This window comes from Staurois parvus, unplaced genomic scaffold, assembly GCF_062004578.1.
Source record: "Staurois parvus isolate SC_StPar_1 unplaced genomic scaffold, SC_StPar_1.0 ptg000046l, whole genome shotgun sequence".
Classification (NCBI taxonomy): Eukaryota; Metazoa; Chordata; class Amphibia; order Anura; family Ranidae; genus Staurois; species Staurois parvus.
This window is the reverse complement of record NW_028317842.1, coordinates 125,163-269,341: the sequence shown is the minus strand read 5'-3', so window position 1 is coordinate 269,341 and position 144,179 is coordinate 125,163. Positions and strand designations below refer to the sequence as shown.

At 40.1% G+C, this 144,179-nt stretch overlaps 1 protein-coding gene and 1 pseudogene across 1 annotated transcript; one reads left to right on the top strand and one right to left on the bottom strand.

The window, feature by feature from the left end:
- Window positions 1-56,218: 56,218 nt before the first annotated feature.
- On the bottom strand, window positions 56,219-56,689 carry LOC149470417 (serine/threonine-protein kinase SBK1 pseudogene; annotated as a pseudogene).
- Window positions 56,690-68,510: 11,821 nt separating this feature from the next.
- Window positions 68,511-123,861, top strand: LOC149470416 (ribosomal protein S6 kinase alpha-2-like). Its single transcript, XM_089664213.1, has 10 exons — window positions 68,511-68,673; window positions 70,242-70,444; window positions 71,049-71,561; window positions 83,063-83,137; window positions 84,883-85,053; window positions 104,010-104,016; window positions 107,962-108,129; window positions 111,286-111,488; window positions 112,098-112,610; window positions 123,364-123,861. Exons 1-10 carry the CDS (start codon window positions 68,511-68,513, stop codon window positions 123,859-123,861), a joined length of 2,514 nt encoding a protein of 837 aa, XP_089520339.1.
- The last annotated feature ends 20,318 nt before the right edge of the window (window positions 123,862-144,179 follow it).

Here is a 144,179-nt window from a genome sequence, read left to right as displayed (position 1 = left end):
GAGTGAATGTCCCATAACTGTCAGAAATACACTATTTCTGACAGTTCTGGGACATTCACTCCATACAGCGGTTGAAACCGCTGTATGGAGGGAATGTCATAGAACTGTCAGAAATAGACTATTTATGAAAGTTCTGGGACATTCCTTCCATACAGCGGTTGAAACATTGTATCTATTTGTTTCCATAAATAGATCCATTTATGGAAACAAATAGATACAATGTTTCAACCGCTGTATGGAAGGAATGTCCCAGAACTGTTAGAAATAGTCTATTTCTGACAGTTCTATGACATTCCTTCCATACAGCGGTTGAAACATTGTATCTATTTTTTTCCATAAATGACATTCTGCAAATACACTTAGAGGAGCGCTGCAGATACACATTTTGCCGGCTTGGAATTAATCTTATTTTCATCCTACTTCTTCTTCTTCTTCTTCATCCTCATCCTTATAAGAAGAAGAAGAGGATGAGGATGAAGAAGAAGAAGAAGAAGTAGGCAAAAAGTGTATCTGCAGCGCTCCTCTAAGTGTATCTGCAGAATGTCATTTATGGAAACAAATAGATACAATGTTTCAACCGCTGTATGGAAGGACAGTCCCAGAACTGTCATTAATAGTCTATTTCTGACAGTTCTATGACATTCCCTCCATACAGCGGTTGAAACCGCTGTATGGAGTGAATGTCCCAGAACTGTTATAAATAGTCTATTTCTGACAGTTCTTGGACATTCACTCCATACAGCGGTTGAAACATTGTATCTATTCTTTTCCATAAATGACATTCTGCAGATACACTTAGAGGAGCGCTGCAGATACACTTTTTGCCGGCTTGGAATTATTCTTATTTTCATCCTACTTCTTCTTCTTCTTCTTATGAGGATGAGGATGAAGAAGAAGTAGGATGAAAATAAGATTAATTCCAAGCCGGCAAAAAGTGTATCTGCAGCGCTCCTCTAAGTGTATTTGCAGAATGTCATTTATGGAAAAAAATAGATACAATGTTTCAACCGCTGTATGGAGTGAATGTCCCAGAACTGTCAGAAATAGTCTATTTCTGACAGTTCTATGACATTCCCTCCATACAGCGGTTGAAACCGCTGTATGGAGTGAATGTCCCAGAACTGTCAGAAATAGTCTATTTCTGACAGTTATGGGACATTCCCTCCATACAGCGGTTTCCGGCAAAAAGTGTATGTGCAGAGTTCCTCTATTCTGCAGATACACTTAGAGGAGCTCTGCAGATACACTTAGAGGAGCTCTGCACATACACTTTTTGCCGGCTTGGAATTATTCTTCTTTTCATCCTACTTCCTCTTCTTCTTCTTCATCCTCATCCTCATCCTCAGAAGAAGAGGATGAGGATGAAGAAGAAGAAGAAGTAGGATGAAAAGAAGAATAATTCCAAGCCGGCAAAAAGTGTATGTGCAGAGTTCCTCTATTTCTGACAGTTCTCTGACAGCTTCTTCACATGTACAGCGGTTGAAACATCTGTATCCTAAATGGAAACTAATAGATACAATGTTTCAACCGCTAAACATGTGTTCCTTCTGTCAGAGAACTGTCAGAAATAGCGGAGCTCACTGCAGGGACACTTTTGCCGGCTGATCGGGAAATGTTCGATTCGCGCACCCGAAGTAGGCAAAATTTCGGATTCGACGCGAATCGAATATTTCCTGAAATTCGACTCGAATTCCGGTTCGCCTGGTTCGATTCGCTCATCTCTAATTATTAGTCAGTAAACACATTTTTGATGAGAAAGCATAGAAATGTGTCCAATGCGAATACGGTTACCCTCAGTTATATAGCTATAAATATGAAATGCTCAATAGACCTCCACATCTACTCCACAACAGAAATTTATGGAGTAGAGTTAAAATATAGAAAACCAGCAATCTATTTATATACAAGAAAATTATCAAGCAAGGTTATAACTAGACCAAGTATAAAAAAAACTTATCTAAAAGCCAAGACATATAGCTATACATAAATAAGTGCCAGGATATATCCAATAGTTACCAGTTCAGTTGTGTGTGGGGGCCCTCTTAGTAACTGGGGGTCCAAAGACTCATTTTTTGCTAAAAGTCCTTCAGGAAGGAATGTAATAAACATTGGCCAGCATTGATGGAAAGGTGTATCTGCTGCCATAAGTATCTTGGTGGCCACCAATATTTCTGGCAGATACTTACATCATATAAAACCATCATATAAAACCAAACATGGAAAATTGTTGCTTCACTTTTTGTACCCAGTACAAGATAGCAGACGCCATGCTAAAGGCCATCAGAAGATATTAGTGGCACTTCCCTAGAACACTCTCTCTTAAACTATGAAGTCTCAGAATGGACCACAATCTCTTTTCAGGAACCTTAAAAAAAACATTTTCAGGAACTTTCCCGGTCAATGTGATCTTTATGTTCTCAGCCAGAGCTCATAGCATTAGACCTGTGAGATTTTTATGTACAATGTTGTACTCCTGTTGAATTAAACAAAAGGGTCCACATGAGTTGCAATATAAATGTATATGAGATCTCCATTGACAGATATAAATAATTTTATAATAGAAAATATATTTTATTTAGAGTTTGATCGATATGGTTGTGTAATACGTTGTCTTATCTGTCCGGGTTGTGAAGATAGATGGGAATTGTTTAATTGAATGTAAGCTGCCCAGGGGGGATATTCTATTAATTACAGGTGATACTGTATGCTAGGTGTGACAATAGACTGAGACTATTTGGTGCCTTGATTGTTATGTAGACAATGGGGTCCAGATCTCTTTGTTTTCCAGATACCCATTTCAAAGGATCCTCTTGGTTAGATATGCAATAAGGGTGTTCAGCCTTTCAGGAATGCCTAACTTGACCATTGGAGACCCTGTAATTTTCCCTCCAAAAAGATGTGCTGGAAGGTTGCTATAACTACAAACTTTCTCTGAGATCTGTTATCTCTAGTGATATAATTTAGTAAAGCATTTAAATTTTGGGTAACTTAATTTGTGACCATTTGTCAGAACACTCAAGTGAGGGTTTTCCATGTAGCACAGATAAACTAGGTACCTTTTGTTTTATTAGCTGGTATTGGAAGAACTCCAAATCAAGGAGGGAGAACTCAAAAAATATGGATACACCACAGAATGTTTAAAAAAATATTTAGATATCTTAAAATTATATTGGAAAGTCCATTAACCTCCTTGGCGGTATTCCCAAGTGTAGATCGGGGTAACATTTCAGTACCAAGAGCGGTAACCCAGAGCTACACTCGGGAATACCATGCGGCACTGCTCCGGCATTTGTTCTTCACTTACCTTACCCTGCGCTCCCACGATGTGTCCCCTGCAGCGTCCCCGGCCATCTCCTTCGGCGGATGCCGGCATCCGGCTTCTGTGTCCTGTCCCTGTGACGTCGGGAGGTACGGGCGCCGCCGGATGCGGGAAATTTAAAAATTTTAAAAAATGTAATTTTTGGGGTTTTTTTACATTTTACATAGTAAAACATTGCTGTCTCAACCCATTTCACATACATTTTGTCCCGAGTGCTTTGTCCGGCGCCCCGCCTGCATTTTGTCTGTTCTTTCTGCCTGGAAACTGAGAAACGTCCATGGCGTCCAAAAAGTGTCCCTTTAGGTCAAATGCGGTTTAGATCAGCTAGAGAACAGCGATAGTAAATCAGAACCACTTGCAGAATTGAGTGATAATGATTCGTGGGGAAATTCGTCATCAGACACTGAGAACGATTTTGCGACTTTGCTCAGCAATGTGCAAACTTATTATGGCGTTATATTTCAAATTTCAGTGTTTTTGGTTTGATTACATTATTGAATTAAATGTATTATTATTATTATATTATTTTTTATGATTATTTATTAAATTATAATTTATGATTTTGTGTTTCAAATTTTATCCTACCCGGGATGTTTACTAGACTCTTGTTCGGACAGATTTCAGTGAGTTATTCCTAAATATTACAGCCTACAATAAAAAAACTACATATTTCCATGCAAAATAATGGTACCGCTTTCAGCACCAAAAATCTGAAATAATCATACCGCCAGGGAGGTTAAAAACAGATCAATATAATGGGAGGATATCATGAGTGGGAAATTTTGGGTTTGATTTGTTTTGTTTCTTTTTTCCATGTAGCACAGATAAACTACGTACCTTTTGTTTTATTAGCTGGTATTGGAAGAACTCCAAATCAAGGAGGGAGAACAAAAAAAAATGAGGATACACCACAGAATTTTTAAAAATATTTAGATATCCCAAAATTATATTGGACAGTCCATTAAAAACAGATCAATATAATGGGAGGATGTCATGGGTGGGAAATTTTTGGTTTAATTTGATTTGTTTCTTTTTTGCTCAACTTACTTCAGTTTCTTGGATTTGTGTTTTTGTTGGTGACATATTTTTATTAGAAAGGCACAGAAAGCTGTTTTGTTTTTGTAAAAATGTTTACTTATTTTTATTCTCTTGGATTTTTTTATTTTATAAGGCAATAAAGCTTGACTTTTTTTTTTAAATAATATCCCTAACAGTGTTGTTTTGTTATTATTTATGTTAATGGACACATTGTATTTTGTGGGGAAGTGAGAGTTACAGCAGTAGTGTATGAGGGGAATTTAATTGTTTTCAGCATTCTCAAAAATGTTAATTCATAGAAGTTACTTTCAATTATTTTAAATAAATATGAGTTTTGGTCTTTCTGTGTGAGGTTAAAAAATGTTCTAGGGTATAGAGCTGTGTATGTGTGATCTGTTTGGCAGATACATATTCATTGGATTGTGTTTTTAATATCCGTTGCATCTAGAATACATTATTATAAGTTCAAATTTACTCTTGAGGTCCTGCACAGCTAACATTGTCTGTTGAATTGGTTGTGGTAGTCATTAGGATAACACTGCCAGTGTTTACTGTTCCTGTTGTCTTCCTGGGGGGTCCACCTGTACTATTGTCCATTGTATGCTTACTGTAGGTACTGCATCCCATCACTTTTGTTGATCATGTTCCCTCTATTTTTCTATTTTATTTTATTATTTTTTAGTGATGTACTGTTGTAGAGTTAATCCATAATCCATAAACCCATGGCACCAGACACAGGAGGATTGGAGAAAATTCACGAAATGTGATGGAAAGACTAACGTTTGCTGCTGTTGGATGGCTGAGCAATGTGAACATTAAAGGGTTAAAAAAAAGAACTTTGAATGAGTATCCGGTTATTTTAGATTGAAGGGTGTCATGTGGAAGGGTGCAGACAGGAACACCCATTGCTTGAATTTTGGGCAGGTCATCAAAAATGTTCAGATTTTCTCTCACTTTTATCTCAGTCCTAGTATCTATGCTCACCAGGGCAATTGGTTTGATCTCTCCAGTGAGGAAACAGACAGCAATAAAACCATTACAGGGGTTCTAATCCCTCCCTACTTTATCCAAAATTGGAGACAAAATAAATATTTTTGGATACACATTGGCTGTGTATCCAATCGCCTACTGAATAGTTGTACAAGCTAGGATTTAGCCATTGGGTGGTTCAGTAGATATGCAGCTGGCTACAGGATAGATACCAGAGTGTGGTTGTAAATAGGATTCACTTAGAAAATAGACCGGTCACGAATGGTGTACCGCAGGTCTCCATACTATTTTCTTTTCTATTGAATCTAATCTAATGTAAGTGATATAACTAAAGGTTTGCTGGGTAGGGGATGTCTCTTTGCTGATGACACAAAGGTGTGCAATAGGGTTGATATCCCTGGAGGTGTCTGTAACATGGAACATGATTTGGCATTGCTGGAAGATTGGTAAAAAAAGTGGGAATTGCAGTTCAGTGTTTCTAAATGTTAAGTTATACACCTGGGAAAAAATCATTTGAGAGAGTACAACATTGGGGGTATAGTGTTGGCCAGAACTACAGAGGATTTGAGGGTACTTATTTCACATGATTGCAAAATGAGCAGTGTGACCAGGCAGTAGGGAAATCAAATAGAATTCTAGAATTCATCACTAGAGGGGTCACCAGAAGGAGAAAGGAGGTCCTGATTTCCCTATATAGATCTTTATATCATTAGAGGGGTCACCGGCAGGAGGTGGGAGGTTCTGATTCCTCTACATAGATCTTTATATCACTAGTGGGGTCACTAGGAGGAGGAAGGAGGTCCTGATTCCTCTATATAGATCTTTATATCACTAGAGGGGTCACCAGCAGGAGGAAGGAGGTCCTGATTCCTTTATATAGATCTTTATATCACTAGAGGGGTCACCAGCAGGAGGAAGGAGGTCCTGATTCCCCTTTACAGATCTTTATATCACTAGAGGGGTCACCAGCAGGAGGAAGGAGGTCCTGATTCCTTTATATAGATCTTTATATCACTAGAGGGGTCACCAGCAGGAGGAAGGAGGTCCTGATTCCCCTTTACAGATCTTTAGTTAGACCTCATTTAGAATTCTGTGTCCAGTTCTGGAGGCCTCATATACAAAAATATATTGATAAGATAGAACGAGTCCAGTGACAGGCAACAAAAATGGTGAAAGTTCTGGGGGATAAAACATATCAAAAACAACTTCAAGAACTTAACATGTACAGCCTGGAGGAAAGAAGGGAAAGGGGAGACTTGACTGAAACCTTTAAATACATCAAAGGGGTGAATAAGGTTCAGGAGGGCAGGATTTTCAACATGACACCAAAATCTACAACACGGGGACATGACCTCAAACTAACTGGAGGAAAGTTCAAAACTAATTTCAGAAAGTATTATTTTACTGAAAGAGTAGTTGATACTTGGAATAAACTTCTAGTAGAGGTAGTGAGCCCGTCAACAGTACATAGCTTCAAACATGCTTGGGACAAGCATAGATCTATACTCAGACAAAAAAAAAACATAAACCAAAAAACAACCCCCCTGAAAAAAAAATAAATTAAAAAAATGGGCAGACTCCATGGGCCACTCAGTCTTTTTCTGCCATCACTTTTCTGTGTTTCTATTCTTTGTTGCTGTCCCGAAGGTTTAAAGCTGGATATATTGATCTACACAATAGTGAGTCCTTTTAACTAAACATGGACATTGAAATGTGATGGTGACACCCACCCTTCTTTAGAGGTGTAACTGAGGCAGGTCATAAAATGATGCGACTTTCTTTCCTGCAACCATGGGTCAGTGTTGATGGGGAGTCCCTCCTACAGAGCCATTGTGTTCTCTCTGTGTGGGGGTGTAGGGAGCAATCCCTGCCGGGAGAACACAGTGATTACTGCTAGCAGCTATAGTTGCTGGTAATATTTGTATGTAAAAATCCAAAAGGCTGGTTGTACCCAAATCATACATCAATTCAACTGGGTACAATCAGCCCGCCCATTGATGGGTGAAATCTTGGCCAGTTCAGCAGTGACCTATGGCTGGCTTAAGAATCATGAAGCCACATGACTTCAGCAGGTTGAATTTATTTTTTAGAAAATACATTTTTTTTTTAAAGACAGAATGGGGTCATATCTATGATTTCACTCTTAGTGATGAAAAAGTAGCAAGATGGAATTTTTTTTTCAAAAGGAATCAAATTCTAATTGTGAATTTGATTTTCTTTTGGCAAATTCAATTCATTACAAAATTGAAATTTTCAAAGCAAACAAAAAATTGGAAGCTCCATCAAATCACTTTCATTAAAGTCTCTGATGCGTTATCAAATGTGCTGACAACATTCTTTCTATTCTGTAAGTAGATTATCAGTGTCCAAGTTTTTAGTCTGTAATTTGATTTATTAACAGTCATCTTTGCTACAAACGTATGAAACACCAAAAAAAAAAAATCTACATTAACAATTTAAAGCAAGTTTGTATGCATGATTACAAAGCAAAGTCACCATGTAGACAAACTTGATATTCAGACCTCGGCTGGAAGAAAATTTTAGTTACCGGACCTCCTTGAAGTTTAATTCAATCCCCCTGATGTAGACCATCACTTCATTATAGATCAAAGAAACTGAATTACATTTCAAACAGATATGTGAACTTGTTTGGTTTTGTTTTATAATTTCCAAATTTTGGTCTATTCATACATCATTTCTGGTGAAGGTTTGCTGGATATTCATTCATCTGAATTTTTTATGTTTTTTTTTTTCTAAGGAGAGTCACTCTCTTTTGAAAACGCAGTAATGCTGGATAATCTTGTTTGAAAAAGATAAACAAGATTTGCCCATCAGCTTCTACTGTATGTACGCCATAATAGATTTCATTAGAAAAGAGGATTTGATCTTCACATTTTATTTTAAAGAGGATTTACCCATCAGCCCCGGCATACAAAATAATGGAGTCGTGTGTTGGGGTTCCATTCCAAATGAACAACACACGGCACTGCAGATCATACATTATCACGTGTTACTGTAGGGAAGGGTTAACACCGCAATCAGTTTATTTTTTTAACATTTCATGAAAGTTCCTTTTCACTTCAATAAAGATAGACAGATCTTCCAGAGTATAGACCAGGGGTTCCCAACCTCAGTTCTCATGTACCCCCAACAGGTCATGCTTTCAGGATTTCCTTCACCTTGCACAGGTGCTGTAAATAATTGTCAATGACTGAAATTTATGAAAGCTGTAATGTCCTAGGGAGACCAGAACATGGCCTATTGGGCGGTATATAAGGACTGAGGATGGGGATCGCTGGAACACAACTTTTGAAAATCCCAAAGTAGTCAATTCAGTTTGCTGAGAAATTTGGTTTCAACATATTTGAAAATGTAGCTCAACTTGCATGTTTTTTAATGCAAATTGTTAGTGTTTTTTTTTTGTTTAGCTGGCTAGTAAGTTCTGCTCTGGGAAATGATGTTTGTTGTTTGCAAAGCCCTTCCATGTGCACCTTTCTTTAAGAAGCTTATTATAAATTGGAGTGGTTACCATTTTTCTTTAGTTTGCTGGAATTGGAGCCGGGACACGCAGGCTTCCTCCAGACATACTGACCATAATTTATTTATTGCCTCCAACATGGAGAATCTCCTAGACTACAGTCTATGACTGACTGCAGACTGCGGCTTCCACATATATTTAAATGTTGTGCAACTAAAACCTCTGTTTATAACACAGATAATTAGACTGAATGGTTTGATTTTTACTCATTTGCTATAAGTGTGCTGGGAAAGTTTATTTTTGTTTGCTTGTTCTGTACAAATATTTATTTAATGTATTTATTATATTTTACACTATTTAATTTTTTGATCTTCCTATGTGTTGTATTTATGTTCCTTCTTATACTGAGTGAATCATGCACATTTGGCATTCATTGAGGGCCAAAGTTGGACACCCCTAGTCCCAACAATGGAGGTGGACTTCCATAAACATGGCCATTGTGATGGAAACAATATTGGCAGTTACACTTCAGCCAGGTGTTCTACTTCTCTTTAACATATCAATTCAGAAGCCCATCACCATTGAGATGCTCAGTTCTGTCCTGGGGGTGCAAGTTCTCAATTCTGCAGTCATTGTTCAGGTTTAAGGTGAAACCAAAGTATATTTTTTAGTGAATAACACAATCTCAGGTGTCCTACAATTACCATCATTTTTAAGCTGTTGCTGTTTGAATTTTTACTACATTTCAGATTTTCAGGTGTTTCTCCATGCAGTAGGTATCCCTGATGAACAATAAGTAACATATAGGGAAGGTAATAGGCAAGTGTGTTGCTTTTATACAGTCAGTTCAGAATTGTAGATCTACATTGAGATGAAGTGAAGTAAATAAAAATCCATAAGATGGAACCAGATTCTTCACATGTAATGAGCAAATATGACCACCTTCTTGTACACATTCACCCAGAACATCATCAGTATGAAATTTTCCATGACTTGATATACACATGGCTTGTTCTAGCTCAATGACCCACCAAGTAGTGAACAAATAATCGGGATGTTTGGAGATGAATCTCCAGAAATAAATCCAGACATAGCAGCTCCAATATTTCTATCCTGACAGGTTCTGCAACCTATTTTATGCCAATTACATTTTTCTGCTCATTTATTATTTTTATTTTCAAAAAATGTTTTTTAAACCAAATCCATTGGTGTACAATGTTACTGGAAATAAGACATAATGGTATAAAAGAACAGCAAGAACCTACTGCTGATGTACAAGGAGATTTTTTTCTCGATAAATGATTTGTTTAGTACTCTCTCTTGTATTAGATGTTCACTCTACAATCAATCAGGTAAAAAAATTTAATCTTATAAAACAATAATAATTTGCCATTCTATACTTCAAATGGTGAAAATTTTTATTTTACAGCTCTGTAAATTATTTGGGTTTCATCTTGTTTTACCCTATCACCTATTCCCTAGAATACCTGTTTATATGCAAATTGGGAATAACAATCTGGAGTCATTTACACAACATTTCCATTAGAAGTCAGCTGATGGAAATCCTCCAATCTCTGCCTTCCCCGCCCATCTCCCTTGTATAAAGCGGGCCTCTCCCTCCTCTGATCAGTAACTCTACTTACAGAGACCCTGTCCCATCTACTCATCTACTACAACACAGCTGCAGATTTGGTGACCGTGTCCCATTTTGATCAGCAAAGGAACCGAATATTCAGGAAACCTAATCCATCATCATCTCAACTGAATCTTCCACCACATTGAGGTAAGGTCACTTTCATCTAACCAATCAATGGATCTTTATTATTTAATGAACATTCTGATAATAATCCTGCAGAGATTTATGAGGTGTATATTAAATATATAAAAACCTAAATCATTGAGAAGGAAAATGCCTTGAAAATGTTTGTAAGGTTCCTGAGAAGGGATGTGACTATTGAGTGTTTGGATGTTCTGACATCACTCATGGTTATTGTGGGTCATTCTGGGACTTCACAGTTTTGGTGGGAATGTTTTAGGGAAGTTTCAGGGCAGGTTCACTCATATCTTCTGTTATCTTTTAGCATGGCCTCTGCTGTCTTGTACTGGGTACAAAAGGAGAAAACTATTTTCTGATTAAAATTACACTTCTTAATTGGCTGAGCTCTGTGTACAATCTCCTGATTTTGTGCAATGAAACTGGAAACTAGGCATTCTGGTATGTTTAGTCTTTACTTTGCAGTTTCTTCCAGGAATTTTAGGGTCACTAAGGTGTTCCTGGCAGCAGATACACCTTCCCATCAATGCTGAACTATGTTTATTATTTATTGTATTACTGTATTGGATGGAAAATACATTTTGGTTATTTTTGACAGACCTACTGATTCAGTCAGTGTTTTTGTGTATGGCCCCCCCAATGGAGTAAAATGAATATTTTAATTTTGTTAAGATACAAGTCCCTCCATTCATTAAAAAGCTGTGCATTGTGCCCAGACAACATGGTGATATTAAATAATTCTACTGTACAAGAACTGTTGGAAGACCCTAATGAACCTTGTGTTCTTATATAGGGAAGATCTACTGAGCCGGCTCCTCACCATTCCCTCTTACAGGGTGTAGCTGCCTCTACTGCCCTTGGTCAGGCTTGAATCCAGTGGATTATGTTCATAGTCCCCAAAGTGTCCATTCTATGCATTATGTTCATAGTCCCCAAAGTGTCCATTCTATCCCGTTTTGATCAGCAAAGGAACCGAATATTCAGGAAACCTAAGGAAGATGTACTATAAATACAGCTGGAAGCCATAGAACAATATGTAGGAATTATCTCAGAATGTATAGGAGGGTCAGGAACTTGTAGAGCTCTAGCTATTCTGCTTCAATGTTATGTCTACCACACAAGTCTGTCCAGATGGAAGACATTATTTCACTGATCGGTACAAAAGGTGATGATTATTACTTATATGTGTGTACATATTCCAAATGAAAGGAAAACGGTTTTAGACTTTAAACTTTTATTAAGTGTACTTAGTATTGGTAATGATATACAGTACGTTATGTTTCAAACCCCCTTTGGCAGATGTAAATAATCTTGTATATATTTTAGACAGATCACACATTTATTAACTCCAACCTATCTATCTGGTTAGTTATCTGCTTCTGGGATGTGGGAATATAATGAACTGTATGTGAAATAAAGGTCATGGGGTGTTCAACTAGATCCAGATAATATGCTAAATAATAGCTGGGAGGATGCCTACAGCCAGGTCCATGATTTGTTTATATAAATAATAGGGGTGAGCCATCCTTTGTCTCCAGATAGCAGCTTCAGTGCCTTCCATTGTTACATAACCGATGGGGTTGGCTGCCTTTTATTGTGCGTACCCACATGGAAGAAAAATATATTTGAAACATATAAAAATATTCTTCCCAAATATATTGCCATATGTTTGAAATACTACAATTTTGGCCATATTCAATATATTTCAAAATATATTTCTGTAAATATGTATATATATATATATATATTGAATTGTAGTATTTCAAATATATGGCAATATATTTGGAAAGAATATTTTTAAAATATATATTGAATATATATTTTCTTCCACATGGGTACGTTGACCTGGAGAAGCTCTCTAACACCTGAATATTTAAAATTTCCCATCCCAAACTCTTTTCATGCAAAATGTTATTTAGCTGATTACAGAAGGGGTGAGGGTATGGTACATAGAATACATGAAAGTGTCCACTAGTCTAATTAGATTAGGCTAATGATAGCTGCCCACCGAGTCATATATCTAATGATGTGGAGGGCTACTGAGTATTTCATATTTATGGATATATACAGAAACTACCGGTAACAGTATTCATATTGGACAAATGTCTTCAGTTTTTCTTTAAAGATTTGTTTTCTGCTTAGTAACGTAACACATTTTCCCTTTATGCTCTCCAAGACACTATGGCATCCGCTGTCAATGACGTGGAACGTCTTCTAGATGGACTTATTTCCTTCACATCACAAGGACTACATCAGATAGACGTACATGAGTACTATCTCATTGTGAAAGAGATTGGAGGAGGCGGATATGGCAAAGTATTATTGGCCAAGGACAAGAAAATGGGTGAGTGAATGAGCCAACTAGCGAGGAGCTGGACTGCATGGGGTTTGGTTTGGCAGGAGTTTCTGCAGACTCCAAGGAAATTTGTGTTTACCGCTGTTCAAGGTAGAGAGTTTTTTGTAGTTATTGTTACCTGTAATGGCCTATGGCCGTGTCGCTGGGCAAGTTGACTTACATTTGATGGTGATGGATCTCAGGGGTATGGCAAGCTGCTTGGTTAGCCAAGTGGCTGTAGCCGGGATTGTTTTAGTCTTTATACCCCACAAAGGTTTTGAGGAATATTTTTTTTTTATGAGACTTATCGATCTTGGCTGTAAAAGCTGAGAACTGTTATGCTGTAACTAATTGTATAACCCATATTAATGTTTTCATGTCATACATTTTTTATTGATTTATTTTTCTTTGTGTGAAAATCAATACAATCTTATAAATAAAGTAGAATCCCTGAGGAACACTATTAATGAAGAATAGCAGATACAGTATATGGAGTGAGCAAATATGACCCAATGCCAGAATTTATTACATCTCTATAAATAAAAAAAAGTTTAAAACATGAAAGAGGAACTTCACTCTCTGAACAACACTGACTATTTCCTATCCTTATGCTGCTAGCATTAGAAAAGAGATAGGAAAGTGTATTCTATTTACTGGTTTTAAACTATTTTTTACATGTCTTTAGTCATTTCCTAGTTTCTATGCCTAGGCAAATGATGTCATACATTCCTGGAGTCTTCAGGAGGGGTTTTCTCAGCTAAGCACACCCACCTGCTTGTATGCCTGAACTAAAGGCAGATGGATTCCAGGACGTAGTTGCTACATGAATCATCTGCCCCTTACTCAAGGTGACCACAGACTGAATTTCTAGGGGGAGTTTTTAAATGTGATTCCTCAGCAAAATAAAACATGGAGACATGGATGGATGGGGGAGTTTGCTTTGAATATTAAAAATGAATGAATTAGTCCTTTTGGATTGCGGTGCTCAGATACAGCGTAGTTCCACTTTAATATATGTTGGAAGGTTTTTATTTTGGACAGTAAGCAGTCAGTGGGCTGGCTCTTGGGAGGAGCTTTACCCCCCTCAAAGTATTTTGATATGTGCACATCTGTCTGGAGGAGTGACGTTCCTAGCAAGCTGTATTTGCCTGCAAACCTCTCTAGATAATGATCCCATGTGATGCGGAGCCTCCAAGATGGAAAATACAGAAATCCAATGGATGATAAATGTGGGTCAGGAACAGTCAGTCTGTGGAGGAATCTATGGTAATGGTTCTGGATGTCCTCCAGCCAGGATATGAGGCGGAGCTCTATCTGACTTGCTGCAGCTTCTAATGCACATTGTGAGAATCTCACAGTGTGCAGTGGAATCAGAGTAAGCCATTTCAGTCCAGGAGAGGGTCCTGTACAACTGTCTTCTGGTAAGGCTGAGGTTTAGGTTTAAATGAAGCATAATATATTCTCCGCCTGGGATCAGCAGATCTTATTAACATGTTTGAGAATCTCAAGTGAAGATAAATAAATACTAGCTACAAATTTCCAGTTCTTCATCTAAGTTAGATTCTTTTTATTTTCACAGATCAAGCAATGGCAATGAAGCTCCTGGACAAAAAAAGAACCAGCCAGCATTCCTTCCTTCGGGAGTTTAGTATCTCATTCTTGCTATCATCTCATGCCAACATCATCGGATGTTATGGGACCGCCTTCACCACCGACGACTACTACGCCTTTACCCAAGAACTGGCCCCGGTTGGTGATCTCTTCTCCCTGATCATACCACATGTAAGTACATGTTTCTTAGTTTTATGTAGAGGAGAGTTCAAATGTCTTTCCGTTTATTTTATGCTGTCTGTTTCCTTTAAGGGGGAGATTTCCCTTCACTTCCTGTCCCAGAGATGCAACAGAAACTGAGAGGAAACTCTCTAAGTTGACATTGAACTTCTCCATTGGAAATTTTACATTTTCCTCTTTTTCTTAAAACTCCAATATGTTGAATGTCCCATCACTTATTCCTTTTTTTATTATATCTTTTATTTGTTTTTCCAATACAAAAAGAACAATTTAATTACAAAAATATTTCACATATACATACTTCCATTTTACCCCAAATTAACCCCACCCACCCTCCCCCAACCCAATAACCCCATCCACATCTTTACTCTTTACTCTTTACTAATCTATATCTTCTCTCCTAATTGTCTATCTGTATCTGAATCTACTCTCTCCTATTACTTATTCCTAATCACAGTAGTCACCCGAACATTTATAAAAGGTGCCTTATCCCCCCTTTTCTGGCTAGCCAGGCTGCATGCTACGATTATGGGTCTAGTATGGATTTTTGAATTTTTTGGGTGACCTCACAATTTTATTTATTTTTTTATTTTAGGTGGGAATTGAACAAGATGCAGTAAAGCGGTGTGCTGTGCAAATGTCTGATGCCCTTGAATTCATATCAGAGAGAGGACTGGTACATTTGGACATCAAGCCAGAAAATATTTTAGTTTTTGACTGGGAGTGCCATTGTATCAAACTGACGGACTTTGGCCTTACTAAAGTCAAAGGGACTGTAACTAGAAAGTGTGGCACCACCTGTTTCATGGCTCCAGAGATGTGTAAAGCAGCCATGTCAGATGGGTTAGCTGTGGACAGTAGCCTTGATGTATGGGCGTTTGGTGTCGTCATCTTCTCCCTACTTACAGGAGAGATGCCATGGCAGGAGGCCATCCTTGATGATGCAGATTATAAAAGTTTTGTAAACTGGCAGAACAATTTCCAGATGGAAAAGCCTCCTGATTCATGGAGAAGAATTCCCATTAAGCTAAGAAGGATGTTTGGTGATCTTCTGGCCATTGACCACACAGAAAGATGTCACACTACAGAAGTCATAAAATATATCGATGTAAGCTGGAAAAGAAGAAAATCCACATTCAGCTACAAGGAAAGAAGATGAAAATCCTAAAGAAAACATATCTTCCGTACAACCCAAAGAACCCTTGTGTAAAGCTTCTCTCCAAAACACCCCACAGAGTAGTGCTTCCATAAAGTCTACTCTCATCTCCATGTCTTACGTCTTATTTGCTGAAAAGGGATGAGCTCAGTGTTCAGTCCAAAGTTCAGACTAAAAAGTGGCTGTTCAGACATTTGTCTGAAGGTTTAGGGCATTTTGAGTGGACAAATGTGACTGCTTCTGTCTGGCAATGGTTGCTAAAAAGTAGCGAGTAGATCCAGCTTCATCCTTACCAACCACTGACATCACCAGGCTTATTCACTTACATGGCCGGTAACTTCTAGCTACATGGCCATGGGCAAGTTTGGACAATGATGTCACCTCTATCCCAACTTCTTTTTATGTAGTTGAGGACAGCTCAGGATAGTGGTGGACATCGTGATTGACAATATATTTAAGAGGAACGTTTTAGGGATTTTCATTTTTAATCACCTCAATACTGGACACATTCACCCCCTTCCTGCCCAGGCCAATTTTCAGCTTTCAGGACTGTCGCACTTTGAATGATAATTACTCAGTCATGCAGCACTGTACCCATATGAAATTGGTAATATTTTTTGGAGACAGAGCTATCTTTTGGTGGTATTTAATCACCACTGGGTGTTTTACTTTTTTTCCCTATAAATGAAAAGATTGCAAATTTGAAAAATTGTTTTTCTAAGTTCTTGTTATACGATTTTGCAAATATGTATATTTTTCTTCATAAATTTTAATAAAGATGTATACTGCTACATTTCTTTGGTAAAAATAACCCAAATCAGTGCGTATTATTTGGTCTGTGAGAATGTTATAGTCTACAAGCTATGGTACCAACCATTGATAATTGATCACACCTGATGTACTGACGGCCTATCTCATTTCTTGAGGCCCTAACATGCCAGGACAGTACAAATAACTCCCAAATGACCCCTTTTTGGAATGTAGACAGTCCAAGGTATTTAGTAAGAGGCATGGCAAGTTTTTGTGAAGTTGTAATTTTTTTCACAATTCTTTGGAAAAAGAGGAAGTTAAATATTTTTTTTTTCCACAAAAAATTCATAATAAGTTATTTCTCTCACACGGCATAGGCATGCTTCCATTTACACCCTAAAACACATTCTGCTGATTCTCCTGAGTATGGCGATACCCCATGTGTGAGACTTTTTCACAGCCTTAGCCACATAGAGGCCACAGAGAGGCCCAACATCTAAGAAGAACCTTCAGGCGTTATCCACTTTAAGGCCAGGCTGTCTTCTGACACTTTTTGCTAGTAAAAATCAGTATTTTTGCTAGAACTTCGATCCCCCAAACATTACATATTTTTTTTAGCAGAGGCCATAGAGAATACAATAATGGGTTTTGCAAATTTCTATGTCACATGGTATTTGCGCAGCGTTTTTTCAAATGCAATTTTACACACTAAAGTAAAAATACACTTTATTATATTTTATTGCACACAAACACAATATAATAGCAATTTTGTTTTGTAAAGTATAAAATATGGTACTGCGTTGAGTAAAGAGATACCAAACATGCCGCAGTTAAAAATTCTACACGCTTGTGAAATGGTGCCAAACTTCAGTAATTAAAAATCTCCATAGACAACGTTTTGCAAGCCTTTGCATATTACCAGATTAGAGTTACAGAAGAGGTCTGGTACTAGAATTATCGCTCTCGCTCTGACATTCACGACAATACCTCACATGTGTGGTGCAATCACCATTTACATATGTGTACAGGACCCCAATGCGTGCGTTCGCCTTTACACAGGGGGATGGGGGCATTTTAATATTTTTTATTTATTGGTGGGACACTAGTATATTGTCAGATGTTTATGTGCATTTGTACATTGTGACAGATGTTGATCACCCACCGGGACACCAACTGATGTGGATGTTGCGGTTGGAACACAATTGCAGATGTTTTGTACTCTGGTACACTGTGACAGATATTGATGTGACATTGGTATACTGGGATAGATGTTTATGTTGCACTGGCACAGATGTTGATGTGACACTTGGACAGGGACAGATGGTGCTTCATGTACTGTGTGGGGATGGCAGCAATCTTTGCGTTCTCTGTATAGAGCTTTCACAGGTCCGCAGCATCCCCCTCCCCCCCGCACTGAGCTCTCACTTAGCACGGCGGGTAAAGCCAACACACAGACACGTGTCTTGAATGATGTCTTGAATGATGACTGTGATTGGACAAAGCCAACATGTGCTGCGGAGGGCCAATCACAGCACCCATATCCCGGTCTGTGATGTGCTGTGTCCGACAGGCACCTCCATCACAGGTGCGGACCGATCTCTCAGAACAGGAAAGCTCCCACCCGGCCATTTATGTGCAGTTGTTGGGTGGGTAGCAGTTAATAAAGGACTTGTCAATCACTGGGGTGTCTTTTGTATCTTTGTCTTTATTGCGGTTTGTCATTTACGTGAGTAGGGTTACTGTGTACACTATACTCATTCACAGAGGATGGATGTATTTGGGGCCCCATTATTGTTATAGGATCAGGTGGTAAAAGCACGCTGTGATTGGCCTTTTACCTCACCATGTGATCAGCTGTTTCCGTAGGACACAGCGGTCATGGACAGCGCTTCTGAGGGTGTGCGCGGGGGGGGGTACATTTTGGGAGGATGTCATATGATGCCCTCCCATAACTGGACAACCTCATTGTAGCCGTCATTGAGCTAAAAAAATGAGGGTAAAGTAATGCTGACAATAGTAAAACCATCAATATAAAGAACCCAATTACCTAAAAGGGGACACATAGCAAGCATAACAAATGTATATAAAGTAAAGTGGACCGATCTAGTATAGAAATTGTCAGGAAATAATATTGAATGACAATAAAATCTAAATCAAAGTGTAAAGTTACATAATTACATATTACAGTTAGTGTGGCTGAAAAAATACAAAAGTCCATCCAGTTCAACCAAAAAAAAAAGTTATGATCCTATACCCACAGTTGATCCAGAGGAAGGAAAAAAAACAGCAAAGTATGATCCAATTTTTTCCTGCAGGGAAAAAAAATTCCTTCCTGATCCCCCGAGAGGCAATCGGATATTCCATGGATCAACATTTCCTATAAATGTTATATCCAGTTATATTCTGTGTATCCAAGAAAGAATCCAGGACTTTCCCACAGCAATCCACTGAGCTGGCCACAACCAACTCTGGAGGGAGTCTATTCCACATTCTCACAGCTCTCACTGTGAAGAAACCTTCCTGTATTTGGAGACTACATTTCTTTTCCTCCAGACGTAAAGAGCGCCCCCTTGTCCTCTGTGATGATGTATTGTTTTGGCGGTTTTCCTACCCACACTTATTTACTTGATTCTATACAGATTATAAATGTAATAAGTGATTATAACCCTTTGTCTATACCTGAATTTAGCCAATAGTGTTAATATTAAAAGATAACCACTGTGCAAAAAATAAAGATCTAATTTATTTACACAGCAAGGAAGCTTTCTATTAATCAAATACAAGAAAAATATAATACAGAATGTTATCAATACAAAATGCTACAAGAAAGAGATAGTTACAAGAAACAGACAGAGCACTGGTGATACATTACAGTTATCCTGATGTTCTGAGGTCTGTGCTGTGGAAGGCACATGGCACGAAAGGGAGGCTTCTCCTTTGTCCAAGGTGTTTTATGCACTTTCCAAAAGACCATCCCTAAATCCACCCACCCAGATATATCACACCTCAAATGGGTGGCCTTCAGAGCAATGATCAGTTTAAATAAAAGAGAGAACAGGAAATTCAAGTTGCCTTCCATCCCCCTCAGCTCCATTGAGTCTTTTGTAGTGTAATCCCCCAACAGTCAATAACCTTCATGAAGATGTGGGCCCAAAATTGCCATTACAGTATTATACATGGTGCTCATATCCCCCCTTATGTATTATACATGGAGATCATATCCCTCCTTATGTATTATACATGGTGACGATATCCCCCCCTTATGTATTATACATGGAGCTCATATCCCCCCTTATGTATTATACATGGAGATCATATCCCCCTTATGTATTATACGTGGAGATCATATCCCCCCTTATGTATTATACATGGAGATCATATCCCCCCCTTTATGTATTATACATGGGGATCATGTCCCCCCTTATGTATTATACATGGAGATCATGTCCCCCCTTATGTATTATACATGGAGATCATATCCCCCTTATGTATTATACGTGGAGATCATATCCCCCCTTATGTATTATAAATGGAGATCATATCCCCCCCTTTATGTATTATACATGGGGATCATGTCCCCCCTTATGTATTATACATGGAGATCATGTCCCCCCTTTTGTAATATACATGGAGATCATATCCCCCCCTTATGTATTATACATGGAGATCATATCCCCCCTTATGTATTATACATGGAGATCATATCCCCCTTATGTATTATACATGGAGATCATATCCCCCTTATGTATTATACATGGTGATCATATCCCCCCCTTGTGTATTATACATGGAGATCATATCCCCCCCCTTGTGTATTATACATGGAGATCACATCCCCCCTTATGTATTATACATGGTGATCATATCCCACTTATGTATTATACATGGAGATCATATCCCCCCTTATGTATTATACATGGTGACCATATCCCCCCTTATGTATTATACATGGAGATCATACCCCCCAATTGTCAAATTATTACCAGCCATAAGCTCTGCAACTTGAACCCTGCCCCCTTCCACTCCGAAGCTGATCAACTTTACGACAGCATCCTTCCCCTGTCCTCCCCCGACCTGGCCACAACTTCCTATAACAACTCACTGTCATCAGCTCTAGACTAGCTAGCACCTTTAAACACATGAAGCATCAGACCCCGCCCACTCCAGCCCTGGCAGACTGATCATACCAAAACTCTCAAACAACGCAGTCGTGCGCTGGAGTTACTATGGCGCATAACCAGGTTCACCCGCTACAAATCTGCCTTCCACACCTACACCTCCTCCCTCCACGCTGCCAAACAAGCCTACTTTCTGACTCTCATCAATACCCTCTCCTCCAATCCTCGCCGGCTCTTCTCCACTTTCTCTACTCTCTCCGCCCCCACCTCCACCCTGTACCTCACTCACCGCCCTCGAGATTGCCAATCACTTCAAAAATAAGATTGACACTATCCGCAGGGACATCGCTGCTGCTCAGACCTCCACCCCACCTACCTCTTCTCACACAGCAACCCCCTCAACACCCCTCCCCCTTGGCCTCACCACTGTTCAGACCTCCACCCCATCTAACATCCATCTAACCCCATCGAAAATCCCTCACACAGTAGCCCCCTCAACACTCCACTCCTTCGACCCCACCACCACTGAGGAGGTCACCAAGGTCTTCTCTGAAGCCTGCCTTACCACCTGCCCCCTCGACCCTGTCCCCTCCCAACTCCTACGATCTACCTCCTCCATCCTACGCTCCCTCACCCACATCTTTTATCTCTCCCTCTCTTCTGGCACATTCCCCTCCCCTCTGAAGCACGCACACATCACTACCATACTTAAAAAGCACTCCCTGGACCCCATCGACCCGAACAACCTCAGACCCATCTCCCTGCTGCCATTTACATCCAAACTCCTTGAGCTCTTACTATATAATCGCCTAAGTTCCCACCTCAATGACAACAACCTCCTCAACCACCTACAGTCCAGCTTCCATCCCCTACACTCCACCGAAACCACATTACTCAAACTCACAAATGACCTGATAACCGCCAAAGCTAATGGCCACTACTCAGTGCTCCTACTCTTCGACCTCTCCATGGCGTTCGACACAGTCGACCACCCCCTCCTCCTCAAGAAACTACACTCCCTTGGCCTCAGAGACTCCGCTCTCTCCTGACTCTAATCCTACCTATCACAACGCTCCTTCAGTGTTACCTATAACGCTACCACCTCCCCCCCACTCCCCCTCTCTGCTGGGGTCCCTCAAAGCTCTGTCATTGGGACCCTTCTATTCTTCATGTACACCTCCTCCCTTGGCCTCACTGCTTCAACTACAACCTCTATGCCGACGACATGCAAATCTATCTCTTGACCCCTAACCTCACCCCTTCAGTCTCCGCCCGAATCACCAGCCTACAGAAGGACATATCAGATTGGATGTCGCTCCACTTCCTTAAACTGAACCTCTCCAAAACCGAGCTCTTAGTCTTCCCCCCAGTCCGCGCACCCCCCCACTGACTTCTCCATCACGTCCAACCATGCCACCATCAATCCCACCCCGCAAGCCAGAGTACTTGGTGTCATACTAGACTCCAATCTATCCTTCCAGCCCCAAGTCCAATCGATAACAAACTCATGCAGACTCCACCTCCGCAACATCGCCAAAATACGCCCATTCCTAACCCCAGAAACTACTAAACAGCTCATCCACTCCCTCATTATATCACGACTCGATTATTGCAACTCCTTCCTCACTGGCCTGCCTCACAACAGGCTATCCCCACTTCAGTCGATCCTCAATATGGCGACCAGACTCCACCTTACCAACCGCTCCGTTTCCACCACCTCCCTCTGCCAATCCCTCCACTGGCTTTCGATTGCCCAACGGATCAAATTCAAAATGCTAACACTGACGTACAAAGCTGTCCTTAATATTGCCCCAAACTACATCACCGACCTAATATCCAAATACTACCCAAAAAGCACTCTCCGCTCTTCACAAGACCTCCTCCTCTCTAGTTCCCTGATATCCTCCTCCCATGCCTCCAGGACTTCTCCAGGGCATCATCCATCCTCTGGAACTCCCTACCCCAATCCATTAGACTATCACCCACTCTCCTCTCCTTTAGTAGCACCCTAAAAACTCCTCTCTTCAGGGAAGCCTACCCCACCCTTTGCTAACTGCCGATCTCCTCCACTCTTCCTGCCACTCCATCCCCCACAGCTTTTCCTCCCGTACCACTATCCCCTCCCTCCTAGATTGTAACCTCCAAGGAGCAGGGCCCTCGAACCACTCGTGTATCGCACTGTATTGTTATTGTACTGTCTCATGTATTGTCCCCCATTGTAATGTACAGCGCTGAGCGAACTGTTGGCGCTATATACTGTATAATAATAATAATATCCCCCTTATGTATTATACAAGGTGATCATATCCCCCGGGGTATGGCTGTGATCAGGATGCTGGTATGGGGTATGACAGAGATCAGGACGCTGGTATGGTGTATGATGGAGATCAAGACGCTGGTATGGGGTATGACGGAGATCAGGACATTGGTATGGGGTTTGACAGAGATCAGGATGCTGGTATGGAGTATGACGGAGATCAGGATGCTGGTATGGGGTATGACGGAGATCAGGACGTTGGTATGGGGTATGGTGGTGATCAGGATGCTGATATGGTGTATGGCAGTGATCAGGACACTGGTATGGGGTATGATAGTTGCCAGAACGCTGGTATGGTGTATGGCAGTGATCAGGATGCTGGTATGGGGTATGACAGTGATCAGGACGCTGGTATGGGGTATGACAGAGATCAGGATGCTGGTATGGGGTATGACAGTGATCAGAATGCTGGTATGGGGTATGAAGGTGATCAAGATGCTGTATGGGGTATGACGGGTGATCAGGATGCTGGTATGGGGTATGGTGGTGATCAGGATGTTGGTATAGGGCCTTTGAAAAATATACAGATATCAAACAATCTCAGATTAAATTTATATTGGAAGGATTAAATATGGCCATGGGAAACAATAATTTTTGGCACCAGGGAGAATTTTACACCCAAATTAAGGGTGTGGCTATGGGGGCAAGATATGCTCCAAATGTAGCCACATATTTCTCAATAAATTGGAGGAGTAAGAAGTATTCTCTGGTTCATGACCGCAATTAAAACTGTATTATAGATCTATCGATATCATCATCATTTGGGAGGGAACAATGGAGAAGTTGCAGTCCTTCTTCACCCAATTGAATGAGAATGCCTATGATATTAAGTTGGAACATGGAACAGAGAGAGGGTGGAATTTTTGGACCTAGAAATTTTTAAGATGGGTAATAAATTGTCCACTCAGACACATTTCAAAGAAGTGGATAGAAATGGGTACATTGCCACACGGAGCTGTCACCACCCATGATGGATTAGGGCCATCCCAAAGGGGCAGTTTGTATGATTTAGAAGAAATTGTGATAGTCAGGTAGACTTTACGAAACAGACGGATATGCAAAGATTCTTGGAGAAGGTCTATAAGAAGAAGCATTTAGAAAGGGTCTGTAATGAGATAAATGAAATGAAGAGAGAAGAACTCCTCTAGAAGAAATAGAATAATAATGAAAGGAATGAGCTAACCTTCATTACAGGCTTCAATTTACAATATAGACAGGTTGAAAAATGTGTTAAGAATTTTTGGCCCATTTTGTTGAAAGACCATACTTTAAGAAAGATTCTCCCTATGAAGCCCACGTTTATTTACAATAAAGCTCATCGCAAAAAATATGTTAGATTCCCCTAAGGGAGAGGTTAAGTTCTTGGAAAGAGTAGTGTTCTATGCCTATATCTAGGTGGGGTAGATGTTTGTCTTGTAGGGTCATCAAAATATGAATAACAATAGAAACGTAGAAAAATTTCAGTCCTCTGCTGGAAGGTTTTATAAGATTGACAATTTCATTACATGTAATGTGAAGTTTGTAACTTACTTTATTTCCTGTCCTTGTTGATTGAAGTATGTAGGGAGAACCAATAGATGGTTATATAAAAGAATCAGTGAACACATTAATAATATCAAAAAAGGGCTTAGGCATCAATCATTTTAAGGTATCCCAGAATGAAACAAAATGGATTCATGAACTTGATACTTTGGCTCCATGTGGTCTCAACATTGATATTGATTTAAATAGTTTTTTAGTCATTTTTTAGTCGTTTTAATTGTTATTAATAAGGTTTTATGAGATAGATGTAGTACTCTTTTTTAACCACAAGATGGTTCTTGGAGTAATTATATCCCTTGGGCGCACATTTCTTAATTAATAATAATATGTTTTTTATATATATTCTTAATTTAGATTTTATAAAATGTTTTGGTGGGGTCTTATTATTTTTTCCTCAGATACTAAGTATATGGGGACATTCAAAATATTGTTGTTTCTTTGGTGATAGTTTCCACCACTTGAGGATCTGTGGTTTCGGACAAGTGTATTTGGGGTTTTTTTTAAATGTAAGTTATAAATGTATTATGGAGGTTTAATGTAAGTGTTTTTTATGCAATCCAAGTCACCTTGTTGGGGTGAGTATGGTGACCATTGTAAGAAGGGGTGAATTAGAGTGAAGGGTTAATTGATTAGCACTATCCTCCGGTCTGTGGGTATATAAGAATATTCTAAAATGGTCCTTCCTGATGACATGATTCCACGAAATACATTGAGGTCTGGCTGTTGTCATATCCAGTTCTTGATTACGTCATTTGGAGCTGCAATGCTTGGAGATTTAGCCACAAATACGCACTGTGCAACTGCCAGGAGCGGCACTTTTAAATGTGAGAGTATTTTTATTCTTTAACCCTTTTGGATTTAATAAAATTTACTACACTATGGGAAGCATCTCTGTTTCCTGAGTGAGTGTATTGTCATACCGGTTTATTCGAGAAGAAGATCCTGGTGGCGTCTGCTTCCTCCTTGATTTTGGGATATGCATGAATTATTATGGATCTGGTAAGCATTTAATTTTAATGCACGTGGTGGTGAATCGGCAGCAAGTGGAATTTACACAGGTGTTGGGCACATAAGTGGATGAAACAATAAGTCGATGGACTTTTATTTGTGGACACTTTTTAATTTATGAATCATGTTTGACATTAATTAAATCATGTTAGCACTTTGATGTATTTATTGGACATTATTTAGATCATGTTTTGATTATTATTTAACAATATTAGCACTGTGATGGATTGGGAATGCATTTATTTTTAGTGGGCTGAGCGCCTTTTTATAAAAAAAATGACACATTCGTTTAAACTGTAAAGAGCCGCTTCCCTTTTTTCACGTTTAGGTTTGGTGTGGCGCCCCATTTGATCTAATTTTACACATCCTTATGGTATGTTTAGTCTTTGCATGGTAGTGTCTACCTGAAATATTGGGGCCACCAATTTGTTTCTGGTAACAGATACTCTTTTCCATCAATGCTGGCCAAAGTTCACTACATTCCCTTCCAGACACTCGAGCAAAAGATGAGTTGTTTGATCCCTCCAGTTGATGAGAGGCAACCACACACAACTGAACTGGTAACTATTGGATATATTCATAGATTACTATATTTCTTGACTTTTCCATTTGTTTTTGTATTTGATCAAGTTATACCCTTGCTTGATAATTCTCCTGTTTTATAAATAGATTGCTGGCTTTCCATATTTATGTCCTTTCAATGTACTCCATAAGTTTCTGGTGTGTTTGAGCTCTCACTTTAGTGTCCAAATATTATTTCTGAGTCACATACCTTTAGATGAGGAGCTCTACTGAGCATTTCATATTTATAGGTATATAACTTAAGGTAACACTATTCATATTTGATACATTTCGATAGTTTCTTTTCAAAGATTTGTTTTCTGTCTAATAATGTAACAATTTTTCTATCTGTGCTCTCCAGGACGCTATGGCCTCCATTGCTCATGATATGGAATATCTTCTGGATAGAATGGTCTCCTTCTACACACAAGGACTACAGAAGGTTGACCTACAGGAGCACATCCTCATTGTGAAGGAACTTGGAGAAGGTGGATTTGGAAAAGTATTTTTTGTAAATTTCAGGCATACAGGTCAGTGAATTAATCTAACCACCATTTCAATATTCTCTACAAATATTTATGTATATGCATGGGAATTTGATCTGTAAGATATAGAGGTCACTAATTGTAGACTTGCTTTAAAATAAAAAGAGCAGCAAAGTAGAATCCCCGAGCAACACTATTAATGAATAATAGCAGGTATATGAATTGAACAAATATGGCCCAATGATAGAATGTATTATATCTCTATAAATACAACATTTTTAAAAGATTAATAAATGCTAGCAAGATTTTTTTCAGATAACCAAGCATTGGTCTGACTCTTTTCAATCATTTTTATTAAAGGGAAAGTAGTATACAACATTGTTTCGTTTGTCAGGCAAAGTATTGTTTCTAATTAATAGCTTGACACTAGAGAATACAGGTAACAGTTATAAGACATTGTAACATCTTAATATAATATAACAAGCAGTATAAATAATACAACAAGGGTAATGTTGAAACAACCTTAAACATTCAAAAAATAATTGACCTTGAGTTACGGGACAATGGTAGATTCAGAAATGAGCTTGAGGAGGGATCAAGGATTAGAATGAGAAGAAAGAAGAAAGTATTATGAGAAAGATGAAAAAAGCACCAAACTTTAATAAGGAATATGTGATTTGTACCAGAATGACCAGTAGTCCCATGCCTGTAGAAGGCATTGAGGCCAATAGAAGGAGATAGTCTCCGAGTGCATTGCCTGACTTTCCTACATCTCTGCTCTGCCTCCCTACTGACCCTCTGCCTCTTCCTGTGATGTCACATCCTGCCGGTGTGTTCCAGGCTGGTTACTAGGCTCCTTCCTGCACAAACACCGCTGGATCGGCTCTACAACACCACCACTCTGTAGGATTGACCACTACAGTGTATCTCACCATCTCCATCAGCCCAGCTGCTATTGCACCAACCATCGGTCGTCCCTGCAGGACGTTTTGAGGAACGGTCATCTCTCATATACACAGAGGAGCTTGTTTTATTACTTCCTTTGTGAGTGTTTTTAATCCTTTGCTATTAAATACGGTGTTATTACTACACTCAGATGGCGCCTCCTGTCTCTTTTCTTCTGCCCATGCCTGTCTGTGACTTAAGTAAGCCTTTCTGTCGGGCACTAAGAGTAATATAATACAGGCAGAAAAGCGAGCGCCAAAACCATAAGCCGCCCTTGCACCAAAAGGTAACCAAAATTGACCTCCAAAACAAGCAGATAGAGAAAAGTGCAGCTTATAGATAAACTCTTCTAATGAATTACTGTATATAATAAATATGTCCATATACAAAAATTAATGAATTAATAGTATGCCCATATAAGGTGACATCCTGCAAATCACGTGTAAATATGTGATATCCACAATATAGTGCTACTAACGTGACAATTGTGAGCACGTAATAGTGCTAAAAAACACCACTTCAAACTATGACATATGCAAGTCCACAGGATATTAATGGTGAACATCCAACCAAATTGGTCTCAAGTAGGTGATCCGTATGCTTCTAATGATCATACAGGTGATGTGCCAGAAATATATGTTTAGATTACGTACTCACCAGATGCGCAATCATAATACTCATTTGTGTATATGGTTGTCAGACGGAGGTCCCCTTTAAGGATATCAGCAGCCTGGTCTGGTCCGAAAGATCCCCTTCCCCTGGGTTATCTGCCGCACCACTGCCGTCCTCCAGAATGGGCTCTTCTCTCTCCTACAGGTGGTGCTGGCAACTCACATTGAAAGCATCGTGCTGGTGGCGGTGAAGATCGTGGATAAGAGGCTCATCATCTCAGACGGCGTGGACCACGTCCTGATAGAGGGCAACATCCTGGAGAAAATGGCAGACAGTCCTTTCTGTACCCACACCTACGCCACCTTCCATACAGAAGTAAGTCCGTCCTCCCTCCCCCATCCAATGTCGGCCCTTCTGCTGGCGGTACAGGATAGGACGGGAGAATGCAGATTGGATGAGTGGAATCCTTGTGCGGAGCTAGAACAGGGGGCTTTAGAAATGTTGATCTCTCAATGGATCTGTTCTCCTGGCGTCTCCTCACACACCTGAAAATAATCTGTCCCTGAATCGGTCTCCGAGACAAACGCATTGCGTGTGCCCGCACCAAACCTGCATGGTACTAAGTACCATGCGATTGAGTTGTTGTGCGATTAAAAAAAAATTGTGCATGCATCACTTATAGTGTGGAGGGATTTCATCCCATTCAAATGAATGAGCAAGAAATTGCAGCACATAGACCCGCATATGAATGGCGCAGGAAAGCGCTGTGCGTTCCTCTGTAATTCAGCCCTAAGTCATCGGTCACACCGCCGCATGTGTGCGATTTCTGGACACTTCATTGTGACTTGTGAGGATGTTCAATGATTTCTTACCATTTGCTGTGCGATTTCCATTCTATTCTATGTGTGTGAAATCGCAACAAAACTGCTGAAAAACGAATGGAAGAACTACTTTAGAATTTGCACCGCAGCAAATTGCACGTTAAGACACGGACATTCACATTTATTAGATGTGATTTCAGGGGCCATTTCAATCTGCAAATCACACCTGAAATTGCACCGCTGTGACCGGGCACTAAGTCACCATCACACCACTGCAATTTACAATTGTGTGATTTCTGAAGACTTTATTGTGACTTGTGAGGATTTTCAATGATTTCTTGCGATTTGCTGCGCAATTTCCAATTCCCAACTCGCACCGGTATGACAAGGCACTAAGTTACCGGTCACACGGCTGTAATATAAAATTGCGTGATTTCTGTGCGATTTCTGAAGACTTTATTGCTTCTTGTGACAATTTTCAATGATTTCTTGCGATTTCAAGTGCGATTTCCATTCTATTCTTTGTATGTGAAATCGCAACAAAACTGCAGAAAAAGTCACGCCAGAACTACTTTAGAAATCGTGCCACAGCAAATCGCAAAGGTTAAGACATTCACATCCATTACATGCGATTTCAATTCCCAAATCACACCTTAAATTCCTTCGGTATGACCGGCACTAAACCCCAGTCATGTCAAGTCTAACTTTGAAATTGTGTGACTTATGCAGGCCATAGATGGGTCGAAAATTGGCCAATTTTTCTTTTAAAAAACGAAAAATCAGTCGTTCAAGCGGCCGACGTTACAAGCAACGGTAAACAAAATCGGCCGATTTTCATCCTGTCTACAGCCGGCAAAGAGCTCCGCTATTTCTTTGACAGTTCCTTGACATTTATAGCGGTTGCAACAATGTATTTGTATCCATTTCAGATACAGATGTTTTTATTCGGAAACAAATAGATACATTGTTGCAACCGCTATAAATGTCAAGGAACTGTCAAAGAAATAGCGGAGCTCTCTACAGGGACACTTTTTGCCGGACTGGAATTCCTCTTCTTCATCCCCTTCTTCTTCCTCTTCTTCTTTATCCTCTTCTTCATCTTCTTCAACCTCTTCTTCTTCTTCTTTTTCATCCTCTTCTTCTTCTTCTTCATCCTCTTCTTCTTCTTCTTCTTCATCCTCTTCTTCTTCTGCTTCTTCATCCTCTTCTTCTTCTTCATCCTCTTTTTCTTCTTCCTTTTCCTCTTCTTCCTCTTCTTCTTCATCCTCTTCTTCAGCTTCTTCATCCTCTTCTTCAGCTTCCTCTTCTTCTTCATCCTCTTCTTCTTCATCATCATCTTCTTCTTCTTCATCCTCTTCTTCTTCATCCTCTTCTTCTTCATCATCATCTTCTTCTTCTTCATCCTCTTCTTCTTCATCCTTTTCTTCTTCATCCTCTTCATCATCATCCTCTTCTTCTTCATCCTCTTCTTCTTCATCCTCTTCATCATCATCCTCTTCATCATCATCCTCTTCTTCTTCATCCTCTTCTTCTTCTTCTTCATCCTCTTCTTCTTCTGCTACTTCTACTACTTCTTCTTCATCATCCTCTTCTTCTTCTGCTTTTTCTACTTCCTCTTCTCCTTCCTCTTCTTCCTTTTCTTCTTCTTCATCATCCTCTTCTTCTTCCTCTTCTTCCTTTTCTTCTTCTTCTTCCTCATCCTCTTTTTCTTCCTCTTCTTCCTATTCTTCTTCTTGTTCCTCTTCTTCATCCTCTTTTTCTTCCTCTTCTTCCTATTCTTCCTCTTCTTCTTCCTCTTCTTCATCCTCTTCTTCTTCTACTTCTTCATCCTCTTATTCCTCTTCTTCATCCTCTTCTTCTTCATCATCCTCTTTTTCTTCTACTTCTTCATCTTCTTCATCCTCTTCTTCATCATCATCCTCTTCTTCATCATCCTTTTCTTCTTCCTATTCTTCATCCTCTTCTTCATCCTCTTCTTCATCTTCCTCTTCTTCTTCTTCTTCTTCTTCTTCATCATCCTCTTCTTCATCCTCTTCTTCCTCTCCTTCATCCTCTTCTTCTTCCTCTTCTTCATCATCTTCTTCTTCATCATCCTCTTCTTCTTCATCCTCTTTTTCTTCTGCTTCTTCCACTTCTCTCTTCATCCTCTTCTTCCTAGTCTTCTTCTTCCTCTTCTTCATGCTCTTCATCCTCTTCCTCTTCTTCTTCCTCTTCTTCTTCTTCTCCTCCCTCTTCTTCTCCTCCCTCTTCTTCTTCTTCATCCTCTTCTTCTTCTCCTCCCTCTTCTTCTTCTTCATCCTCTTCTTCCTCTTCTTCTTCATCCTCTTCTTCTTCATCCTTTTCTTCAGCATCTTCATCCACTTCTTCTTCATCCTCTTCTTCTTCCTCTTCTTAATCCTCTTCTTCTTCATAATCTTCTTCTTCTTCATCATCCTCTTCTTAATCCTCTTCTTCTTCATAATCTTCTTCTTCTTCATCCTCTTCTTCTTCTTCATCCTCTTCTTCCTCTTCTTCTTCTTCATCCTCTTTTTCTTCTGCTTCTTCTACTTCTCCCATCTTCCTAGTCTTCTTCTTCTTCATCCTATTCTTCTTCCTCTTCTTCTTCACCCTCTTCTTCTTCTTCATCCTCTTCTTCCTCTTCTTCTTCACCCTCTTCTTCTTCTTCTTCATCCTTTTCTTCTTCCTCTTCTTCATCATCCTGTTGTTCATTCACTTCTTCTTCTTCCTCTTCTTCTTCATCCTCTTCTTCTTCCTCTTCTTAATCCTCTTCTTCTTCATAATCTTTTTCTTCTTCTTCCTCTTCTTCTTCTTCTTCTTCATCATCCTATTCTTCTTCCTCTTCTTAATCATCCTCTTCTTCATCCTCTTCTTCTTCATCATCTTCTTCTTCATCATCCTCTTCTTCTTCATCATCCTCTTCTTCTTCCTCTTCTTCATCCTCTTCTTCTTCCTATTCTTCTTCTTCCTCTTCTTCATCATCTTCTTCTTCTTCATCCTCTTCTTCATCAGCTTCTATTTTCTTCTTCTTCTTCTTCTTCTTCATCATCCTCTTCTTCTTCTTCTTCTTCTTCTTCTTCTTCTTCTTCTTCTTCTTCTTCTTCTTCTTCTTCTTCTTCTTCTTCTTCTTCTTCTTCTTCCTCCTCCTCTTCTTCAGCTTCTTCATCCTCTTCTTCATCTTCCTCTTCTTCTTTGTCATCTTCTTCTTCATTTTTCTTCTTCTATCTCCTCTTCTTCTTCATCATCCTCTTCTTCCTCTTCTTCTTCATCCTCTTCTTCTTCCTCTTCTTCATCCTCTTCTTCCTCTTCTTCATCCTCTTCTTTAGCTTCTTCATCCTCTTCTTCTTTGTCATCTTCATCTTCTTCTTCATCATCCTCTTCTTCTTCATCATCATCCTCTTCTTCTTCATCATGCTCTTCTTCTTCATCATCCTCTTCTTCCTCTTCTTCATCCTCTTCTTCTTCCTATTCTTCTTCTTCCTCTTCTTCATCCTCTTCTTCTTCATCATCCTCATCTTCTTCTTCTTCATCCTCTTCTTCTTCTGCTTCTTTTTCTTCCTCTTCTTCATCCTCTTCTTCATCCTCTTCTTCTTCATCATCCTTTTCTTCCAATTCTTGTTCTTCCTCTTCTTCATCCTCTTCTGCTTCTTCATTTTCTTCCTCTTCTTCTTCTTCCTCCTCCTCTTCTTCTTCATTCTCTTCTTCTTCATCATCCTCTTTTTCCTCTTCTTCTTCATCCTCTTCTTCAGCTTCTTCATCCTCTTCTTCTACCTCTTCTTAATCCTCTTCTTCTTCATCATCATCCTCTTCTTCATATTCTTCTTTTTCCTCTTTTTCTTCTTCATCCTTTTCTTCTTCTGCTTCTTCTACTTCTTCATCCTCTTCTTCTTCTTTTGCTGCTTCTACTTCTTCTTCATCCTCTTCTTTCTATTTTTCCTCTTCTTCACTTCTTCTTCTTCTTCATCATCTTCTTCTGCTTCTTCTACTTCTTTCTTCTTCATCCTCTTCTTCTTCTGCTTCTTCATACTCTTCTTCTTCTTCTTCCTCTTCTTCATCATCCTCTTTTTCTTCCTCTTCTTCATCCTCTTCTCCATCCTCTTCTTCTTTGTCATCTTCATCCTCTTCTTCTTCATCCTCTTCTTCTTCATCATCCTCTTCTTCTTCATCATCCTCTTCTTCTTCATCATCATCCTCTTCTTCTTCCTATTCTTCTTCTTCCTCTTCTTCATCCTATTCTTCTTCATCATCCTCTTCTTGTTTTGCTTCTTCTACTTCTTCTTCTTCATCCTCTGCTTCTTCAAGTCTGACTTTGAAATTGTGTGACTTATGCAGGCCATAGATGGGTCAAAAATTGGCCGATTTTTGTTTTAAAAAACGAAAAATTGGTCGTTCAAGCGGCCTACGTTACCAGCAACAGTAAAAAAAAATTTGGTCGATTTTCATCCCATCTACAGCCGGCAAAAAGTGTCCCTGCAGAGAGCTCTGCAATTTCTTTGACAGTTCTTTGACATTTATAGTGGTTGCAACAATGTTTCTATTTGTATCCATTTAGGATACAGATCTGTTTATTCGGAAACAAACAGATACATTGTTGCAACCGCTATAAATGTCAAGGAACTGTCAAAGAAATAGCGGAGCTCTCTGCAGGGACACTTTTTGCCGGACTGGAATTCCTCTTCTTCTTCATCCTCTTCTTCTTCTTCTTCTGCCTCTTCTACTTCTTCTTCTTCATCCTCTTCTTCTTCTGCTTCTTCATCCTCTTCTTCTTTATCCTCTTCTTCTTCCTTTTCCTCTTGTTCTTCATCCTCTTCTTCAGCTTTTTCATCCTCTTCTTCATCTTCCTCTTCTTCTTCATCATCATCATCCACTTCTTCTTCATCCTCTTCTTCTTCATCCTCTTCTTCTTTAACCTCTTCATCTTCATCCTCTTCTTCTTCTTCATCCTCTTCTTCTTCCTCTTCTTCTTCTGCTTCTTCTACTTCATCATCCTCTTCTTCTTCTTCCTCTTCTTCTTCTTTTTCCTCTTCTTCATCCTCTTCTTCTTCTTCATCCTCTTCTTCTACTTCTTCATCATCTTCTTTATCCTCTACTTCTTCTTCATCCTTTTCTTCTTTCTATTCTTCTTCTTACTCTTCTTCATCCTCTTCTTCTTCCTACTCTTCTTCCTATTCTTCTTCCTATTCTTCTTCCTATTCGTCTTCTACCTCCTCTTCTTCTTCATCATCCTCTTCTTCCTCTTCTTTTTCCTCTTCTTCCTCTTCTTCATCCTCTTCTTCTTCTTCCTCTTCTTCTTTGTCATCTTCATCTTCTTCTTCATCCTCTTCTTCATCCTCTTCTTCTTCATCATCTTCTTCTTCATCATCCTCTTCTTCATCATCCTCTTCTTCTTCTTCCTCTTCATCATCCTCTTCTTCTTCATACTCTTCTTCTTCCTATTCTTCTTCTTCCTCTTCTTCTTCTTCATCATCCTCTTCTTCTTCTTCTTCATCTTCTTCTGCTTCTTCTTCTTCATCCTCTTCTGCTTCCTCTTCTTCCTTTTCTTCTTATTCCTAATCTTCTTCTTCATCTTCTTCATCCTCCTCTTCTTTTGCTTCTTCTACTTCTTCTTTTTCATCCTCTGCTTCTTCAAGTCTGACTTTGAAATTGTGTGACTTATGCAGGCCATAGATGGGTCGAAAATCAGCCAATTTTTCTTTTAAAAAATGAAAAATTGGTCGTTCAAGCGGCTGACGTTACCAGCAACGTTAAAAAAAAAAAAAATCGGTCGATTTTCATCCCATCTACAGCCGGCAAAAAGTGTCCCTGCAGAGAGCTCCGCAATTTCTTTGACAGTTCTTTGACATTTATAGCGGTTGCAACAATGTATCTATTTGTATCCATTTAGGATACAGATGTGTTTATTCGGAAACAAATAGATACATTGTTGCAACCGCTATAAATGTCAAGGAACTGTCAAAGAAATAGCGGCGTTCCCTGTAGGGACACTTCTTGCCGGACTGGAATTCCTCTTCTTCATCCTCTTCTTCCTCTTTTTCTTCATCCTCTTCTTCATCTTTTTCATCCTCTTCTTCTTCCTCTGCTTCTTCTACTTATTTTTCTTCATCCTCTTCTTCTTCTTCTTCAACCTCTTCTTCTTCATCCACTTCTTCTTCCTTTCCCTCTTGTTCTTCATCCTCTTCTTTAGCTTTTTCATCCACTTCTTCATCTTCCTCTTCTTCTTTATCATCATCCTCTTCTTCTTCTTCTTCATCCTCTTCTTCTTCATCCTCTTCTTCTTCATCCTCTTCATCTTCCTCTTCTTCTTCTTCATCCTCTTCTTCTTCTGCTTCTTCTACTTCATCATCCCCTTCTTCTTCCTCTTCTTCTTTTTCCTCTTCTTCATCCTCTTCTTCTTCTTCTTCTTCTTCTTCTTCATCCTCTTCTTCTACTTCTTCATCCTCTTCTTCTTCTTCATCCTCTTCTTCTTCTTCTTCATCCTCTTCTTCTTCATCATCCTTTTCTTCTTTATATTCTTCTTCTTCCTCTTTTTCATCCTCTTCTTCTTCTTCATCCTCTTCTTCATCCTCTTCTTCTTCCTCTTCTTCACCCTCTTCTTCTTCCTATTCTTCTTCTTCCTCCTCTTCTTCTTCATCATCCTCTTCTTCCTCTTCTTTTTCCTCTTCTTCCTCTTCTTCATCTTCTTCTTCTTCATCATCCTCTTTTTCTTCCTCCTCTTCTTCTTCATCTTCTTTTTGTTCTTCTTCTTCCTCCTCTTCGTCCTCTTCTTCATCCTCTTCTTCAGCTTCTTCATCCTCTTCTTCTTTGTCATCTTCTTCTTCTTCATCCTCTTCTTCATCCTCTTCTTCTTCATCATCTTCATCTTCATCATCCCCTTCTTCATCATCCTCTTCCTTTTCTTCCTCTTCTTCATCCTCTTCTTCTTCCTATTCTTCTTCTTATTCCTCTTCTTCATCCTCTTCTTCTTCTTCATCCTCTTCATCCTCTTCTTCTTCTTCTTCATCCTCTTCTTCTTCTGCTTCTTCTTCTTCTTCTTCTTCTTCATCCTCTTCTGCATCCTCTTCTTCCTTTTCTTCTTCTTCCTAATCTTCTTCTTCTTCTTCATCCTCTTCTTGTTTTGCTTCTTCTACTTCTTCTTTTTCATCCTCTGCTTCTTCAAGTCTGACTTTGAAATTGTGTGACTTATGCAGGCCAAAGATCGGTCAAAAATCGGCCGATTTTTCTTTAAAAAATGAAAAATTGGTCGTTCAAGCGGCCGACGTTACCAGCAACGGTCAAAAAAAAAATCGGTTGATTTTCATCCCATCTACAGCCGGCAAAAAGTGTCCCTGCAGAGAGCTCCGCAATTTCTTTGACAGTTCTTTGACATTTATAGCGGTTGCAACAATGTATCTATTTGTATTCATTTAGGAGACAGATGTGTTTATTCGGAAACAAACAGATACATTGTTGCAACCGCTATAAATGTCAAGGAACTGTCAAAGAAATAGCGGAGCTCTCTGCAGGGACACTTTTTGCCGGACTGGAATTCCTCTTCTTCATCCTCTTTTTCTTCCTCTTCTTCTTCATCCTCTTCTTCATCCTCTTCTTCTTCATCCTCCTCTTCTTATTCTTCATCCTCTTCTTCTACTTCTTCATCCTCTTCTTCTACTTCTTCATCATCTTTTTCCTCTTCTTCATCCTCTTCTTATTCTTCATCCTCTTCTTCTACATCTTCATCCTTTTCTTCTACTTCTTCATCATCTTTTTCCTCTTCTTCATCCTCTTCTTATTCTTCATCCTCTTCTTCTACTTCTTCATCATCTTCTTCCTCTTCTTCATCCTCTTCTTATTCTTCATCCTCTTCTTCTACTTCTTCATCATCTTCTTCTTCATCATCCTTTTCTTCTTTCTATTCTTCTTCTTCCTCTTCATCCTCTTCTTCTTCTTCTTCTTCTTCTACATCTTCTTCTTCATCCTCTTCTTCTTCTTCTGCTTCTTCATCCTCTTCTTCTTCTTCTTCTACTTCTTCTTCTTCATCATCCTCTTCTTCATCATCCTCTTCTTCTTCATCCTCTTCTTCTTCCTCTTCTTCATCCTCTTTTTCATCATCCTCTTCATCCTCTTCTTCTGCTTCTTCTACATCTTCTTCTTTATCCTCTTCTTCTTCTTCTTCTGCTTCTTCATCCTCTTCTTCTTCTTCTTCTTCTACTTCTTCTTCATCATCCTCTTCTTCTTCATCCTCTTCTTCTTCCTCTTCTTCATCCTCTTTTTCATCATCCTCTTCATCCTCTTCTTCTTCTGCTTCTTCTACATCTTCTTCTTCATCCTCTTCTTCTTCTTCTTCTGCTTCTTCTACATCTTCTTCTTCATCCTCTGCTTCTTCTTCTTCTTCTTCATCCTCTGCTTCTTCTTCTTCTTCTTCTTCTTCTTCTTCATCCTCTGCTTCTTCTTCTTCATCCTCTGCTTCTTCTTCTTCTTCTTCTTCTTCATCTTCTTCTTCTTCTTCTTCATCTTCTTCTTCTTCTTCTTCTTCTTCATCCTCTGCTTCTTCTTCTTCATCCTCTGCCTCTTCTTCTTCTTCTTCCTCTTCTTCTTCTTCTTCATCTTCTTCTTCTTCTTCCTCTTCCTCTTCCTCTTCCTCTTCCTCTTCTTCTTCTTCTTCTTCCTCTTCCTCTTCTTCCTCTTCCTCTTCTTCCTCTTCCTCTTCCTCTTCTTCTTCTTCCTCTTCTTCTTCTTCTTCTTCTTCTTCTTCTTCTTCTTCCTCTTCCTCTTCCTCTTCCTCTTCTTCTTCATCCTCTTCTTCTTCATCCTCTTCTTCTTCTTTATCCTCTTCTTCTTCCACTTCTTCATCCTCTTCTTCTTCATCCTCTTCTTCTTCTACTTCATTCTCTGCTTCTTCATCCTCATCTTCTTCTTCATCCTCATCTTCTTCTTCATCCTCTTCTTCATCCTCTTCTTCTTCCTCTTCTTCATCCTCTTCTTCATCCTCTTCTTCTTCTTCATCCTCTACTTCAGCTTCTTCATCCTCTACTTCAGCTTCTTCATCCTCTTCTTCGTCATCATCCTTTTCATTCTCTTCTTCATTCTCTTCTTCTTCATCCTCTTCTTCTTCTTCTTCATCCTCTTCTTCATCCTCTTCTTCTTCTGCATCTTCTACTTCTTCATCCTCTTCTTCTGCTTCTTCTTCTTCTTCATCCTCTTCTTCTTCTTCATCCTCTTTTTTTCTGCTACTTCTTCTTCTTCATTATCCTCTTCTTCTTCAAGTCTTACTTTGAAATTGTGTGACTTATGCAGGCCGTAGATGGGTCTAAAATCGGCCAATTTTTCTTTTAAAAAATGAAAAATCGGTCGTTCAAGAGGCCGACGTTACCAGCAACGGTAAAAAAAACGTCTGATTTTCATCCCATCTACAGCCGGCAAAAAGTGTCCCTGCAGAGAGCTCCGCTATTTCTTTGACAGTTCCTTGACATTTATAGCGGTTGCAACAATTTATTTGTATCCATTTAGGATACAGATGTTTTTATTCGGAAACAAATAGATACATTGTTGCAATCGCTATAAATGTCAAGGAACTGTCAAAGAAATAGCGGAGATCTCTGCAGGGAAACTTTTTCATGGACTCTAATTCCTCATCTTCATCCTCTTCTTCTTCATCCTCTTCTTCATCTTCCTCATCCTCTTCTACTTCTCCTTCTTCTGCGTTTTCTACTTCTTCATCCTCTTCTTCTTCATCATCCTCTTCTTCTTCTGCTTCTTCATCCTCTTCTTCTTCCTCTTATTCTTCATCCTCTTCTTCTTCTTCATCATCATCATCATCATCATCATCCTCTTCTTCTTCATCCTCTTCTTCTTCCTCTTCATCCTCTTCTTCTGCTTCTTCATCCTCTTCTTCTGCTTCTTCATACTCTTCTTCTTCATCCTCTTCTTCTTCATCCTCTTCTTTATCCTCTTCTTCTTCATCATCCTCTTCTTCTTCTTCCTCTTGATCCACTTCTTCATCCTCTTCTTCTTCTTCATCCTCTTCTTTTTCCTATTCTTCTTCTTCCAGTTCTTCATCCTCTTCTTCTTCTCCTTCTTTTTCTGCTTCTTCATCCTCTTTTCTTTTTCTTCTTCATCCTCTTCTTCTTCCTTTTCTTCTTCCTCTTCCTCTTCTTCATCCTCTTCTTCATCCTCTTCTTCTTCCTCCTCTTCTTCTTCCTATTCTTCTTCTTCATCATCCTCTTCTTCCTCTTCTTTTTCCTATTCTTCTTCCTCTTCTTCTTCCTCTTCTTCATCCTCTTCTTCATCATCCTCTTCTTCTTCATCTTCATCATCCTCTTCTGCTTCTTTTTCATCATCTTCTTCTTCTACTTCTTCATCCTCTTCTTCTTCTTCTACTTCTTCATCCTCTTCTTCTTCTTCTTCTTCATCATCCTCTTCTTCTTCTTCCTCCTCTTCTTCTTCTTCCACTTCTTCTTTTTTTATCCTCTTCTTCTTCCTCTTCTTTTTCCTCTTCCTTTTCTTCATCCGCTTCTTCATCTTCTTCATCCTCTTCTTCTTCCTATTCTTCTTCTTCCTCCTTTTCTTCTTCTTCATCCTCTTCTTTTTTTCCTCTTCTTCATCCTCTTCCTCTTCATCATCCTCTTCTTCTTCATCATCCTCTTCTTCAGCTTCTTCTTCTTCATCCTCTTCTTCTTCATTCTCTTCTTCTTCATGCTCTTCTTCATCCTCTTCTTCTTCCACTTCTTTTTGATGGACTGGATTTCCTCTTCTTCATCCTCTTCATCTTCTTCATCCTCTTCTTCTTCTTCTTCTTCTTCTTCTTCTGCTTTTTCTACTTCATCCTCTTCTTCTTCATCATCCTCTTCTTCTGCTTCTTCATCCTCTTCTTCTTCTTCATCCTCTTATTCTTCATCCTCTTCTTTTTCATCCTCTTCTTCATCATCATACTCTTCTTCTTCATCCTCTTCTTCTTCCTCTTCTTCATCCTCTTCTTCTTCCTCTTCTTCATCCTCTTCTTCTTCATCATCCTCTTCTTCTTCCTCTTTTTCATCCTTTTCTTCTTCATTCTCTTCTTCAACCTCTTCATTTTCTTACTCTTCTTCATCCTTTTCTTCTTCATCATCCTCTTCTTCTTCATCATCCTCTTCTTCTTCTTCTGCTTCCTCTTCTTCATCCTCTTCTTCCTGTTCTTCTTCTTCCTCCTCTTCTTCTTTCTCTTCATCCTCTTCTTCTTCTGCTTCTTCTTCATCATCCTCTTCTTCTTCTGCTGCTTCTTCATCCTCTTTTTCTGTTTTTTCATTCTCTTCTTCTTCATTCTCTTCTTCTTCATCATTCTCTTCTTTCTCATCCTCTTCTTCTTCTTCTTCCTCTTCTTCTTCCTCTTCTTCATCCTCCTCTTCATCCTCTTCTTCTTCCTATTCTTCACCCTATTCTTCTTCCTATTCTTCTTCTTCCTCCTCTTCTTCTTCATCATCCTCTTCTTCCTCTTCTTTTTCCTCTTCTTCTTCCTCTTCTTCTTCATCCTCTTCATCTTCTTCCTCTTCTTCTTCATCTTCTTTTTGTTCTTCTTCTTCTTCCTCCTCTTCTTCTTCTTCTTCTTCCTCCTCTTCTTCTTCTTCTTCTTCATCCTCTTCTTCTGCTTCTTCTACTTCTTCTTTTTCGTCCTCTTCTTCTTCTACTTCTTCATCCTCTCTTATTTTTCTTTTTCATCCTCTTCTTCTTCCTTTTCTTCATCCTCTTCTTCATCCTCTTCTTCATCATCTTCTTCTTTATCCTCTTCTTCATCATCTTCTTCTTCTTCATCCTCTTCTTCATCCTCTTCTTCTTCATCCTCTTCTTCTTCATCCTCTTCTTCTTCATCCTCTTCTTCCTCTTCTTCTTTTTCATCATCATACTCTTCTTCTTCCTATTCTTTTTCTTACTCTTCTTCATCCTCTTCTTCTTCATCATCCTCTTCTTCTTCTGCTTCTTCATCCTCTTCTGCTTTCTCTTCTTCTTCCTCTTCTTCTTCCTCTACTTCCTGTTCTTCTTCTTCCTCCTCTTCTTCTTCTTCCTCTTCATCCTCTTCTTCTTCTGCTTCTTCTTCTTCTTCCTCCTCTTCTTCTTCATCCTCTTCTTCTGCTTCTTCATTCTCTTCTTCTGCTTCTTCATTCTCTTCTTCATCATCCTCTTCTTTCTCATCCTCTTCTTCTTCCTCTTCTTCTTCCTCTTCTTCATCATCCTCTTCTTCATCTTCTTCATCCTCTTCTTCTTCCTCTTCATCATCCTCTTCTTCCTCTTCTTTTTCCTCTTCTTCTTCCTCTTCTTCATCCTCTTCTTCTTCATCTTCTTTTTGTTCTTCTTCTTCCTCCTCTTCTTCTTCTTTCTCCTCTTCTTCTACTTCTTCTTCTTCATCCTCTTCTTCTGCTTCTTCTACCTCTTCTTTTTCATCCTCTTCTTCTGCTTCTTCTGCTTCTTCATCCTCTCTTCTTTTTCTTCTTCATCCTCTTCTTCTTCCTCCTCTTCTTCTTCTTCTTCTTCCTTTTCTTTATCCTCTTCTTCGTCCTCTTCTTCATCCTCTTCTTCCTCTTCTTCATCCTCTTCTTCATCTTTTTCTGCTTCTTCTTCATCTTCTTCTGCTTCTTCTTCTGCTTCTTCCTCCTCTTCCTCTTCTTCTACTTCTTCTTCATCCTCTTCTTCTTCTTCCTCCTCTTCTTCTTCATCATCCTCTTCTTTTTCCTCTTCTTCTTCATCCTCTTCTTCTTCATCATCCTCTTCTTCTTCATCTTCATCATCCTCTTCTTCTTCATCATCCTCTTCTTCTTCATCTTCATCATCCTCTTCTTCTTCCTCTTTGGCAAAAAGTGTCCCTGCATAGAGCTCCGCTATGTCTTTGACAGTTCCTTGACATTTATAGCGGTTGCAACAATGTATTTGTATCCATTACGGATACAGGTGTTTTCATTCTGAAACAAATAGATACATTGTTGCAACCGCTATAAATGTCAAGGAAATGTCAAAGAATTAGCGGAGCTCTCTGCAGGGACACTTTTTGCCGGACTGGAAATCCTCTTCTTCATTCTCTTCTTCTTCTGCATCTTCTTCTTCTTCTTCATCCTCTTCTTCTTCTTCTTCATCCTCATCCTCTTCTTCTTCATCCTCATTCTCTTCTTCTTCTTCTTCTTCCTCATCCTCTTCTTCTTCTTCTTCTTCTTCATCATCCTCTTCTTCTTCTTCTTCTTCTTCATCATCCTCCTCTTCTTCATCCTCCTCTTCTTCTTCTTCATCCTCCTCCTCTTCTTCTTCTTCATCCTCCTCCTCTTCTTCTTCATCCTCCTCCTCTTCTTCTTCTTCTTCATCCTCCTCCTCTTCTTCTTCATCCTCCTCCTCTTCTTCTTCTTCTTCATCCTCCTCCTCTTCTTCTTCTTCATCCTCCTCTTCTTCATCCTCCTCTTCTTCTTCCTCCTCTTCTTCTTCATCCTCTTCTTCTTCCTCCTCTTCTTCTTCATCTTCTTCTTCTTCCTCCTCTTCTTCTTCATCCTCTTCTTCTTCCTCCTCTTCTTCTTCATCCTCTTCTTCTTCCTCCTCTTCTTCTTCATCCTCTTCTTCTTCATCCTCTTCTCCTTCCTCTTTGGCAAAAAGTGTCCCTGCATAGAGCTCCGCTATGTTTTTGACAGTTCCTTGACATTTATAGCGGTTGCAACAATGTATTTGTATCCATTACGGATACAGGTGTTTTTATTCTGAAACAAATAGATACATTGTTGCAACCGCTATAAATGTCAAGGAAATGACAAAGAATTAGCGGAGCTCTCTGCAGGGACACTTTTTGACAGACTGGAAATCCTCTTCTTCATTCCCTTATTCTTCTGCATCTTCTTCTTCTGCTTCTTCATCCTCTTCTTCTTCTTCTTCATCCTCATCCTCTTCTTCTTCATCCTCATCCTCTTCTTCTTCTTCATCCTCATCCTCTTCTTCTTCATCCTCATCCTCTTCTTCTTCATCATCCTCATCCTCTTCTTCATCCTCATCCTCTTCTTCTTCTTCTTCATCCTCTTCTTCTTCTTCTTCATCCTCTTCTTCTTCTTCATCATCCTCTTCTTCTTCTTCATCATCCTCTTCTTCTTCTTCTTCTTCTTCTTCATCATCCTCTTCTTCTTCTTCTTCTTCTTCATCATCCTCTTCTTCTTCTTCATCCTCCTCCTCTTCTTCTTCATCCTCCTCTTCTTCTTCTTCATCCTCCTCTTCTTCTTCCTCCTCTTCTTCTTCATCCTCTTCTTCTTCATCCTCTTCTTCTTCATCCTCTTCCTCTTCATCCTCTTCTTCCTCTTCTTCATCCTCTTCTTCCTCTTCTTCATCCTCTTCTTTTTCTTCTTCATCCTCTTCTTTTTCTTCTTTTTCTTCATCCTCTTCTTCTGCTTCTTCATCCTCTTCTTCTTCTTCTTCTTCTTCTTCATCCTCTTCTTCTGCTTCTACATCCTCTTTATTCTCTTCTTCATCCACTTCTTCTTCATCCTCTTTTTCTTCCTATTCCTCTTTTTCATCCTCTTCTTCTTCTTCTTCATCCTCTTCCTCTTCTTCTTCCTTTTCTTCATCCTCTTCTTCTTCCTCTTCTTCTTCTTCCTCTTCCTCTTCTTCTTCTTCCTCTTCTTCTTCTTCCTCTTCTTCTTCTTCCTCTTCTTCTTCTTCCTCTTCTTCTTCCTCATCATCCTCTTCTTCTTCCTTTTCTTCATCCTCTTCTTCTTTTTTTCTTCTTTTTTCTTCCTCTTGCAGGTCACTGCTCATGCGCAGATTTTTTTATCGGTAAAAAGATCGGCCGATTTGCCCATCATTGCCGTGAAAATTGGTCGATCAGAAAAATCAGCCGATTTTCGACCCATCTATGGTCCGCATTACAGTGAAGTTGCACGATTTCAAAGTCAGGGGACCCGCTGATTTCATTGACACAGATATCTATGCAAATCGCACAAACACTAGCGCATGTACTACTTTAGAGATCGGTGTGTCTCTGACCAAGTTGGAACCGTGCTGATATGACCACTGAAATCGCGGACAATAGGACAATGCAAACTGCATGCCAAATCGCAGCCAATGTGCCCGGGGTCTAAGTTCACAGCTGTGCGATTTCCATTGTGTTTTGCAGAAACGCAGTCCAGTCCATTCATGGTCTCCTATGGGACAAGTTCACATCTCTGCGTTTTCACTCGCTGCGGTTTTGGAAAGGCTCAGGGAGTTTTTTTAAATGCAAAAAGTTGTGTTTTTGGTTCTATAGACTTCAATGGAAATGCTGCAGAGAAGCATGGAGTGTGTTTTTGACGTGTTTTGTGTTTTAATCTGCCTAGCAACAAGATAAAAAAGAAAAAAAGATGCAAAATGCTACAAAAATGAGTCAAAAACACATATCCAAGAATGCCAAATACACCACAAAAAGCACCAGAGAAATGGATGAAACACAAACGGCACAGGTGTGAGCCTAGTGGGGTAAAGATGGCCCATGCAGCCGCTGTCACACCTGACCTCATTAGCAGACTGAAGTCCGAGTCTCAGGCCTGAGCCCAATCAGAGGGTCTTTAGGCTCCTCGGGATCTCCACCAGTCTGGATGACTAGAACACATACATGGCAAAGGTTTCTCCACTCAGCCCGGGATCACGCGGACCTGATTGGCCTGATTCTGCCAACACTGCGGTTTTGTGTGCAATGTACCAAGTGACAGTGACCTACTTACACTGCACTTGCTGGGGGAGAAGGGGAGGGGCTAAATGTAGGTGCCGGGGCTGATCCCGCTAATGCTGCATTTTTGGGGACACTATGCTAATATGAACATTAGTATAATGCTGATCTGATCAAAGATATTGATCCATTCAGACACTAAACTAGCAATGAAGGTTTATTGTGCATGACCGTGTTCCTGGCAATCAAAGGGTTAAATGTGATCACTGGTGTACTGAGGGGCAATCTGACGCTATCTGGGAGGGGCGTGAAAACCACAGGAGCAGGAATCACACACATATATTTATATATACACACACACACATGATTTTGCGCATCCGTGCCGTCATGTAGCAGTATTTCTGGTGGTCAGGAAGCGGTTACAGAAGTGGTTTGTGTTACGGTGCTGCATTACTTTAACTGACAATTGCGCGGTCATGCAATGCTGCACCAAAATGCATCCTTTTTTTCTCCAAGAATTGATCATTCTCTCGGTGGTATTTGATCGCCTGTGTGTCTTATTTTTTTGCGCTATATAGCAAAAAAAAAAAGACCAACAATTTTGAGCAAAAAACAATATTTTGGACTTTTTGCTATAAAACATGTCCAGTAAAAAAATTAAAAAATTTAATTTCATCCTATATTCTGCTCCATGTCTTTGCTACATAAAATCCCAATAAGTGTAAATGAATTGGTTTACATGAAAGTTATAACGTTTACAAATGGCGGTATATATACTGGACTTTTTTTGTATACTAACAGTGGTGGCGATTTTGTATACTAATACTGACATCTCCAGTGACACCAATACAGTGATCAGTGCAAAAACAACCCACTGACACTGTACTAATGGCACTGGGGAGGAAGGGGTTAACATTTGGAGGCAATCAAAGGGTTAACTATGTGAGGGGAGTGTTTTACTAGGGGGCGGGGGATGTATACTTCACAGTAATACACTGATCTGGAAAGCTGTGTTCAGTGATCTGGAACAGTGTGCTCAAACTGACAGGGAGGAGAGCTGCAGTGTAAACACTGCAGCCGTGCTTCCTGTCAGTGATTGCCAGTGATGTCCAGGCTCTGACGGGTAATCACCGACCAGGATCCGGTGATTGGCACCTGCGGTCACGATCAGCGGCATGGGTAGGGTAGTCGTGCGTGCCCCCTACCCGAAAGGCAAAATTACGTGTATATATATGTGATTTTTCACAGTGGTGCCGCCCTGCCACTGTATATGTACTGTGGTTTGTCAGCAACTGGTTAATATCCCTAGAACGAGCTATCTCCCAAGATAAAATTAGGGCGGCTGTGATGAACACGGCGGGGGGGGGGAAGAGCCCGGGCCCTGATGGTTATACGATGGGATACTATAAAATTGTAAAGTTTTATTGGTCCCTAAACTTTGTAGATATATGAATGCGTTGGGAGAAGGAGAATGAGAGGAGAATCATTGCACACACATATAACAATCATTCTCAAGGAAGGGAAAGATAGCTCACAATGTAATAGCTATAGATCCATATCATTACTAAATACTGATGCCAAATTGTTCGCAAAAGTATTAGCTACCAGGTTGAAGGAACTGATGCCGGAATGGGTACATTTAGACCAGGTCGGTTTTGTCCCAGGTAGGGAAGGAAGAGATAACGGTTTTGTGGACATTATTCTTCTACAAAAAGCAAAGAGAGGTAGACAGTCGACAATAAATCTGTCAATAGACGCATAAAAAGCCTTTGATAGGGTAGACTGGGGGTTTATGTAAATACATTGGAGGTGCTGGGAATAGGGGAAAAATGATGAACTGGATAAAAGGGCTTTATAATAGCCCTTCAGCAGCAGTGAAGGTTGACGGGACCCTGTCTGGGACTTTTGAAATGCAAAATGGAACTAGACAGGGATGCCCACTATCCCCATTATTGTTTGTATTATCCCTGGAACCTCTTCTGGCAGTGATAATAAAGAATATAGATATTACAGGAATTAAGGGATTAAGATAGGAGAGGTGGAACATAAGGTAGCTGCATATGCAGACGGCATGCTGTTTATATAGTGAACCCTAGGGTGGCACTACCTAACTTAATGGCACTTAACAGTGTGGAAACAGTATGGAGAGTTATCTCATTTAAAAATAAACCCTACAAAATCTGAGATTTTGAATATTAACACGTCGAAGGCAGAAAGGAAGAACTTAGAAGAAAAATTTCCATTTGCATGGAGGGAAAGAGATTTAAATTATTTAGGAATACAATTAACCCCTGCACAAAGGACCTATACCAGGTTAATTATATCCCACTAATAAATGAAATTAAAGAAGATCTGAGAAGACTCTCAGGAGGGTGGGCTTCATGGATTGGGTGGATAGATCTGGTTAAGATGGTAATAGTCCCAGAAATCCTGTATAAGTTTCAGATGCTCCCTATAAACTTACTCGGATCATTTTTTAGGATAATAAAAAATTGATATCGAGGTTTATATGGGCTAACAAGAAACCCAAGAATTAAGTATGAAACCATATGCTATCAGAAAGAGAATGGAGGACTACATTTGCCAGATATGAGAGTATTATTTGTCGGTGTAATTATCACGGGCGTTGGATTGGACACATAATTCACAAGAAAGAAGGTGGGATAAAATGGAAGGCATATTAAGCAAATCACAGTTGGAGAGGATCATATGGATCCCACGAGAGTTTCGGGCATTGGATGAAAATAGTAGCACATTGAGACGGGAAGTATTGAGAGTCTGGGATGGTTTACACAAGTTTATGGGATGGAAATATAATTCATTACTGTTGCCGATGATGGACACCAAATTTTTTCCCCCGGGGAGGGGAAACATTTCGGGAAAATGATTTAAAGATAGAAATGCACATTTGGGAGATATAATAGACAAAGGGAAGTTGTGAGCTTTACAATAATTAAAGAATAAAAGGGATTTGATTTTGTCTTAGATGAACTGAGATATTACCAATTGGGGCATTTTGTCTCAACGAGGTAACAAACATGAGCACGGTGGAAATGAACTATAAATGTATGGCTAGATGGTATATGGATAGATGGAATGAGGGGGGCAGGGAAAAATATGATATGAGGTAATTGGGATACATGGGAGAGGTTTGTTAGCATTTTGGATTTTGTTTTTTGTTTCCAGATTTATGTGTATTTAACACTTTTTTTGTAATGAAAAAAATATAATAAAAGAGAACAGAAGAGGACACTATTATACTGGGACCACCTACAAAACTACAGTCCCAACTCATATCATTATTAAGCCCTACTCACCAACCAGGGACCAGTCCAAAAATGTAGCCTGCATCACACCTTGTCCATCACAAACATTGCAGGCTGACAAATTCCAAAAAAGGCATAATACATTATTTCAAAGGGAAATATGTCATAGATTTGGAAATGAAACAACAAACTCCAAGAAATTAACTACTTATCATTAAATAGAGAGAGACAAACTGGCCCCATACTTGGACATTCTACCCGACCCAAAGACAGACAGACAGACCCTGAGCCTGTACAGACTGAGCTCCCACAGCCTGGAAATTGAATCAGGATGGCACAGACAAACCTACAATCCCAGGGAGAGCAGACTGTGCCAGCAATATGACTAGGGGGTCCTGGAGGACAAGGACCACTTCCTGCTACAGTGCCCCAAGTACTCACTGTGACGATCGCAGCGTCAGACTCCCAGCCCTTCTCACCAACTCATGACCGAAGGACTAGCCAATCTAAAACTGTGCTGTCACGTGCGTAACGATACCACGCTCAACTGCACCCTGCGCAAAGATTTTCCAGCTAATGCACTACAATCTATGTACCACAGCCTGAGAGCGATTGTTACTGGGTCAGGTTAATTACGCAATTAAACCTTGCCAGTAACAATCGCTCTCAGGCTGCGGTACATAGATTGTGGTCTATTAGCTGGGAAATCTTTGTGCAGGGTGCAGCTGAGCGTGGTATTGTTACGCACGTGACAGTGTGGTTTTAGATTGGCTAGTCCTTCGGTCACGAGTTGGTGAGAAGGGCTGGGGGTCTGACACCATGATCGTCACATATTGGTGGCAGCAGTGGGATTTATAACCATGAAGCTGTCCCGCTGGGCCGGATTGCCTGTGCACTTTTGAACCCAGCACAAAGAGACCATGTGTCACTCAACAGAGAGGGAGGGGGGATTGCAGGGGGAGAGATACAAGATGGAGGATCCTTAGAAAAATGGATGACCGCGTCCATCTCTCTGTGCACAATTGCTACACCTCCCCCCTCATGTGATTGCATGGGAGGGAACTGCAATTTACCTCCTGACGCAACCAAATTCTGCTGCTGGTTCGGCTGATCAGGGCATAGACACATTTTGCCCAGAGGTTCACCTTGGGGTGACCAGGTACAACTGCACTGTGGGAGAACCAGGTTCCTTCTGAGAAGGGTGCTGTTCTCCCCAGCAACACTGGTGTGCCAACCAAGTGAGTTGTCAGGGGTGAGAACCAGTCGGCTGTGACTACCCAGATATCATGGCAACTGCCATGGTGCCCACCTGTTCACAAAACACTTCTGTTCAGAGGTGTCATATGCTAACATATTGAGATGTAGCTTCTTGTCGAGGTAGAGAGTGAAATTTCCCTCTCCAATCTCCTTCCTCAGGCCCAGGGCTACATCTGACTTGAAGGTAGTGGTGCCTGTGTGCACCGGAACCGGACAGGCAAATTCTGGAACTCGCCTTTCAGATGTGTCTACGGGTACCTTCATCCAGGATGAACAGTCCTCTTTACCTGCTAGCATCCAGGACACCATTTCCATCAATTTCCTGTCTGCTAGGTCAGTCACATGTTCAGCTGAGCCATGATAGTTGCACCCAGGCATCTTACCGTAGCCAGCTGTACCCAAGACTGACGTAACCTGCTTTTTGGCCTGGGGAGTAGGCCAGGCCATAACTGCCTTGGTCTCCCCATTTCAAGACCTCTGAGGGTCTATTCCTACCGGTGGTTCCCAGTGCTGAACCACCGACATGCCCCTCTGACAGTTACCATTCTCGACTGTCAGACTAGGCACGGGCAGTTTGTTTCTGACTAGTGACAGGGGTCCAAGTTGCTCTGCCCAGGCAGGGCCGAACACCGCAAGGCCCCTAAAGTGGGCAACTGCACACAGTTCCACTCCACATTGTAGGTCATTCCTGACCCCTGGGGAGGTGGTTGGTGCGTTCTCAACCCCAACTAGCTTTCCCACGAATTCAGGCAAGCCACATGGGGTGGTGAAGGTTGGTTAGACAGCGGGCACCTGCCGGATGCTTCATTACCTTGTGGCTCCTGGGCATTGGGTAGGCCACAACCACAGGGTTGGCGCTCAGTTTTCCAAGGTCCTCACAAAGCCTGGTCATCTGATCCGGTTTGGGGACCGAGACTACCGGTGATGCCCAGACCCTGCGGGACCTTTGGATCCCTGACTGCGATATTCCCTCTGTCTCTTTGGCCCATTCAGTCTGCACCTCCTGTGAGATGAGGTGGGCCGAAGGCATAAGTGAAGGATACCCCCTGCCGTCCAACTCATGAAAATCACGGTGAGCTCTTCCAGGGTTTCCCTGAACCCAGACACCATCTACCATAGGCCTTGCCAGCAGCTTCTTTACCTGAATGGAAAGGAAAGGTGATTGGAGCTGAAGACCACAGCTCCCTCTCTGAGGGCCGGCTATCGACTCCAATAGGGCCCCTCGCACTTTCAATCCTGGTGTGCTGTCACTGCCTATGACATACATGGGTCTGCCTGGTATTTGGGGAGTGAATCTAAGCCAGTAACAGTTGGAGGTGACTTCCTCCCTAGCTTCAGATTTTCCCACACACTTTGGCAGGCTAGATCAGGTGACACTCTTTCAGTCTCCTAGTCCCCTGCTGGTAGACCATTCATTTCACTGTCCCTGTCAAGCCATTGTTTATCTTTCTCAGCAGGGAAGCTCACAGCTAGCCTGCTGATGAATGCAACATTTTGGTCATTCCCCAGTGCTGCCTTGGCCGTGGGGCTACAAGTACCAACCAGCTGTCCAGTACCAGACAAAGACAACTGCTGGGGGGTTATCAAGGTAGAATCCTTTGAGCCGGAGCAAGGAAAAGGCCTATCCAGACCATACCTTTGCTGAGAACCCAGAGATTGTACCTCTGCCCACTTCACAGCACTGAGGGTGACCCCCAACAATGAAAATGCATCATCATTATCATCAACATTATCAGTATCAACATCATCATCATCATTATCAACAGTTACATTTGTAATATCAATGACACACGAGTTCATTACCTCCCCATGCAAGGGGATTTCCTCTCCTTCTCCAGCTAATGGAAAATCCTGTAACCCCAGTTATTCCCAGCCCCTCCCTCTGTCCATCCACAGGTTGTCCAGACATTACCCCAACATCTGCACACAGTACCTTGGCATATCCAGAGAGTTTCAGGGGGGCCTTCAGGATATTCTTGGCAGGGGCATAATAGGACACAAGAGTACCCAAATCGGCACCCAACAAAAACATGTGTGGGAATTTCATCCCAGACCCCCACCTCCCTCATCCCCCTTCCCGCACCCCAATCAATGAATACCTTTGCACAGGGTATGCGTGAACAGGTTCCCCCCACGCCAGTGAGGGTAAGGAACTTTCCTAGGATGAGGTTCCTTTGCTCAATCACCTCTGGTTGGATCAAGGTGACTTCTGCTTCAGTATCATGGAAACCAGTTACAGACCGGTTGCCCACAGTGACTGGCTGCAAGTTGACGGGGGTTACCTACATCTTCCTGCGGACAAACAGCACCGAAGAAGAGTTGCTGGCAAGCTGGCCAGGTGATTTCATCTGCTTCTGCTCAGGACACTGCGTCCTGAGATGTCCGGATTTCCCACAGGTGTAACATCTGCGGTTGTCAGGCAGGGATGGTTTGGCACCAAGTACTGCAGGTGTTGGGTGAGGGGAAGCTTGACTCACTGGAGTAGTAGGGGTTGCTATGGGTAGTTTCCCTCCTTTGCAGCCATTCGGTGGAGCCTTGCGATGGTCAGACACCTGTGTGTGGATGTAGGTATCTGCCAGATCTGCTGCCGCTTTGGCAGATGCGGGTTCTCTCTCCAGTACAAACCGTCTGACGTCTGCTGGGCAGAGATGCAGTAGCTGATCTCATATCATGAGATCCTCCAGAGACTCGTAGGAGTCAGCTTTCAGTCCTTTGGTCCACTGCCGGAATGTGGTGCATAAGCGACTTACCACATCCGTGGAAGAGTCCCCAGGTCCCTTTTGTAAGGACCTAAACCGCTTGCGGTACACTTCTGGGGTCAGCTGGTACTTCCGGACGATGGCTTCTTTTAGAGCTTCATAATTGTCATCCTACCCCTCTGGCAATTTGATAAATGCATCCAGGGCCTTGCCTCATAGCCCTGGTGTCAGGTACCGAGCCCATTGTGCTTGGGGCAGATGGTACTGACGGCACATTTTTTCAAATGACAGTAAATACGTGTCAATGTCACTATCTTTTTCCATCACTGGAAACTTGGCTGCTGTGCTCACAGCCAGAGAGGTGTCCCTGTGCTCTAGGGCCCAGAGGTTCTGAACCTGTCGCTGCAGCTGGAGCCTTGCCATCTCCAGTTCGTGCCGACAATCAGCTTCCCTCTGCACCGCCTCTCTCTCAGCCTGGCATTCCGCAGCCTCTCTGTCAGCCTCTGCCTGGCATTCCGCAGCCTCTCTGTCAGCCTTGCATTCAAGGAAACGCAGGTATGCCATAGGATCCACCTCCTTGATGCATTCCATGGCTTCCTACATCTGAGGAGAGTCTCTGCTGGTTACAGGCACTCCGGTGTTGACCCGCTCATGCTGTGGTGTGGAGGAAACATGCGGCGGTACTCCAGTGTCCGTCTCTGTATGCCCATCCTGCTAAGCCATCTCTGAGCCACTGGGATCGGAGGTGGCAGGAACCCCTTCATCTTCAAGTTCCCCCAAGTTATGGTTTGCTTGGATATCATGTTCCCGTAGGTCACGAATCAAATCTTCACGAGTTTTGCGACCAACGTCAATTCCTCGTGAGGTACATTCAGTACTCAAATCACATTTGCTCATTTTCTTGTGTTCTGCGTCACCAGGCATAATTGCAAGCAAAGGTAGAATAGAAAGCAGAAAAAGGATCTCTCTCTCTCTCTCTCTCTCTCTCTCTCTCTCTCTCTCTCTCTCTATATATATATATATATATATATATATAATATGCACCGCTTGCCTCTAAGGACTGTTTCCACAAAGGTTACAATCCTTCTGTGCAGAGATAAGTCCTAACAATGCACTGAGGCTCTAATGCAAACTATCCCACGTACGCTGCCAGCCAATATGTGACGATCACGGCATCAGATCCCCAGCCCTTCTCACCAACTCATGACCGAAGGACTAGCCAATCTAAAACCACGCTGTCACGTACGTAACAATACCATGCTCAGCTGCACCCTGCACAAAGATTTTCCTGCTAATGGACCACAATCTACCCGACCCAGTAACAGTCGTTCTCAGGCTGCGGTACACAGATTGTGGTCCATTAGCTGGAAAATCTTTGTGCAGGGTTCAGCTGAGCGTGGTATTGTTACGTACGTGACAGCGTGGTTTTAGATTGGCTAGTCCTTCGGTCACGAGTTGGTGAGAAGGGCTGGGGGTCTGACACCACGATCGTCACATATTGGTGGCAGCGGTGGGATTTATAACCATGAAACTGTCCCGCTGGGCCTGATTGCCTGTGCACTTTTGAACCCAACACACAGAGACCACGTGTCACTCAACAGAGAGGGAGGGGGGATTGCAGGGGGAGAGATACAAGATGGAGGATCCTTAGCAAGATGGATGACCACATCCATCTCTGTGTGCACAATTGCTACACTCATCAGTGAGGGACACTCACTTTCAGAGACCCTTCACTCTCATCCCGGACTTCACTTCAACAGAAAAAAAGAGAAAACTCCACATTCTCCTGGGAGAAGAGGAACCAACGTGGAAAATAGCTCCCCTTTTGTTACAGCATGTCACAGAATAAGAGGGACATGAAAAACTGTGAACTTATAAATCCTCTACATATGCTCCCCCCCATCCAGTTTATATTACTCTCCCCCCCAACATTGCCCCTCCCTTCTTCCCACCTATCCCATGCAAAATCCTCAAATGTTTTGGCAATTCTAAAATGTATATGCCCCTGATAATAAAATGTATTTGAATTGACCTAAATTGAGAGACAGGGATGGAAGGAGGAGAGGGAAAGAAAGAAAGAGAAAAGGAGAGGGGAGGAGACAGAATGAGAGAGGGGAAAGGGGACAGGAGGATTGACAGAGAGGAGGGGAAGAGAGAGAAAGAGAGGGTAGAGGAGAGGAACAGAGAGAGGTGAAGGGGAAAAGAGAAAAAGAAACAGACAGGGAAGGGCAGGACAAGGGAAATATAAGAGACAGAGAAGGGAAAGGGAAGAGAAATATTGGAGAGGGAGAGAGAAGGAGAAGGGAAGAAAGAGAGAGGAAAATGAAGAAAATAATGAGAAGTGAAGAAAGAGAGAGGAGAGGGGAAGGGAGATGGATAGGAGGGGATGGAAGTGAGAGAGTAAAGGGGTAAATAGAGGGAAAGAGAAAAAAATAGAGCAAAAGGAACCGATAGAGCAGGAAATTGGGGGGGGGAGGAGGTAGATGAGGGAGAGGAGAGAAGATGGGAGGAAAGGGGAGGAGAAAAGGGGAGAGGAAAAATGGTAGAGAGAGAAATAGTGGAGTGGGAGAGAGAACAACATCTGAGATACTTAGGTACATCTTCAGAATGGAAGGCCAGCAGTGACTGAATGTCCTACACAATTCTGGTGGGTTTGCTGAGGAAGAAAGAGAAAGAGATGATGAACCCAATTCATGCAAGATATATGCAAAGTGGTTGACTAACCAATATATATCCTCCACATTACAGAGCAAGGCATGCCTTTCTAAACCTGACTGACAGCATTGCTTGGAATTTCAGTGCAGCAGAAAACGTGTTAGCGCATACAGGAATTTAAGAGCTCACTGGACTTCTGGCAGGATCAACATGCATGTTTCCGTACAGAGAACAATCAAGAGCACCACCCAATGCATATAAGGAGTAACTACTCATATATGTACAAGTTACATCCACCATGTACCAGGCAGGGGTCTTGTTCATCCATTGGGGATAGTCCAGACTTGTCATCTAAAAAAAATTAAAGAAATATTGTTGGAAAAAATATAGAAATTATCTGTGAAATGCAAAAATGAAAATTAAATTCATAATGACAAACTGCATGTGGTCAGTTCAGCAGGACAACTTCTCTGTAGAATAACTGAATATCCTGCAGTAAATAATTTTATAATGATATATAAAATGCTAATAAATTATAAGATCACAGACACGGGCTTTATAGGTGTTTTTTTGTAATTCAGAAAATAGCCCTAAAATAGACAATCCTAGTCATTAAAGAAATATATAAAGGGATAGAGACCTGCACATACCAAGAAGGACACAACCTTCAATCGGTTCACTTCTATAGGTTGGTTAAAAAAATCAAACTCAGTTTCCTACACTTTACTGCAAGTCACTGCACTAAACATATATCAATTGGACTTGGCAATGTCATAGCACAATGGATCTGTCAACCAATTAAAATATTTAATAGAGAAATGCTAAGAGTGTAAAAAACAAGAGTCCTACTATTATCATTGTTCACTAGAAGGCCATTTATATCAGACTCTTATATTCTGATTTTACCTTAATACTTGTAACTACAAGACTTAACCCCACCAGTCTGAGAATTGCTAACAAGAGTTCCATCATCTGTAAAACCCCCAACTTTCTGAGAAGAAAGGGGGACACATAGCACAAAGTATGTAGGCATAGAACACCCCCCGCCACACCTGCAATAATTTAGAGGTTGGATGAAAGGTTTAGTGTGTTACAAGATTCAAGGTAAGGAACAGAAGGACAAAGGGTTTAGTTCCAAAGAAGGGGCAGTCTCTCTAAATGTGGAGAGCTGAGAGCTATGCTCTGGACATGGATGCCATGCCTTTAGTAAAAAAAACAAAATAGTGATGGTGGGACAGTAGGAGAGTAATGCCTACACACTTAGCGCAGAACTGGCAGTGTGACATGCCCCTAAAGTTAGAATTGTGGAGCTGACTACTACAAAATACATATAGGATCTTATGATGCTTTTTTTTTTTTAAGAAAGCCACATATCTGAGAATGTTGACCATATATGATGTTCTTTCAGAGATGCCATCACGCACCAATCTTCTTTACCCAATATCAACCTCTGCACCAACATGTAAAGAGAATTAATCATCAAATATGATTAGTGACTCTGCCATGTCATCCTTAGGTAGCTCTGGAGTAATCTCTGACTGGGATGCAGAAGTGTCTATGATCAACCGGTTAGATGTGGAGCTGAAACTTGACACAATGGATTTGCTGCTCTGTGAGGTGTTCAGGTTGGAGGCCTCACACAAGGGTTCTTCAGATTCCACAGAAGAATAGTTTTCTAGGGTACCCTCATGCTCTCACCTTTTGGATGAATCTGGGCTTTCTGCTATGCAACTTTCCCTTGTACATTTCAGCACTTCCGTAGTCTGACTCCTTTTGGTATAGTCAATGGCCAAAAGATCACTAAACATCCTTCGTATCCCAGAGGCAACCTTGGTCAATGCTTCAAGAGGATTATCAATCTGGACATTGCTTTGCCAAGCAATAAAATCTTTACATTTTTCATTGTCTAGAATGGCATCCTCCCATGGAAGCTCTCCTGTAAGTAAACAATAGATGATTACTTCAAACGCCCACACATCAAGGCTGCCATCCACAACCAGGCCATCTGAAGTGTCAATTTTGCACATTTCTGGAGCCATGTAAGACACGGTGCCACACTTACCTCTAATCACTGTGCCTTTGACCTTAGCAAGGCCAAAGTCTGTGAGCTTGATGGAATGGCAGCCCCGGTCAAACACTAAAACATTGTCTGGCTTTACATCCATGTGCACCAGTCATTTCTCTGCAATAAATTCAAGAGCACTTGTCAACTGCACAGCACACCTCTTCACTGCGTATTCTGGAATTCCCACCTAAAAAAAAAAGAAATTCAGAATACTCATCTAGAAACAAATGAATTATATGTATATCTATAACTATTTTAGTTTTAGACTAGGGATGGATTATTTTGGCATGAGTATGTCTGTATGTGCTCAGAACACGTACGAGTAGTCAGAACAAAAGGCAAATCTTTCAACATGATCACCTCTACTAATGTCAACTAAAGGAGTTTCCTCTCATTCACTTCCTGTTGCATCTCTAGGAGAGGAAGTGAAAGGAAATCTTTTCAAAAGGATACAGACAGCATCAAATAGTTTGACAGGAGTTGTAACTCTTCTTAACTCTATTCAAACCAAAGAATAAACAATTCTTAATACTTAAATCTTAATGTACCTACATGTATTATAATCATGGAGAGCAGATCACCAAGAGGTGCCAGTTCTTGGGAAAATACAAAGTGGTTGGTGGTGGTGAAGGCATTTCCACAGCATCTGATGATGTTGGGATGAACTGAAAGTAAGGACGAAATACTGAACTTCTGGAGGAAAGATCGCTGAGTGGTTCTGTTTTTCTCCATAACTTTCATTGTCATTTTTCCACCTTAGATCAAGAATTGGAAATGTTAAGCTGGTAATTTCTGTATGTTTCACTTGAAAATCATTCTAATATGATCTGTTGCCCCCAGATGTAGTCCTTTCATAGAGATGTAATACATTCTATCATTGGGCCATATAGGTTCACTCCATATTCCTGCTATTCTACATATAGAGTGTTGCACAGGATTCTACTTTACTGCTCCTTTTAATTTAGAGTAAGTCTACAATTAGTGACCTCTTGGAAAAGTCTGCCTTGCAGATTTAATTTACATACAGTACATATACATAAATATTTGTAGAGGACATTGCAATGGTGATTCGATTTGTTCACTGACCTGTTTTCCTGTCGTTTGCCAAGAATACTTTCCCAAATCCACTTTTTCCAAGTTCCCGCAGAATGAAGAAGCGCTCCTGAATGTCTACCTTTTCTAGTCCTTGTGAATGGAAGGAGACCAATCTATACAGAAGACATTCCACATCATGAGTAATGGAGGCCATAATGTCCTAGAGAGCAAAAAAAAAAATCAAACATGGTACATTTTTAGGCAGTAAATACATTTTTTATGAGAAACCATAGAAATGGGTCCAATGCGAATACGGATACCCTCAGTTATGTAGCTATAAATATGAAATGCTCAATAGACCTCCACATCTGTATGTATGTGACTCGGGAATAAAGTTTGCATTCTAAAGTGAGAGTTCAAACAAAACAACAGAAATTTATGGAGCAGAGCTAAAATACGGAAAGCCAGCAATCTATATATATACAAGAAAATTATCAAGCAAGGTTATAACTGGACCAAGTATAAAAAAAACTTATCTAAAAGCCAAGACATATAGCTATACATAAATAAGTGCCAGGATATATCCAATAGTTACCAGTTCAGTTGTGTGTGGGGGCCCTCTTAGTAACTAGTGGTCAAAAGACTGATTTTTTGCTCAAACGTCCTTCAGTAAGGAATGTAATAAACATTGGCCAGCATTGATGGAAAGGTGTATCTGCTGCCAGAGGTAGCCTGGAGACCACCAATATTTCTGGCAGATACTTCCATCATATAAAACCATCATATAAAACATGGAAAATTGTTGCTTCACTTTTTGTACCCAGTACAAGATAGCAGACGCCATGCTAAAGGCCATCATAAGATATTAGTGGCACTTCTCTAGAACATTCTCTCTAAAATTATGAAGTCTCAGAATGGACCACAATCTCTTTTCAGAAACCTTAAAAAAAAAATTTTCAGGAACTTTCCCAGTCAATGTGATCTTTATGTTCTCAGCAAGAGCTCATAGCATTAGACCTGTGAGATTTTTATGTAAAATGTTGTACTCCTGTTGAATTAAACATAATGGTTCACATGAGTTACAATATAAATGTATGTGAGATCTCCATTGACAGATATAAATAATCTTATAATAGGAAATATATTTTATTTAGAGTTTGATGGATGTGGTTGTGTAATACGTTGTCTTATCTGTCCAGGTTCTGAAGATAGATGGGAATTGTTTAATTGTATGTAAGCTGCCCAGGAGGGATATTCTATTAATTACAGGAGATACTGTATGCTAGGTCCAGATCTCTTTGTTTTCCAGATACCCATTTCAAAGGATCCTCTTGGTTAGATATGCAGTAAGGGTGTCCAGCCTTTCAGGAATGCCTAACTTGTCCTTTGGAGACCCTGTAATTTTGACTCCAAAAAAGATGTGCTGGAAGGTTGCTATAACTATGGACGTTCTCTGAGATCTGTTATCTCTAGTGATATAATTTAGTAAAGCATTTAAATTTTGGGTAACTTAATTTGTGACCATTTGTCAGAACACTCAAGTGAGGGATTTCCATGTAGCACAGATAAACTAGGTATCTTTTGTTTTATTAGCTGGTATTGGAAGAACTCCAAATCAAGGAGGGAAAACTCACAAAATATGGATACACCACAGAATTTTTAAAAATATTTAGATATCCCAAAATTATATTGGATAGTCCATTAAAAACAGATCGATATAATGGGAGGATATCATAAGTGGGAAATTTTTGGTTTAATTTGATTTATTTCTATTTTGCTCAACTTACCTCAGTTTCTTGGATTTGTGTTTTTGTTGGTGACATATTTTTATTAAGAAGGCACGGAAAGCTGTTTTGTTTTTGTAAAAGTGTTTACTTATTTTTATTAACTCTTAAGATTTTTTTATTTTATAAGGCAATAAAGCTTGACTTGTTTTGGTTTTTACATAATATCCCTAACAGTGTTTTCTTTGTTATTATTTATGTTAATGGACACATTGTATTTTGCAGGGAAGTGAGAGTTACAGCAGTAGTTTGAGGGGAATTTAAATGTTTTAAACATTCTCATTGCTGAAAAAATGGAAATTCATAGACGTTACTTCCAATTATTTGAAATAAATATGAGTTTTGGTCTTTCTGTGTGAGGTTAAAAATGTTCTATGGTATAGAGCTGTGTATGTGTGATCTGTTTGGCAGATACATATTCATTGGATTGTGTTTTTAATATCCGTTGCATCTAGAATACTTTATTATCAGTTCAGATTGACTTTTGAGGTCCTGCACAGCTAATATTGTCTGTTGAATTGGTTGTGGTAGTCATTAGGATAACACTGCCAGTGTTTACTGTTCCTATTGTCTTCCTGGGGGGTCCACCTGTACTATTGTCCATTGTCTGCTTACTGTATATACTGCATCCCATCACTTTTGTTGATCATGTTCCCTCTGTTTTTTTCTATTTTACTTTATTTTTTAGTGGTGTACTGTTGTATAGTTACTAAACTGTGTATTATGGAGAAATTGATGGACAAGACTGGTAAAGTTGAAGATAGGATTGTAATTATAAGAGTAATGAATGAATCCATAAGCCCATGGCACCAGACACAGGAGGATGGGACATTAAAGCTTTTAGAGAAATTACAGTAAATGTGATGGAAAAACTAGACTAACGTTTGCTGCTGTTGGATGGCTGAGCAATGTGAACATTAAAGGGTTCAAAAAGAAGAACTTTGAATGAATATCCAGTATTTTTAGATTGAAGGGTGTCATGTGGAAGGGTGCAGACAGGACCACCCATTGCTTGAATTTTGGGCAGGTCATCGGAAATGTTCAGATTTTCTTTCACTTTTATCTCAGTCCCAGTGTCTATGGTCACCAGGGCAATTGGTTTGGTCTCTCCAGTGAGGAAACAGACAGCAATAAAACCATTACAGGGGTTCTAATCCCTCCCTACTTTATCCAAAATTGGAGACAAAATAAAACTTTTTGGATGCACAGTGGCTGTGTATCCAATTGCCTACTGAGTAGTTGTATAAGCTAGGACTTAGCCATTGGGTGGTTCAGTGGATATGCAGCTGGCTACAGGATAGATACCAGAGTGTGGTTGTGAATGGGGTTCACTTGGAAAATAGACCAGTCCCTAGTGGTGTATCACAAGGCTCCATACTAGGTCCTTTTCTAGTTAATCTAATCTAATGTAAGTGATATAACTAAAGGTTTGCTGGGTAGGGGATGTCTCTTTGCTGATGACACAAAGGTGTGCAATAGGGTTGTAGATTGTAAGCTTGAAAGAGCAGGGCCCTCGAACCCCTCGTGTATTGTATTGTACTGTATTGTCTCATGTTCTGTCCCCCACGCTAATGTACAGCGCTGAGCAAACCCTTTGGTGCTTTATAAACACTGTATAATAATAATAGGGTTGATATCCCAAGAGGTGTCTGTAACATGGAACATGATTTGGCATTGCTGGAAGATTGGTAAAAAAAGTGGGAATTGCAGTTCAGTGTTTCTAAATGTAAAGTTATGCACCTAGGGAAAAAGAATCCCTTGAGAAAGTACAACATTGGGGGTACAGTGTTGGCCAGCACTACAGAGGAAAAGGATTTGAGGGTACTTATTTCAGATGTTTGCAAAATGAGCAGTGTGACCAGGCAGTAGGGAAATCAAATAAAATTCTAGGATTCATCACTAGAGGGGTCACCAGAAGGAGAAAGGAGTTCCTGATTTCCCTATATAGATCTTTATATCATTAGAGGGGTCACCAGCAGGAGCAAGGAGGTCCTGATTCCTCTATATAGATCTTTATATCACTAGAGGGGTCACCGGCAGGAGGAAGGAGGTCCTGATTCCTCTATATAGATCTTTATATCACTAAAGGGGTCACCAGCAGGAGGAAGGAGGTCCTGATTCCTCTATATAGATCTTTATATCACTAGAGGGGTCATCGGCAGGAGGAAGGAGGTCCTGATTCTCCTTTACAGATCTTTAGTTAGACCTCATTTAGAATTCTGTGTCCAGTTCTGGAGGCCTCATATACAAAAATATATTGATAAGATAGAACAAATCCAGAGACAGGCAACAAAAATGGTGAAAGTTCTGGGGGATAAAACATATCAAAAACAACTTCAGGAACTTAACATGTACAGCCTGGAGGAAAGAAGGGAAAGGGGAGACTTGACTGAAACCTTTAAATACATCAAAGGGGTGAATAAGCTTCAGGAGGGCAGGATTTTAAACATGACACCAAAATCTACAACACGGGGACATGACCTCCAACTAACTGGAGGAAAGTTCAAAACTAATCTCAAAAAGTATTATTTTACTGAAAGAGTAGTTGATACTTGGAATAAACTTCCAGTAGAGGTAGTGAGCCAGTCAACAGTACATAGCTTCAAAAATGCTTGGGACAAGCATAGATCTATACTCAGACAAAAAAAACATAAACCAAAAAACAACCCCCCTGAAAAAAAAATAAATTAAAAAAACCTGCAGACTCGATGGACCACTCAGTCTTTATCTGCCATCACTTTTCTCTGTTTCTATTCTTTGTTGCTCCCCTGAAGGTTTAAAGCTGGATATATTGATCTACACAATAGTGAGTCCTTTTTACTAAACATGGACATTGAAATGTGATGGTCACACCCACCCTTCTTTAGAGGTGTAACTGAGGCAGGCCATAAAATGATGCAACTTTCTTACCTGCAACCATGGGTCAGTGTTGATGGGGAGTCCCTCCTACAGAGCCATTGTGTTCTCTCTGTGTGGGGGTGTAGGGAGCAATCCCTGCCGGGAGAACACAGTGATTACTGCTAGCAGCTATAGTTGCTGGTAATATTTGTATGTAAAAATCCAAAAGGCTGGTTGTACCCAAATCATACATCAATTCAACTGGGTACAATCAGCCCGCCCATTGATGGGTGAAATCTTGGCCGGTTCAGCAGTGACCTATGGCTGGCTTATGAATCATGAAGCCACATGACTTAAGCAGGTTGAATTTATTTTTTAGAAAATCAAATTTTTTTTTTAAAGACAGAATGTGGTCATATCTATGATTTCACTATTAGATGGAATTTTGTTTTCAAAAGGAATCAAATTCTAACTGTGAATTTGATTTTCTTTTGGCAAATTCAATTCATTACAAAATTGAAATTTTAAAAGCAAACAAAAAATTGGAAGCTCCATCAAATGACTTTCATTAAAGTCTCTGATGCGTTATCAAATGTGCTGACAACATTTTTACAAACATTCACACAAATGATTACCACTGTATGGCCAGATTTACTCTTTCTGTACAGCTTACAGTGTACAATGTGCCAATCCTGTCATTGATCCTCACATAAAGTATTCCTAAATCAAGGACAGGCAGCAGGAGAGATATCAGCACTAGTAGTAATAATAATAACCATCATGATATCGGACATCCTATAAGGTTTTAGCAGAGGATCATCTCTGGGATTGGTGACTCCATTAGACATTCAGGGTCCATGTCAGTCTGTAGTAGAATTCAGAGGACAACACATCTACACTGCCAACACAGATCAGCGAATGCCTCTTACTGCACAGAGGGGGTGGGTGACTAGTGATGATTCTGAGGTCCGACTTCAGACCTTCTATACTGGAAACTTCATAAATTAGTTTCCTTCACAACCTCCCTATAGGGGCCCCCTCCTAATTCAGGGCCCCATAGTAGACACATGTTATACCAATAACCTTCATATTACCATATGTATATATGGGTCAGTCTCTGGGGGGATGGTCAGTTACATTCTGTAAACGTTCTTTCTATTCTGTAAGTAGATTATCAGTGTCCAAGTTTTTAGTCTGTAATTTGATTTATTAACAGTCATCTTTGATACAAACGTATGAAACACCAAAAAAAAATCTACATTAACAATTTAAAGTAAGTTTGTATGCATGATTACAAAGCAAAGTCACCATGTAGGCAAACTTGATATTCAGACCTCGGCTGGAAGAAAATTTTAGTTACCGGACCTCCTTGAAGTTTAATTCAATCCCCCTGATGTAGACCATTACTTCATTATAGATCAAAGAAACTGAATTGCGTTTCAAACAGATATGTGAACTTGTTTGGTTTTGTTTTATAATTTCCAAATTTTGGTCTATTCATACATCATTTCTGGTGAAGGTTTGCTGGATATTCATTCATCTGAATTTTTTATGTTTTATTTTTTTCATAGGAGAGTCACTCTCTTTGGAAAACGCAGTAATGCAGGATAATCGTGTTTGAAAAAGATAAACAAGATTTGCCCATCAGCTTCTACTGTATGTACACCTCACATTTTATTTGTTCCTCACATTTTATTTTAAAGAGAATTTACCCATCAGCCCCGGCATACAAAATAATGGAGTCGTGTGTTGGGGTTCCATTCCAAATGAACAACACACAGCACTGCAGATCATACATTATCACGTGTTACTGTAGGGAAGGGTTAACACCCCGATCAGTTTAATTTTTCAAAATTTAATGAAAGTTCCTTTTTACTTCTATAAAGATAGACAGATCTTCCAGAGTATACACCAGGGGTTCCCAACCTCAGTTCTCATGTACCCCCAACAGGTCATGCTTTCAGGATTTCCTTCACCTTGCACAGGTGCTGTAAATAATTGTCAATGGCTGGAATTTATGAGAGCTCTATAGTCCTAGGGAGACCAGAACATGGCCTATTGGGGGTATGTAAGGACTGAGATTGGGAATCGCTGGACCAAACACATCTTGCCAAACCCAAAAGTAGTCAATTCAGTCTGGTGAGTGTGTATTCCTGGTGGGAGAACATTTGCTTTCAACATATTTGAAAATGTAGCTCGACTTTCATGTTTTTTAATGCAAATTGTTAGACTTTTATTTTTTTGTTTAGCTGGCTGGTAAGTTCTGCTCTGGGAAATGATGTTTGTTGTTTGCAAAGCCCTTCCATGTGCACCTTTCTTTAAGAAGCTAGTTATAAATTGGAGTGGTTACCATTTTTCTTTAGTTTGCTGGAATTGGAGCCGGGACACGCAGGCTTCCTCCAGACATACTGTCCATAATTTATTTATTGCCTCCAACATGGAGGATCTCCTAGACTACAGTCTATGACTGACTGCAGACTGCGGCTTCCACATATATTTAAATGTTGTGCAACTAAAACCTCTGTTTATAACACAGATAATTACACAGAGTGGTTTGATTTTTACTCATTTGCTGTAAGTGTGCTGGGAAAGTTTATTTTTGTTTGCTTGTTCTGTACAAATATTTATTTAATGTATTTATTATATTTTACACTATTTTATTTTTTAATCTTTGTATGTGTTGTATTTATGTTCCTTCTTATACTGAGTGAATCATGCACATTTGGCGTTCATTGAGGGCCACAGTTGGACACCCCTAGTCCCAACAATGGAGGTCAACTTCCATAAACATGGCCATTGAGATGGAAACAGTATTGGCAGTTACACCTCAGCCTGGTGTTCTGCCTCCTCTTTAACATATCAATTCAGAAGCCCATCACCATTGAGATGCTCAGTTCTGTCCTGGGGGTAAAAGTCCTCAATTCTGCAGTCATTGTTCAGGTTTAAAGTGAAACCAAAGTATATATTTTAGTGAATAACACAATCTCAGGTGTCCTACAATTACCATCATTTTTAAGCTGTTGTAGTTTGAATTTTTCCTACATTTCAGATTTTCAGGTGTTTCTCCATGCAGTAGGTATCCCTGATGAACAATAAGTAACATATAGGGAAGGTAACAGGCAAGTGTGTTGCTTTTATACAGTCAGTTCAGAATTGTAGATCTACATTGAGATGAAGTGAAGTAAATAAAAATCTATAAGATGGAACCAGATTCTTCACATGTAATGAGCAAATATGACCACCTTCTTGTACACATTCACCCAGAACATCATCAGTATGAAATTTTCCATGACTTGATATACACATGGCTTGTTCTAGCTCAATGACCCACCAAGTAGTGAACAAATAATCGGGATGTTTGGAGATGAATCTATAGAAATAAATCCAGACATAGCAGCTCCAATATTTCTATCCTGACAGGTTCTGCAACCTATTTTATGCCAATTACATTTTTCTGCTCATTTATTATTTTTATTTTCAAAAAATGCTTTTTAAACCAAATCCATTGGTGTACAATGTTACTGGAAATAAGACATAATGGTATAAAAGAACAGCAAGAACCTACTGCTGATGTACAAGGAGATTTTTTTTCTCAATAAATGATATGTTTAGTACTCTCTCTTGTATTAGATGTTCAGTCTACAATCAATCAGGTAAAAAAATTAAATCTTATAAAACAAAAATAATTTGCCATTGTATAGTTCAAATGGTGAAAATTGTTTTTTTTACAGCTCTGTAAATTATTTGGGTTTCATCTTGTTTTATCCTATCACCTATTCCCTAGAATACCTGTTTATATGCAAATTGGAAATAACAATCTGGAGTCATTTACACATTTCCATTGGAAGTCAGCTGATGGAAATCCTCCAATCTCTGCCTTCCCCGCCCATCTCCCTTGTATAAAGTGGGCCTCTCCCTCCCCTGATCAGTAACTCTACTTACAGAGACCCTGTCCCATCTACTCATCTACTACAACACAGCTGCAGATTTGGTGACATTGTCCCATTTTGATCAGCAAAGGAACCGAATATTCAGGAAACCTAATCCATCATCATCTCAACTGAACCTTCCACCACATTGAGGTAAGGTCACTTTCATCTAACCAATCAATGGATCTTTATTATTTAATGAACATTCTGATAATAATCCTGCAGAGATTTATGAGGTGTATATTAAATATATAAAAACCTAAATCATTGAGAAGGAAAATGCCTTGAAAATGTTTGTAAGGTTCCTGAGAAGGGATGTGACTATTGAGTGTTTGGATGTTCTGACATCACTCATGGTTATTGTGGGTCATTCTGGGACTTCTCAGTTTTGGCGGGAATGTTTTAGGGAAGTTTCAGGGCAGGTTCACTCATATCTTCTGTTATCTTTTAGCATGGCCTCTGCTGTCTTGTACTGGGTACAAAAGGAGAAAACTATTTTCTGATTAAAATTACACTTCTTAATTGGCTGAGCTCTGTGTACATCCTCCTGATTTTGTGCAATGAAACTGGAAACTAGGCATTCTGGTATGTTTAGTCTTTACTTTGCAGTTTCTTCCAGGAATTTTAGGGTCACTAAGGTGTTCCTGGCAGCAGATACACCTTCCCATCAATGCTGAACTATGTTTATTATTTATTGTATTACTGTATTGGATGGAAAATACATTTTGGTTATTTTTGACAGACCTACTGATTCAGTCAGTGTTTTTGTGTATGGCCCAACCAATGGAGTAAAATGAATATTTTAATTTTGTTAAGATACAAGTCCCTCCATTCATTAAAAAGCTGTGCATTGTGCCCAGACAACATGGTGATATTAAATAATTCTACTGTACAAGAACTGTTGGAAGACCCTAATGAACCTTGTGTTCTTATATAGGGAAGATCTACTGAGCCGGCTCCTCACCATTCCCTCTTACAGGGTGTAGCTGCCTCTACTGCCCTTGGTCAAGCTTGAATCCAGTGGATTATGTTCATAGTCCCCAAAGTGTCCATTCTATGCATTATGTTCATAGTCCCCAAAGTGTCCATTCTATCCCGTTTTGATCAGCAAAGGAACCGAATATTCAGGAAACCTAAGGAAGATGTACTATAAATACAGCTGGAAGCCATAGAACAATATGTAGGAATTATCTCAGAATGTATAGGAGGGTCAGGAACTTGTAGAGCTCTAGCTATTCTGCTTCAATGTTATGTCTACCACACAAGTCTGTCCAGATGGAAGACATTATTTCACTGATCGGTACAAAAGGTGATGATTATCACTTATATGTGTGTACATATTCCAAATGAAAGGAAAACGGTTTTAGACTTTAAACTTTTATTAAGTGTACTTAGTATTGGTAATGATATACAGTATGTTATGTTTCAAACCCCCTTTGGCAGATGTAAATAATCTTGTATATATTTTAGACAGATCACACATTTATTAACTCCAACCTATCTATCTGATTAGTTATCTGCTTCTGGGATGTGGGAATATAATGAACTGTATGTGAAATAAAGGTCATGGGGTGTTCAACTAGATCCAGATAATATGTTAAATAATAGCTGGGAGGATGCCTACAGCCAGGTCCATGATTTGTTTATATAAATAATAGGGGTGAGCCATCCTTTGTCTCCAGATAGCAGCTTCAGTGCCTTCCATTGTTACATAACCAATGGGGGTGGCTGCCTTTTATTGTGCGTACCCACATGGAAGAAAAATATATTTGAAACATATAAAAATATTCTTCCCAAATATATTGCCATATGTTTGAAATACTACAATTTTGGCCATATTCAATATATTTCAAAATATATTTCTGTAAATATGTATGTATGTATATATATATATATATATATTGAATTGTAGTATTTCAAATATATGGCAATATATTTGGAAAGAATATTTTTAAAATGTATATTGAATATATATTTTCTTCCACGTGGGTACGTTGACCTGGAGAAGCTCTCTAACACCTGAATATTTAAAATTTCCCATCCCAAACTCTTTTCATGCAAAATGTTATTTAGCTGATTACAGAAGGGGTGAGGGTATGGTACATAGAATACATGAAAGTGTCCACTAGTCTAATTAGATTAGGCTAATGATAGCTACCCACCGAGTCATATATATAATGATGTGGAGGGCTACTGAGTATTTCATATTTATGGATATATACAGAAACTACCGGTAACAGTATTCATATTGGACAAATGTCTTCAGTTTTTCTTTAAAGATTTGTTTTCTGCTTAGTAACGTAACACATTTTCCCTTTTTGCTCTCCAAGACACTATGGCATCCGCTGTCCATGACGTGGAACGTCTTCTAGATGGACTTATTTCCTTCACATCACAAGGACTACATCAGATAGACGTATATGAGTACTATCTCATTGTGAAAGAGATTGGAGGAGGAGGATATGGCAAAGTATTATTGGCCAAGGACAAGAAAATGGGTGAGTGAATGAGCCAACTAGCGAGGAGCTGGACTGCATGGGGTTTGGTTTGGCAGGAGTTTCTGCAGACTCCAAGGAAATTTGTGTTTACCGCTGTTCAAGGTAGAGAGTTTTTTGTAGTTATTGTTACCTGTAATGGCCTATGGCCGTGTCGCTGGGCAAGTTGACTTACATTTGATGGTGATGGATCTCAGGGGTATGGCAAGCTGCTTGGTTAGCCAAGTGGCTGTAGCCGGGATTGTTTTAGTCTTTATACCCCACAAAGGTTTTGAGGAATATTTTTTTTTTATGAGACTTATCGATCTTGGCTGTAAAAGCTGAGAACTGTTATGCTGTAACTAATTGTATAACCCATATTAATGTTTTCATGTCATACATTTTTTATTGATTTATTTTTCTTTGTGTGAAAATCAATACAATCTTATAAATAAAGTAGAATCCCTGAGGAACACTATTAATGAAGAAGCAGATACAGTATATGGAGTGAGCAAATATGACCCAATGCCAGAATTTATTACATCTCTATAAATAAAAAAAAGTTTAAAACATGAAAGAGGAACTTCACTCTCTGAACAACACTGACTATTTCCTATCTTTATGCTGCTAGCATTAGAAAAGAGATAGGAAAGTGTATTCTATTTACTGGTTTTAAACTATTTTTTACATATCTTTAGTCATTTCCTAGTTTCTATGCCTAGGCAAATGATGTCATACATTCCTGGAGTCTTCAGGAGGGGTTTTCTCAGCTAAGCACACCCACCTGCTTGTATGCCTGAACTAAAGGCAGATGGATTCCAGGACGTAGTTGCTACATGAATCATCTGCCCCTTACTCAAGGTGACCACAGACTGAAATTCTAGGGGGAGTTTTTAAATGTGATTCCTCAGAAAAATAAAACATGGAGACATGGATGGATGGGGGAGTTTGCTTTGAATATTAAAAATGAATGAATTAGTCCTTTTGGATTGCGGTGCTCAGATACAGCGTAGTTCCACTTTAATACATGTTGGAAGGTTTTTATTTTGGACAGTAAGCAGTCAGTGGGCTGGCTCTTGGGAGGAGCTTTACCCCCCTCAAAGTATTTTGATATGTGCACATCTGTCTGGAGGAGTGACGTTCCTAGCAAGCTGTATTTGCCTGCAAACCTCTCTAGATAATGATCCCATGTGATGCGGAGCCTCCAAGATGGAAAATACAGAAATCCAATGGATGATAAATGTGGGTCAGGAACAGTCAGTCTGTGGAGGAATCTATGGTAATGGTTCTGGATGTCCTCCAGCCAGGATATGAGGCGGAGCTCTATCTGACTTGCTGCAGCTTCTAATGCACATTGTGAGAATCTCACAGTGTGCAGTGGAATCAGAGTAAGCCATTTCAGTCCAGGAGAGGGTCCTGTACAACTGTCTTCTGGTAAGGCTGAGGTTTAGCTTTAAATGAAGCATAATATATTCTCAGCCTGGGATCAGCAGATCTTATTAACATGTTTGAGAATCTCAAGTGAAGATAAATAAATACTAGCTACAAATTTCCAGTTCTTCATCTAAGTTAGATTCTTTTTATTTTCACAGATCAAGCAATGGCAATGAAGCTCCTGGACAAAAAAAGAACCAGCCAGCATTCCTTCCTTCGGGAGTTTAGTATCTCATTCTTGCTATCATCTCATGCCAACATCATCGGATGTTATGGGACCGCCTTCACCACCGACGACTACTATGCCTTTACCCAAGAACTGGCCCCGGTTGGTGATCTCTTCTCCCTGATCATACCACATGTAAGTACATGTTTCTTAGTTTTATGTAGAGGAGAGTTCAAATGTCTTTCCGTTTATTTTATGCTGTCTGTTTCCTTTAAGGGGGAGATTTCCCTTCACTTCCTGTCCCAGAGATGCAACAGAAACTGAGAGGAAACTCTCTAAGTTGACATTGAACTTCTCCATTGGAAATTTTACATTTTCCTCTTTTTCTTAAAACTCCAATATGTTGAATGTCCCATCACTTATTCCTTTTTTTATTATATCTTTTATTTGTTTTTCCAATACAAAAAGAACAATTTAATTACAAAAATATTTCACATATACATACTTCCATTTTACCCCAAATTAACCCCACCCACCCTCCCCCAACCCAATAACCCCATCCACATCTTTACTCTTTACTCTTTACTAATCTATATCTTCTCTCATAATTGTCTATCTGTATCTGAATCTACTCTCTCCTATTACTTATTCCTAATCACAGTAGTCACCCGAACATTTATAAACGGTGCCGTATCCCCCCTTTTCTGGCTAGCCAGGCTGCATGCTACGATTATGGGTCTAGTATGGATTTTTGAATTTTTTGGGTGACCTCACAATTTTATTTTTTTTTTTATTTTAGGTGGGAATTGAACAAGATGCAGTAAAGCGGTGTGCTGTGCAAATGTCTGATGCCCTTGAATTCATATCAGAGAGAGGACTGGTACATTTGGACATCAAGCCAGAAAATATTTTAGTTTTTGACTGGGAGTGCCATTGTATTAAACTGACGGACTTTGGCCTTACTAAAGTCAAAGGGACTGTAACTAGAAGGTGTGGCACCACCTCTTTCATGGCTCCAGAGATGTGTAAACCGGCCATGTCAGATGGGTTAGCTGTGGACAGTAGCCTTGATGTATGGGCGTTTGGTGTCGTCATCTTCTCCCTACTTACAGGAGAGATGCCATGGCAGGAGGCCATCCTTGATGATGCAGATTATAAAAGTTTTGTAAACTGGCAGAACAATTTCCAGATGGAAAAGCCTCCTGATTCATGGAGAAGAATTCCCATTAAGCTAAGAAGGATGTTTGGTGATCTTCTGGCCATTGACCACACAGAAAGATGTCACACTACAGAAGTCATAAAATATATCAATGTAAGCTGGAAAAGAAGAAAATCCACATTCAGCTACAAGGAAAGAAGATGAAAATCCTAAAGAAAACATATCTTCCGTACAACCCAAAGAACCCTTGTGTAAAGCTTCTCTCCAAAACACCCCACAGAGTAGTGCTTCCATAAAGTCTACTCTCATCTCCATGTCTTACGTCTTATTTGCTGAAAAGGAATGAGCTCAGTGTTCAGTCCAAAGTTCAGACTAAAAAGTGGCTGTTCAGACATTTGTCTGAAGGTTTAGGGCATTTTGAGTGGACAAATGTGACTGCTTCTGTCTGGCAATGGTTGCTAAAAAGTAGCGAGTAGATCCAGCTTCATCCTTACCAACCACTGACATCACCAGGCTTATTCACTTACATGGCCGGTAACTTCTAGCTACATGGCCATGGGCAAGTTTGGACAATGATGTCACCTCTATCCCAACTTCTTTTTATGTAGTTGAGGACAGCTCAGGATAGTGGTGGACATCGTGATTGACAATATATTTAAGAGGAACGTTTTAGGGATTTTCATTTTTAATCACCTCAATACTGGGCACATTCACCCCCTTCCTGCCCAGGCCAATTTTCAGCTTTCAGAACTGTCGCACTTTGAATGATAATTACTCAGTCATGCAGCACTGTACCCATATGAAATTGGTAATATTTTTTGGAGACAGAGCTATCTTTTGGTGGTATTTAATCACCACTGGGTGTTTTACTTTTTTTCCCTATAAATGAAAAGATTGAAAATTTGAAAAATTGTTTTTCTAAGTTCTTGTTATACGATTTTGCAAATATGTATATTTTTCTTCATAAATTTTAATAAAGATGTATACTGCTACATTTCTTTGGTAAAAATAACCCAAATCAGTGCGTATTATTTGGTCTGTGAGAATGTTATAGTCTACAAGCTATGGTACCAACCATTGATAATTGATCACACTTGATGTACTGACGGCCTATCTCATTTCTTGAGGCCCTAACATGCCAGGACAGTACAAATAACTCCCAAATGACCCCTTTTTGGAATGTAGACAGTCCAAGGTATTTAGTAAGAGGCATGGCAAGTTTTTGTGAAGTTGTAATTTTTTTCACAATTCTTTGGAAAAAGAGGAAGTTAAATATTTTTTTTTTCCACAAAAAATTCATAATAAGTTATTTCTCTCACACGGCATAGGCATGCTTCCAATTACACCCTAAAACACATTCTGCTGATTCTCCTGAGTATGGCGATACCCCATGTGTGAGACTTTTTCACAGCCTTAGCCACACAGAGGCCACAGAGAGGCCCAACATCTAAGAAGAACCTTCAGGCGTTATCCACTTTAAGACCAGGCTGTCTTCTGACACTTTTTGCTTACAAGTAAAAATCTGTATTTTTGCTAGAACTTCGATCCCCCAAACATTACATATTTTTTTAGCAGAGGCCATAGAGAATACAATAGTGGGTTTTGCAAATTTCTATGTCACATGGTATTTGCGCAGCGTTTTTTCAAATGCAATTTTACACACTAAAGTAAAAATACACTTTATTATATTTTATTGCACACAAACACAATATAATAGCAATTTTGTTTTGTAAAGTATAAAATATGGTACTGCGTTGAGTAAAGAGATACCAAACATGCCGCAGTTAAAAATTCTACACGCTTGTGAAATGGTGCCAAACTTCAGTAATTAAAAATCTCCATAGACAACGTTTTGCAAGCCTTTGCATATTACCAGATTAGAGTTACAGAGGAGGTCTGGTACTAGAATTATCGCTCTCGCTCTGACATTCACGACAATACCTCACATGTGTGGTGCAATCACCATTTACATATGTGTACAGGACCCCAATGCGTGCGTTCGCCTTTACACAGGGGGACGGGGGCATTTTAATATTTTTTATTTATTGGTGGGACACTAGTACATTGTCAGATGTTTATGTGCATTTGTACATTGTGACAGATGTTGATCACCCACCGGGACACCGGCAGATGTGGATGTTGCGGTTGGAACACAATTGCAGATGTTTTGTACTCTGGTACACTGTGACAGATATTGATGTGACATTGGTATACTGGGATAGATGTTTATGTTGCACTGGCACAGATGTTGATGTGACACTTGGACAGGGACAGATGGTGCTTCATGTACTGTGTGGGGATGGCAGCAATCTTTGCATTCTCTGTATAGAGCTTTCACAGGTCCGCAGCATCCCCCTCCCCCCCGCACTGAGCTCTCACTTAGCACAGCGGGTAAAGCCAACACACAGACACGTGTCTTGAATGATGACTGTGATTGGACAAAGCCAACACGTGCTGCGGAGGGCCAATCACAGCACCCATATCCCGGTCTGTGATGTGCTGTGTCCGACAGGCACCTCCATCACAGGTGCGCACCGATCTCTCAGAACAGGAAAGCTCCCACCCGGCCATTTATGTGCAGTTGTTGGGTGGGTAGCAGTTAATAAAGGACTTGTCAAGCACTGGGGTGTCTTTTGTATCTTTGTCTTTATTGCGGTTTGTCATTTACGTGAGTAGGGTTACTGTGTACACTATACTCATTCACATAGGATGGATGAATTTGGGGCCCCAATATTGTTATATGATCAGGTGGTAAAAGCACGCTGTGATTGGCCTTTTACCTCACCATGTGATCAGCTGTTTCCGTAGGACACAGCGGTCATGGACAGCGCTTCTGAGGGTGTGCGCGGGGGGGTACATTTTGGGAGGATGTCATATGATGCCCTCCCATAACTGGACAACCTCATTGTAGCCGTCATTGAGCTAAAAAAATGAGGGTAAAGTAATGCTGACAATAGTAAAACCATCAATATAAAGAACCCAATTACCTAAAAGGGGAAACATAGCAAGCATAACAAATGTATATAAAGTAAAGTGGACCGATCTAGTATAGAAATTGTCAGGAAATAATATTGAATGACAATAAAATCTAAATCAAAGTGTAAAGTTACATAATTACATATTATAGTTAGTGTGGCTGAAAAAAGACAAAAGTCCATCCAGTTCAACCAAAAAAAAAAGTTATGATCCTATACCCACAGTTGATCCAAAGGAAGGAAAAAAAACAGCAAAGTATGATCCAATTTTTTCCTGCAGGGAAAAAAAATTCCTTCCTGATCCCCCGAGAGGCAATCGGATATTCCATGGATCAACATTTCCTATAAATGTTATATCCAGTTATATTCTGTGTATCCAAGAAAGAATCCAGGACTTTCCTACAGCAATCCACTGAGCTGGCCACAACCAACTCTGGAGGGAGTCTATTCCACATTCTCACAGCTCTCACTGTGAAGAAACCTTCCTGTATTTGGAGACTACATTTCTTTTCCTCCAGACGTAAAGAGCGCCCCCTTGTCCTCTGTGATGATGTATTGTTTTGGCGGTTTTCCTACCCACACTTATTTACTTGATTCTATACAGATTATAAATGTAATAAGTGATTATAACCCTTTGTCTATACCTGAATTTAGCCAATAGTGTTAATATTAAAAGATAACCACTGTGCAAAAAATAAAGATCTAATTTATTTACACAGCAAGGAAGCTTTCTATTAATCAAATACAAGAAAAATATAATACAGAATGTTATCAATACAAAGGCTACAAAAAAGAGATAGTTACAAGAAACAGACAGAGCACTGGTGATACATTACAGTTATCCTGATGTTCTGAGGTCTGTGCTGTGGAAGGCAAATGGCACGAAAGGGAGGCTTCTCCTTTGTCCAAGGTGTTTTATGCACTTTCCAAAAGACCATCCCTAAACCCACCCACCCAGGTAAATCACACCTCAAATGGGTGGGCTTCAGAGCAATGATCAGTTTAAATAAAAGAGAGAACAGGAAATTCAAGTTGCCTTCCATCCCCCTCAGCTCCATTGAGTCTTTTGTAGTGTAATCCCCCAACAGTCAATAACCTTCATGAAGATGTGGGCCCAAAATTGCCATTACAATATTATACATGGTGATCATATCCCCCCTTATGGATTATACATGGTGCTCATATCCCCCCTTATGTATTATACATGGAGATCATATCCCTCCTTATGTATTATACATGGAGATCATATCCCTCCTTATGTATTATACATGGTGACGACATCCCCCCCTTATGTATTATACATGGAGCTCATATCCCCCCTTATGTATTATACATGGAGATCATATCCCCCCCCTTATGTATTATACATGTTGATCATATCCCCCCTTATGTATTATACATGGAGATCATATCCCCCCTTATGTATTATACATGGTGATCATATCCCCCCTTATGTATTATACATGGAGATCATATCCCCCCTTATGTATTATACATGGAGATCATATCCCCCCCTTTATGTACTATACATGGGGATCATGTCCCCCCTTATGTATTATACATGGAGATCGTGTCCCCCCTTATGTATTATACATGGAGATCATATCCCCCCTTTTGTAATATACATGGAGATCATATCCCCCCCTTATGTATTATACATGGAGATCATATCCCCCCTTATGTATTATACATGGAGATCATATCCCCCCTTATGTATTATACATGGAGATCATATCCCCCCTTATGTATTATACATGGTGATCATATCCCCCCCTTGTGTATTATACATGGAGATCATACCCCCCCCCCCCTTGTGTATTATACATGGAGATCATATCCCCCCCCTTATGTATTATACATGTTGATCATATCCCCCCTTATGTATTATACATGGAGATCATATCCCCCCTTATGTATTATACATGGTGATCATATCCCCCCTTATGTATTATACATGGAGATCATATCCCCCCTTATGTATTATGCATGGAGATCATATCCCCCCCTTTATGTATTATACATGGGGATCATATCCCCCCTTATGTATTATACATGGAGATCATGTCCCCCCTTATGTATTATACATGGAGATCATATCCCCCCTTATGTATTATACATGGAGATCATATCCCCCCCTTATGTATTATACATGGAGATCATATCCCCCCTTATGTATTATACATGGAGATCATATCCCCCCTTATGTATTATACATGGAGATCATATCCCCCCTTATGTATTATACATGGTGATCATATCCCCCCCTTGTGTATTATACATGGAGATCATATCCCCCCCCTTGTGTATTATACATGGAGATCATATCCCCCCTTATGTATTAAACATGGAGATCACATCCCCCCTTATGTATTATACATGGAGATCACATCCCACTTATGTATTATACATGGAGATCATATCCCCCCTTATGTATTATACATGGTGACCATATCCTCCCTTATGTATTATACATGGAGATCATACCCCCCAATTGTCAAATTATTACCAGCCATAAGCTCTGCAACTTGAACCCTGCCCCCTTCCACTCCGAAGCTGATCAACTTTACGACAGCATCCTTCCCCTGTCCTCCCCCGACCTGGCCACAACTTCCTATAACAACTCACTGTCATCAGCTCTAGACTAGCTAGCTCCTTTAAACACATGAAGCATCAGACCCCACCCGCTCCAGCCCTGGCAGACTGATCATACCAAAACTCTCAAACAACGCAGTCATGCGCTGGAGTTACTATGGCGCATAACCAGGTTCACCCGCTACAAATCTGCCTTCCACACCTACACCTCCACGCTGCCAAACAAGCCTACTTTCTGACTCTCATCAATACCCTCTCCTCCAATCCTCGCCGGCTCTTCTCCACTTTCAACTCTCTACTCTCTCCGCCCCCACCTCCACCCAGTACCTCACTCACCGCCCTAGAGATTACCAATCACTTCAAAAATAAGATTGACACTATCCGCAGGGACATCGCTGCTGCTCAGACCTCCACCCCACCTACCTCTTCTCACACAGCAACCCCCTCAACACCCCTCTCCCTTGGCCTCACCACTGTTCAGACCTCCACCCCATCTAACATCCATCTAACCCCATCGAAAATCCCTCACACAGTAGCCCCCTCAACACTCCACTCCTTCGACCCCACCACCACTGAGGAGGTCACCAAGGTCTTCTCTGAAGCCTGCCTTACCACCTGCCCCCTCGACCCTGTCCCCTCACAACTCCTACGATCTACCTCCTCCTCCATCCTACGCTCCCTCACCCACATCTTTTATCTCTCCCTCTCTTCTGGCACATTCCCCTCCCCTCTGAAGCACGCACACATCACTACCATACTTAAAAAGCACTCCCTGGACCCCATCGACCCGAACAACCTCAGACCCATCTCCCTGCTGGCATTTACATCCAAACTCCTTCAGCTCTTAGTATATAATCACCTAAGTTCCCACCTCAATGACAACAACCTCCTCGACCCCCTAAAGTCCAGCTTCCATCCCCTACACTCCACCGAAACCACGTTACTCAAACTCACAAATGACCTGATAACCGCCAAAACTAATGGCCACTACTCAGTGCTCCTACTCCTCGACCTCTCCGTGGCGTTCGACACAGTCGACCACCCCCTCCTCCTCAAGAAACTACACTCCCTTGGCCTCAGAGACTCCGCTCTCTCCTGACTCTAATCCTACCTATCACAACGCTCCTTCAGTGTTACCTATAACGCTACCACCTCCCCCCCACTCCCCCTCTCTGCTGGGGTCCCTCAAAGCTATGTCATTGGGACCCTTCTATTCTCCATCTACACCTCCTCCCTTGGCCTCACTGCTTCAACTACCACCTCTATGCCGACGACATGCAAATCTATCTCTTGACCCCTAACCTCACCCCTTCAGTCTCCGCCCAAATCACCAGCCTACAGAAGGACATATCAGATTGGATGTCGCTCCACTTCCTTAAACTGAACCTCTTCAAAACCGAGCTCTTAGTCTTCCACCCAGCCCGCGCACCCCCCCACTGACTTCTCCATCACGTCCAACCATGCCACCATCAAGCCCACCCCGCAAGCCAGAGTACTTGGTGTCATACTAGACTCCAATCTATCCTTCCAGCCCCAAGTCCAATCGATAACAAACTCATGCAGACTCCACCTCCGCAACATCGCCAAAATACGCCCATTCCTAACCATTATATCACGACTCGATTATTGCAACTCCTTCCTCACTGGCCTGCCTCACAACAGGCTATCCCCACTTCAGTCGATCCTCAATACGGTGGCCAGACTCATCCACCTTACCAACCGCTCCTTTTCCGCCACCCCCCTCTGCCAATCCCTCCACTGGCTTCCGATTGCCTAACAGATCAAATTCAAAATGCTAACACTGACGTATAAAGCTGTCCTTAATATTGCCCCAAACTACATCACCAAGCTAATATCCAAATACTACCCAAAAAGCACTCTCCACTCTTCACAAGACTTCCTTCTCTCTAGTTCCCTGATATCCTCCTCCCATGCCCGCCTCCAGGACTTCTCCAGGGCATCATCCATCCTCTGAAACTCCCTTCCCCAATCCATTAGACTATCACCCACTCTCCTCTCCTTTAGGCGCACCCTAAAAACCCATCTCTTCAGGGAAGCCTACCCCACCCTTTGCTAACTGCCGATCTCCTCCACTCTTCCTACCACTCCATCCCCCACAGCTTTTCCTCCCGTACCACTATCCCCTCCCTCCTAGATTGTAAGCTCCAAGGAGCAGGGCCCTCGAGTTCCTCGTGTATCGCACTGTATTGTTGTTGTACTGTCTCATGTATTGTCCCCATTGTAATGTACAGCGCTGAGCGAACTGTTGGCGTTATATAAATACTGTATAATAATAATAATATCCTCCTTATGTATTATACATGGAGATCATATCCCCCTTATGTATTGTACATGAAGATCATATCCCCCTTATGTATTATACATGGAGATCATATCCCCGGGGTATGGTGGTGATCAGGACGCTGGTATGGGGTTTGACAGAGATCAGGATGCTGGTATGGGGTATGCCGGAGATCAGGACGCTGGTATGGGGTATGACGGAGATCAGGACGCTGGTATGGGGTTTGACAGAGATCAGGACGCTGGTATGGGGTTTGACAGAGATCAGGACGCTGGTATGGGGATTGACAGAGATCAAGATGCTGGTATGGGGTATGGTGGTGATCAGGATGCTGGTATGGGGTATGGCGGTGATCCGGATGCTGGTATGGGGTATGGTGGTGATCAAGACACTGGTATGGGGTATGACGGAGATCAGGATGCTGGTATGGTGTATGGCAGTGATCAGGACGCTGGTATGGGGTATGATAGTTGCCAGGACGCTGGTATGGTGTATGGCAGTGATCAGGATGCTGGTATGGTGTATGACAGTGATCAGGATGCTGGTATGGGGTATGACGATGATCAGGATGCTGGTATGGAGTATGACAGTGATCAGAATGCTGGTATGGGGTATGACGATGATCAGGATGCTGGTATGGGGTATGACGGTGATCAGGATGCTGGTATGGGGTATGACGGTGATCAGGATGCTGGTATGGGGTATGACGGTGATCAGGATGCTAGTATGGGGTATGGTGGTGATCAGGATGTTGGTATGGGGCCTTTGAAAAATATACAGATATCAAACAATCTCAGATTAAATTTATATTGGAAGGATTAAATATGGCCATGGGAAACAATAATTTTTGGCACCAGGGAGAATGTTACACCCAAATTAAGGGTGTGGCTATGGGGGCAAGCTATGCTCCAAATGTAGCCACATATTTCTCAATAAATTGGAGGAGTAGGAAGTGTTCTCTGATCCTTGGCCGCAATTAAAACTGTATTATAGATCTATTGATATCATCATTATTTGGGAGGGAACAATGGAAAAGTTGCAGTTCTTCTTCACCCAATTGAATGAGAATGCCAATGATATTAAGTTGGAACATGGAACAGAGAGAGGGTGGAATTTTTGGACATAGAAATTTTTAAGATGGGTAATAAATTGTCCACTCGGACACATTTCAAAGAAGTGGATAGAAATGGGTACATTGCCACACGGAGCTGTCACCACCCAGGATGCATTAGGGCCATCCCAAGGGGGCAGTTTGTATGTTTTAGAAGAAATTGTGATAGTCAGGTAGACTTTATGAAACAGACGGATATGCAAAGATTCTTGGAGAACGTCTATAAGAAGAAGGATTTAGAAAAGGTCCGTAATGAGATAAATGAAATGAAGAGAGAAGAACTCCTCTAGAAGAAATAGATTAATAATGAAAGGAATGAGCTAACCGTCATTACAGTCTTCAATTTACAATATAGACAGGTTGAGAAATGTGTTAAGAAATTTTGGCCCATTTTGTTGAAAGACCATACTTTAAGAAAGATTCTCCCTATGAAGCCCACGTTTATTTACAATAAAGCTCATTGCAAAAAAAATTCCCCTAAGAGAGAGGTTACGTTTTTGGACAGGGTAGTGTTCTATGACTATATATAATTGTGTGGTAGATGTTTGTCTTGTAGGGTCACCAAAAATATGAATAAAAATAGAAAAGTGGAGAAATGTCAGTCCTCTGCTGGAAGGTTTTATAAGATTGAAAAATTCATTACATGTAATGTGAAGTTTGTAACTTACCTTATTTCCTGTCCTTGTCTATTGAAGAATGTAGGGATAACCAACAGATGCTTATATAAAAGAATCACTGAACACATTAATAATATCAAAAAAGGGCTTCGGCATCAATCATTTTAGGGTATCCCAGAATGAAACCAAATGGATTCATGAACTTAATACTTTGGCTCCATGTGGTCTCAACATTGATATTGATTTAAATAGTTTTTTAGTCATTTTTTAGTCATTTTAATTGTTATTAATAAGGTTTTATGAGATAGATGTAGTACTCTTTTCTAACCACAAGATGGTTCTTGGAGTAATTATATCCCCTGGGCGCACATTTCTTAATTATTTATAATATTTGTTTTATATATATTCTTCATTTAGATTTTATAAAATGTTTTGGTGGGGTCTTATTATTTTTTCCTCAGATACTGAGTATATGGGGACATTCAAAATATTGTTGTTTCTTGGGTGATATTTTTCACAACTTGAGGACCTGTGGTTTCAGACAAGTGTATTTGTTTTTTTTTTAAATTTAAGTTATAAATGTATTATGGAGGTTTAATGTAAGTGTTTTTTATGCAATCCAAAGCACCTTGATGGGGTGATTATGGTGACCATTGTAAGAAGGGGTGAATTAGAGTGAAGGGTTAATTGATTAGCACTATCCTCCTGTCTGTGGGTATATAAGAATATTCTAAAATGGTCCTTCCTGATGACGTGATTCCACGAAATACATTGAGGCCTGGCTGTTGTCATATCCAGTCCCTGATTACGTCACTTGGAGCTGCAGTGCTTGGAGATTTAGCCACAAATACGCACTGTGCAACTGCCGGGAGCGGCACTTTTAAATGTGAGAGTATTTTTATTCTTTAACCTTTTTGGATTTAATAAAAATTACTACACTATGGGAAGCATCTCTGTTTCCTGAGTGTGTGTATTGTCATACTGGTTTATTCAAGAAGAAGATCCTGGTGGCGTCTGCTTCCTCCTTGATTTTGGGATATGCATGAATTATTATGGATCTGGTAAGCATTTCATTTTAATGCACGTGGTGGTGAATCGGCAGCAAGTGGAATTTACACAGGTGTTGGGCCCACAAGTGGATGAAACAATAAGTCGATGGACTTTTATTTGTGGACACTTTTTAATTTATGAATCATGTTTGACATTAATTAAATCATGTTAGCACTTTGATGTATTTATTGGACATTATTTAGATCATGTTTTGATTATTATTTAACAATATTAGCACTGTGATGGATTGGGAATGCATTTATTTTTAGTGGGCTGAGCGCCTTTTTATAAAAAAAATGACACATTCGTTTAAACTGTAAAGAGCCGCTTCCCTTTTTTCACGTTTAGGTTTGGTGTGGCGCCCCATTTGATCTAATTTTACACATCCTTATGGTATGTTTAGTCTTTTCATGGCAGTGTCTACCTGAAATATTGGGGCCACCAATTTGTTTCTGGTAACAGATACTCTTTTCCATCAATGCTGGCCAAAGTTCACTACATTCCCTTCCAGACACTCGAGCAAAAGATGAGTTGTTTGATCCCTCCAGCTGATGAGAGGCAACCACACACAACTGAACTGGTAACTATTGGATATATTCATAGATTACTATATTTCTTGACTTTTCCATTTGTTTTTGTATTTGATCAAGTTATACCCTTGCTTGATAATTCTCCTGTTTTATAAATAGATTGCTGGCTTTCCATATTTAGGTCCTTTCAATGTACTCCGTAAGTTTCTGGTGTGTTTGAGCTCTCACTTTAGTGTCCAAATATTATTTCTGAGTCACATACCTTTAGATGAGGAGCTCTACTGAGCATTTCATATTTATAGGTATATAACTTAAGGTAACACTATTCATATTTGATACATTTCTATAGTTTCTCTTCAAAGATTTGTTTTCTGTCTAATAATGTAACAATTTTTCTATCTGTGCTCTCCAGGATGCTATGGCCTCCATTGCTCATGATATGGAATGTCTTCTGGATAGAATGGTCTCCTTCTACAGATAGGAATACAGAAGGTTGACCTACAGGATCACATCCTCATTGTGAAGGAACTTGGAGAAGGTGGATTTGGAAAAGTATTTTTTGCAAATTTCAGGCATACAGGTCAGTGGATTAATCTAACCACCATTTCAATATTCTCTACAAATATTTATGTATATGCATGGAAATTTGATCTGTAAGATATAGAGGTCACTAATTGTAGACTTGCTTTAAAATAAAAAGAGCAGTAAAGTAGAATCCCTGAGCAACACTATTAATGAATAATAGCAGGTATATGAATTGAACAAATATGGCCCAATGATAGAATGTATTATATCTCTATAAATACAACATTTTTAAAAGATTAATAAATGCTAGCAAGATTTTTTTCAGATAACCAAGCATTGGTCTGACTCTTTTCAATCATTTTTATTAAAGGAAAAGTAGTATACAACATTGTTTCGTTTGTCGGGCAAAGTATTGTTTCTAATTAATAGCTTGACACTAGAGAATACAGGTAACAGTTATAAGACATTGTAGCATCTTAATATAATATAACAAGCAGTATAAATAATACAACAAGGGTAATGTTGAAACAACCTTAAACGTTCAAAAAATAATTGACCTTGAGTTATGGGACAATGGTAGATTCAGAAATGAGCTTGAGGAGGGATCAAGGATTAGAATGAGAAGGAAGAAGAAAGTATTATGAGATAGACGAAAAAAGCACCAAACTTTAATAAGGAATATGTGATTTGTACCAGAATGACCAGTAGCCCCATGCCTGTAGAAGGCATTGAGGCCAATAGAAGAAGATAGTCTCCGAGTGCGTTGCCTGACTTTCCTACATCTCTGCTCTGCCTCCCCACTGACCCTCTGCCTCTTCCTGTGATGTCACATCCTGCCGGTGTGTTCCAGGCTGGTTACTAGGCTCCTTCCTGCACAAACGCCGTTGGATCGGCTCTACAACACCACCACTCTGTAGGATTGACCACTACAGTGTCTCTCACCATCTCCATCAGCCCAGCTGCTATTACACCAACCATCGGTGGTGCCTGCAGGACGTTTTGAGGAACGGTCATCTCTCATATACACAGAGGAGCTTGTTTTATTACTTCCTTTGTGAGTGTTTTTAATCCTTTGCTATTAAATACGGTGTTATTACTACACTCAGATGGCGCCTCCTGTCTCTTTTCTTCTGCCCATGCCTGTTTCTGACTTAAGTAAGCCTTTCTGTCGGGCACTAAGAGTAATATAATACAGGCAGAAAAGCGAGCGCCAAAACCATAAGCCGCTCTTGCACCAAAAGGTAACCAAAATTGACCTCCAAAACAAGCAGATAGAGAAAAGTGCAGCGCTGAAGATAAACTCTTAAAATTAATTTGTGTATATAATAAATATGTCCATATACAAAAATTAATGAATTAATAGTTTGCCCATATAAGGTGACATGGTTCAAATCACGTGTAAATATGTGATATCCACAATATAGTGTTACTAACGTGACAATTGTGAGCACATAATAGTGCTAAAAAACACCACTTGAAACTATGACATATGCAAGTCCACAGGATATTAATGGTGAACATCCAACCAAATTGGTCTCAAGTAGGTGATCCGTATGCTTCTAATGATCATACAGGTGATGCGCCAGGAATATAAGTTTAGATTACGTACTCACCAGATGCGCAATCATAATACGCATTTGTGTATATGGTTGTCAGACGGAGGTCCCCTTTAAGGATATCAGCAGCCTGGTCTGGTCCGAGAGATCCCCTTCCCCTGGGTTATCTGCCGCACCACTGCCATCCTCCAGAATGGGCTCTTCTCTCTCCTACAGGTAGTGCTGGCGACTCACATCGAAAGCATCATGCTGGTGGCGGTGAAGATCGTGGATAAGAGGCTCATCATCTCAGACGGCGTGGACCACATCCTGATAGAGGGCAACATCCTGGAGAAAATGGCGGACAGTCCTTTCTGTACCCACACCTACGCCACCTTCCAGACAGAAGTAAGTCCGTCCTCCCTCCCCCATCCAATGTCGGCCCTTCTGCTGGCAGCACAGGATAGGACGGGAGAACGCAGATTGGATGAGTGGAATCCTAGGGCGGAGCTAGAACAGGGGGCTTTAGGGATGTTGATCTCTCGATGGATCTGTCCTCCTGGAGTCTCTTCACACACATGAAAATAGTCTGTCCCTGAATCGGTCTCCGAGACAAACGCATTGCGTGTGCCCGCACCAAACCTGCATGGTACTAAGTACCATGCGATTGAGTTGTCGTGCGATTAAAAAAAAATTGTGCATGCATCACTTATAGCGTGGAGGGATTTCATCCCATTCAAATGAACGAGCAAGAAATCGCAGCACATAGACACGCATATGAATGGCGCAGGAAAGCGCTGTGCGTTCCTCTGTGATTCAGCCCTAAGTCACCGGTCACACCGCCGCATGTGTGCGATTTCTGAAGACTTCTTTGTGACTTGTGAGGATGTTCAATGATTTCTTACCATTTGCTGTGCGATTTCCATTCTATTCTATGTTTGTGAAATCGCAACAAAACTGCTGAAAAACGAATGGAAGAACTACTTTAGAAGTTGCACGGCAGCAAATCGCAAGTTAAGACACGGACATTCACATTTATTAGATGTGATTTCAGGGGCCATTTAAATCTGCAAATCACACCTGAAATCGCACCGCTGTGACCGGGCACTAAGTCACCATCACACCACTGCGATTTTATTTGTGTGATTTCTGAAGACTTTATTGTGACTTGTGAGGATTTTCAATGATTTCTTGCGATTTGCTGCGCAATTTCCAATTCCCAACTCGCACCGGTATGACAGGGCACTAAGTTACCGGTCACATGGCAGTAATATAAAATTGAGCGATTTCTGTGAGATTTCTGAAGACTTTATTGCTTCTTGTGACAATTTTCAATGATTTCTTGCGATTTGCCGTGTGATTTCCATTCTATTCTATGTATGTGAAATCGCAACAAAACTGCAGAAAAAGTCACGCCAGAACTACTTTAGAAATCGTGCCACAGCAAATCGCACAGGTTAAATCATTCACATCCATTACATGAGATTTCAATTCCCAAATCACACCTGAAATTGCTTTGGTATGACCGGCACTAAGCCCCCGGTCATGTCAAGTCTAACTTTGAAATTGTGTGACTTATGCAGGCCATAGATGGGTTGAAAATTGGCCGATTTTTCTTTTAAAAAACGAAAAATCGGTCGTTCAAGCGGCCGACGTTACCAGCAACGGTAAAAAAAAATCGGCCGATTTTCATCCCGTCTACAGCCGGCAAAAAGTGTCCCTGCAGCGAGCTCTGCTATTTCTTTGACAGTTCCTTGACATTTATAGCGGTTGCAACAATGTATTTGTATCCATTTAGGATAAAGATGTTTTTATTCAGAAACAAATAGATACATTGTTGCAACCGCTATAAATGTCAAGGAACTGTCAAAGAAATAGCAGAGCTCGCTGCAGGGACACTTTTTGCCGGACTGGAATTCCTATTCTTCATCCTATTCTTCTTCCTCTTCTTCATCCTCTTCTTCATCATCTTCTTCTTCTTCTGCTTCATCCTCTTCTTCTTCTGCTTCTTCATCCTCTTCTTTTTCTTCATCCTCTTCTTCTTCTTCTTCATAATCCTCTTCTTCTTCTTCTTCATCCTCTTCTTCTTCATCCTCTTCTTCTTCATCCACTTCTTCTTATTATTATTCTTCATCCTCTTCTTCTTCATCCTCTTCTTCTTATTATTATTCTTCATCCTCTTCCTCTTCTTCCTCTTCTTCTTCATCCTCTTCTTCTTATTATTATTCTTCATCCTCTTCCTCTTCTTCCTCTTCTTCTTCATCCTCTTCTTCATCCTCTTCTTCTTCTTCCTCTTCTTCTCCATCCTCTTCTTCTTCATCCTCCTCTTCTTCTTTTTCTTCTTCTTCTTCTTCCTCTTCTTCATCCTCTTCTTCTTCTTCTTCATCCTCTTCTACAGCTTCTTCATCCTCTTCTTAATCTTCATCTTCCTCTTCATCCTCTTCTTCTTCTTTATCCTCTTCTTCTTCTTCTTCATCCTCTTCTTCTTCACCCTCTTCTTCATCCTCTTCTTCTTTTTTTCATCCTCTTCTTCTTCATCATCCTCTTCTTCTTCTTCATCCTCTTTTGCATCTGCTTCTTCTTCTTCTTCTTCTTCTTCATCCTCTTCTTTTGCTTCTTCTACTTCTTCTTCATCTGCTTCTTCAACCTCTTCTTCATCTGCTTCTTCATCCTCTTCTTCTTCTTCTTCATCCTCTTCTTCTTCATCATCATCCTCTTCTTCAGCTTCTTCTTCATTCTTTTCTTCTTCTTCTTCTTCTTCTTCTTCTTCCTCTTCTTCTTCCTCTTCTTCATCATCTTCATCATCTTCTTCTTCATCATCCTCTTCTCCATCCTCTTCTTCTTCATCCTCTTCTTCTTCATCCTCTTCCTCTTCTTCATCCTCTTCTTCTTCATCCTCTTCTTCATCCTCTTCTTCTTCATCATCCTCTTCTTCTTCTGCTTCTTCTACTTCTTCTTCTTCTTCATCATCCTCCTATTCTTCTTCTTCTTCCTCTTCTTCCTTTTCTTCTTCTTCTTCTTCTTTTTCCTCTTCTTCCTTTTCTTCTTCTTCCTCCTCTTCTTCTTCTTCTTTATCATCCTCTTCTTCTTCTGCTTCTTCTTCTTCATCCTCCTATTCTTCAAGTCTGACTTTGAAATTGTGTGACTTATGCAGGCCATAGATGGGTCGAAAATCGGCTGATTTTTCTTTTAAAAAACACAAAATCGATCGTTCAAGCGGCCGACGTTACCAACAACGGTAAAAAAAAATTGGCCGATTTTCATCCCGTTTACAGCCGGCAAAAAGTGTCCCTGCAGAGAGCTCCGCTATTTCTTTGACAGTTCCTTGACAGTTATAGCAAAAATGTATTTGTATCCATTTAGAATACAGATGTTTGTATTCAGAAACAAATAGATACATTTTTTTGTAACCGCTATAAATGTCAAGGAACTGTCAAAGAAATAGCGGAGCTCTCTGCAGGGACACTTTTTGCCGTACTGGAATTCCTCTTCTTCATCCTCTTCTTTTTCATCATCCTCTTCTTCATCTTCTTCATCCTCTTCTTCTTCTGCTTCTTCTTTTGCTACTTCTACTTCTTAATCCTCTTCTTCCTCTTCTTCTTCATCCTCTTCTTCTTCGCTTCTTCATTATCTTCTTCTTCATAATCTTCCTCTTCTTTTTCATCCTCTTCTTCTTCTTCTTCATCCTCTTCTTCCTCTTCTTCATCCTCTTCTTCATCCTCTTATTCTTCATTCTCTTCTTCATCCTCTTCTTATTCTTCATCCTCTTCTTCTTCCTCTTCTTCTTCATCATCTTCTTCATCCTCTTCTCCATTCTCTTCTTCTTCATCATCCTCTTCTTCTTCTTCTTCTTCTTCTTCTTCTGCTTCTTCTACTTCATCCTCTTCTTCTGCTGCTTCTTCTACTTCATCCACTTCTTCTGCTTCTTCTTCTACTTCTTCTTCATCATCATCCTCTTCTTCTTCTTCCTCTTCTTCCTGATCTTCTTCCTCCACTTCTTCATCCTTTTCTTCTGCTTCTTCTTCTTCATCCTCTTCTTCTTCTGCTTCTTCATCCTCTTATTCTTCTGCTTCTTCATTATCTTCTTCTTCTTCATCCTCTTCCTCTTCTATTTCATCCTCTTCTTCTTCTTCTTCTTCATCCTCTTCTTCTTCATCATCCTCTTCTTCTTCATCCTCTTCTTCATCCTCTTCTTATTCTTCATCCTCTTCTTCATCCTCTTCTTATTCTTCATCCTCTTCTTCTTCTTCCTCTTCTTCATCCTCTTCTTCATCATCTTCTTTACTTTTTCTTCTTCATCCTCTTCTTCTTCTTCATTCTCTTCTTCTCCTTCCTCTTCTTCATCCTTTTCTTCATCATCATCTTCTTCCTTTTCATCCTCTTCTTCTTCATCCTCTTATTCTTCCTATTCTTCTTCTTCCTCTTCTTCATCCTCTTCTTCTTCTTCTACATCTTCTTCATCCTCTTCTTTCTCTGCTTCTTCTACTTTTACTTCATCCTCTTCTTCTTCTGATTCTTCTTCGTATTCATCCTCTTCTTCCTGTTCTTCTTCTTCCTCCTCTTCTTCTTCATCCTCTTCTTCTTCTGCTACTTCTACATCTTCTTCATCCTCTTCTTCTTCTTCTGCTTCTTCATCCTCTTCTTCTTCATCATCCTCTTCTTCCTCCTCTTCTTATTCCTCTTCTTCTTCTTCCTTTTCTTCATCCTCATCTTCATCTTCTTCATGCGCTTCTATTTCCTCTTCTTCTTCCTCTTCTTCATCCTCTTCTTCATCCTCTTCTTCTTTCTATTCTTCTTCTTCCTCCTCTTCTTCTTCATCATCCTCTTCTTCCTCTTCTTCATCCTCTTCTTTATCTTCTTCATCCTCTTCTTCTTCATCCTCTTCTTCTTCCTATTCTTCTTCTTCCTCTTTTTCATCCTCTTCTTCATCCTCTTCTTCTTCTTCTACTTCTTCTTCTTCATCCTCTTCTTCTTATGCTTCTTCTTCTTCATCCTCTTCTTCTTCTTTTTTTTCATCCTCTTCTTCTTCTTCTTCTTCTTCTTCTTCTTCTTCTTCTTCATACTCTTCTTCTTCATCCTCTTCTTCTTCTTCATCATCCTCTTCTTCAGCTTCTTCATCCTCTTCTTCAGCTTCTTCTTTATCCTCTTCTTCGTCCTTATCCTCTTCCTCTTCTTCATCCTGTTCTTCTTCTTCTTCATCCTCTTCTTCTTCTTCTTCATCCTCTTCTTCTTCTTCTTCTTCCTCTTCTTCTTCCTCTTCTTCTTCTTTTCTTCATCCTCTTCTCTTCTTCTTCTTCTTCTTTATTTTCTGCCTACTCTTCTTCTTCCCCTTCTTCATTCTCTTCTTTTTCTTCTTCATCCTCTTCTTCTTCTGCTTCTTCTACTTTTTCTTCTTCTTCATCCTCTTCTTCTTCCTCTTCTTCCTATTCTTCTTCTTCCTCCTCTTCTTCTTCATCCTCTTCTTCTTCTTCATCCTCCTCTTCTTCTTTTTTTTCTTCTTCTTCTTCCTCCTCTTCTTCTCCATCCTCTTCTTCTTCTTCATCCTCCTCTTCTTCTTTTTTTTCTTCTTCTTCTTCCTCTTCTTCATCCTCTTCTTCTTCTTCTTCATCCTCTTCTACAGCTTCTTCATCTTCTTCTTAATCTTCATCTTCCTCTTCATCCTCTTCTTCTTCTTTATCTTCTTCTTCTTCTTCATCCTCTTCTTCTTCTTCATCCTCTTCTTCTTCACTCTCTTCTTCATCCTCTTCTTCTTCTTTTTCATCCTCTTCTTCTTCATCTTCTTCATCCTCTTCTTCTTCATCATCCTCTTCTTCTTCTTCTTCATCCTCTTTTGCATCTGCTTCTTCTTCTTCATCCTCTTCTTTTGCTTCTTCTACTTCTTCTTCATCTGCTTCTTCATCCTCTTCTTCATCTGCTTCTTCATACTCTTCTTCTTCTTCTTCATCATCATCATCCTCTTCTTCAGCTTCTTCTTCATTCTTTTCTTCTTCTTCCTATTCTTCCTCTTCTTCATCATCTTCTTCTTCATCATCATCCTCTTCTCCATCCTCTTCTTCTTCTTCATCCTCTTCTTCTTCATCCTCTTCTTCTTCATCCTCTTCCTCTTCTTCATCCTCTTCTTCTTCATCCTCTTCTTCTTCTTCCTCTTCTTCATCCTCTTCTTCTTCTGCTTCTTCTACTTCTTCTTCTTCTTCATCCTCCTCCTATTCTTCTGCTTCTTCTTCTTCTTCTTCTTCCTCTTCTTCTTCTTCATCCTCTTCTTCTTCCTCTTCTTCCTTTTCTTCTTCTTCTTCCTCTTCTTCTTTATCATCCTCTTCTTCTTCTGCTTCTTCTACTTCTTCTTCTTCATCCTCTTCTTCTTCAAGTCTGACATTGAAATTGTGTGACTTATGCAGGCCATAGATGGGTCGAAAATCGGCTGATTTTTCTTTTAAAAAACGAAAAATCGATCGTTCAAGCGGCCGACGTTACCAACAACGGTAAAAAAAAAAATGGCCGATTTTCATCCCATCTACAGCCTGCAAAAAGTGTCCCTGCAGAGAGCTCCGCTATTTCTTTGACAGTTCCTTGACAGTTATAGCAAAAATGTATTTGTATCCATTTAGAATACAGATGTTTTTATTCAGAAACAAATAGATACATTTTTTTGTAACCGCTATAAATGTCAAGGAACTGTCAAAGAAATAGCGGAGCTCTCTGCAGGGACACTTTTTGCCGTACTGGAATTCCTCTTCTTCATCCTCTTCTTTTTCATCATCCTCTTCTTCTACTTCTTAATCCTCTTCTTCCTCTTTTTCATCATCCTCTTCTTCTACTTCTTAATCCTCTTCTTCCTCTTATTCTTCATCCTCTTCTTCATCATCCTCTTCTTCTGCTGCTTTTTTTTTTTACTTCATCTTCTTCTTCTTCTTCATCCTCTTCTTCTTCTTCTTCATCCTCTTCTTTATCTTCTTCATCCTCTTCTTCTTCTTCTTCTTCTTCATCCTCTTCTTCTTCTTCTTCTTCATCCTCTTCTTCTTCTTCTTCTTCATCCTCTTCTTCTTCTTCATCCTCTGCTTCATCTACTTCATCCTCTTCTTCTGCTGCTTTTTTTTTTACTTCATCTTCTTCTTCTTCTGCTTCATCTACTTCATCCTCTTCTTCTTCTGCTTCATCTACTTCATCCTCTTCTTCTTCTTCTTCTTCTTCTTCTTCTTCTTCTTCTTCTTCTTCTACTTCATCTTCTTCTTCTTCTGCTTCTTCTTCATCTTCATCCTCTTCTTCCTCTTCTTCCTGTTCTTCTTCTTCCTCCTCTTCTTCTTCATCCTCTTCTTCTTCTGCTACTTCTGCTTCTTCTTCATCCTCTTCTTCTTCTGCTTCTTCATCCTCTTATTCTTCATCATCCTCTTCTTCCTCCTCTTCTTCTTCCTCTTCTTCATCCTTCTCTTCTTCTTCTTCCTTTTCTTCATCCTCGTCTTCATCTTCTTCATGCTCTTCTATTTCCTCTTCTTCTTCCTCTTCTTCATCCTCTTCTTCTTCATCATCATCTTCTTCTTTCTATTCTTCTTCTTCATCATCCTCTTCTTCCTCTTCTTCGTCCTCTTCTTCTTCATCATCATCCTCTTCTTCGTCATCCTCTTTTTCTTCTTCCTCTTCTTCCTGTTCTTCTTCTTCCTCCTCTTCTTCTTTTTCGTCTTCTTCCTCTTCTTCATCCTCTTCTTTTTCTTCATCCTCTTCTTCTTCCTATTCTTCTTCATCCTCTTCTTCTTCATCATCCTCTTCTTCTACTTCATCCTCTTCTTCTTCTGCTTCTTCCTCTTCATTCTCTTCTTCATCCTCTTCTTCTTCATCATCCTCTTCTTCTTCTGCTTCATCTACTTCATCCTCTTCTTCTGCTGCTTTTTTTTTTACTTCATCCTCTTCTTCTGCTTCTTCTTCTTCTGCTTCATCATCCTCTTCTCCATTCTCTTCTTCTTCATCATCCTCTTCTTCTTCATTCTCTTCTTCTCCTTCCTCTTCTTCATCCTCTTCTTCATCATCATCCTCTTCTTCTTCATCATCCTCTTCTTCTTCTTCTTCTTCTTCTTCTTCTTCTTCTTCTTCATCCTCTTGTTCTTCCTATTCTTCTTCTTCCTCTTCTTTCTCTGCTTCTTCTACTTCTACTTCATCCTCTTCTTCTTCTGCTTCTTCTTCATCTTCATCCTCTTCTTCCTCTTCTTCCTGTTTTTCTTCTTCCTCCTCTTCTTCTTCATCCTCTTATTCTTCTGCTACTTCTGCTTCTTCTTCATCCTCTTCTTCTTCTGCTTCTTCATCCTCTTATTCTTCATCATCCTCTTCTTCCTCCTCTTCTTCTTCCTCTTCTTCATCCTTCTCTTCTTCTTCTTCCTTTTCTTCATCCTCGTCTTCATCTTCTTCATGCTCTTCTATTTCCTCTTCTTCTTCCTCTTCTTCATCCTCTTCTTCTTCATCATCATCTTCTTCTTTCTATTCTTCTTCTTCATCATCCTCTTCTTCCTCTTCTTCGTCCTCTTCTTCGTCCTCTTCTTCTTCTTCATCATCCTCTTCTTCGTCATCCTCTTTTTCTTCTTCCTCTTCTTCCTGTTCTTCTTCTTCCTCCTCTTCTTCTTTTTCGTCTTCTTCTTCATCCTCTTCTTCTTCCTCTTCTTCTTCTTCATCCTCTTCTTCTTCTTCCTCTTCTTCATCCTTCTCTTCTTCTTCTTCTTCCTTTTCTTTATCCTCGTCTTCATCTTCTTCTTGCTCTTCTACTTCCTTTTCTTCTTCCTCTTCTTCATCCTCTTCTACTTCATCATCCTCTACTTTTTTCTATTATTCTTCTTCTTCCTCCTCTTCTTCTTCTTCATCCTCTTCTTCATCTTCTTCTTTTTCTTCATCCTCTTCTTCTTCCTATTCTTCTTCATCCTCTTCTTCTTCATCATCCTCTTCTTCTGCTTCTTCTACTTCATCCTCTTCTTCTTCTGCTTCTTCCTCTTCATTCTATTCTTCTTCCTCTTCATTCTCTTCTTCATCCTCTTCATTCTCTTCTTTATCCTCTTCATTCTCTTCTTCATCCTCTTCTTCATCATCATCCTCTTCTTCTTCTGCTTCTTCTACTTCATCCTCTTCTTCTGCTGCTTTTTTTTTTACTTCATCCTCTTCTTCTGCTTCTTCTTCTTCTTCTTCTTCTTCCTCTTGTTCCTGATCTTCTTCCTCCTCTTCTTCTTCTACTTCATCCTCTTCTTCTGCTTCTTCATCCTCTTCCTCTTCTTTTTCATCCTCTTCTTCTTCTTCATCCTCTTCTTCTTCATCATCATCCTTTTATTCATCCTCTTCTTCATCCTCTTCTTCTTCTTCATCATCCTCTTCTTCTTCATCCTCTTCTTTATCCTCTTCTTATTCTTCATCCTCTTCTTCATCCTGTTCTTCATCATCTTCTACTTCTTCTTCTTCATCCTCTTCTTCATCCTCTTCTTCTTCTTCATCATCATCCTCTTCTTCTTCATCCTCTTCTTCTCCTTCCTCTTCTTCATCCACTTCTTCATCATCATCCTCTTCTTCTTCTTCTTCTTCCTTTTCATCCTCTTCTTCTTTATCCTCTTATTCTTCCTATTCTTCTTCTTCCTATTCTTCATCCTCTTCTTCATCCTCTTCTTTCTCTGCTTCTTCTACTTCATCCTCTTCTTCTTCTTCTGCTTCTTCTTCGTCTTCATCCTCTTCTTCCACTTCTTCCTGTTCTTCTTCTTCCTCCTCTTTTTCTTCATCCTCTTCTTCTTCTGCTACTTCTAATTCTTCATCATCCTATTCTTCCTCTTATTTATCCTTCTCTTCTTCTTCTTCCTTTTATTCATCCTCGTCTTCATCTCCTTCATGCTCTTCTATTTCCTCTTCTTTTTCCTCTTCTTCATCCTCTTCTTCTTTCTATTCTTCTTCTTCCTCCTCTTCTTCATCCTCTTCTTCGTCATCCTCTTCTTCGTCATTCTCTTCTTCCTGTTCTTCTTCTTCCTCCTCTTCTTCTTTTTCTTCTTCTTCTTCATCCTCTTCTTCTTCTTCTTCTTCATCCTCTTCTTCAGCCTCTTTTTCTTCCTCTTCTTCATCCTCTTCTTCATCCTCTTCTTCTGCTTCTTCATCCTCTTCTTCTTCATCCTCTTCTTCATCATCCTCTTCTTTTTCTTCTGCTTCTTCTACTTCATCCTTTTCTTCTTCTGCTTCTTCTTCTTCATCATCCTCTTCTTCTTCCTCTTCTTCCTGTTCTTCTTCTTCTTCATCCTTTTCTTCTTCTGCTTCTTTTTCTTCTTCTTCATCCTCTTCTTTTGCTTCTTCATCCTCTTCTTCTTCATCATCATCCTCTTCTTCTTCTTCATCCTCTTCTTCTTCCTCCTCCTCATCCTCTTCCTCTTCTTCATCCTCTTCTTCTTCATCTTCCTCTTCTTCTTCTTCCTCTTCATCCTCTTCTTCATCGTCTTCTTTTTCTTCATCCTCTTTTTCTTCTTCCTATTCTTCTTCATCCTCTTCTTCTTCATCATCCTCTTCTTCTTCCTCTTCATTCTCTTCTTCATCCTCTTCTTCTTCTTCTTCATCCTCTTCTTCTTCCTATTCTTCTTCATCCTCTTCTTCATCTTTTTCTTCTTCATCATCCTCTTCTTCTTCTTCATCCTCTTCTTCTTCTGCTTCTTCTTCTTCTTCATCATCATCCTCTTCTTCTTCCTCTTCTTCCTGTTCTACTTCTTCCTCCTCTTCTTCTTCTTCTTCTTCTTCTTCTTCATCCTCTTTTTCTTCTGCTTCTTCTTCTTCATCCTCTTCTTCTTCTGATTCTTCATCCTCTTCTGCTTCTTCATTCTCTTCTTCTTCTTCCTCTTCTTCTTCTTCTTCTTCTTCATCTTCTTCTTCGCCCTCTTCTTCTTCATCCTCCTCTTCTTCTTCTTCCTTTTCTTCATCCTCTTCTTCATCTTCTTCATCCTCTTCTTCATCTTCTTCATCCTCTTCTTCATCCTCTTCTTCTTCCTCTTTTTCTTCCTCTTCTTCTTCATCCTCTTCTACTTCCTATTCTTCTTCATCATCATCCTCTTCTTCCTCTTCTTTTTCCTATTCTTCTTCATCCTCTTCTTCTTCTTCATCATCCTCGTCTTCTTCTTCCTCTTTTTCTTCCTCCTCTTCTTTTTCTTCTTCTTCTTCATCATCCTCTTATTCTTCATCATCATCCTCTTCTTCTTCTTCTTCTTCTTCTTCTTCTTACTCTTCTTCTTCATCCTCTTCTTCTTCTTCTTCGTCCTCTTCTTCTTCTTCTTCTTCGTCCTCTTCTTCTTCCTCTTCTTCATCCTCTTCTTCTGCTTCTACATCCTCTTCTTCTTCTTCCTCTTCTTTTTCTTCCTCCTGTTCATCCTCTTCTTCTTCTTCATCCTCTTCTTCTTCTGCTTCTTCTACTTCATCCTCTTCTTCTGCTGCTTCTTCTACTTCATCCTCTTCTTCTGCTGCTTCTTCATCATCCTCTTCTTCTTCCTGTTCTTCTTCCTCTTCTTCTTCTTCTTCATCCTCTTCTTCTGCTTCTTCTTCTTCTTCTTCTTTCTCTTCCTCTTCTTCATCCTCCTCTTCTTCTGTTTCCTTTTCATCATCCTCTTCTTCATCTTACTCATCCTCTTCTTCTTCATTCTCTTCTTCTTCATCATCTTCTTCTTCCTATTCTTCTTCTTCATCCTCTTCTTCTTTTGCTCTTCTACTTCTTCTTCTTCTTCATCCTCTTCTTCTGCTTCTTCATCCTCTTCTTCTTCATCATTCTCTTCTTCTTCTTCCTCTTCTTCATCCTCTTCTTCTTCTTTATCCTCCTCTTCTTCTTCCTCGTCTTCTTCTTCTTCCTTTTCTTCATGCTCTTCTTCATCCTCTTCTTCTTTCTCTTCTTCATCCTCTTCTTCTTCCTATTCTTCTTCTTCCTCCTCTTCTTCTTCATTATCCTCTTCGTCCTCTTCTTCTTCCTCTTCTTCATCCTCTTCTTCTTCATCATCCTCTTCTTCTTTATCCTCTTCTTCCTCTTCATCCTCTTCTTCAGCTTATTCATCCTATTCTTCCACTTCCTCTTCTTCTTCATCCTCTTCTTTATCTTCTTCATCCTCTTCTTCTTCTTCTTCTTCATCCTCTTCTTCTTGATCCTCTTCTTCTTCATCATCCTCTTCTTCTTCCTATTCTTCTTCTTCTTCCTCTTTTTCATCCTCTTCTTCATCCTCTTCTTCTTCTTCTTCTTCATCCTCTTCTTCTTATGCTTCTTCTTCTACATCCTCTTCTTATTCTTTTTTTTCATCCTCTTCATCTTCTTCTTCATCATCATCATCTTCTTCTTCTGCTTCTTCATCCTCTTCTTCTTCATCCTCTTCTTCAGCTTCTTCTTTATCCTCTTCTTTGTCTTTATCCTCTTCCTCTTCTTCATCCTGTTCTTCTTCTTCTTCATCCTCTTCTTCTTCATCCTCTTCTTCTTCTTCTTCTTCCTCTTCTTCTTCTTTTCTTCATCCTCTTCTCTTCTTCTTCTTCATTTTCTGCTTCCTCTTCTTCTTCCCCTTCTTCATCCTCTTCTTTTTTTTCTTCCTCTTCTTCATCCTCTTCTTCTGCTTCTTCTACTTTTTCTTCTTCATCATCCTCTTCTTCTTCCTCTTCTTCCTATTCTTCTTCTTCCTCCTCTTCTTCTTCATCCTCTTTTTTTCTGCTTCTTCTACTTCTTCTTCATCCTCTTCTTCTTCAAGTCTTCCTCTTTTTCATCCTCCTCTTCTTCTGCTTCCTTTTCTTCATCCTCTTCTTCATCTTCTTCATCCTCTCCTTCTTCCGCTTCTTCTTCCTCTTCTTCATTCTCTTATTCTTCATCATCATCTTCTTCCTATTCTTCTTCCTCCTTCTTCCTCCTTTTCTTCTTCTTCATCCTCTTCTTCTTCTGCTTCTTCTTCTTCATCCTCTTCTTCTTCATCCTCTTCTTCTTCCTCTTCTTTCTCTTCTTCATCCTCTTCTTCTTCTTTATCCTCCTCTTCTTCCTTTTCTTCTTCTTTCTCTTCTTCATCCTCTTCTTCTTCTTCATCATCATCCTCTTCTTCCTCTTCTTTTTCCTCTTCTTCTTCCTCTTAGTAACTGGGGGTCAAAAGACTCATTTTTTGCTTAAAGTCCTTCAGGAAGGAATGTAATAAACATTGGCCAGCATTGATGGAAAGGTGTATCTGCTGCCAGAAGTATCTTGGTGGCCACCAATATTTCTGGCAGATACTTCCATCATATAAAACCATCATATAAAACATGGAAAATTGTTGCTTCACTTTTTGTACCGAGTACAAGATAGCAGACGCCATGCTAAAGGCCATCAGAAGATATTAGTGGCACTTCTCTAGAACACGCTCTATTAAACTATGAAGTCTCAGAATGGACCACAATCTGTTTTCAGGAACCTTAAAAAAAACATTTTCAGGAACTTTCCCGGTCAATGTGATCTTTATGTTCTCAGCCAGAGCTCATAGCATTAGACCTGTGAGATTTTTATGTACAATGTTGTACTCCTGTTGAATTAAACAAAAGGGTCCACATGAGTTGCAATATAAATGTATGTGAGATCTCCATTGACAGATATAAATAATTTTATAATAGAAAATATATTTTATTTAGAGTTTGATCGATATGGTTGTGTAATACGTTGTCTTATCTGTCCAGGTTGTGAAGATAGATGGGAATTGTTTATTTGTATGTAAGCTGCCCAGGGGGGATATTCTATTAATTACAGGTGATACTGTATGCTAGGTGTGACAATAGACTGAGACTATTTGGTGCCTGGATTGTTATGTAGACAATGGGGTCCAGATCTCTTTGTTTTCCAGATACCCATTTCAAAGGATCCTCTTGGTTAGATATGCAATAAGGGTGTCCAGCCTTTCAGGAATGTCTAACTTGACCATTGGAGACCCTGTAATTTTCCCTCCAAAAAGATGTGCTGGAAGGTTGCTATAACTATGAACGTTCTCTGAGATCTATTATCTCTAGTGATATAATTTAGTAAAGTATTTACATTTTGGGTAACTTAATTTGTGTCCATTTGTCAGAACACTCAAGTGAGGGATTTCCATGTAGCACAGATAAACTAGGTACCTTTTGTTTTATTAGCTGGTATTGGAAGAACTCCAAATCAAGGAGGGAGAACTCAAAAAATATGGATACACCACAGAATGTTTAAAAAAATATTTAGAACTCCCAAAATTATATTGGAAAGTCCATTAAAAACAGATCAATAAAATGGGAGGATATCGTGAGTAGGAAATTTGGGTTTGATTTGTTTCTTTTTTGCTCAACTTACTTCAGTTTCTTGGATTTGTGTTTTTGTTGGTGACATTAGGAAGGCACAGAAAGCTGTTTTGTTTTTGTAAAAATGTTTACTTATTTTTATTCTCTTGGATTTTTTTATTTTTTAAGGCAATAAAGCTTGACTTTTTTTTTTTTAAATAATATCCCTAACAGTGTTTTTTTTTGTTATTATTTATGTTAATGAACACATTGTATTTTATGAGGGGAATTTAAATGTTTTAAACATTTTCATTGCTGAAAAAATGGAAATTCATAGAAGTTACATCCAATTATTTTAAATAAATATGAGTTTTGGTCTTTCTGTGTGAGGTTAAAAAATGTTCTAGTGTATGGAGCTGTGTATGTGTGATCTGTTTGGCAGATACATATTCATTGGATTGTGTTTTTAATAACCGTTGCATCTAGAATACTTTATTATGAGTTCAAATTTACTCTTGAGGTCCTGCACAGCTAACATTGTCTGTTGAATTGGTTGTGGTAGTCATTAGGATAACACTGCCAGTGTTTACTGTTCCTATTGGCTTCCTGGGGGGTCCACCTGTACTATTGTCCATTGTCTGCTTACTGTATATACTGCATCCCATCACTTCTGTTGATCATGTTCCCTCTGTTTTTTTCTATTTTATTTTATTATTTTTTAGTGGTGTACTGTTGTATAGTTAATCCATAATCCATAAGCCCATGGCACCAGACACAGGAGGATGTGAAATTAAAACTTTTAGAGAAAATTCAGTAAATGTGATGGAAAGACTAGACTAACGTTTGCTGCTGTTGGATGGCTGAGCAATGCGAACATTAAAGGGTTCAAAAAGAAGAACTTTGCATGAATATCCAGTATTTTTAGAATGAAGGGTGTCATGTGGAAGGGTGCAGACAGGACCACCCATTGGCTGAATTTTGGGCAGGTCATCAGAAATGTTCAGATTTTCTCTCACTTTTATCTCAGTCCCAGTGTCTATGGTCACCAGGGCAATTGGTTTGATCTCTCCAGTGAGGAAACAGACAGCAAAAAAACCATTACAGGCGTTCTAATCCCTCCCTACTTTATCCAAAATTGGAGACAAAATAACAGTTTTCGGATGCACAGTGGCTGTGTATCCAATTGCCTACTGAGTAGTTGTACAAGCTAGGACTTTGGGTGGTTCAGTGGATATGCAGCTGGCTACAGGATAGATACCAGAGTGTGGTTGTAAATGGGGTTCACTTGGATAATAGACCAGTCCCTTGTGGTGTATCACAGGGCTCCATACAAGGTCCTTTTCTAGTTAATCTAATCTAATCTAAGTGATATAACTAAAGGTTTGCTGGGTAGGGGATGTCTCTTTGCTGATGACACAAAGATATGCAATAGGGTTGATATCCCTGGAGGTGTCTGTAACATGGAACATGATTTGGCATTGCTGGAAGATTGATTAAAAAAAAAAGTGGGGATTGCAGTTCAGTGTTTCTAAATGTAAAGTTATGCACCTAGGGAAAAAGAATCATTTGAGATAGTACAACATTGGGGGTATAGTGTTGGCCAGAACTACAGAGGATTTGAGGGTACTTATTTCACATGATTGCAAAATGAGCAGTGTGACCAGGCAGTAGGGAAAGCAAATAGAATTCTAGGATTCATCACTAGAGGGGTCACCAGAAGGAGAAAGGAGGTCCTGATTTCCCTATATAGATCTTTATATCATTAGAGGGGTTACCGGCAGGAGGAAGGAGGTCCTGATTTCCCTATATAGATCTTTATATCATTAGAGGGGTTACCGGCAGGAGGAAGGAGGTCCTGATTCCTCTATATAGATCTTTATATCACTAGAGGGGTCACCGGCAGGAGGAAGGAGGTCCTGATTTCCCTATATAGATCTTTATATCATTAGAGGGAGGGGACACCAGCAAGAGGTAGGAGGTTCTGATTCTTCTACATAGATCTTTATATCACTAGAGGGGTCACCGGCAGGAAGAAGGAGGTCCTGATTCCTCTATATAGATCTTTATATCACTAGAGGGGTCACCGGCAGGAGGAAGGAGGTCCTGATTCCTCTATATAGATCTTTATATCACTAGAGGGGTCACCGGCAGGAGGAAGGAGGTCCTGATTCCTTTATATAGATCTTTATATCACTAGAGGGGTCACCAGCAGGAGGAAGGAGGTCCTGATTCCCCTTTACAGATCTTTAGTTAGACCTCATTTAGAATTCTGTGTCCAGTTCTGGAGGCCTCATATACAAAAATATATTGATAAGATAGAATTAGTCCAGAGACAGGCAACAAAAATGGTGAAAGTTCTGGGGGATAAAACATATCAAAAACAACTTCAGGAACTTAACATGTTCAGTCTGGAGGAAAGAAGGGAAAGGGGAGACTTGATTGAAACCTTTAAACACATCAAAAGGGTGAATAAGGTTCAGGAGGGAATGATTTTAAACATGATACCAAAATCTAGAACACGGGGACATGACCTCCAACTAACTGGAGGAAAGTTCAAAACTAATCTCAGAAAGTATTATTTTACTGAAAGAGTAGTTGATACTTGGAATAAACTTCCAGTAGAGGTAGTGAGCCAGTCAACTGTACATATCTTCAAACATGCTTGGGACAAGCATAGATCTATACTCAGACAAAAAATTTGACAAAAAAAACATAAACCAAAAAACAACCCCCCTGAAAAAAACATAAATTAAAAAAAAAAAAAAAAAGGGCAAACTCGGTGGACCACTCAGTCTTTTTCTGCCATCACTTTTCTGTGTTTCTGTCCAGGAAGGTTTAAAGCTGGATATATTGATCTACACAATAGTGAGTCCTTTTTACTAAACATGGACATTGAAATGTGATGGTGACACCCACCCTTCTTTAGAGGTGTAACTGAGACAGGCCATAAAATGATGCAACTTTCTTTCCTGCAACCATGGGTCAGTGTTGATGGGGAGTCCCTCCTACAGAGCCATTGTGTTCTCTCTGTGTGGGGGTGTAGGGAGCAATCCCTGCTGGGAGAACACAGTGATTACTGCTAGCAGCTATAATTGCTGGTAATATTTGTATGTAAAAATCCAAAAGGCTGGTTGTACCCAAATCATACATCAATTCAACTGAGTACAATCAGCCCGCCCATTGATGGGTGAAATCTTGGCCGGTTCAGCAGTGACCTATGGCTGGCTTAAGAATCATGAAGCCACATGACTTAAGCAGGTTGAATTTTTTTTTAGAAAATACATTTTTTTTTTTAAAGACAGAATGGGGTCATATCTATGATTTCACCCTTAGTGATGAAAAAGTAGCAAGATGGAATTTTTTTTTCAAAAGGAATCAAATTCTAATGGTGAATTTGATTTTCTTTTAGCAAATTCAATGCATTACAAAATTGAAATTTTAAAAGCAAACAAAAAATTGGAAGCTCCATCAAATGACTTTCATTAAAGTCTCTGATGCGTTATCAAATGTGCTGACAACATTTTTACAAACATTCACACAAATGATTACCACTGTATGGCCAGCTTTACTCTTTCTGTACAGCTTGCAGTGTACACTGTGCCAATCCTGTCATTGATCCTCACATAAAGTATTCCTAAATCAAGGACAGGCAGCAGGAGAGATATCAGCACTAGTAGTAATAATAATAACCATCATGATATCGGACATCCTATAAGGTTTTAGCAGAGGATCATCTCTGGGATTGGTGACTCCATTAGACATTCAGGGCCCATGTCAGTCTGTAGTAGAATTCAGAGGACAACACATCTACACTGCTAAGACAGATCAGCGAATGCCTCTTACTGCACAGAGGGGGATGGGTGACTAGTGATGATTCTGAGGTCCGACTTCAGACCTTCTATACTGGAAACTTCATAAATTAGTTCCCTTCACAACCTCCCTATAGGGGCCCCCTCCTACTCCAGGGCCCCATAGGAGACACATGTTATACCAATAACCTTCATATTACCATATGAATGTACAGGTCAGTCTCTGGGGGGATGGTCAGTTACATACTGTAAACGTTTTTTTAGGTGTCCAAGTTTTAGTCTGTAATTTGATTTATTACCACTCATCTTTGCTACAAACGTTTGAAACACCACAAAAAAAAAAATCTACATTAACAATTTAAAGTAAGTTTGCATGATTACAAAGCAAAGTCACCATGTAGACAAACTTGATATTCAGACCTCGGCTGGAAGAACATTTTAGTTACCGGACTTCCTTGAATTTTAATTCAATCCCCCTGATGTAGACCATTACTTCATTATAGATCAAAGAAACTGAATTACGTTTCAAACAGATATGTGAACTTGTTTGGTTTTGTTTTATAATTTACAAATTTTGGTCTATTCATACATCATTTCTGGTGAAGGTTTGCTGGATATTCATTCATCTGAATTTTCTATGTTTTATTTTTTTCATAGGAGAGTCACTCTCTTTGGAAAACGCAGTAATGCAGGATAATATTGTTTGACAAAGATAAACAAGATTTGCCCATCAGCTTCTACTGTATGTACACCATAATAGATTTCATTAGAAAAGAAGATTTGTTCTTCACATTTTATTTTAAAGAGAATTTACCCATCAGCCCCGGCATACAAAATAATGGAGTCATGTGTTGGGGTTCCATTCCAAATGAACAACACACGGCACTGCAGATCATACATATCACGTGTTACTGTAGGGAAGGGTTAACACCCATCAGTTTATTTTTGCAAAATTTATTGAATGTTCCTTTTTACTTCAATAAATATAGACAGATCTTCCAGAGTATACACCAGGGGTTCCCAACCTCAGTTCTCATGTACCCCCTACAGGTCAGGCTTTCAGGATTTCCTTCACCTTGCACAGGTGCTGTAAATAATTGTCAATGGCTGGAATTTATGAGAGCTCTATTGTCCTAGGGAGACCAGAACATGGCCTATTGGGGGTATGTAAGGACTGAGATTGGGAATCGCTGGACCAGACAAATATTGCCAAACCCAAAAGTAGTCAATTTAGTCTGGTGAGTGTGTATTCCTGGTGGGAGAACATTTGGTTTCGACATATTTGAAAATGTAGTTCAACTTGTATCTTTGTAATGCTAATTGTTAGACAGTTTTTTTGTTTAGCTGGCTGGTAAGTTCTGCTCTGGGAAATGATGTTTGTTGTTTGCAAAGCCCTTCCATGTGCACCTTTCTTTAGAAAGCTAGTTATAAATTGGAGTGGTCACCATTTTGGTTTAGTTTGCTGGAATTGGAGCCGGGACATGCAGGCTTCCTCCAGACATACTGTCCATAATTTATTTATTGCCTCCAACATGGAGGATCTCCCAGACTACAGTCTATGACTGACTGCAGACTGCGGCTTCCACATATATTTAAATGTTGTGCAACTAAAACCTCTGTTTATAACACAGATAATTAGACATAATGGTTTGATTTTTACTCATTTGCTGTAAGTGTGCTGGGAAAGTTTATTTTTGTTTGCTTGTTCTGTACAAATATTTATTTAATGTATTTATTATATTTTACACTATTTTATTTTTTAATCTTTGTATGTGTTGTATTTATGTCCCTTCTTATACTGAGTGAATCATGCACATTTGGCATTCATTGAGGGCCCAAGTTGGACACCCCTAGTCCCAACAATGGAGGACAACTTCCATAAACATGGCCATTGTGATGGAAACAGTATTGGCAGTTACACCTCAGCCAGGTGTTCTGCCTCCTCTTTAACATATCAATTCAGAAGCCCATCACCATTGAGATGCTCAGTTCTGTCCTGGGGGTAAAAGTTCTCAATTCTGCAGTCATTGTTCAGGTTTAAAGTGAAACCAAAGTATATATTTTAGTTAATAACACAATCTCAGGTGTCCTACAATTACCATCATTTTTAAGCTGTTGTAGTTTGAATTTGTACTACATTTCAGATTTTCAGGTGTTTCTCCATGCAGTAGGTATCCCTGATGAACAATAAGTAACATATAGGGAAGGTAACAGGCAAGTGTGTTGCTTTTATACAGTCAGTTCAGAATTGTAGATCTACATTGAGATGAAGGGAAGTAAATCAAAATCCATAAGATGGAACCAGATTCTTCACATGTAATGAGCAAATATGACCACCTTCTTGTACACATTCACCCAGAACATCATCAGTATGAAATTTTCCATGACTTGATATACACATGGTTGTTCAAGCTCAATGACCCACCAAGTAGTGAAGAAATAATCGGGATGTTTGGAGATGAATCTCCAGAAATAAATCCAGACATAGCAGCTCCAATATTTCTATCCTGACAGGTTCTGCAACCTATTTTATGCCGATTACATTTTTATGCTTATTTATTATTTTTATTTTTAAAAAAATGCTTTTTAAACCAAATCCATTGGTGTACAATGTTACTGGACATAAGACATAATGGTATAAAAGAACAGCAAGAACCTACTGCTGATGTACAAGGAGATTTTTTTCTCGATAAATGATCTGTTTAGTACTCTCTCTTGTATTAGATGTTCAGTCTTCAATCAATCAGGTAAAAAAATGAAATCTTATAAAACAAAAATAATTTGCTATTGTATACTTCAAATGGTGAAAATTGTTATTTTACAACTCTGTAAATTATTTGGGTTTCATCTTGTTTTACCCTATCACCTATTCCCTAGAATACCTGTTTATATGCAAATTGGGAATAATAATCTGGAGTCATTTACACAACATTTCCATTAGAAGTCAGCTGATGGAAATCCTCCAATCTCTGCCTTCCCCACCTATCTCCCTTGTATAAAGCGGGCCTCTCCCTCCTCTGATCAGTAACTCTACTTACAGAGACCCTGTCCCATCTACTCATCTACTACAACACAGCTGCAGATTTGGTGATCGTGTCCAGTTTTGATCAGCAAAGGAACCGAATACTGAGGAAACCTAATCCATCATCATCTCAACTGAATCTTCCACCACATTGAGGTAAGGTCACTTTCATCTAACCAATCAATGGATCTTTATTATTTAATGAACATTCTGATAATAATCCTGCAGAGATTTATGAGGTGTATATTAAATATATAAAAACCTAAATCATTGAGAAGGAAAATGCCTTGAAAATGTTTGTAAGGTTCCTGAGAAGGGATGTGACTATTGAGTGTTTGGATGTCCTGACATCACTCATGGTTATTGAGGGTCATTCTGGGACTTCACAGTTTTGGGGGGAATGTTTTAGGGAAGTTTCAGGGCAGGTTCACTCATATCTTCTGTTATCTTTTAGCATGGCCTCTGCTGTCTTGTACTGGGTACAAAAGGAGAAAACTATTTTCTGATTAAAATGACACTTCTTAATTGGCTGAGCTCTGTGTACATCCTCCTGATTTTGTGCAATATAACTGGAAACTAGGCATTCTGGTATGTTTAGTCTTTACGTTGTAGTTTCTTCCAGGAATTTTAGGGTCACTAAGGTGTTCCTGGCAGCAGATACACCTTCCCATCAATGCTGAACTATGTCTATTATTTATTTTATTACTGTATTGGATGGGAAATACATTTTGGTTATTTTTGACAGACCTACTGATTCAGTCAGTGTTTTGCTGTATGATCCACCCAATGGAGTAAAATGAATATTTTCATTTTGTTAAGATACAAGTCCCTCCATTCATTAAAAAGCTGTGCATTGTGCCCAGACAACATGGTGATATTAAATAATTCTACTGTACAAGAACTGTTGGAAGACCCTAATGAACCTCGTGTTCTTATATAGGGAAGATCTACTGAGCCTGCTCCTCACCATTCCCTCTTACAGGGTGTAGCTGCCTCTACTGCCCTTGGTCAAGCTTGAATCCAGTGGATTATGTTCATAGTCTCCAAAGTGCCCATTCTATGCATGGATTGACTAAGGAAGATGTACTATAAATACAGCTGGAAGCCATAGAACAATATGTAGGAATTATCTCAGAATGTATAGGAGGGTCAGGAACTTGTAGAGCTCTAGCTATTCTGCTTCAATGTTATGTCTACCACACAAGTCTGTCCAGATGGAAGACATTATTTCACTGATCGGTACAAAAGGTGATGATTATCACTTATATGTGTGTACATATTCCAAATGAAAGGAAAATGTTTTTAGACTTTAAACTTTTATTAAGCATACTTAGTATTGGTAATGATATACAGTACGTTATATTTCAAACCCCCTTTGGCAGATGTAAATAATCTTGTATATATTTTAGACAGATCACACATTTATTAACTCCAACCTATCTCTCTGATTAGTTATCTGCTTCTGGGATGGGGGAATATAATGAACTGTATGTAAAATAAAGGTCATGGGGTGTTCAACTAGATCCAGATAATATGCTAAATAATAGCTGGGAGGATGCCTACAGCCAGGTCCATGATTTGTTTATATAAATAATAGGGGTGAGCCTTCCTTTGTCTCCAGATAGCAGCTTCAGAGCCTTCCATTGTTACATGACCAATAGGGTTGGCTGCCTTTTATTGTGCGTACCCACATGGAAGAAAAATATATTTGAAACATATTTTAAAAATATTCTTCCCAAATATATTGCCATATATTTGAAATACTACAATTTTGGCCATATTCAATATATTTCAAAATAAATTTCAGTAAATATATATATATATATATACATAGAGAATATGGCCAAAATTGTAGTATTTCAAATATATGGCAATATATTTGGGAAGAATATTTTTCAAATATATGTTGAATATATATTTTCTTCCACATGGGTACGTTGACCTGGAGAAGCTCTGTAACACCTGAATATTTAAAATTTTCCATCCCAAACTCTTTTCATGCAAAATTTTAATTATCTGATTACAGAAGGGGTGAGGGTATGGTACATAGAATACATGGAAGTGTCCACTAGTCTAATTAGATTAGGCTAATGATAGCTACCCACCGAGTCATATATATAATGATGTGGAGGGCTAGTGAGTATTTCATATTTATGGATATATACAGAAACTACCGGTAACAGTATTCATATTGGACAAATGTCTTTAGTTTTTCTTGAAAGATTTGTTTTCTGCTTAGTAACGTAACACATTTTTCCCTTTTTGCTCTCCAAGACACTATGGCATCCGCTGTCCATGACGTAGAACGTCTTCTAGATGGACTTATTTCCTTCACATCACAAGGAATACATCAGATAGACGTACATGAGTACTATCTCATTGTGAAAGAGATTGGAGGAGGCGGATATGGCAAAGTATTATTGGCCAAGGACAAGAAAATGGGTGAGTGAATGAGCCAACTAGCGAGGAGCTGGACTGCATGGGGTTTGGTTTGGCAGGAGTTTCTGCAGACTCCAAGGAAATTTGTGTTTACCATTGAACCAAGATAAAACCAATACAGACAGTGGAAATACAGCGGGGACTGGCAGGTAAATGAAACACATTTACCTGCCAATCCCCCGCTGTATTTCCACTGTCTGTATTGGTTTTATCTTGGTTCAATAAAGTGGATTGTTTGGAGTGCAGCCGATCGGACATCCTTTGTTCTCATCCAAGGAAATTTGGACGCAGAATCTAAACACCATTAGAATCAATAGGAGCTGGATCTGCCCATGTAAAAATTCCCATCTTGTGGGCTAATATGGAGGGGGTTGTCAAAAAATAGCATGGGGGTGGGCATTGCCCTGGGGAGCACGGGGGTAGGCATTGCCCTGGGGAGCATGGGGGTAGGCATTGCCCTGGGCAGCATGTACCAATGCAAAAATATCCCATTTTGCTACACATTTGGTCTTGTAAATGTCATTTTATCTGGAGCACATCCTGCAGCAAGTGTAAAAAAGTGGTCAATATAGTTCCCCCAAAATGCATATCAGAACTTTGGAGTGTGCTGTGGATTTTAAGGCAGTACCTCACAAAAAATGTAAACAACACATGAAGTCCCCAGCAGATAAATACTAGTACTGATATGGATTTTAAAAGAGACTGTACACAAAAAAACTGTGTGAGGTCTCCTCTAAAAATCCATACCAAACCCTAATGTCAGTATGCAGCCTTCCTGGCCACATGTCATCAACATGGGGATTGCCTTGCCATAGGGGATTTCCCTGACAAAGCCCCATGTTGATGGAGACAAGGGCCTCATCCCTACAACTCTTGGCAGTGGTTGTGGGGGCTTATTGGAGTCTGGAAGCCCCCCGTGTGAGTAAGTATGGAATACATAGTACCCTTACTCATTCACAAAAAAGAGTTTTAGCTGAGAAATCAAGACACCCAAATGTTTGACAAGTCCCTTAGTAAAAAAATAAAAAATCCCCCAAAAAGTGTCAAATACTATGCCCACCACTCAATGATTTGCCAAAAGAAAAACTCTGATGACCTGATGCACTCAACCGATCCCCGGTGGGTAACCCTAGCCAAATACGTGCTCCCCAGGCTGTCATCAGCTATACAAAGTAAGGGGCAGGGATAATGGTAACGGCATTGCCCAAATATGACTCTGTGACTGTATTTAGGCGATGACGTAAGGCTCCTTTCCCAGCCCCTTCCCCCCACCAGGGGATTCCCGGCCATGTAAGTGGATGTCTTAGGTGATGTTCATGGTTGTTAAGGATTCAGAGGCTGCTTTCAGTTGCAGTTTTTTATTTTTACCAACCACTGACTGGGGCAATTGTCATACTCGGACAATCGTGTATCCCGCTTCATTCCTTAGCAACCATTGACAGCTGGAAGCCGTCACATTCGTCCATACTAAAAGCTCTCAATGTTCAGCTTTCATCTGAAAAGCCAGTGCTTGGTCCAAACTTACATTGGGACCGAACACTGAGCTCTTCCCCAGTATCCACCATTTCAATATCCTCTACAAATATTTATGCCTATGCTTGTAAATGTGATCTGGAAGATTTAGACTTTTTCCAAGAAGTCACTAATTGTAGACTTACTCTGCAATAAAAGGAGCCATTTGGCTATTAACAGGTTTTCCGTGTAGTTATTGTTACCTGTAATGGCCTATGGCCGTGTCGCTGGGCAAGTTGACTTACATTTGATGGTGATGGATCTAAGGGGTATGGCAAGCTGCTTGGTTAGCCAAGTGGCCGTAGCCGGGATTGTTTTAGTCTTTATACCCCACAAAGGTTTTGAGGAATATTTTTTTTTTATGAGACTTATTGATCTTGGCTGTAAAAGCTGAGAACTGTTATGCTGTAACTAATTGTATAACCCATATTAATGTTTTCATGTCATACAGTTTTTATTGATTTATTGATTTATTTTTCTTTGTGTGAAAATCAATACAATCTTATAAATAAAGTAGAATCCCTGAGGAACACTATTAATGAAGAATAGCAGATACAGTATATGGAGTGAGCAAATATGACCCAATACCAGAATTTATTACATCTCTATAAATAAAAAAAAGTTTAAAACATGAAAGAGGAACTTCACTCTCTGAACAACACTGACTATTTCCTATCCTTGTGCTGCTAGCATTAGAAAATAGATAGGAAAGTGTATTCTATTTACTGGTTTTAAACTATTTTTTACATGTCTTTAGTCATTTCCTAGTTTCTATGCCTAGGCAAATGATGTCATACATTCCTGGAGTCTTCAGGAGGGGTGTTCTCAGCTAAGCACACACACCTGCTTGTATGCCTGAACTAAAGGCAGATGGATTCCAGGAAGTAGTTGCTACATGAATCATCTGCCCCTTACTCAAGGTGACCACAGACAGAAATTCTAGGGGGAGTTTTTAAATGTGATTCCTCAGCAAAATAAAACATGGAGACATGGATGGATGGGGGAGTTTGCTTTGAATATTAAAAATGAATGAATTAGTCCTTTTGGATTGCAGTGCTCAGATACAGCGTAGTTCCACTTTAATACATGTTGGAAGGTTTTTATTTTGGACAGTAAGCAGTCAGTGGGCTGGCTCTTGGGAGGAGCTTTACACTCCCCAAAGTATTTTGATATGTGCACATCTGTCTGGAGGAGTGACGTTCCTAGCAAGCTGTATTTGCCTGCAAACCACTCTAGATAATGATCCCATGTGATGCGGAGCCTCCAAGATGGAAAATACAGAAATCCAATGGATGATAAATGTGGGCCAGGAACAGTCAGTCTGTGGAGGAATCTATGGTAATGGTTCTGGATGTCCTCCAGCCAGGATATGAGGCGGAGCTCTATCTGACTTGCTGCAGCTTCTAATGCACATTGTGAGAATCTCACAGTGTGCAGTGGAATCAGAGTAAGCCATTTCAGTCCAGGAGAGGGTCCTGTACAACTGTCTTCTAGTAAGGCTGAGGTTTAGCTTTAAATGAAGCATAATATATTCTCAGCCTGGGATCAGCAGATCTTATTAACATGTTTGAGAATCTCAAGTGAAGATAAATACTAGCTACAAATTTCCAGTTCTTCATCTAAGTTAGATTCTTTTTATTTTCACAGATCAAGCAATGGCAATGAAGCTCCTGGACAAAAAAAGAACCAGCCAGCATTCCTTCCTTCGGGAGTTTAGTATCTCATTCTTGCTATCATCTCATGCCAACATCATCGGATGTTATGGGACCGCCTTCACCACCGACGACTACTACGCCTTTACCCAAGAACTGGCCCCGGTTGGAGATCTCTTCTCCCTGATCATACCACATGTAAGTACATGTTTCTTAGTTTTATGTAGAGGAGAGTTCAAATATCTTTCAGTTTATTTTATGCTGTCTGTTTCCTTTAAGGGGGAGATTTCCCTTCACTTCCTGTCCCAGAGATGCAGCAGAAACTGAGAGGAAACTCTCTAAGTTGACATTGAACTTCTCCATTGGAAATTTTACATTTTCCTCTTTTTCTTAAAACTCCAATATGTTGAATGTCCCATCACTTATTCCTTTTTTATTATATCTTTTATTTGTTTTTCCAATACAAAAAGAACAATTTAATTACAAAAATATTTCACATATACATACTTCCATTTTACCCGAACGTTAACCCCACCCCCACCTACCGACCCACCCTACCCTCAACCCAATAACCCCATCCACATCCTCTTTACTAATCTATATGTTCTCTCATAATTGTCTATCTGTATCTGAATCTACTCTCTCCTATTACTTATTCCTAATCACAGTAGTCACCCGAACATTTATAAAAGGTGCCGTATCCCCCCTTTTCTAGCTAGCCAGGCTGCATGCTACGATTATGGGTCTAGTATGGATATTTGGATTTTTTGGGTGATCTCACAATTGTATTTTTGTTTTTAATTTTAGGTGGGAATTGAACAAGATGCAGTAAAGCGGTGTGCTGTGCAAATGTCTGATGCCCTTCAATTCATATCAGAGAGAGGACTGGTACATTTGGACATGAAGCCAGAAAATATTTTAGTTTTTGACTGGGAGTGCCATTGTATCAAACTGACGGACTTTGGCCTTACTAAAGTCAAAGGGACTGTAACTAGAAGGTGTGGCACCACCTCTTTCATGGCTCCAGAGATGTGTAATGCAGCCATGTCAGATGGGTTAGCTGTAGACAGCAGCCTTGATGTATGGGCGTTTGGTGTCATCATCTTCTCCCTACTTACAGGAGAGATGCCATGGCAGGAGGCCATCCTTGATGATGCAGATTATAAAAGTTTTGTAAACTGGCAGAACAATTTCCAGAAGGATAAGCCTCCAGAAACATGGAGAAGAATTCCCATTAAGATAAGAAGGATGTTTGGTAATCTTCTGGCCATTGACCACACAGAAAGATGTCACACTACAGAAGTCAAAAAATACATCGATGTAAGCTGGAAAAGAAGAAAATCCACATTCAGCTACAAGGAAAGAAGATGAAAATCCTAAAGAAAGCATATCTTCCGTACAACCCAAAGAACCCTTGTGTAAAGCTTCTCACCAAAACACCCCACAGAGTAGTGCTTCCATCAAGTCTACTCTCAGCTCCATGTCTTACGTCTTATCTACAGACAATTCTAGAAGTCCAGAGCCACAGAAGGACAACATGGCAGAGACACCAATTTGCTGAAAAGGGATGAGCTCAGTGTTCAGTCCAAAGTTCAGACTAAAAAGTGGCTGTTCAGACATTCGTCTGAAGGTTTAGGGCATTTTGAGTGGACAAATGTGACTGCTTCTGTCTGGCAATGGTTGCTAAAAAGTAGCGAGTAGATCCAGCTTCATCCTTACCAACCACTGACATCACCAGGCTTATTCACTTACATGGCCGGTAACTTCTAGCTACATAGCCATGGGCAAGTTTGGACAATGATGTCACCTCTAACCCCCCTTCTTTTTATGTAGCTGATGACAGCTCAGGATAGTGGTGGACATCATGATTGGCGATATATTTAAGAGGAACGTTTTGGGGATTTTCATTTTTAATCACCTCAATATTGGGCACATTCACCCCCTTTCTGCCCAGGCCAATTTTCAGCTTTCAGGACTGTTGCACTTTGAATGATAATTACTCAGTCATGCAGCACTGTACCCATATGAAATTGGTAACATTTTTTGGAGACAGAGCTATCTTTTGGTGGTATTTATTCACCACTGGGTGTTTTACTTTTTTGCCCTATAAAAATGGAAAAAGATCGCACATTTGAAAAATTGTTTTTCTAAGTTCTTGTTATACGATTTTGCAAATATGTATATTTTTCTTCATAAATTTTAATAAAAATGTATACTGCTACATTTCTTTGGTAAAAATAACCCAAATCAGTGCGTATTATTTGGTCTGTGAGAATGTTATAGTCTACAAGCTATGGTACCAATCATTGATAATTGATCACACCTGATGTACTGACGGCCTATCTCATTTCTTGAGGCCCTAACATGCCAGGACAGTACAAATAACTCCCAAATGACCCCTTTTTGGAATGTAGACAGTCCAAGGTATTTAGTAAGAGGCATGGCAAGTTTTTGTGAAGTTGTAATTTTTTTCACAATTCTTTGGAAAAAGAGGAAATTAAATATTTTTTTTTCCACAAAAAATTCATAATAAGTTATTTCTCTCACACGGCATAGGCATGCTTCCAATTACACCCTAAAACACATTCTGCTGATTCTCCTGAGTATGGCGACACCCCATGTGTGAGACTTTTTCACAGCCTTAGCCACATAGAGGCCACATAGAGAGGCCCAACATCTAAGAAGAACCTTCAGGCGTTATCCACTTTAAGGCCAGGCTGTCTTCTGACACTTTTTTGTTTACAAGTAAAAATCAGTATTTTTGCTAGAACTTCGATCCCCCAAACATCATGTCTTTTGTTAGTAGAGGCCATAGAGAATAAAGAAGTCAGTTTTGCAAATTTCTATGTCACATGGTATTTCCGCAGCGTTTTATGAACACTATTTTACACACTAAAGTAAAAATACACTTTAATGGATTTTAATGCACACAAACACAATATAATATAATTTTTTTTTTTAAAATAAAAAATATGGTGCTGCGTTAAGTAAAGAGATACCAAACATGCCGCAGTTTAAAATTGTACGCGCTTGTGAAATGGCGCCAAACTTCAGTAATTAAAAATCTCCATAGAAAACGTTTTGCAGGCCTTTGCATATTACCAGTTTAGAGTTACAGAGGAGGTCTGGTACTAGAATTATCGCTCTCGCTCTGACATTCATGGCAATACCTCACATGTGTGGTGCGATCACCATTTACATATGTGTACAGGACCCCAATGCGTGCGTTCCCCTTTACACAGGGGGATGGGGGCATTTTAATTTTTTTTATTTATTGGTGGGACACTAGTACATTGTCAGATTTTTATGTCCATTTGTACATTGTGACAGATGTTGATCACCCACCGGGACACCAATAGATGTGGATGTTGCGGTTGGAACACAATTGCAGATGTTTTGTACTCTGGTACACTGTGACAGATATTGATGTGACATTGGTATACTGGGATAGATGTTTATGTTGCACTGGCACAGATGTTGATGTGACACTTGGACAGGGACAGATGGTGCTTCATGTACTGTGTGGGGATGGCAGCAATCTGTGTGTTCTCTACATAGAGCTGTCACAGGTCCGCAGCATCCCCCTCCCCCCCGCACTGAACTCTCACTGAGCTCGGCGGGTAAAGACAACACAGAGACACGTGTCTTGAATGATGACTGTGATTGGACAAAGCCAACATGTGCTGAGGAGGGCCAATCACAGCGCCCATATCCTGGTCTGTGATGTGCTGTGTCTGACAGACACCGCCATCACAGGAGCGCACCGTTCTCTCAGAACAGGAAAGCTCCCACCCGGCCATTTATGTGCAGTTGTTGGGTGGGTAGAAGTTAATAAAGGACTTGTCAAGCACTGGGGTGTCTTTTGTATCTTTGTCTTTATTGTGGTTTGTCATTTACATGAGTAGGGTTACTGTGTACACTATACTCATTCACATAGGATGGATGAATTGGGGCCCCATTATTGTTATATGATCAGGTGGTAAACGGATGCCGTGGTTGGCCTTTTACCTCACCATATGATCAATTGTGTTCATAGTGATCATGGACAGCGTCTTTGGGGGTGCGCATGGTGGGGTGCATTCTGGGAGGATGTCATATGATGCCCTTCCACAACTGGAACACCGCGTTGTAGCCATCATTCGGCTGAAAAAATGAGGGTGAAGTAGTGCTGACAATAGTAAAACCATCAATATAAAGAACCCAATTACCTAAAAGGGGATACATAGCAAGCAAAACAAATGTATATAAATTAAAGTGGACCGATCTAGTATAGAAATTGTCAGGAAATAATATTGAATGACAATACAATCCAAAACAAAGTGTAAAGTTACAAAATTACATATTACAGTTAGTGTGGCTGAAAAAAGACAAAAGTCCATCAAGTTCAACAAAAAAAAAAAAAATATATGATCCTACACCCACAGTTTATCCAGAGGAAGGTAACAAACCAAAAAAGCATAATCCAATTTGTTCCTGCAGGGAAGAAATTCCTTCCTGATCCCCCGAGAGGCAATCGGATATTCCATGAATAACTACACCGAGTTCACTATATGAACCACTGATGTATTATACATGGAGATCATATCCCCCCTTATGTATTATACATGGAGATCATATCCCCCCTTATGTATTTATACATGGAGATCATATCCCCCCTTATGTATTATACATGGAGATCATATCCCCCCCTTATGTATTATACATGGAGATCATATCCCCCCTTATGTATTATACATGCAGATCATATCCCCCCTTATGTATTATACATGGAGATCATATCCACCTTATGTATTATACATGGAGATCATATCCCCCCCCTTATGTATTATACATGGAGATCATATCCCCCTTATGTATTATATATGGAGATCATATCCCCCTTATGTATTATACATGGAGATCATGTCCCCCCTTATGTATTATACATGGAGATCATATCCCCCCTTATGTATTATACATGCAGATCATATCCCCCCTTATGTATTATACATGGAGATCATATCCACCTTATGTATTATACATGGAGATCATATCCCCCCCCTTATGTATTATACATGGAGATCATATCCCCCTTATGTATTATATATGGAGATCATATCCCCCTTATGTATTATACATGGAGATCATGTCCCCCCTTATGTATTATACGTGGAGATCATATCCCCCCTTATGTATTATACATGGAGATCATACCCCCCCCTTATGTATTATACATAGAGATCATACCCCCCTTATGTATTATACATGGAGATTATATCCCCCCTTATGTATTATACATGGAGATCATATCCCCCTTATGTATTATACATGGAGATCATATCCCCCCTTATGTATTATACATGGAGATCATATCCCCCCTTATGTATTATACATGGAGATCATATCCCCCCCTTATGTATTATACATGGAGATCATATCCCCCCTTATGTATTATACATGGAGATCATATCCCCCCTTATGTATTATATATGGAGATCATATCCCCCTTATGTATTATACATGGAGATCTTATCCCCCCTTATGTATTATACATGGAGTTCATATCCCCCCTTATGTATTATACATGGAGATCATATCCCCCCTTATGTATTATACATGGAGATCATATCCCCCTTATGTATTATACATGGAGATCATATCCCCCCTTATGTATTATACATGGAGATCATATCCCCCCTTATGTATTTATACATGGAGATCATATCCCCCCTTATGTATTATACATGGAGATCATATCCCCCCCTTATGTATTATACATGGAGATCATATCCCCCCTTATGTATTATACATGCAGATCATATCCCCCCTTATGTATTATACATGGAGATCATATCCACCTTATGTATTATACATGGAGATCATATCCCCCCCCTTATGTATTATACATGGAGATCATATCCCCCTTATGTATTATATATGGAGATCATATCCCCCTTATGTATTATACATGGAGATCATGTCCCCCCTTATGTATTATACGTGGAGATCATATCCCCCCTTATGTATTATACATGGAGATCATACCCCCCCCTTATGTATTATACATAGAGATCATACCCCCCTTATGTATTATACATGGAGATTATATCCCCCCTTATGTATTATACATGGAGATCATATCCCCCTTATGTATTATACATGGAGATCATATCCCCCCTTATGTATTATACATGGAGATCATATCCCCCCCTTATGTATTATACATGGAGATCATATCCCCCCCTTATGTATTATACATGGAGATCATATCCCCCCTTATGTATTATACATGGAGATCATATCCCCCCTTATGTATTATATATGGAGATCATATCCCCCTTATGTATTATACATGGAGATCTTATCCCCCCTTATGTATTATACATGGAGTTCATATCCCCCCTTATGTATTATACATGGAGATCATATCCCCCCTTATGTATTATACATGGAGATCATATCCCCCCTTATGTATTATACATGGAGATCATATCCCCCTTATGTATTATACATGGAGATCATATCCCCCCTTATGTATTAAACATAGAGATCATATCCCCCTTATGTATTATACATGGAGATCATATCCCCCCTTATGTATTATACATGGAGATCATATCCCCCCTTATGTATTATACATGGTGATCATATCCCCCCCTTATGTATTATACATGGAGATCATATCCCCCTTATGTATTATACATGGAGATCATATCCCCCTTATGTATTATACATGGAGATCATATCCCCCCTTATGTATTATACATGGAGATCATATCCCCCCTTTTATATTATACATGGAGATCATATCCCCCCCCTTATGTATTATACATGGAGATCATATCCCCCCTTATGTATTATACATGGAGATCATATCCCCCCCCTTATGTATTATACATGGGATCATATCCCCCCTTATGTATTATACATGGTGATCATATCCCCCCTTATGTATTATACATGGAGATCATATCCCCCCTTATATATTATACACAGAGATCATATCCCCCCTTATGTATTATACACGGAGATCATATCCCCCTTATGTATTATACATGGAGATCATATCCCCCTTATATATTATACATGGAGATCATATCCCCCCTTATGTATTATACACGGAGATCATATCCCCCCTTATGTATTATACACGGAGATCATATCCCCCCTTATGTATTATACATGGAGATCATATCCCCCTTATGTATTATACATGGTGATCATATCCCCCATTATGTATTATACATGGAGATCATATCCCCCTTATGTATTATACATGGAGATCATATCCCCCCCTTATGTATTATACATGGTGATCATATCCCCCCTTATGTATTATACATGGAGATCATATCCCCCCCTTATGTATTATACATGGAGATCATATCCCCCTTATGTATTATACATGGAGATCATATCCCCCTTATGTATTATACATGGAGATCATATCCCCCCCCTTATGTATTATACATGGTGATCATATCCCCCCTTATGTATTATACATGGAGATCATATCCCCCCTTATGTATTATACATGGAGATCATATCCCCCCTTATGTATTATACATGGAGATCATATCCCCCCTTATGTATTATACATGGAGATCATATCCCCCCTTATGTATTATACATGGAGATCATATCCCCCCTTATGTATTATACATGGAGATCATATCCCCCCTTATGTATTATACATGGAGATCATACCCCCCCTTATGTATTATACATGGAGATCATATCCCCCTTATGTATTATATATTGAGATCATATCCCCCTTATGTATTATACATGGAGATCATATCCCCCCTTATGTATTATAAATGGAGATCATATCCCCCCTTATGTATTATACATGGTGATCATATCCCCCTTATGTATTATACATGGAGATCATATCCCCCCTTATGTATTATACATGGTGATCATATCCCCCTTATGTATTATACATGGAGATCATATCCCCCCTTATGTATTATACATGGAGATCATATCCCCCCTTATGTATTATACATGGTGATCATATCCCCCCTTATGTATTATACATGGAGATCATATCCCCCCTTATGTATTATACATGGAGATCATATCCCCCCTTATGTATTATACATGGAGATCATATCCCCCTTATGTATTATATATTGAGATCATATCCCCCCTTTGTATTATACATGGAGATCAAATCCCCCCTTATGTATTATACATGGAGATCATATCCCCCCTTATGTATTATACATGGTGATCATATCCCCCTTATGTATTATACATGGAGATCATATCCCCCCTTATGTATTATACATGGAGATCATATCCCCCCTTATGTATTATACATGGTGATCATATCCCCCCTTATGTATTATACATGGAGATCATATCCCCCCTTATGTATTATACATGGAGATCATATCCCCCCTTATGTATTATACATGGAGATCATATCCCCCCTTATGTATTATACATGGAGATCATATCCCCCTTATGTATTATATATTGAGATCATATCCCCCCTTTGTATTATACATGGAGATCAAATCCCCCGGGTATGGTGGTGATCAGGATGCTGGTATGGGGTATGGTGGTGATCAGGATGATGGTATGAGGTATGACAGTGATCAGGATGCTGGTATGGGGTATGGTGGTGATCAGGACACTGGTATGGGGTATGACGGTGATCAGGATGCTGGTATGGGGCATTTGAAAAATATACAGATATCAAACAATCTCAGATTAAATTTATATTGGAAGGATTAAGTTTGGCCATGGGAAACAATTACTTTTGGCACCAGGAAGAATTTTACAACCAAAATAAGGGTGTGGCCATGGGGGCAAGATATGCTCCAAATGCAGCCAAAATATTTCTCAATAAATTGGAGTAAGAAGTGTTCTCTGATCCATGGCCACAATTAAAACTGTATTATAGATCTATTGATATCACCATCGTTTGGGAGGGAACAATGGAGAAGTTGCAGTTCTTCTTCACCCAATTGAATGAGAATGCCTATGATATTAAGTTGGAACATGGAACAGAGAGAGGGTGGAATTTTTGGACCTAGACATTTTTAAGATGGGTAATAAATTGTCCACTGGGATACATTTCAAGGAAGTGGATAGAAATGGGTACATTGCCACACAGAGCTGTCACCACCCAGGATGGATTAGGGCCATCCCAAAGGGGCAGTTTGTATGTTTTAGAAGAAATTGTAATAGTCAGGTAGACTTTATGAAACCGACGGATATGCAAAGATTCTTGGAGAAAGTCTATAAGAAGAAGGATTTAGAAAGGGTCCATAATGAGATAAATGAAACGAAGAGAGAAGAACTCCTCTAGAAGAAATAGATTAATAATAAAAAGGAATGAGCTAACCTTCATTACAGGCTTCAATTTACAATATAGACAGGTTGAGAAATGTGTTAATAAATTTTGTCCCATTTTGTTGAAAGACCATACTTTAAGAAATATTCTCCCTATGAAGCCCACGTTTATTTACAATAAAGCTCACTGCAAAAAATGTGTTAGATTCCCCTAAGAGAGAGGTTAAGTTCTTGGAAAGAGTAGTGTTCTATGACTATATCTAGGTGTGGTAGATGTTTGTCTTGTAGGGTCATCAAAATATGAATAAAAATAGAAAAGTGGAGAAATTTCAGTCCTCTGCTGGAAGGTTTTATAAGATTGACAAATTCATTACATGTAATGTGAAGTTTGTAACTTACCTTATTTCCCGTCCTTGTTGATTGAAGTATGTAGGGAGAACCAATAGATGCTTATATAAAAGAATCAATGAACACAATAATATCAAGAAAGGGTTTAGGCATCAATCATTTTAGGGTATCCCAGAATGAAACAAAATGGATTCATGAACTTGATACTTTGGTTCCATGTGGTCTGAACATTGATATTGAATTAACCACTTGCCCTCCTGAGGATTTACCCCCCTTAATGACCACGCCTCTTTTTGCTACTCGGCACTGCACTAGTTCAACTGATAATTGCGCGGTCATGCAATGCTACACCCAAACGAAATTTACGTCCTTTTTTTTCACAAAAATAGAGCTTTCTTTCTGTGGTATTTGATCACCTGTGCGCTTTTTATTTTTCACGCTATAAACAAAAAAAGACCAAGAATTTTTAAGAAAAACAATATTTTTTACTTTCAGCTATAAAAAAATATATAGTAAGTTGGTTATAAATTTAGGCCAAAATGTATTCTGCTACATATTTTTGGTAAAAAAATCCCAATAAGTGTATATTGATTGCTTTGTGTGACAGTTATAGCGTCTACAAAACTATGGTATAGATACTGCAATTTACGCCATTTTTTTTGCTATACAGCGCTGTGCTAGTTTAACGGACAATTGCGCGGTCATGCAATACGGTACATTATTTTGGTGGTATTTGATCGCCTGTGCGTTTTTTATTTTTTGCGCTTTAAAAAAAAAGGATGACAATTTTGAGAAAAAAAACAATATTTTGGACTTTTTGCTATAAAACATGTCCAGTAAAAAAATCTAAAAATCAAATTTCATCATAAATTTAGGCCAAAATGCATTCTGCGACATGTCTTTGCTAAAAAAAAACCCAATACGTGTAAATTAATTGGTTAATGGCGGCGATCAGTGACTTATGGCGGTGATGAGTGACTTATGACGGCGATCAGCGACTTATGGCGGGACTGCGGCGGACATTCTGACACTGGGGGGAGAACTGACTTGGGGTCACTGACATCCCAGTGACACCAATATAGTGATCAGTGCAAAAAAAAAACACTGACACTGTACTAATGGTACTGGGGAGGAAGGGGTTAACTTTTTTTATTTACTGAAAGGGTTAACTGTGTGAGGGGAGTATTTTACTAGGGAGCGGGGGTGTGTACTGCAGGGAACACCGCTGATCGGGAGAAAGAAACTCTTCTCTTCTCTCAGCATGTCAGGAGCTGTCAGGGAACTGACAGAGAGCACAGCTACTGCAGTCCTGCTCTCTGTCAATGATTGCCGCTAATTGGCGGGACACAGCCGGTAACGTGACCCGGCGACTGACATCCACGGCCGTGATCGGCGGGACAGGTAGGGCAGCGGTGCGCCTCGTGCGCGCCCCCTACCTGTTTTGCAAACACATGTTTTAAAACGTGGTTTTACCCAGCCGTGCCGCCCTGCTGCCCTGTGCGGCATGTGGTTAAATAGTTTTTTAAACAATTTTTAGTCATTTTAATTTTTATTAATAATTTGGTTTTTGAGATAGATGTAGTACTCTTTTCTGACCACAAGATGCTTCTTGGAGTAATTATATCCCCTGGGCGCACATTTCTTAATTATTTATAATATTTTTTATATCTATTCTTCATTTAGATTTGAAAAAATGTTTTGGGGAGGTCTTATTATTTTTTCATTAGATACTAAGTATATGGGGACATTCAAAATATTGTTGTTTCTTGGGTGATATTTTCCACCACTTGAGGACGTGTGGTTTCAGACAAGTGTATTTAGGTTTTTTTTTAAAATTAAGTTATAAATGTATTATGGAGGTTTAATGTAAGTGTTTTTTATGCACTCCAAGACACCTTGATGGGGTGATTATGGTGACCATTGTAAGAAGGGGTGAATTAGAGTGAAGGGTTAATTGATTAGCACTATCCTCTGGTCTGTGGGTATATAAGAATATTCTAAAATGGTCCTTCCTGATTGAAATGCTGTGGCATGACCGTAAGAGAGCGATTCACACCAGGCATCCCAAGAATATTGCTACACTGAAACAGTTTTGTGAAGAGGAGTGGTCCAAAATGACTCCAGATCGTTGTGCAGGTCTGATCTGCAACTACAGGAAACGTTTGGTTGAGGTTATTGCTGCCAAAGGAAGGTCAACCAGTTATTAAGTCCAAAGGTTCACATTCTTTTTCCTCCCTGCACTGTGAATGTTTACATGTTATGTGCAATTAAACCATGGCAACATCTAATGTTTGTGTAGTATTATGTTCAGCAGACTGTGTTCTTCTATTGTTGTGACTTTCAGAGCACATTTTATGCCCAATTCATGCAAAACTCCACGTAATCCCAAGGGGTTCACATACTTTTTCTTGCAACTGTATGTATTTATTTATTTTAGGTGGGAATTCCAGAAGACGCAGTAAAGAGGTGTGCTGAGCAGATCTCCAATGCTCTTAAATTCATGACAGCAAAAGGACTGGTACACAGGGATTTGAAACCAAGCAATGTTTTAGTGTGTGGCCAGGACTGCCATTCCATCAAGCTTACAGACTTTGGTCTTTTTAAGGTCAAAGGGACAGTGATTAGAGGCAATTGTGGCTCTGTGTCCTACATGGCTTCAGAAATGTATGAGGTTGACACTTCTGGTGGCTTGGTTATGGATGGCAGCCTTGATGTGTGGGCTTTTGGAGCAGTCATCTATTGTCAACTTACTGGAGAGCTTCCATTTGAGGATGTCATTTCCGATGATGAAAAATATAAAACTTTTGTTAATTTCCAGATGCATAATTCTCCTAAAGCATTGACCAAGGTTGGCTTTGGGATACGATGGATGTTTAGTGATCTTTTGACCATTGACTGTACTGAAAGAAGTCAACCTGCTGAAATACATGAGTGAAGGCTGGAAAGCAGAAACCACAAGACAAGACAATGAGGATCACATAGAAAAATATTCTGCTCAAACTGATGAACCCTTGTGTGAGGCTTCCCATCTGAACACCTCACAGGACATTGGGTCCATCATGTTAACCATCAGCTCCACGTCTCACCGTTTGATCATCACTTCTGTATCCCAGTCTGAGATGATTCCAGAGCCACAGAAGGACAACATGGCATAGGCTCTAATCATGTTTGATGAGGAGTTCATTTTACATGTTGGTTCAGTAGATATCGGATGATGAAGAATTGGTAGGAGATGAATCGCCTGAAAGAACTTCACATGGTCAACTTTCTCAGGTATGGGGCTTTCCTTATTAAATTAGAGAGTTATATGATTCTATATGTATTTTATAGTAGTCAGCTCCACAATTCAAACTATTAGGGGCATGTAACACTGCTAGTTCTGCACTAAGTGTGTAGACATTACTCTTTGCACCACCATATCTACCACCGTTTTTTTTTAATAAAGGCATGGTACATCCATCCAAAGCATGGCTCCCAACTTTCCTCATTTAAAGGGATTAGCCCTTTTTTGGAACCCGATCCCTCTGTTCTCCTCATTCTCTCTTCTGATGTTCAGATCAAAAAATACTAATTAACAAACTTGAATGTTGTAACACCTTATAGTTATGAGTATTAACGTGAAATCAGAATTAAAGAGGATGATATAAATGGCCTTCTAATGAACAATGGTAATAGCAGGACTCTTGTATACTCCTTAGCATTCCAGTATTAAATATTTTGTTTGGTTTACAGATCCATTTTGATATGACATTGCCAAGACAAATATTACATGTTTAGTGTAGTTACTCGTAGGAACCTGAGTTTGATGTGTTTTACCAATCTATAGCAGTGAATCAGTTGAAGGATGGTTATTTATTGGTTGGTGCAAGTCTCTTTCCCTTTGTATATTGCTTTATTTACTAGGATTGTCTATTCCAGGTCTATTTTCCAAATGACACAAAATGCCTCTAAAGCCCGTGTCTGTAACCTTAGAATTAATAAGCATTTCATATATATTTATAACATTATTTATTGCGGGATAATCAGTTTTTCTGTAGAGAAGTAGCTCTTCAGGACTAACCACAAGCTGTTTGTCACTATAAATGCCATATTCATAGTTGAATTTTTTTAGATAATTTCTATGTTTTGCTATAGTAATGTGTTTATTTGTTTAGCTGACAAGTCTGGACTAGCCCCAATGGATGAACAAGGCCCCTTCCTGGTACATGGGGGGTGTAACTTGTACATATATGAGTAGTTACTCCTCCTATGCACTGGGTGGTGCTCTTTCTTTTTCTCTGTACAGAAAAATACATGTTGATCCTGCCAGACGTCCTGTGAGCTCCTAAATTCCTGTTTGAGCTAACAACACTTTGTGCTGCCAGCCAGGTGTAGAAGGACATGCTGTGCTCTGAGATGTGGGAAGATACATATGGGTAAGTCAACCACTTTGCCATACTTTATGTATTTCATGAATTGGGTTCATCATCAGTGACTGTATTTATATCAGTAATTGTCTCTCTCTGTCTCTTCCTCTTTCTTTTTCCACAAGTCCACCAAACCCCGGTGCCATGTAAAGATATTCCAAGCGAGGAGGTTCCAGAGCTTCAGCCAGTTCATTGAGGTATATGCTGAGGAGAGTTGGGCTTAGACTGCAGCCTTGTCTGACTCCATGGACCTGCTGGAAGTGTTCTGTTCTTTTTTTATTCACCTTTAGGCTGCATCCGTTCTCAGTATATGAGTTCTTGATGACATCATATATTTTCCCTCCTATTCCACTCTCCATTAGCTTGTGGAACAAGCCTGGCGTGCTACACAAAGCAGGCATATGTTTTCCCATGTTTTGTAGTGTGGACATGGTTCTTGATGAGGGGTGCAGGGTGTAGATGTGGTCTCTGGAGTGATGGTTTTACATGAACCCTAGAAAGCCAGAAGGGGCGCACACATCTAAATGTAGGCTGTTTATTAAAATAAATTCATAAAATTATTAAAATTCACTCAATGCAAAATTAGGAAAGTAGGCATATCTGTGTGTGCCAGGATACTGAGATGTCTTCTCCACACACAGATATGCCTACTTTCCTATTTTGCAGTGAATGCATTTTATCGGTTTATTTTAATAAATAGCCAACATTTAGATGGGTGCACCCCTTTCTGTATTTCTTGTATTCACTATATAGGTGACTGATGACCTGTTCTAGAGGATCAGCGTTATTTTCTACACACTTTATCATTGCCTTTGGAACTTTTTAAACCCCTATAGGCTTTTCCCACACCCCTCAGACCCATAGGTGATTGACAGCACTATAGTTACCATTTCCCTTTGGCATGAACCCTGCCTGGCTTCTGCTGAGGCTTTTATGTTGTGTTAGGAAGTTGGAGATTCTGTTGTTCAGGATACTGTTGAATAGTCTTCCCAGTGTGCTGCTGACACATATCCTTCTGTAGTTGGTGGGATTGTACTGGCCTCCACTCTTATGGAAGGCTGTTATAAGGTCTTCCATGCGTGAAGGTGGTAATTGGCCCTCAGAACCACATTGTGGTTTGTACAACTGGGGACCTGTGTTTTATCAGCTCTGGCGGGATTCCATTGTAGTGTAATTGGTTCCTCTTGAGGATTCTGCCTCCTTTTTCTGCCTCAATAGTTTGGAATGGGCTGATGATCTAGGCTTTTGATACTTACACCATCCCAGTGTGGTGAGTACACCTCAATTTCACATCTCATTGTTCTACATTAATCTGGTTCAGTTTATTTTCTCCTTAAAATGATTAACAAAATCTTGCAATGTGACCAAACAATCCACATATGTAGTAACATTTTATCTTCACTAACGTGTTACGGCATCTCCTAACACAAGGCATATTTTTAAGCTGGGTATAAACTGTTTTTTGGGGGTTTTTTTGTCCATACCAGTAGTTTCCTGTGAATGAATGAACTATAAGTAACATCTGACATTGCGGAGATGGCTTGTACTTCTCAATGAACTGTGAGGGCTCTGGTGAGCACAGCTGAGAGTCTGCAGGATCATGAAATCACACAATCGCTTCATAAACTCAGAAATAGGTTTCCTACTGGCTTTCAGGGTGCACTCCCTGCAAATATAGCAAAATATGTCGGGACGATTCAGGTAGCTCCATCGTGAAGTAGCCATAACCTCTACAGTGCTTGATTTGCAAACATGAAATGATATGAGTGGCAATATACACACCTCCTATACGATGATAACTACAATACAGTTCATAATTGACACTTTACAATCCAATGTTTCTGCTGTATAATTAGGGCTCATGTACATGGGGTGTTTGGAAAACTCTTCTGAACGATGGAAACTGACTGCTGGAAAACTTAGGTAAAAAAATGTCTGTTTAGCCGCGTTTGCATACCGTGTTTATGCGCGTCTGCATTTCGAAGCGTTTTTAAAGATAACCTCAGGAGACCTTCCCAAATGCCCAGAATGCACTGAAAAATAGTAAAAAATCAAGTATTTCAGACATTTTGAGAAAAATAGAGAGAGCAGAAGCAGAGAGAGCAGTATGTGTTGAGATGACCTGTCTTTTCTGGTTGTAGTCAGTATGGATCCCCTCATGAGCATAATGCGGCTCGTTCTACCATTTTTTCCTTCACGCAAAACCTGGAACTGACTGCGCTGGTGTACCGGGTTCATTTGAATACATGGAAAACGCTTTGCATGCATTTATGATGAGGGGAAAAAAGGCTCTGGACAGCATCTGGACATGGAACAGTTAAAAAACGCTTCTAAACACAAACACTTATAAACGCAGTTAACACTCGGCGTTTGAAACGCTGGTAATTATCTACTCCTGAATGCAAGTTTGGTGTATTCAAAAAAACGACTGTAAACTCCACCGCCTGTAAAGGACTGTGTGTACATGGACACATAGGAAAACATTAGGGAGGGTTCAGGGGCTGCTGAAAAAAATGCTGAACAGCTCCTGAACGCGAGTTTATCACCTGCAGTGTACATGAGCCCTTATAGTTGGAAGTATGGAAACGCTCCCTATATTTTCTAGCTTGTAGTCAAAAACACCAACTAGGTAACAGAAGAACAAACTGAACAGCAAAATCTTTTCAAAAACTGACTAAAAAGTTACATAAATATGTCCGTATCTAAGAAACTAGAGCTGATGCAGTCTAGCCAATGTAATGTTCTGTATCAGCACCCTAAATAACCCCTAGAACAGTTCTAAAAAGTAAGGCGCGAAGAACACAGCCCAACAAAAAAACATTTTAAAATATTTTTTTTAAAAGGTGAAGTTATCCTTTAAGTATTGGTCCACGATGACCCCTTGCCCGATCTATGGGCCTGTAATGCAGGCCATAGATGGGGAGAAAACCGGCCGATTTTTCTTTAAAAAAACAAAAAATCGGTCGTTCAAGCGGCCGACGTTACCAGGAACGGCTAAAAAACTTCTACAGCCGGCAAAAAGTGTCCCTGCAGAGAGCTCTGCTATTTCTTTGACAGTTCCTTGACATTTATAGCGGCTGCAACAATGTATCTATTTGTTTCCGAATAAAAACATTTGCATCCGAAATGGATCATCCTCTCCTTCTTCATCCTCTTCTTCTTCTTCATCCTCTTCTTCTACTTCTTCATCCACTTCATCATCCTCTTCATCTTCTTCTTCTTCCTCTTCTTCATCCTCTTCTTCATCTTCTTCTTCCTCTTCTTCATCCTCTTCTTCTTCTTCATCTTCTTCTTCATCCTCTTCTTCTTCATCTTATTCTTCCTCTTCTTCATCCTCTTCTTCTTCTTCACCCTCTTCTTCTTCATCATCCTCTTCCTCTTCTTCATCCTCTTCTTCTTCTTCATTCTCATCTTCTTCATCCTCTTCATCCTCTTCTTCTTCATCATCCTCTTCTTCTTCATCATCCTCTTCTTCTTCCTCTTCTTCATCCTCTTCTTCTTCATCATCCTCTTCTTCCTCTTCTTCTTCTTCTTCCTCTTCTTCTTCATCCTCTTCATCTTCTTCTTCATCCTCTTCACCTTCTTCTTCTTATTCTTCTTCTTCTACTTCTTCATCCTCTTCTTATCATCTTCATCCTCTTCTTCTTCTTCATCTTCTTCTTCTTCCTCTTCTTTTTCTTCATCCTCTTCTTCTTCTTCATCCTCTTCTTCTTCTTCTTCCTCTTCTTCTTATTTTTCTTCTTTTTTTTTCCTCTTGCAGGTCACAGCTCATGTGCAGATTTTTTATTGGTAAAAAGATTGGCCGATTTGCCCAGCATTGCCGTGAAAATCCATTTCGGATACAGATGTTTTTATTCGGAAACAAATAGATACATTGTTGCAGCCGGTATAAGTGTCAAAGAACTGTCAAAGAAATAGCGGAGCTCTCTGCACTACACTTTTTGCCGGACTGGAATTCTTCTTCTTCATCTTCTTCTTCTTCTTCCTCTTCTTCATCCTCTTCTTCTTTTTCATCTTCTTTTTCTTCATCCTCTTCTTCTTCATCATCCTCTTCTTCTTCATCATCCTCTTCTTCTTCCACTTCTTATTCATCCTCTTCTTCTTCTTCTTCTTCTTCTTCTTCTTCCTCTTCTTCTTCATCCTCTTCATCTTCTTCTTCCTCTTCTTCTTTATCCTCTTCTTCTTCTTCCTCTTCTTCTTCATCATCATCTTCTTCCTCTTCTTCTTTATCCTCTTCTTCTTCATCATCCTCTTCTTCTTCATCCTCTTCTTCTTCTTCATCATCCTCTTCTTCTTCTTCTACTTCTTCATCCTCTTCATCTTCTTCTTCCTCTTCTTCTTCTTCATCCTCTTCTTCATCTTCTTCCTCTTCTTCTTCTTCTACTACTTCATCCTCTTCATCTTTTTCTTCATCCTCTTCTTCTTCTACTACTTCATCCTCTTCATCTACTTCTTCCTCTTCTTCTTCATCCTCTTCTTCATCTTCTTCATCCTCTTCGTCTTCATCCTCTTCATCTTCTTCCTCTTCTTCTTCCTCTTCTTCTTCATCCTCTTCTTCTTCATCATCCTCTTCTGCTTCTTCATCCTCTTCTGCTTCTTCATCCTCTTCCTCTTCTTTCTCCTCTTCTTCTTCATCCTCTTCTTCTTCATCTTCTTCATCCTCTTCATCTTCTTCTTCCTCTTCTTCTCCATCCTCTTCTTCTTCTTCCTCTTCCTCTTCTTCTCCATCCTCTTCTTCTTCTTCATCCTCTTCATCTTCTTCTTCCTCTTCCTCTTCTTCTTCATGCTCTTCATCTTCTTCTTCTTCTTCATTATTATTATTCATCCTCTTCTTCTTCTTCATCCTCTTCTTCTTCTTCATGCTCTTCTGCTTCTTCATCTACTCCTTCCTCTTCTTCTTCTTCTTCTTCCTCTTCTTCTTCTTCTTCTTCTGCTACTTCATCCTCTTCATCTTCTTCCTCTTCTTCTTCTTCATCCTCTTCTTCTTCTTCATCTTCTTCTTCTTCATCCTCTTCTTCTTCTTCATCCTCTTCTTCTTCTTCATCCACTTCTTCATCTTCTTTTTCTTCATCCTCTTCTTCTTCATCTTCTTCTTCTTCTTCATCATTCTCTTCTTCTTCATCATCTTCTTCTTCATCCTCTTCTTCTTCTTCATCATCTTCTTCTTCATCCTCTTCTTCTTCTTCCTCTTCTACTTCTTTGTCTTCTTCTTCATCCTCTTCATCTTCTTCTTCCTCTTCTTCATCCTCTTCTTCTTCTTCATCCTCTTCTTCTTCATCCTCTTCTTCTTCTTCATCTTCTTCTTCCTCTTCATCCACTTCTTCTTCATCATCTTATTCATCCTCTTCTTCTTTTTTTCTTCTTCTTTTTTCTTCCTCTTGCAGGTCACGGCTCATGCGCAGATTTTTTATCGGTAAAAAGATCGGCCGATTTGCCCATCATTGCCGCGAAAATCGGCCGATCTTTTTCAAACTTTACCGATAAGAAAAATCTGCCAACATACCGAAACACGGCCGACCTATTAACCCACTAACGATCCAAAAATCGGCCGATTTTATTTTCGGCTGAAAAATCGTCCAATTTTCGACCCATCTATGGCCTGCATAAGGCTAAGTGCACACTAGACTGTAAGCAGGCGTTTTGCAGGCATTTGAGGGGAGTTTTTAATGCTCTTCAAACACCTAGGAAGCCTTTCAACTCCTCCTATTCAAGTCTATGGTGATGCTCAACTAATGCTCTGGCAGGCATTTGCGGAGCGGTTGAGGTGCTTCAATAACTTTTAAAAAAATTAATTCAGGAGGAATTTAATGTCCCATAATTCCCTGAAATGATAGAAAAGAGCATAGAGTGTCCTGCAGTCATTTCCTGTTTGTACTGCTTATAAAGATGGCTGACATCAGTCTCTCCATGTTGATCCAGGAGGTAGAAAACCGGGCAGAATGATATGATCCCAGCACCCCAACCCACTGTGATGCGTACAGAAAGCATGAGGCATGGATGGATGGATGTAAAGTGGTCAGTGCAAACAGCTGGGAATCACTTTCTCCAAAGGAGAGGGAGAATAAATGTGAGTACTTTTCTTTCATTGACGACATTTTGCACACTGCCCCTATGCACAGATATCAGTACACTTGGCCAAGTCCCATTCCTGTGCCCACACATGCTGCATTATCCAAACGTGTGACTGCACATGGTCAGAAAAATAGGATTTCAGTTTTACATGTTGTAATATTGTTCCGTTTTTGTTGGAACAGTAACAAACGTCAAGAAACGATGGAAGCCACTCAGGGACCGGTTCAAGAAGGATCTGACGGCGTTATCTAACCAACCAAGTGGTTCTGCTAAAAAAAAAGTGAAAACGCACTGACTGTTTAATGTGTTTCAGTTGTTGAAGGCTGTAATGAACAGGAGACAGTATGTATTTCCCTACTGAATCTGCCTTGATACAGTGGGTAAAATAATTGTTTGATCCCCTGCAAGTTTGCCCACAAAGAAATGAAAGGTCTATCATTTTTTTATCATAGATGTATTTAAAATAGAGACAGAATATCAACCAAAAATGCAGAAAAAAAACACCAGAGAACTACGGACACGGACTTGAGGAAAACAAATGATCTGTTAAAAACAGCGCTGTTTTGACTCAACAGATGGCTTATGCTCTCATCTGCTGAGTTATAGAAAGCTTCTTACAAGCGTATAGACCAATGATTACATCACAAGGCATACATTTCTTCTTTCACTTTCTATTACCATCAACAGGCTTCCTGAACTCTGTAGAACAACCTTGGATCAAATAGGTGGATTTTTTACCTCTATGGCACACGACATGAGGCAGATTCCAGCACATCGCCCTGAAATCTGATTACCTTGGGGTCATACAGTGCTACATGCGCATGTCATCTGCTTCACCCCCACCAGAATCTGTGCAATACTCCAATTCCCCAAATCCAAGATATACATATGTACAACATAGTGCCCCTTCATTTTCAACACACGCAACATTTCAAAGCCACACATCAGAGTATAATTCAGTGCCAGCGGACATCACAACAGGTGGGTCTGGAGTAGGTGACAACATCCAGCCAGGCCATTCTACTCATACTAACCATTCCTCATCCGAGCCAGTGCATAGAAACTTGTAAATGAAACACACTAATAATTAAAATAAACAGTCACAACATTATGACTACCCACCCAATATTGAGTAGGTCCCTGAACTCAAGCAGTCCTTGGAAGGTGTGTCTGGGATATTGACAACAACGCTTTCCAAAAGCAGCTTACTGCGAACCCCAGAATGCCTTCCTCTCTGGTATTGGTCAGAGGTCATAATGTTATGGCTTATCAGTGTATAGGTGAAAGTTTATGGAAAGGTTGCATGTAAAAATATATCATGTTTAACCCCTTCCTGTCCGGCCCATGTACATAAACGACTGGACGGGAGCAGTGCAGGAGCTGGTTGCTGTTCATAAAGGCGCCCAAATTTATAGGCTATGCGCACTCCTTGGGAGCATGCGGCACCGCAATCTGGTGCCTGATGTGTCCGGAGGACACCGATCACTGTATGGGTCCTCTCAATCAGTGATCACATGCAGAGTAGTAAGTAAGATGTCACTTCCTGACATCATTGCTTACTACTAGTGAAATCTGTGAATGATCACAGAGGTCACATGGTACAGGGCTATTCACAACAGTCTTGTACCATGTGACAAACTGTGACCAATCACAGCTCTCACAGTATTTCGCAATGGCTGCAGGAATGCAGCCAGAGAGGAGAAATGATTGCTTTTACAGCCTGTATGGGTGTAAAAGCAATCAGTGTAAAAAAAAAAAAAAAAAAAACTCTTCATCACCCCCCACAAGTAGTACAGTGTCACTAAAACAACTAACTAAACAAAAACATAAATAATAATATAAAATAAAAAAATGTAAAAAAAACATTTTGGAAAAATTATAATTTTTGGTTATAAACTAATTTGGGTTATTTTTTTTTACTAAAAAAATAGATGAATAAATTTTGGCCAAGATTTATGAAGAAAGATTATTTGCAAAATGTTATAAGAAAAAACACTTTTTTTTCAAAATGTTTGGACTTTTTCATTTATATAGCAAAAAAAGATAAAAATCCCAGTGGTGAATAAATACCAAAGTAAAGTTTTATCTGTTTCAAAAACAATTCATATGGGTACAGTGTTGCATGACCGTGCAATTGTCATTCAAAGTGTGACAGCGCTGAAAGCTGAAAGCCTGATCAGGAAGGGGGTGAAAGTGTCCTGACTGGAAGGGGGGGAAAGTGTCCGGACTGGAAGGGTGTGAAAGTGTCCTGACTGGAAGGGGGGGAAAGTGTCCTGACTGGAAGGGTGTGAAAGTGTCCTGACTGGAAGGGGGTGAAAGTGTCCGGACTGGAAGTGATTAAGGCCTAGTCATTATTGATCACCTCCACCATCCCAGGAGTGAGCTCTCAGATGGTGACCTCAGAGCTACTACATCAGGGGAGAGTATGTAAGGGATTCTGATTGGTGGAAAAAGCTCACTCCTGTGATGGTGGAGATGATCAGTAATGACTAGGCCTTAGCTATTTTCTGGATATACTTGGTAACATCATGGGAGTATTCCAGTCAGGGTTCATGAGGTACATAAATGGCCGACACCTCAGACACACAAGAGTTGTTATTACCGACAGACACCCCTTAGCTACATAGGCAGGTTTCTGGTAAAGGTGAACTATGTATGGAACCCAAAACCAATCCATGGTTGCTACTTACGAAAAAAAGTGAAAAAAGAATGGAAACACCACATTTTGTAAGCAGCATTATATTACTGATGGGTTTCATACCGCTACACTTTAGTTATGTCCTGATTTTCTCCCTGTGATGCAGTGCTGGATAACAATCGACCTTTCAAAGCGCCATCACATAGAACTGCCCGGTCAGGAACTCAAGCTGACGATTCCTCCCACTGACCATTTATGTCTCAGATCTGATCATGTGAACTGCTATTTTGGGGGCTTCCAACTTTTTTTAAAAAATTTTTTAATGGAACATGTAGCTTTGTGGTGATGTTTACCAAAAAAGGTTGTGACACTGAGCCAGGCACAATTGTTTTTTTTTGTTTTTTTCTTGATAGATGGGAGAGGGATTAGAACACCTCTCAGTATTTATTGCTGTCTGTGGCCCCATTGGGAAGATTGAACCTCTCTTTGTCCCGTTTACCATAATCCTTACAAGTAAAAGTAAATTACCATCCAAACTTGGGTTGTTCACAGAACAGTGAGATGGGAAATCTTCCAATGGGGATATTAGTTCTAAGATAACCAGGGATTGCCTGACTTTAGAGATTTTTTCTCACCTTCTGTTGTGGCAGTGGGACAGAAAGTGAAGGTATATATATCTCCCCTATGGGACACATATGGCAAAAGCAAGTGAAAGGGGTTCTAGAAATTTATCCAAGAAGAAAAGAAAAATATTGTACATAGTTCTACTTTAACCACTTCACAACCGCTATATAGCCAAACGTTGGCTACAATGTGGTTGTCCAGTTCTGGGAGGACGTCATATGCCGTCCTCCCAGAACGTGCTCTCCCTCGAGCCCCCAGCGGCACGCACCCAGCGCTCTCTGTGATTGCTGTGTCCTATAGACACAGCTGATCACAGGATGAGGTAAAATGCCAAGGTAAATACAGTTACCAGTTATTGGCAGCACTTTCCTCACGCTGTCACAGCCTGAGGAAAGTACTACCGTTAACAGGCAGATGTCACAAAACAGTGCCCAGTAGTGCCACCCAGCAGTACCCTGCAGTGACACCCAGCAGTACCCCCCATCAGTGCCACCCAGCATTTGTGCCCATAAGTGCCCAGCAGTACCACCAGTCAGTGCTGTCAGTCAGTGTCGCCAGTCAGCGCCATCAGTCAGTGCTACCAGTCAGTGTCACCCATAAGTACCCATCAATGTCGCCTATCAGTGCCCATCAGAGCCGCCTATCAGTGCCCATCAGTGCATATCTTTGCAGCAGAATCACTGCCTCCTCATCAATGCCCACCAGTGCCGCCTCATCAATGCCACCTCATCAGTGCTGCCTATCCGTGCCACCTCATCAGTGCCTATCAGTGCAGTCTCATCAACGCACATCCGTGAATGAGAAAAACTACCTGTTTACAAAATTTTATAATAGAAATTTTATAATTTTATAAGAAAAACTTTTTTTTTAATTTTTGTTTATAGTGCAAAAAATAAAACACCCGGTGGTGATTAAATACCACCAAAAGTAATCTCTATTTGTGTGAAAAGAATGATAAAAATTTCATATGGGTACAGTTTTGCATGACTGCGCAATTGTCATTCAAAGTGCAACAGCACTGAAAGCTGAAAATTGGCCTGGGAGCGAAGGTGGTAAAAGTGCCCGGTAGGCGAGGGGTTAAGTAACAACTTCTAGGTGTTATCATATGCTGGTATGCACATTGTAGGGCTTGCCCATTGTGGTGCTCAGTGGGTCTTCTGCTGACCTGCATTTGAATACTACGTATATCCTATAACATGGGTGCTCACCCTGTGGCCCTCCAACTATTGCACTACTACTCGTCCCATGAGGCATTGCAAGCCGCTGACAGTGCATGACTCCCAAAGCAGAGGCATGATGGGACGTTGTCATTCCACAATAGCTGGAGGGTCATAGCTTGGGCACCCATGTGTAAGGAGTGGAGGTCAACAGCTGGAATTAGTAGCCAGTCTAGGGTGTCACAGAAGATCAACAATCCTGGAAGTGTCAGTCTCAAAAGGGAAATATTGTAAGCTTCATTTGCACTTTTTTTTTGTTTTTTATTGTTGTTCTGACTCCACATCTTAGCATTTTTTTGTGGAATACCAGAGGATGAATGCTGACCTCTAGGACTTTCACCTTCTTGGAGTGCTCTGTTGGAAGGAACACGCACTACAGGATAGAGGAACCTGATAATCCTGGGGTAAAGGTGTGAAATGTATACGTTGATGTTATTATATGCGTTCGGAGCGTACGGTTCTACATTTTAAATAATGGTCTGCTATGTTTGTAATATTTTGCACTATTTGAACATGTGGATTTTTGGATAAATGATACTATGTCTAGTAGGAGATGGAAAATTGTTCCTGAAAAGTTCTCTTTTGCTGTGAATGAAATAAAATATGAAAATTGTTTTCTGTTGTTTTTTAAATTACTTTTTACTGGTAATAACTATTCCCCTATGAAAAAGATATGTAAAGCGAAACTTCACACTGCCGCATGGAGACATGGATGGGGGGAGTCGGATTTGAATCAGAACAATGAACTATATAGCAGCTTAGGGTTGTGGTGCCCAGATACAGTATAGTTCTGATTCTCAGGTATATTGGAGTTTATAATCCTGTACAGAGCAAATATCAAAGAGCGACTATTTACTTGTACACAATTATATGAAGTATAGGGTTCAGAACTTCAAACAATAGAACAAAAAGGTTGAACAAGGAACACATATTCAAAAAAATGACTTTTATTGCATAATAAACATGACTACATTTCATCGTCACAACACTTTTTGGAAAAACCTCCCAGCAGAACAGGAAAACAAGACATTGTGAACTCTCTCATACACCTAGTGAAGTGAGATACATTCTTGTGACTTCTATCAGTGTGTAGAAGAGCACTGGTTGTTATATGCGGCTACAGGACCCCTGACCCTCTGTCTGGACAATGCCGATAGGCCCTGTGCTCATTACATGCACTCTCACAAGAATAAAACAAACCTTAACAATACATACCAAACTGAGCATGTGCAAAATGCCTATGGTTCAGTCTGTCTTATCAGGAGATAAGAGGTGGTCACTTGAAAAAGGGGAGGAACAGACAAGGAAGGATCAAAGGGCCACAATGCAGAGGATTGACCCTTTAGGTTCCACAGTGAGTATAACAAGCATGCTTTACTGCATATATAGGCTGATTGTACTGATGTGGGTTTGGCAACACATTAAACAACTTAACAAAACTATTTCAGTAAGTAGAGACAATTACACTTTTGAATATTGCCATGGGATTTCTCCCTCTGGTGACATAAAATAATTGGCAAACTCCTCCCTGATATTGGACGCCTGGTGGGTACCTCGTGCACTATGCCAAACATCACCCTGCAGATCATGCGTCATGTGCGAGGCATCCAAATGAATCCCCTCTCTCTGACGGACAAGATTGTGGAGTGCACAGGAACGTTTAACAATAGTGTCAACATTAGCGGGATCTAATTGCATTGCACCTCTAAAGATTCTCCACTTATTTGCTAATATGCCGAAGGTGAGCTCCACCAATCACCGAGCTCGTGTTAGCCGATAACTAAATACCTTCTTCTTCAAATCCAGGCCTCTTTTAGGATATGGTTTCCTTGCTGAACTAGACAGTGAAAATGCCTCATCGGCCAGTAGTACATAGGGTAGGTGCTGTCCATTCTCTGTTATAGGTCGAGGGGATGGTATATTGAACCTTCCTTCCATTATCCTTCCCATGGTTGAATTGTAAAACACTTGCGAGTCCACGGAACTTCCATGAGCACCAACATCAATTGCAAGAAAACTGTAGTTGCCATCAGCAATGGCCATCAGGACTATGGAGAAATACTTTTTATAGCTGAAATACTTGGAGCCACTGTTTGGGGGCATTTGAATGCGTATGAGTTTACCATCTAACACTCCAATGCAGTGAGGAAAGTTGCTGTTTTGATTGAAGTCATTGCTGATTTCCAACCATCGATCCTCTGTTGGTTCTGACATTACGATTCCCATTTGTACATTCCATATTGCTTCACATGTCTCATGAACTATGTTGTGGATTGTGGCTTTGCCCAGAAGGTAATGGAAGTGGAGAGAAGAGACGGATTCTCCAGTTGTAAAATATCTGTTAAAAATACACATCATTAGTAATTCAATTCATTTATGTTTTTAGCATATATAAAGTAGGAAATTCAGTGTGTGTGTGTTTTTTTTTTTTGGGGGGGGGGGGGGGTCAAAGCTGTAGCAGCTGTGTATGGTCACAATTTAGGTTGCTCAGTACTGCTGATTTTTGGCCAAGCACAGCTGCTAGTTATTCTGGCTCGTCCACTTTTGATACATTAACCGCTTGCCGCCCTGCCACTGTATATATACGTGTGCAGGGCGGCAGTGGAGCGCAAAAGCACGTTTTAAAACATGCTCCGTGCTCCAGACACATTCGCGGGTAGGGGGCGCTCCTGCCAACCCGCGGGTGACACGATTCGATCCAGGAGGGATCAATCATTAGATTTCAGCCAGTGATTTCTGGCTGAAATCACATGATCGGTCCCTGTCCTATCCTGTCCTGTGTTGACATTTACACAGGACAGGATATGATGTCATTCTGCTCTGCCTGGACACATTCCGTTCCAGACAGAGAAGAAGACACAGTAAAAGTGAGTAAAACACTACACATTTACAGTTAGAACACTCTAGGTCACATTTAACCCCCTCACAATAGTACCAAATACTATTACCCTCTGTAAATGTTATAAGAGCTCTACCAACATTATGGATCAGTAATCCTCCAAATATCTTCTTTAAGAATATTTTCCAGGTCCTCAGAAAGATAAATGGTCTTAGGAGCAATATTCAAAACATAGGGATAACATTTATTAGTAACTCACACATAAAATTCCGATTATCAGCTCCAACCATGGTTTCTGTCTGCTAAACAAACATTTCCTCCACCATGTGTTTTGATAACCTAAAAAATGGCCGCGGCGACACTTCCGGTCTGCGTACGTGCGTCCTGACGTCACTCCTTTAACGCGTTTCGTCACTTCCGGACTTCATCTGAAAGGATACAGACATCCCACTCGTCGCTCCTTTTATGTTCATGCCTCCTAATGACTTGAGGCTGCCGCCGCCATATTTAAAAATGGAAAATGCCGCAATCTCCCCCTTTCTCTTACTATATTCTAAATCTCGGACCTAACATACATCGGTCCGATCAATAAACATATATAACAGGTAAACCAGGGTTCAGATCAATATTACATATAAATATTTCATATACATCTAATCTCTCACATTAATTACTAATTTACATATATAGGATATTAAAAATCAATAATCAATAAACACCTATTCTCATATTACTCCATTATTCCACATAAAATTACAATTAAAACATCTTCTTATTTGCCCCCAAACACTTTATTAAAATTTACCCAATCTTATTTAGTATTATTATATCTATATTTATATTTTAGTTTTTACTCCCTCTAGTGGTTATTTTAAATATTAAAAGTGCATGTAAATTCCCACATCAAGTTCTATAGATCAATTAGTTTCTCATTTGCCCATTAAGAAAGACAATTCATTAAGAAAGACAATTTCATTGAATAAATTAGACACCCATATATTTTATATATATGTAAGTAAAATTCAATAGCTACAAAATTCTATATACCAAAAAGATCCTTTCTGGCATATCCTATTCTTATATCTTATCTAATTTCTATATTTAACTAATCTTTTTTCATCATACTTTTCATGATCACCCTAAAAAATACATATTACTATTACCAAATAGACACCCCTACATATTAATTAAATACAATATAAATCAAAATAAAATGTAATAAAAAGTTAGCTCCTACAAATTATTCTAATAACCAAGTACTCACTCCTACTTATTGATTAAATTACCTTCTCAGCCATAAATATGTTAAAATATTAAATTAAAAATCAGAAATAAAACAATTCAAGTCTAACTCTATATTTAGACCCCTTGGTTTCAGAGTATTTAGCCTAAATATCCAAAAAGTTTCATTTTGGGATAATTTTTGGATTTTATTCCCACCCCTCCAATGTCCTATTACTGTATCGATACCACAAAACTTTCGTAGACTCCCCACTAAGACCAATGCCGGGGTATCTGTGCGTTCTCCCCACTAAGACCAATGCCGGGGTATCTGTGGGTTCTCCCCACTAAGACCAATGCCGGGGTGTCTGTGCGTTCTCCTCACTAAGACCAATGCTGGGGTGTCTGTGCGTTCTCCCCACTAAGACCAATGCTGGGGCGTCTGTGCGTTCTCCCCCCTAAGACCAATGCTGGGGCGTCTGTGTGTTCTCCCCACTAAGACCAATGCTGGGGCGTCTGTGCGTTCTGCCCATTAAGACCAATGCCGGGGCGTCTGTGCGTTCTCCCCACTAAGACCAATGCCGGGCGTCTGTGCGTTATCCTCACTAAGACCAATGCCGGGGCGTCTGTGCATTCTCCCTACTAAGACCAATGCTGGGGTATCTATGCGTTCTCCCCACTAAAACCAATGCTGGGGCTTCTGTGCGTTCTCCCCACTAAGACCAATGCTGGGGTGTCTGTGTGTTCTCCCCACTAAGACCAATGCTTGGGCGTCTCTGCGTTCTCCCCACTAAGACCAATGCTGAGGCGTCTGTGTGTTCTCCCCACTAAGAACAATGCCGGGGATGTCTGTGTGTTCTCCCCACTAAGACCAATGCCGGTGCGTCTGTGCGTTCTCCCCACTAAGACCAATGCTGAGGCGTCTGTGCGTTCTCCCCACTAAGACCAATGCTGAGGTGTCTGTGCGTTCTCCCCACTAAGACCCATGCTGGGGTGTCTGTGTGTTCTCCTCACTAAGACCAATGCTGAGGCGTCTGTGCGTTCTCCCCCCTAAGACCAATGCCGGTGCGTCTGTGCGTTCTCCCTACTAAGACCAATGCTGGGGCGTCTGTGCGTTCTCCCCCCTAAGACCAATGCTGGGGTGTATGTGTGTTCTTCCCAATAAAGTAAGACCCCTATATTGTACACAACACATCTGTAGGGTGATGGCTCTGATTTTATTGACAAATAGAGAATCATTTTCTAAACCCGTCTTTTTTCACCTAGGGGTATAATTCTTCCTGAGACATCAAGTGTACAACCCTGTCCGGCTGCCTTTGCAGCTTAATGGGAGGCAGTAAATATGCGGCTTTAACACCCCCCAATTGCAAATGTAATCTCAGCATTAGCATCTCACAATATCGCTCTTGTGTCTTTATTATCTAGATCTAGGAATTCCTTCTATATCTTGTATGATGGAAGCAACTATTCAGGCACGTTTGAGTTATATTTCCGGCTTCCAATCTCCTGTTGCATCGCATCTCTTGTCTCCTCATTTGTATAGCTGGAAGGATTAGATTTTGCTCATGTGACCCAGACAAGGTGCACATTTCTACACGGCTCAAAGAAATGAAAGGAACACATTGAAAAAAAATTAGATCTCAACGGGGAAAAATCTGCTGGATATCTATACTGATATGGACTGGGTAAAGTGTTAGGAATGTAAGGATGCTCCATCGTTTAAATTCAGTCTTCTGTAAGTCGATCATTTTCATTTCCATCAAAGACACTCTAAAAATCAAAGTGAAGAAATGATGCAGCAGGCAAGTCCATTTAGCTGAAATGTCATTGCAGCAACTCAGAATGGTCCTCAGTGGTCTGTGTGGCCCCCACGTGCTTGTATGCATGCCTGACAACATCAGGGCATTCTCCTAATGAGACCACGGATGGTGTCCTGGGGGATTTCCTCCCAGATCTGGACCAGGGCATCGCTGAGGTCCTGGAGAGTCTGCAACTTGGCGATGTCGGATAAACCGAAACATGATAACCCAGAGGTGTTCTATTGGATTTAGGTCAGGCGAGTGTGGGGGCCATTCAATGGTATCAATTCCTTCATCTTCCAGGAACTGCCTGCATACTCTCGCCACATGAGGCCAGGTATCGTCATGCACCAGGAGGAACCCAGGACCCACCGCGCCAGGAGGAACCGAGGACCCACTGCACCAGGAGGAACCCAGGACCCACAGCACCAGGAGGAACCCAGGACCCACCGCACCGGGAGGAACCCAGGACCCACTGCACCAAGAGGAACCCAGGACCCACTGCACCAGGAGGAACCCAGGACCCACTGCACCAGTGTAGGGTCTGACAAAGGGTCCAAGGATTTAATTCCGATACCTAATGGCAGTCAGGGTGCCATTGTCTAGCCTGTAGAGGTTTGTGAGTCCCTCCATGGATATGCCTCCCCAGACCATCACTGACCCACCACCAAATCGGTCATACCGAACCATGTTACAGGCAGCAGAACGTTCTCCATGGCTTCTCCTGTCAGGAATGGACTGGCCAGCAATGGTGGGACTCACCTGCCTTATGAGCTGCAGTACCAGGGCTGGCCAGCGGGTGCTCCCAGCAATCAGAGACTCAACCTTGCAGCCAGTCAAACACCTGGAACTGATTATACTGGTGTATTTAAGGGATGGCCAGACCTGCAGACTCTGCCTTGGTGTGTGTTTTTCCTGGGCCCTGTATCCTGTTCCTGCATCCTGTTCCTGTCTTGTTGCTGACCCTGCCTGATCTGACCTCTGCTGACTTCTCCTGCTCTGACCCCGGCTCGTTCCTGACCATCCCTCTGCCTGACCCTCTGTACCACGCTGCCCGCTACCTGCTGAACCTGGCTTGTGACCCCGACCATTCTCCGCTTGCTCCCCCTGTACCTACCTGCCCGATTGATATTGACCCGGCCTGCCTGACGACGCTTGCATTGTATGTACTGTTATCTGTGGGTGGTTTGGTTTGGTTTGTTTGCACTGTGTTATGTTTAGTATTGCACTGCGTTTATGTTTGTATTGTTAGTGTTAATAAATTATATTGTTTATAACATATCTGAAGCCTGCGTTTCCCTGCGTCAGTCACACACCTCTGGTCATACCCGGAAGCCCTGACATTACACCAAGGCCAATCCTGACCAGAAGTGGCTGCACAGGGAAGCCATCTTGGTTTGTTGCTGGGAAGGATGGATCTGGATGAGGTTGTGTATTTATATCTGCTAATGTTTGATGACAGGGAGTATGCTTATCAAACTCTGAAGGAGTATCCCCGGGATGAACTGCTAGAATGTATACGGCTCGCTCATGTTCTAGTAGATCAGGGCACAGAATTCTCTGAGGTGCAGCCATTGATTCAGGTTTGTGCGGAGTTGGTTTCATCTGGTTCCCCCGAATGCAGGGATGAATTTTTGCCACCATTTAGTGCAGACCAGGTAGAGTCCCTGGTGTGGTTATTAGAGGATGATGTGGGTTACTTCTTGGAGCGTTATTCTGCATGTTCACCACAGACACTAAGAGATTGTATAAACGCAGTGCAGTCTTTGGTCAGACAGGCTTTGTGTAAGCTCAGCTTTGTTCAACCCATACTGCAGACATGGACAGACTTGTTGCACCCAGCCTCAGTCAGCTTACAAAGACCCAGTCCTGCTTCTAATCTATTTCCTCAAAGCTCTACTCCTGTATTCCCAACAGCTCCTCCTGCCCTGCTATCTACCGCATGTCAGTACCCTGTTCCCACTCGCTGCACCTATCCTGCCTTTAACCCTGGAAAAAAGTCCTCTGTAGCAACTGCTCCCTCCTCTGTCCCATCCTCCAGTTCTTCTCTGTCTCCAGCTGCTCCATTCGTTTGCAGACCTGCGTTTACTTGCAGTAGTTAAAACCAGAAAAAAGCGAAAATTCTTTCCAACCAATACCATCCTGCCAGTATCCAAACCGGTGAGCCTGCCGTCTGAGAACCTGCCTTCCGTGGTTCAGCCTGGTGCCTCGGCACCCGCACTTCAGCCTGATGCCTGTACCCAGCCTGATGCCTGTCTTCAGCCTGATGCCTGTCTTCAGCCTGATGCCTCCACTCAGCCTGATGCCTCTACCCAGCATGATGAACTGATCCAGCCTGATGATCCTATTAGGCCAATTGACTCAGAGCCCGCTGTCGTACCTGGTGACTCGGTGCCCACTGCCTTGCCAGATGACGCGGTGCCCGCTGGCGAGCCAA

Coding starts and splice junctions, on each gene's coding strand:
- LOC149470416 (XM_089664213.1), top strand. CDS start 68,511: ATGGCATCCGCTGTCCATGACGTGGAACGTCTTCTAGATGGACTTATT. Junction 111,489..112,097: donor TCTCCCTGATCATACCACAT/GTAAGTACATGT, acceptor TTTTAATTTTAG/GTGGGAATTGAACAAGATGC. Junction 112,611..123,363: donor AAGTCAAAAAATACATCGAT/GTAAGCTGGAAA, acceptor TATTTATTTTAG/GTGGGAATTCCAGAAGACGC.